A 143,445-nucleotide genomic window follows, 5' to 3' on the forward strand; every position below is an offset into this window, starting at 1 on the left:
GACCTCCCTCCCTCGTCCCGGTGCGGGTTCCTTCTCAGTGGGTGAAGGTTTTCTCTACTGTGGTGGGGGGTAGCTACCCCGGCGTGGTAGGGAGCTTCCGATGCCTGGAAAGAAAACTGGGAAAGGCGGCAAGAATTCGAAAAGAATTTAGGGGCCGAGGGCAAAACTGCTCGTTAGTTGGCCTTCCTCTCGACCTGTATTAGGACTGCGGTTGGAGCCGAGTCACTGCAGCAATTTATGCCCGAAACCTCAAGGGATGCTGAGGTTCCAAATGTCCTGTTAGTCCCACCCAGTTTCCTCCTTTCTAATTAAATTTAAAGCCGGAATAAAGAAAGCAGGCTCTCGGACTTTCTCAAATTGGGGTGGGGGTGGGGAGATGGAGAGAAGACATCAGAGAGGGAAGAGATGCGGGGCTGAGTCCCTGCAGGTGTCTTGGAAATGCTAGCGAATGGAAACATCCCCGGTGCTCGACCCACACTCAGCCGCCGGAAGGGACAAAAAAGTCCTGGCTTTTTACGCTTTTGGAAGTTGCTCCCTTCTGCCTCCTGGGACGCGCCACAGACTGTCCTCCACTCCGCTGCGCCCGGATTTCACAAATTCCGCTTTCACCCGGTAGAGATTTCTGAACAACCAGGAGATTTTTTAAAATCGCAGTTTAAGGAGGGGAAGAAGATAAGCCGCAAAACCCAGCCTATGCTGCTGCAACCCAAGGACCCCTCCGCAACCCCCATGCCCACCTCCCACGCACAGGTCTGAAATTTGGATTTTCAGACAAGCTCGGCAGGTCGGCCTCGGAGGATTCCAAGCCAAGCGATCGGTCCACCTGCTGCGGTCCGTGTGGGGGCCGGATCCCTTCCCTCTTGCGCCGAGGCCTGGCTCGCGCGCTCCCGGTCTTGCCCGCCTGAGTGAACCCAAGGTGGGCTTCATTTCTCCTGAGCTCAAGCCGGGGCGACGATTCCGGTTGGCAAGCGGGAAGTGGCAGGCACCGTCTCTTCGATTTGCTTTCTCCTTTCGGTTTTTTTTCATCCTTTTTTTAAAAATATTTTTTTACCTTATTTTACTTTGGGGTCTTGTGTGTGTGTGTGTGTGTGTGTGTGTGTGTGTGTGTGTCTGTGTGCGTGTGTGTGCGTGCGTGTGTTTGTGTATCAGGTTGCACTCTGTGTAGCTGAAGATGTCTTTGAACTCCTGATCTTCCTGCTTCTCCTCTGTCTCTCAGTGTTTGAGACAAGGTCTCACACCGGCTGTCCTCAAACTCAGGGTAATCCTCCTGCTTCACTTCCCGAATGCTAGTGAGCCACCTCTCGAGCCACACACGACCCTTCTGTCCCGGCCATCCCTTGCATGGAGCACGCGCACGCAGCTCTCCAAGGGAAGAGTTTGGCCCCCAGATGGCCCCGCATCACATGGAGCTCTGCCGCGGGTGCCCTCCCGGGTCGCTGCTTATTTTAGGCAGTACCCTCACCTCTAACACTTTCAAACACCCAAAAGGGCGTTTACAAAGCCGGGTGTGGCTGACTTTCCCAAGGTCGCTGCCTGGGCCTGTCTGCTTCCAGCCGCGGGTGCCCTCTGCCATCTGGTGGCCATCGCGAGTAACGCTCTCCCAGCGGAACAAGACTTCTTCCCACTGGCCCAGGGCCCGCAGAGGTCTGTATCTCTGTCACAGTAGCTTACAAGCTTCTTGGTGTAGAGGGATCCCAGGACTTAGACCCTAAGACCACCTTTCCTGGTTGCGCTATCCGTTTCCTCACCCACAACCACAAGTGGTACTTGAGGAAGAGGGGAAAAATGAGATTATAAAATTAACTGCTTTATAAGATGGCATTGTTCATTATTAGTTTTGTTGTTGTTGTTTTCGTTTTTGCTTGTTTTTTGAAACAGGGTTTCTAACTGTGTAACCCTGCTGTTTTGGGACTAACCCATCTGTAGACCAGGCTGGCCTTGAACCCAGTGATCCCACCAGCCTCTGCTTCCCGAGTGCTGGGATTAAAGGTGTGAGTCAGCTCGCCCGGCTTTAATTACCAGCTTTATTTACAGCAGTAGTCATTACTGCACATTACCTGTCCACACTAGTGGGTTTCCCTGTGACGTCACCACACACACACTACATTAGAGTGCTGGGGTCAGGCCCACCCTCCCAACTACACTTTTACCCTTCCCTCACCTCCCCCCACACACTCCTTGTGTAGAGCGTCCCTGTACTAGCTTCAAGTCATTTTGCTTTGTTTTTAACCCTAGCTCTGCGTGTGAGGGAAAAGAAGTGTTTGCTTACATATGTGTACGCCTAGTATGCCTGTCACCCACAGAAGCCAGAAGATAGTGTCAGATCCCTGGAAGCTGGAGTTACCGGTTGTCATGGGAACGGGAGTCCAGGCCAGGAGCAGCAAGCATTCTTAGCCACTATGCAATCCCTGAAGCTCTCCAGCCAAGGTAACTTTTCATGAATGTAAAATCATGTCAGGCCACACACCACGAGAGGCCTTCTGAGTCTTTCTGCTTCAGGACTACTGGGGTGGACCTTATGCAGAGGAAAGTTGAAGAGAAGAATGGCATCCTGGTGTCTGAAAGCCTTGCCACCGCCCCACCCCCACTGTAATGCATGCATGTGTCCCCAGAGGAGCCTCCACCTGCCTGTGTTTCAGAGTTGCTGTAAGAAGTGTTTTCATAATAGAGCGTATTTACAATTTAGGTGCACGACACAGGCAGTGATTGACAGGAACTGCATGGTGATTGGAAACTGTATCGTCCCTATGCTCTCCTTGAAAGCCATCTTCTCTCAGGCTAAGATCTTTTGGACAGCCGTGTTTAATAAATGCTCCTGTAAGATTTCTTACAATTGCACATATCTGCATCTCCTGCCTATACAGAGGGTATCGGGAAATGAGACTGTGATTCTAGTACCAGGGTACTAGACACCCTATTTTGGCCTCCCCAGGCACCAAGCAAGCGCATGGTTGGTATATGCCGACAAAGCACATGGAAAAAAAAAGTTGCCAGGCGGTGGTGGTGCACGCTTTTAATCCCAGCACTTGGGAGGCGGAGGCAGGTGGATCTCTGGGAGTTGGAGGCCAGCCTGGTCTATATACTAGACCCAGGCTAGCCAGAGATACACAGTGAGACCCTCTGGAGAGGGGAAGACAGAGAGATGAACGCAAGGTCTGGTGGGATGGTCCACGGGTAAAGGTGCCTGCTATGCACCTGACGACCCGAGTTGTTAATTTACGGCTATCTACTTTCAGGGGAAGAATCTAGCTTTCCGGCTTGCTACTTTCATGACTTATGCCGAAAGGGCTGAGGTTATTCTGACATACTTAAGTATGTTGGCTTCATCCCCTTGTAGCTTTGGTTCTGTTTCTTTGCTTGGTAGTTTTGGCATTTTAACTGCGATATATATTTCTCCTTTTTTTAAAGACAGGGAGGGTCTCACTATGTAGGTAAGTATGGTGGCCTGAATGAAAAGGTCCCCATAGGCCCACAGGCAGTGGCACTGCTAGGAGGTGTGGCCTGGTTGGAGCATGTGTGGCCTGGTTGGAGGAAGCGTGTCACTGGAGGTGGGCTTTGAGTTTCAAACGCTCAAGCCAGGCCCAGTGTCCCTCTTCCTGCTGCCTGCTGATCCAGATGGAGAACTTCCAGCTACCTCACCATGCCATGTTTCCTTTCCTGCCATTTGGAATGGTAATGTATATCCTGTGCCATTATACGTTGGAAGAATGCAATCTGCTGTTTCATTTTGCTTTTGTAGGGGAAATCATTTAGGAGGCTGCATAAGTCTCAGAAAAAGGCTTTAAGCTTTGGACTATGAAACAGCATTGCTACTGTGATAGACTATGATATGGTTACAAACCTATGGGGCCCAGGGAGTGGAATGAGATGGTTTGAATGAAAATAGCCCTCATAGGCCCTTAGGGAGTGGCACTATTAGGAGGTGTGGCCTTGTTACTGTAGGTGTGGCCTTGCTGGAGGAAGTTTGTCACTGGTGGTGGGCTTTGAGGTTTCAGATGCTCAAGTCAGGCCCGGTGTCACTCTCTCTTCCTACTGCCTGAAGACCCAGACGTAGGACTCTCAGCTACCGCTCCAACACCATGTCTGTGTCTGCATGGTGCCATGCTTCTCACCATGACGATAATGGACTAAACTTCTGAAACTGCAAAGCAACTCTAATGAAATGTTTTCTTTTATAAGAGTTGCAATGGTCATGGTGTCTCTTCAGAAACCCTAACTAAGTCAACCAGGCTGGCCTGGAAATGATAGAGATCTGCTACCTCTGTCTGAGTGCTGGACCTAAAAGTGTGCATTACCACTCCCCAGTCAAACAACGTGCCTACAGAGAAGTTCTTCTCTTGTTGTGTTTATCTGACGTTCTAAATGCTTCTTCTACTTAAATGTCTGGGTCGTTCCCTCAACGTGGGAAATGTGTAATGCAATCTTACCGAACGGTTTGTGACTTTAGCTTTTGCCTTTCTACCCCATTCATTCTTAGATTTGATCTCTTGATAAGTATCAGATGTCTTTAAAGTTGTCACACTGGATTTTTTACTTTATCATTACCTTACCTGGTTATTCTGGTCTTTCAAAGTTCCTCATTTTATTTTATTTTAAGATTTATTTTTAAGCTGGACAGTGGTGGCACACACCTTAATCCCAGCACTTGGGAGGCAGAGACAGGTGGATCTCTGTGAGTTCCAGACCAGCCTGGTCTACAGAGTGAGTTCCAGGACAGTCTTCAAAGACACAGAGATTTATTTTTATTTCATGTGTATTAAGTGTTTTACCTGTATGTGTCTGGGCACTGTTTTCATGCAGTACCTGCAGAGGCCAGAAGAGGGTGTCAGATTCCCCCAGAACAGAAGCTACAGGCAATTGTGAGCCACCATGTGGGTGCTGAGAACTGAAGGTCCTGTGGAAGAGCAGTCAATGCTCTTAACCACTGAGCCATCTCTCCAGCCCCCTGGCTTACAATCCTCAGTACTATCTGGAGAGGAGACACAGCAGTAACAAAAGCAATAACCCTGGCATCAATCTGGGTATCAAATTGCCGTGGGCCTGAGAGCTGGCTCGGGAGGCAAAGGTGATTGCCACGCGAGCCTGACTGCTTGAACTAGATCCTGGAGCCCACGAGGAAGACTGAGTGCAGCGGCACACATCTGCAGTCCCGGAGACAGCGGGTGGCAACAAGAGAATCTGCCAGAAGCTTGCAGGTCACTTAGCCTGGGGTGATAGCAGAAATGAGGAGAGACCTGCCTCAGCTAGGGAGGTGGAAGGCAAGGCTCTCCAACCTTCACCCAAACGTGTGACAACCAGAGCCCTCTTCCTAGTGCATTTTCCTGGTTGGTCCTGCCTGATGCACACAGATCTTAGAGACCAGGGGGTGGGGAAAGAGAGGGTGGACACTGGGCAGACAGACGGACACCTCGAGGGAAGGGAGCAGGGGAGCAATGGCAGTTTGTTAGTGGCTGTGGGCACTTTACGAGGCGTTGTTCTGACAGCACTGTCCTTTCACAATAACGTCCTCTGTCCTCGGGCACAGGGTGAGGGACCCATGAACACAGAAAAGCTGAGGGACGGAGGCCGATGCTCTCTGCCAAGAAGTGACACTCACTGGACGCCAGCCAGTGCCACTGTCCAGTTGTGGGTGGGGGTGGGGGCGGGGCCAGATTCAAAGGAGTTGTCCCACAACAGGAACATCTTTATCTGGGAACAGATAGGGGACAATTTCTTTGGTTGCACCTGTAACCGGTCTGGGTTAGGCCAGCTGTTGAGTTGTCAGTCAGCGGTGATTAGGGACTGTTGCTAAAGGTCAACATTTACACAGTCATCCCACAGTGCTGGGCTGGGGCCTCTGTTCTGGCCCCTTGGGAGGACAAACAAATCTCACACAGAATAGGAAACGATTGGAGAGACTCTTCTTCTCTCAAAGACTGTTCAAGCCAGGAGCAGGTCAGGGCGCTCTAAATAATGGACTTTCAAATGGAGAAGAATGGAATCCACTCACTTTGAGAAATGTGAGACCGCAGCTCTAGCCGTCAGTGGCCACTGCGTTAGGTACCAGCGCGTCTCTCTGGAAGTTGAATGGGGGAACTGAGGTCTTTGGGTGTGGCCATTTGGGACACTGATGAACTGGTGTGCTGGGTGTGGTCTTCTTTGAGAGCTCTGTTTAGAGGAAGGAATGCTGACAACTTGTCCTGGGTGTGGGGAGGGTGGAGCTCACTCCTAAATCCCAGTTGCCTTACAGGTGAGCAGAGTGATCCTCCCACTCCCCCCCCCCACGCTGCCATGGGAACCATAAGGGCACGCACCCGCACCCCTTCTCTGACTCTCCTGGAGCCCTTGCTGTCTCCCTGGGGCCTCCATCCAGCCTATTAAAGCTGCATAGACTTGGATTTTCTCCACCCTTTAAAAAAATACTTATTTAATTTTATGTGGGTGTGCGTGAGTGTCCCTGCAAGTGGGTATGTGCACCCACATGCGTGCCTGGTGCCTTTGGAGGTCAGAACAGGCATTGGATCCCCTGAATCTGAAGTTACAGCCGGCTGTGAGCCACCACGTGGGTGCTGGGGACCAAACTCAGGCCCTCTGGAAGAGTAGCCAGGGCTTTTAACTGCTGAGCCAGCACTCCAAGCCCTCCATCTATTTTTATAAAAGTGTAGCACCTAAAACTCCTTTTTAATATAAGGGTCCTTACATGTTGAAGAAATTTTCTTTGTCCTATGATGAGGAAAAGTCAGTTTATATGTTTTTTTTTGTTGTTGTTGTTGTCTTTCCTGCACCAAAGGAGAGTGAGTGACAGACAGGTGAAGGAATGAAAGACTTGAGGGGTGGGGGGAGGGGCCTGGCTTGGAAAGAACATCCCACTGGAACACATGGATGATTCTAACAAGGGAAGGCTGCTGCTGCAGGGGATTGGATAGCAACTCAGAGGGCGTGGTGGGGCTGCATGGGTATAAAAGGCATTTTTTTTTTTTTTTTTTTTTTTTGGTTTTTCGAGACAGGGTTTCTCTGTGGCTTTGGAGGCTGTCCTGGAACTAGCTCTTATAGACCAGGCTGGTCTCGAACTCATGAAGATCCGCCTGTCTCTGCCTCCCGAGTGCTGGGATTAAAGGCGTGCACCACCAAGGCTCGGCTATAAAAGGCATTTTTTAAGGACTTCTTTTTCACTCTTTTAATTTTTTTTTATGTACAAGCATTTTGTCTGCATGTATATATGTTCACTACACTGCCTGCAGAGGCCATAAGAAGGCAGTGAAACCCCTGAAACTGGTGTTTTTAACCAATCGTGAGCCACCATGTGTGTGCTGAGAACTGAACCCAGGTCCTCTAGCAAGAACAGCAAGTGTTCTTAACCATTGAGCCATCTCTCCAGCTCCGATACATTTCTTTTTGTTTGTTTTTACATTCAACCAAAGTATTCACTCCCTCCTCTTCTCCCAGCCCCTACCTCCTATCCACCCCCCACTCCTCCTCCTCTGTTTCTCTTCAGAAAAGAACAGACCTCCCAGGATCTCAGCCAGCCACTGTATATCTAGTTGCAGGGAGAGACCAGGCACCGCCTCTCCTATTAAGGCCGAATGAGGCAGCCCACTAGGGGGAAAGGGTCTCAAAGACAGGTAACAGGGTCAGAGACAGCCCACCCCCCCAATTAGGAGTCCCACAAGAAGACAAAGCTACTCAACTGTCACATATATGTAGAGAACCTAGGTCGGTCCCAAGCAGGCTCCCTGGTTGTTGTTCAGTCTCTGTGAGCCCCTATGAGCCCAGGTTAGTGGGTTCTGTGGGTTTTCTTGTAATAGCCTTGACACCATTGGCTCCTACAATGCTCCCTCTCCCTCTTCAGGATCCCCTGAGCATCCTTCTAATGTTTGGCTGTGGGTCTGCGCCTGTGTCCATCAGTTGCTGGGTGAAGACTCGATATGGTTATACGTTAGGTTCTCTCTCTCTCAGCAGTTATTTATGAACATGTGTATGTGCACCATATGTATGCCTGGTGTCCCCAAGACCAGAAGAGAGTGTCAGATGGGCTGGAACTGGTGCTACTTACAGACTGAGAAGCAGCCATGTGGGTGCTGGGAACTGAACCCAGCTCCTTGCTAAGGACAGCAAGTGCTCTAACTACTGAGACATCATCTCCCCCAAACCACACTTACTCTATAGAATCTAACATCAATATAAAGTGAGGTTTTGCTTGTTTTAAAATAACACACAGGAGTGAATTTGTATGCTTTATGGTTGGTTAACGAGCTTTATAAAGGGTCAGACCATCTGGTTCTTTCTTACTTCACTTCATCCCATCAAGCCTAGTTAGCATAAGACCTCAGTCTTTTTTTAGTTTGGGAGAATGTCTTCTAATGTTGTTGTGAGACAGGGTTTCTCTGTGTAGCCTTGGCTGTCCTGGCACTAACTCTGTAGACCAGGCTGACTTCCAACTGCCTATGTCCCCCGAATGCTGGGGTAAAAGTGTGTGCCACCATCACCTGGCTTAGACCTCATTCTTTTTTTGTTGTTGTTTGTTTGTTTTTCGAGACAGGGTTCTCTGTGGCTTTGGAGGCTGTCCTGGTACTGGCTCTTGTAGACCAGGCTGGTCTCGAACTCACAGAGATCCGCCTGCCTCTGTCTCCCGAGTGCTAGGATTAAAGGCGTGCACTACCAATGCTCAGTTTAGACTTCATTCTTAAAATAAGTCTTGTATCTCAGCCCTGTGGGTTTGATTTCCCCTTCAAATGACTGTTGTAACTGAATTTTTGAGTCATTAGCTTTGCAACTATTTCTGGAACATGCCCTATGTGGTGATATTTTGTTTATGCTTTAACAAATAAAACTTGCCTGAAGATCAGAATAGAGAGCTAACCACACTAGTTAACCATAGAGACCAGGCAGTGGTGGCATACACCAATTAATGCCAGCACTCAGGAAACAAAGGCAGATGGATCTCTGTGAGTTCAAGGCCACCCTGGGCTACAAGGGAGTGAATCAGTCTAAAAGAGAAACAGAGCTCACACCTTTGATCCAGCACTTGGGATCACAAACCTTTAATTTCAGCACTAGGAAGGTGGAGACAGGTATGATATGGGCAGACAGAGGAATATAAGACATGAGGAGACAGGAATTTAGTACAGTTTGAGGCAGGCAATCTGAGGAGCAGTGTAGTCTGAGGATGCAATCTTGAGGACAGGATCGCCCCTTTGGTCTGAGCATTAGAGGTGAGAACTCTGGTGGTTGGCCACTTTGCTTCTCCAATCTTTCAGCTTTCATACCCACCCCATAGCTGACTCTGACTTTTTATTATTCAGAACAACTAGAATTTGTGCAACAGCCCTATAACTAAATACAAAATTGTTTGTAATTCAATTGAATAGCTTAAAAAATAGTTCCAAGTGTATCTCAAAGGAGATGAGAAAGCCCTAAGCCTAAGCCTGTTACTGTCAGGGACCAAATAAATAACAAGGAATAGCACCTGCTCTCCAGTTCTGTGGTCAGATGCCCCTGGGCAATTGCTGCTTGTTTTGCCTGCCCCCCATCTCCCTTAACTTTGTGCCTATTCATAAAATAGAGGCAATAATGGTTATGATATGGGCCCTCACTTTTCCTAGTTAGTACACTTTTGGTCTACAATGGAAGTTATATTAAAGTGAAGAGTTAAAAAAATTCTCTAAAGAAAAGTTACTCTAGGCCAAAAAGTTGGTTAAATGGCAAGTAGAGTCATCATCCAAGTTTAGACTCTAATGCAGAGGCCTGGCTCCTATGGAAGTTTTCCCAAAGTTTTTGTTTTTTCAGGGTTTCTCTGTGTAGCTTTCAAGCCTATCCTGGCACTTGCTCTGTAGATCAGGCTGGCCTTGAACTCACAGAGATCCACATGCCTCTGCTTCCCAAGTGCTGGGATTAAAGGCGTGCACCACTAATGCCCATCGGTCTTCCCAAAGTTTTACAGCAGTGATTTTGATAGCCTTGCTATGATATACAAGAGTAAACATTCACATGAATGTTCAAATGAGAAACATTCAAACAGCGTAGAAACACAGTTTTGATCTCCAGATCTCTGTCACTTACTCTAATAAACAAGACAGTGTTCACCCAAGCATGTGCAAGCCCCCTGGAGTCTTCCCCAGCACATACACACTCACACACTCATACACACATACACACTCATTGAATATGTGTGTAATGTGCATATGAATGTATGTGTGTAATCTTCCCTGATACAAGTGTTAGGGAATCTGGTATATAAAGGAATATAGCGGATACACTTTAGTATCTGATGATATCTGTCTGAACGCACAAGTTTAGCAGTGCAGCCAAAAGACCTACTGCACTGATGGGAGAAATGGAATGCCAATCACTCCATCATTTTGGAGCAGAGGTGGAGAATTTGGAGAAAATGGTGTCAGCAGGAGACTGTGGGACAATGGCAAGGGGTATGGGGGTGACGTGAGCGGTGGTGAGGGCTTCATAGGCGTGAAAATGCTCACATTCAGTTGCTGCCTCAGTCATGTTTGAGCTGTGGTACCTTGGGTAAAACATTTAAATTCTGAGTCTTGGGCTTTACATTTTGATTTTTATTACATCTACGTGTATATGCATTTTAAGCAATTTCTTATTATTTTTAGATTTACAGGTATGTCTGTGGTAGTACATTATTCATGATGTATTAAAGCTTGCCTGAGGATTCAGAAAACAAAGTCAGCCACAAGCTATAGAGATCAGGCAATGGTGGAACACACCTTTAATCCCAGGACTCAGGATTAAGAGGTAGACAGATCTCTGTGAGTTCAAGGCCACTACAGCCTACAGAAGAGTGAAGAGCAACAGAGCTCACTCATGCCTTTGATCCCAGCATCAGGGAGATATATAAGACAGTAGCAAGGTCTCAGAGCTGGCATTCATTCTCCAGCCCCACTGAGGAGAGGAAGACATTGAAGTTTCAGGATTCTCCAGTCGCCATGAGGAGAGGCAGCAGTCTGAGGTTTGGTGGAGCCAGGATCGCCTTTATCATGCTACATATGTATGTTTGTGTGTGTACTAATCACTTTCACAGTATTAACTGTGCTGATCCATGGGGAGAGAGGGCTTGCTGTGTTGTATGTCCTTTCCAGTTTCTCTCTGCATGCTTCTAATTCTTGCCGGAGTCTCTCACCTCTAGATTAGCTATCCTTCCTCCTAAAGTTGGTTATTATGTATAGAAAACTACTGGTTTTGATGCTGATTTTGTATCTCGCGATTTGACTGAAAGTATTTCTTCAATCCAAGAGTTCAGATGGCATCTTTAGGGTCTCAAGTATGGGATCATATCATCTGCAAATAGGGAAAAATTGACTTCCTCCTTCCTTTCCTGTCTGAATCCCTTTTATTTCTGTGTTTTAGTTCCACACTGCATAGAAGTGGATGGAGTGTGCCCCCCTCCCCTCACAGAAATGAACGGTGTGTCCCCACCCCGCCACAGCACAGAAATGGATGGAGTGTACCTCCATGCGGAAGTGGAGTGCCCCCCATCTCCTCTGTCCCCGCCCCCCCCCAGGCACAGAAGTGGAATGTGACACCATGCTCCATTCCTGACTGCAGGGGATGTTTCTTGTTTCTCTCCATTTAGAATAATATTGTTTAGATGTTCACAGAATGTAGCCTTTTCCTGCATTTCTGACTGTTAGTCACGTGCATAACTGCTGTCATCAGAGGTCATAAAGGGGTGTTAGAGTTCCTGGAACTGGAGTTACAGAGGGTTGTGAATCACCACATGTGTGCTGGGAGCCAAACCAGGGCTCTGTGCAAGAGCAGCGAGTGCTCTTAACTGTTGTGCCGTCTCCAGGCCCTGCTCTGCAAGTATTTGTTGAGAATTTTTGTGTGTAGTTCTTCTGGGAAATTGGTGTATTCTCTCTCTCTCTCTCTCTCTCTCTCTCTCTCTCTCTCTCTCTCTCTCTCTCTCTCTCTCTCTCTCTGTGTGTGTGTGTGTGTGTGTGTGTGTGTGTGTGTCCTTACCTGGTTGGGCATTAGTATAAAATTACTAATTCTTCTTTAAAAGTATGGTAGAATTAGACAGGGAATCTGTTCAGTCCCGGGCTTTTCTTTTTTGGTAGACTGTTTATTACTGCCTGTGATGGTGAACCCTGAGTATCAGCTCCATCTGGACAGCCATCGTTAGGCTAACTGGGCCATATTCTGTCAGTCAACCTAATGCATTCCCTCTGTGTGTGTGTGTGTGTGTGTGTGTGTGTGTGTGTGTTTGTGTGTGCATGTGCACGTGTTCATCAGTCTGTTCCTTTAGAGAATCCTGATTAAAACACTACCCTAACCTCATGCTTGTTTTAGACATATGTAAGCTGTTAATTTCTCAAGATTTGTATATCATATGTGTTTAGAAATCCATCCATTTCTTCTAAATTACTTCTTTTTAGAACAGAAGTCTTCAAAGTTTTCCATAATGATCTAGTGGATCTCATTGTGTCTACTGGAATGTTCCCTTTTTCATCTCTAATTTTATTAATTAGATTCACCCCATTGGTTATTTTGGATAATGGGTCGTTGTTTTAATCCAATTCTTAGCTTCATTGATTTCTTTGTATTCTTTCATTTCTCCATGTCACCTGTGTCTGTCCTCAACCCTGTTGTTTCCACCTACTGAATTTGGGTTTGATCTGTTGCTGTTTTCCTAAAACCTTGAGATACACTGTTGGTGTCTCTGAGCTCTCCATGACTTTTAAATGTAAGCATTCATAACTTTTTCTGTATGCAAGTCTGTGGATGTGTTATCTTGCCTAATGACTGATTGTGGGGGGTTGGGGGGGTGGGGGGTTGGGGGGGTGGTGGGGTGGGGGTGGGGCGGGGGCTGAAAGCTCACTGTGGATGTTTCCATCCCTAGACAGGTGGTCCTGTGTTGTACAAGGAAGTAAACTGAGTGAGCCATGGGGAGCGAGCCAGTAAACAGCACTCTTCCATGGCCTCAGCTTCAGTTCAAGCCTCTAGGTTCCTACCTTGAATTCCCTTAAGCAAACTAAGACAAGGTACTGTAAGCTCAGGGAGGACCCCTTCCCTTGGGCGTTTGGCTATGAGTCACCTTATCTGTGTTCTTTGTCATACCCTTTGTACAGAATTGATAAACATAAGCAAAGTATTTCTAGTTCTGTGTGCTGTTCCAACAAATCTATCAAATATCAATCAGTAAGGGACCCCAGGTGCCTCCATAACAGCCAGTAGATCAGAAGCACAAGCTAAATAACTTGGGTTTATGACTGGCATTGGGAGCTGGGAGCGTTCTTGTGGGATCCGGTTCTTTCTGTCTCTCTCTGTGTGTCTCTGTGTCTGTCTGTCTGTCTGTCTGTTTGTCTCTTTCTCTCTCTCTCTCTTTCTCTGTCTCTCTCTGCCTGAGGTTAGGATCTGACTATGTACTGTAGCCCTGGCCAGCCTGCAACTCACAGAGATCAAACAGCCTCAGCTTTCCAAGCGCTGGGATTAAAGGTGTGTGTCACCATGCCCAGATCTTAATGTACTGTACAAAGTATCAGAACTGAATGAATGCCATTCAGTAGTAACCGGTGCAGAACCCAGAGTGGAGTTGAGAAATTTCACACGGGTCATGACAAGCAGAGGTCACAGCCGTATTTTGTGTTGTGCAAGTGTTTAGGAGTCTTTCTAGCAGGTGGAAATGTCTGGGGGTGGTGGCGGGGAATGGTTCCTCTGGAGTGCAGTCACAAGTATTAACCACTAAGGGCAGATAATTCTGACCTGTAAACCTCAGCTGCTCTGGAGGCAGGAAAAGCACTTCAGCTCATAAATTCGAGGCCAGTCTACGACATACGGTCAAATTGTTTATTTTTGAGGTAGGGTCGCCTTGTGGATCAAACTGGCCTTAAAACCGGTAAGTAGCCAAGGAATGAATGACCTTGAATTTATGGTCTTATGGCCTCCATCTCTGGATGCTGGGTTTACGGGTGTACAGCGTCACACCCAGTTCATGCGGTGCTGAGGATAGAACCCAAGCTTTCCTGCATGTGCTAGGCAAGCACTCCACACCGTCAGCCCCAGGATCTTCTCTTAAAATTACCAACCAACCAACCAACGAACCAACCAACGCCCTTAGAGAGAATCCTAACAGTAATTGTGCTAACCCACACTGACCACACGCCTGCCTCCCTAGCTCCATCCTCTCTCTCACCCCAGCCTTCTTCGCTTTGGTGCTCAACGGTGGGATGTTCCCCCGCCCCGATTGGGCGCACAGCTCCGAGCCAGCTCAGGAGTCGGCTGCGCGCGCGCGCGCGCGTCACCCTGCCCCTCCCACCTCCGCCTCCCCTGCCCCCGCCCCGCACCTCTTCCAGTGTTGTCCGCCGCGGCGCTCCGTAGCCAGCTCTCGCCCAGCTCCACGTCGGCCGCGCAGGCGCCCTGGGCGCGCTCACCTGCTGCCGTTGTCGCCGCCGCCGCTGACGGGGCTGGATGGGGGGCCGAGGCCAGCCAGGGGCACCCGGAAAGGAGCGACGCGGCGGCGGCGGCGGCGGCGACACCCGCAGGACGAGCGCCCCGAGGCGCCCGCGAGCAACACAGGAAGGCGGCGAGGCCCGGGCCCGGCCGCCCCGCGGGTAGAGACGCCGCCGGCCCCTCGCCGCGCCATGTTCAAGAAGCTGAAGCAGAAGATCAGCGAGGAGCAGCAGCAGCAGCTGCAGCAGGCGTCACCTCCTGCCCAGGTGCGCAGGGCGAGCCTCGCCCGTCCCGTGACCTTTGACCCCCCCGCACCGGAGCCCAGGGTGGGCTCTGGGCCCACCCGCCGTCGCCTCCGACCTCGGACTTCTCCCGCTTGGGACCCGCCGGGTCTGACACCCCCCTGGCCGAGGTCGTCCCTGCGTCCGCTGGACCCGGAGCCCGGAACGGCCCGAGTGCAACCCCCCCCCCCCCAAACGCTGCTGGAGCAGCGGGCGCCGAGGGTCGAGCCGCTCTTTCTCCGTCCGGCCCGGGCCGGGCCGCCGGCCGGAGCCAGCCCGGGGCCGCGTTCCAGCGTCCGGGCCGTCACGAGTCGGTGGCTTCGCGTAACCCGGGGGAGGGCGGGCGGGCAGGGCGCACGGGCGCGGAGCCTGTGGGCGGCGCGGCTCTCGCTTCTCTCCGGGAAGGCGGTGGCTTTCGGGGCTGCGTGTGCGGCTCCTCCACCCTCCGAGAGGGGGGCGTGTTCGCGGGAGAAGCCGACTCGCGGGTTTCCGTGCCGGTGCCGAGTGGAGGGACGGCTTCTGCCGAAACTCCCCGGGGCTTTCTGAGGCTCGGTGGCGGGGAGCGCTGATCCCCTCCTTCCTTCCTTTTAGGGACCCCGGGACCCCAGAAAGTCCGCGCTTCGAGGAAGGCCGCGTCTTTGGCTAACTTGGGGGTGTTTAAATATAACGACCCGGCGTTCTGTTTCTAGAAACGTATTCCTAGAAGGTTTAGGATGCAGAAAGATTTAGTTATGTGGTCTTCTGAGATGGGACTCAAGCATTTTACCTTCAGAGCTGTCTTGCCCGCTCTGATGCTGTTTTAGTGCTAACACTCTGGGACAGGTGAAGAATTGGCTGAATAAATCTTTCAGGCAGTGTTAACAACAAATTGGTTTGGGTCCCTTCTGGGCATCTTATTGAGCAGTTAACATAGATTATTTTAACCTCACATAAACCTATGAGGTAGATATTATTCCTCCTATAGGTGAAGATGCAAGGCCCAAAGATGACCTAATTGCTGCACCAGTATCAGAGCTGAGACAAGTATTGTTTTCATAGAATGATAGATGTTACAAGAGACAAATTACATGCACCATGTAAATTCTGACCTTTTTTTTTGACAAAAAGAAATGTATGCATTTTTATAAGTGGCATGGTGGCTCACACCTGTAATCCCAGCATTTGGGAGGTATGAAGGATTTCATATTCAAATCTCTCCTGGGCTACATGTCAAGCCCATGTTCTTCAAAACCAAACTAATAAAAGAGAGAGAGAGAGAGAGAGAGAGAGAGAGAGAGAGAGAGAGAGAGAGAGAGTGTTGAAAATACAGGTTTAAAAGGATATGTTGTGAGATATTAATAGGATAAATTAGTGATAAGGCATTTCTCATATTTAACGTTGACCTTTTCTCTAAAAGTGAACTATACTTGTTCAGTAGCAAAGGGGGCTTTAGTGATAACATCAAAAGCTTGTTGCAAGCTGAGCTGTTGGTAGCTTAATACTGTGAGAGAAGCATCTGGGCCAGACAGTGTCCTCTGGGTAAGAACTAAGGGAGCCTTTTGGGTGAAAAATGTCTTCACTCAGAACTGAAAAGCAAATTGTCAGTGTTTGTTACCATTAGAAGCCTGGGCCTTGTCTGCCTTCAGATCTGCTCTTCAGAAAGGAGAAATATTCTGGTCATTGTTTTCAAGTGTTAAGGACTTTGAGTCAGAGGTTGGCATTCTCTTTTGATGGCCCCTCTTACACAGTGGATTACACATCCTTGTTTGTAAAGGAAGCTGTCTTCACTTTGTGTATGATCTTGGTGACTCAAGATTATTTTGGGACGTAGATTGCTATCTCTTGAAGAAGAAATTGCAAAGCCTTGAAGGATTTTTTTTTCCCCAGATAGGGTTTCTCTCTGTAGCCCTGACTGTTTTGGGACTCTCTGTGTAGACCACATTGGCCTAGAACTCACAGAGATCTTCCTGCCTCTGCCTCCTGAGTGCTGGGATTAAAGGTGTGCGCCACCACTGCCTAGTTTGGAAGATTTATTGAGATATGAAAGACTCTGTTTTGCATGCTCTTCAATTTGTTCTTGCCTACCCCTGCCCTAAGCCATCGAATTTACACCTCCAGCTCCTGCTTATCTGATGGGGGAGTCCTTCTGTGTATATGTTTGTCTGATTGGCTGATAAGTAAAGCACTGTTGGCCAATAGGGAAGCAAGATAGGTGGGACTAGGAGTAGAGGAGGATCCTGGGATATGTATTCAAGAGTGGAGAGTTGCCATGTGATCCCAGGAAGAGAGGACATGTCAGGATGTTGTCCTCAGTAAGATAAGACCTTATAAAAATATATATTAGTAATTATGGGTTAATAATTAAGTCAGAGGTAGCCATTAAGGAACCATAGCAAACGGCCAACAGCTTCATAATTGATATAGTGTCTCATGTGTTATTTGGGGGCTGAGACAGTGGTGGGACTCAAGCAGGAATCCCATAACACTTTACTTTGGTTATATTTGGTATTTTGTAATGTCTCTCATTGTGTGCTATCAAATTTTCTCCCTGGTTTTTTAAACTATTGTGAACTCACATAATAAACATAAATTTTGTATAAATTAAAGGTAATTATCTGAAGGGTTGTTTAAGTGCATTCAGTGTAGTAACCTTTGTTTGGGCATTCAGTTGGTTTCTCTAGAGGCCTTTATGTGCATGCTTCCTGGTCCTTAGCTTGCTTTAGGTAAGAGATGTTCTCTGGTATGTTTGTTTCCAGGAGAGGGTCTGTCAGGTGCTGGTAGTTCTGGGTAAATATTTGCAAAACTTCCATACAATAGCAATAGTGATATTGGATAGAGCCAGTCAGCCAGCCAGCCTGTCTTTCCCCCTTCCTTCCTTCCTCTCTCCCTCCCTACTTTCCTTTCCTTCCTCCCCTCTCTCCTCCCTTCTTCCCATCCTTCTTCTGTGTCAAAATAACATGGTAGCCATTTAATTCCTAGTCCTTTCTGTTTGGCTGATGCTAAAGTTATTTGAATCCTTTCTGTGAATCTATTATTTTAAGTAATCACTTGCTCATCAGATCTGATTTTTTTTTTTTTTTTTTGGTTTTATGAGACAGGGTTTCTCTGTATTGTTTTGGAGGCTGTCGGTCCAGCCCGGCCTCGAACTCACAGAGATCCGCCTGCCTCTGCCTCCCGAGTGCTGGGATTAAAGGCGTGCGCCACCACCACCCGGCATGCTAATTTCTTTTTTAAAATCATAGTTAAAAATACATTGGAGTGTGTAGATTGAGCATTGGTGACCAGATACAGGAGCTTTGTACGGACAAAGATGCCAGGTGCCGTGAAGGTACTCCAGGTGGCTTGTGAGCTGTACCTGGAAGTCTCCTCTTCTGTTTAATGAAATTACAGGTAGAAGGTAGAGCTCGTTAGGGAAGGTTCTCTCAGTTGATAGCTGCTGGGGGAGGGATGATCAGAGTGAGTGGATGGTCTTACTCACAGGTCGTGGGAGTTTTCTGGTAGGGTTCTCTTGCTCCAGTGGCTCACGTCTGTGCACATACGGGCAGCGCTAGTTGAGCTCAGAGGGAATGTGGATGAGGAGGGGGGAGTTGGAGGAAGGAAATGGATAGTGGATATAATCATGTCTCATTGCATATATATGTTTGATTCAAGAATAACCAAAATAAAAAGAAAACATATCTGATGATAAGAAGTTTACATGCTGTAAAGACTGGGTGTGCAGCTCAGCAGTAGGGTGATGGGCTAGATGGCTAAGTTATGGATGGGTTTGAGGCGTGGCTGCTCTACCCTGTGCTAATTAAAAGTTCTGTGAAACTTTTGTTTTAGGGGCATCTCTATGAATTGGGTAGAAGTATGGTGGCAGTATGATTATTTTTACTGTGAGTCCCAGAGAAGTTTGAGAACTAGTCATCTAGAGAGCTGATGAGGTAGACAAAGGAGCTAGACAGCCTGTGGGCTAACCTAGTTAGTGGAGTTGTAACTTGGGCAAGCCATGTAAGCATTCAGAGCATCTAATCTCATCAGGAGCCTGGGTACAATGTAACATATCCTTTGTATTTTATCAGGAGATTGGGTACAATGTAACGTGCCCTTTGTACCTTTTAGATTGAGCGTGAGAACCCAAAGTGACAAAGCATAAGGAGTCATTTGTAGTTGTCCAGGATGTTTTTACTAAGCAGTGCCTACAAGGTACTGTGCTGGGTATAACATTTGCCTGGAAGGGCGCATTTGTCCCTGCGTGACTGAGACACAGGTGCTTCCACTACTGTGATGGTGTGCACAGGGACGTGTTTGCACCCGAGGAGCCTCTCATGGGTGATGAAGAGCCGAGGACTGTGGACCGGGACTAAAGTTGATCATTCCCCAAATTACTGTTTCATTTTCTCCTAGCTTAGAGACTCCACGTTCTGTAGGTCAGCAGTCAGGGACCCCAGAACTGGCTCTGCTCTGTTTTACAGCTGTCAAGGTGTTGTCCAGGTTGGCTTCTTACCTGGTTATGGTAGAGGTCAGTCAGGGCTTGCAGGGCTGGGTTTCTTTGAGGGTTGTTGAGATCCCTTTTCTGGAGACTGCCAGCACTTGCCATGCATTCCTGTACACATTTTGCTTTTATTTAGCACAGCAAGTGCATAATTCTTTAGCCTGTCTCTGTCCTCTAGTCTACGCTAAACTTAATGTGGGTAGTTGTTTTTGTTTTTAATTTAGAGTAGTTCATTTTTGCTAAAACCGTTCTTTCAGAACCCCCCCTATGGTAACACAGTAGTGAGAATAATGTGTCTTGACAGGAAAAGGGCCACGTGGGACCTACCACAGTGCTAGATGGTTTTTCTTCTCCCCCACCCCCATAGGGTTTCTCTGTGTAACAGTCCTGGCTGTTCTGGAATTTGCTTTGTAGACTAGGTTGGCCTCAAAGTCACAGAGATCCACCTGCCTCTGCCTCCAAAATGCTGAGATAAAAGGCGTGTGCCACCACCACCTGGCTGGACTGGTTTTTCTTATACTGAAGTTGAAGACTCTGGTCAGCTAATAAGAATTTGGCAGGTAATGAAGTACGAATGTGAGGCTGGATAGCACCGCCAGTTTACTTAGCAAAGCGCGCGCACACGCGCGCGCGCGCGCGCGCGCACACACACACACACACACGATGGAAACCAGGGCCTTTCTTGTGTTAGGCAAGAGCTCTTCCACTGAACTGTCTCCAGTCTCTAAAATCATACCTGTCTCTGTAAGTGTGAGAGCACATTAAGATCTATGCCCCAGGAGAGTGCCGCTTCTCTGGTCATCCCTCTCTTGTAGCTCCAGAGACGATCAGTGAGCCGTTAGTCTGCCTGTTGCCAGGTGCTATCCTACTCTCCTGGGCACAGAATGTTTCAGAACGCACTCTTTATCTTTATATACTTACTAAGTCACTCTTTAATGTTTATCCACAGTTGGTGAGGCCTGATTAGATTCATAGGAGGCTGAGATGTGTGCGTGACTTTGAAATTCACATTAAGGGATATTTTCAAGTGAGTAAGGTCTATGTAGGGTGTCCTTTGCTGGCATCTGGGTATTTGGAGAGCTGAATTAATAACCCAGAGCTTTCCTAGACACTATGGAATCACAGTAGGGAATTGGTTGGTCAAGAGGCATTCCTCTAGTCAGTCATTTCTCATTGCTTTCCTAACACTTCATCTCCTCTGTCCAGCAGGGCGCTCTTTCCTCTAGCTCCCGAGCCTTTGAAACTGGCTTCAAAAGCAGGCTCTAGTCCTAGAAGGGTTACAGACGTATGCTGCCGTGCCCCAGGTTTTACATGGGTGCCGAGCATCCAAAACCTCAGGCTTCGTGCTTGTACAGTAAGCCCTTTGCCCAGTATTCAGAGCCCTCAACTTTGATGAAAGCTGTCTATGGAGTAAACAGGGTTTAGTGGATTACCCCCCCCCCTTTAAAAATACACCATAGACTTTTATTTATGTATTAGGTGTTAAGTCATTGTTATGTCACATTCACCTATTTGCCTGTTTAAAGTTTTAAATCCCAGTTTGTTCATCTCGTTTTGTCTTGGGTGGTAGAGGGGCATCTTATTCCTTAATTAATATGACCCCCACACAGCTGGTTTTAGTGGGTCCTGTGCCGATCTGAAGGTCATTTGTAGAAGGAGCTTGTGTCAGGGTTCTTTGTGAGTAACAGAGTTCAGCCTAGGCAAGAAGGAAAGGAATTTGTTAAGGAATGTTTGGTAGCTGGGTTTCTGGAAGGCTCCTTAGCCTGGGCTGATTACCCCATCCTGGGCTGCTCACACTAGGCACCAGCACCTCCCATTGCACCGTGCTCCCTTAGCTGTTTCCAGCTCTGTTCCCGTGCTTCCCAAAGGGTGACCTTTAACTTTGTCAGCCTATTTTCTTACGTGTGACTCAGTCCCACGTGGGTGTGCCTGGTTGCCAGATCTCCAGTTGCCTGTTGCAGATAAAGGGAGGACTGGGTTAGTACGTTTTTAAGGTTTAATGTAGGCTTTATGGGAGCTGCTGATTGAAGAAATTAATGAGCTTAGGTGTATAGGTGTCTTGGCCATTTAAACTCACTCTACATTCTGCCTTTGACATAAACATCATTTCCATTCAGAGGCTAACATTTGTGTCTTTCCCAGAGTGGATGGCCACTTGTTTCTACACTGTTTACTGAACATCTACCCTGATGTGAGGTTTAGCTTACATCTGCTTGTTTTTCTTTGTGTGTGTGAAGTGTTGTATGTGTGTGACTGCTCATGCCCTCTGCTCTACCCTGGTCGTAGCAGTGTGCCAGCGCATAGGTTAAAGAGTTCCATTTGTCCGCTTGTTCTCTGGTGAGGAGAGTTCAGAGGTGATACTTTGTTACAGGTACAGAGGAGTTTCATGTTTTGGTTTTACACTTTCAGGGCTGTTTTTTTTTTAGCTCATATTAGAGTAGACTTCAGATGCCAGGGTTAGTTTTTGGGCTTTTTGTTCTATATTGAGGATCTAGTAGTTCTGTTGTTCTTAGCATCTTAGTGTCCAGCTGTGCTTACTTGTAGATTCAAAGAGAGGTTTTTGACTAGAGAGGTGGGACATGCTATTTACCTGTAAAGTTCATAGTACTGAATGTTTCGGGGACTTTAAAGTTGAAATTGACAACCTTTTTGTTTGGTTTAGTTTTTCAAGACAGACTTTCTCTGTACCCTTGGCTGTCCTGGAACTCCCTCTGTAGACCAGGCTGTCCTCAAAGTCACAGAGATCTATCTACCTGTTGCCTCTGCCTCCCGAGTGCTGAGATTAAAAAAGGTGTGTACCACCACCATCTGGCTCGACCTTCTTGTTTTGTTTTTAATGAACTCAAAATATTTGAGTCATTTTGTTTTACAGAAAATGGCAAAGATAGTACAATTTTCATATACTCTTCACTTGACTTCAGTTTTCCCCAATATTATCATCCTAAATATAATCACAGCCTTATTATATGTATTTTGCTAAAATTGACTGTCAGGTCAAGGACCTAGTGGATAGCTAAGTCTTCTAGTAATTTTATTGTAATTATTCTCTCCTGATTTTTTACATATCCCTTTTCTTTTTTGACTTCCTGGGCACGGCGTGAGAAAGAATAACCACTCAAGAATAATGTACTTTAAAAAAAAGAAACAGTAATAAAAATATAATAAGGCAATGTAAAAAAAAAAGAATAGTGTGCTAGTCAGTGCTGTCTTCTAATTTGTACAATAATTTTTAAATGTAGGCTTCCTCCAGCTCTTCAACACCAACAAGGGTTAGAAGCAGGACATCTTCATTTGCAGACCAGCTCGATGACGTGACCCCAAACAGAGAGGTTAGTGTGGCATTCACATATGCTTCTCATGGACGTTAACTGTAATGCTGATGATGGGGACAGTATGGGAAACAGTTTTGACAAATTGGTTATTTAATTACTGGGTGTTGTATTAATAATTCAACCGGTCTTTTTCTTTTTTTAAATACAAGTAGCAGTTAACTCTTGTAAACTGTTATAGAAAAATAATTTGAGGATAAATATGTTTATTTAATATTTGGAGCTATTAGAATAATTCAGTAATATTTTGTTCAAATATGAGGAAAAGCCCTATATTTTCAAGCTGGTGGTTAGAAACTGGAAAGTAACAACCAATTCCATATAACTAGCAATTGGCATGAAAAGTGACTGTTTTTGTTCCTTTTTTTCTGTGAAGTATAACAAATATAGGAAGATATTAAGGGGACTGAAGAAATGGCTCAGTCAGGAGCATTTGTTGCTCTTACACAGGGCTCGATTCATTTCCAAGCAAGCACATGGGGATGTTTGATGCATGCTGCCCATAACTCCAGTTCTGGGGTTCTAACTCCCTAGGAGGCACTGTTGGAGGGTGATGAATCTGCCGCATCTGTAGTTACAGGCAGTTGTGGGTGTGTGATCCTGAGTAGTGGGATCAAAGGCATGAGTGAGCTCTGTTACTCTTCACTCTTGTGTAGGCCATGGTGGCCTTGAACTCAGAGAGATCTGTTTACCTGTCTATTTACCTGAGTTCTGGGATTAAAGGTGTATACTACTGCCACCTAGCTCTGTGGCTACTGGAATTAAAGGTATCACCACTGCCTGACCTCTGTAGCTTGTAGCTGACTTTGCATCCTGAACCCTCAGGCAAGCTTTATCAAATCATAAATAATATATCACCACAAGGAAAAATGGGTGAATTCAGAAAGAGTGCTGACTAGCCCACCGTGGAAAGACACAGATGTAGAAGGATGGCATGCTTGAGACTTTCAGGATAGGTTGAACTCCTTCAAGGTAGTCCAGAGGCTTCAGGTGGTTGGTTGACTTGAATGCCGGGGGCCGTCACTCCCTTAGTGTTGGTGCTGTGATGACTCTGCTGTGGACCACACAGAAGAGGTGAGTTTGTTTTCAGCTGTTTTACATTAGAATTTGAACAAATTTTGGGAAATTGACTGGCTGGAATCTTTTGAGTGTTGGAGAAGCTGTTTGCTTTCTGTTTGTTTGGTGTTGGGATGGAACCAATGGCCTTGTACCTTCTGTGCAGTCTCTACCACTGAGCTGTGCGGACAGCCTAGAGCTGGTGAGACACACAGACATAAAGAAACAGATAAGGACAGGGCAGGAGAAGGGTCAGATTTTCACTAAGTTTGGATGGGATTCTTGGAGCCAGGCAGGCATTTAGCATAGTTTAATATATAACTAACTGGTAACAACATTAAGAATTTAGTATAACTCGGCGGTGGTGGCGCCTGCCTTTAATCCAGCCTGGTCTACAGAGTGAGTTCCAGGACAGCCTCCAGTTCCAGGGGATCTGACACCCTCACACAGGCATACATGCAGGCAGAACACCAGTGCTCATAAAATAAATAAATACTTAAAAAAGAAAATAAAGGTTGAGAGCAATAAAGGGAGACATTCAACATGAATTTGTGGCCTCCACATTTACCCTCATGCTTACATGCATACACACACCAAAGTGCATAGACGTCATTTTTTAAAAATTGTTTAATTTTATTCTGTCTTGGTCTGGCATAGTGACACATAACTAATTAATCCAGTTGGGGAACAAGAGTCAGGAAAGTCAATGTTTCAAAGTTATCCTTGCTACATAATAAGCTTGAGGCCACCTACATAAGGGCCATTTTTTTTGTTGTTGTTATTTTTTTATTTTTGGAGACAGGATTTCTCTGTAGCCTTGGCTGTCCTGCAACTTGTTCTGTAGACCAGGCTGGCCTCGAACTCACAGAGATCCACTTGTCTCTGCCTCCCGAGTACTGGGATCAAAGGTGTATGCCACCACTGCCCAGCGAGAGCCTGTTTTAAAGCACCATTCAGAACAAATAAACCAAAATTTTGTCTGTCTATAATTAGGATGTCTCTAGTATAGTGCTGGGTAAAGAATTAGTGAACACTGTAGTCAGTATCTGTAGCCTTAAAGTCCTGAGAGAAAAGTGAATTTTTAATTTTTTTTTTTTTGGTTTTTTTGATACAGGGTTTCTCTGTGTAGATTTGGCTGTCCTGGAACTCATTATGTAGACCAGGCTTTCCTTGAACTCACAGAGATCTGCCTCCCTCTGCCTTTTGAGTGCTGGGATTAAAGGTGTGCATCACCAAAGCCCGCTAATGTTTTTAAATTTTTGTACATACTTATTTTCAGACATGTCTTTTACAGGATATATGATTTGTTGTATATTATGTACTGCATTGTATAGTGTATTATATACCATAGAGTATGTTTTAATTCATTATATAATTTTTCATAAAACTGCCATCAATGTTTCACTGGATTAATTTTTTTAGCATTTTTATTTTGCAATAATTATATATGCATAGGAGATTATAAAGAACTAGGGGGAGCTTGTATACCCTCTCTCAAAATAACAACATCCTGTGTAATTATACCGTTGTATCCACAGAACAGTTACCATTGAGAAATCTGTGACACCCATGGAGCTCCTATTTAGATTCTCCTGTCCTACATGTACTGAACTTGTGTGCCTGGTCTGCGTTAGTAATGTGTGCAGTTCTACTCATGAATAGACATACAGTCTCTGTCATTGAGGGGGTGACCTGGGGCGGTAGCTCAGTGGGGACAGCACTTGCTGTACAAGTGTGAGGAGGATTGTAGTTTAGATTCCCAGAGCCCACACAAAAGCCAGGCAAGTGTGGGGCAGCTTGTGATCCTAGGCCTTGTGTACAAAGGAAGATCCCTGTGCAAGCTGTAGACTAGCTGGAAATGGCAAGTGCCAAGCTCAGGGAGAGACCCTGCTTCGGTAGGTAAAGTGGAGAACAATCAAGAAAGACAACTGATGTTAGCATACACAGCAAAACAAATCATTTTACATAAGAGTTGATATGTCCAATCCATGACTGTTTCTATTTTGGTGTAACAGTTTCTGGAAGAAAAAGGAAGCACAAAAGAATATGCACCCAAAGAACTAGTGTCAATAGATTTTGTTTATTTTAGATGTTTCTTACATGTGTACTTTTTTTGGTGGGGAGGGTTCAAGACAGGGTTTCTCTGTGTAGCCCTCTGCCACCTGAGTGCTAGGATTAAAGGCATGTGCCAGCACCACTCAGCTCTTACGTATGTACTTTTGATAAAGGAATTTTGATATAAGTATTAGTAAAGGCTTTTTGTGTTTTATTATTTGTGTATACTTCAGTGCTGCCTTTTTAAGTATCCTAAGAACTCATCTTAGGCACTCGCTTCGGCAGCACATGTACTAAAATTGGAACAATAGAGAGAAGATTAGCATGGCCCCTCTGCAAGGATGACACACAATTCATGAAGCATTGTATATTAAAAAAAGAAAAAGAATTCATCTTAGTATTTATAAAAGTTATGCTAAAGTTTTGTGTTGTTTACATTTATCTTTAAGCCCACTTTCCTGAGATATGCTTAACATGAAAGTTTTCTACTTTTGGTGTATATAACTCAGTAAGTTGAGGATGAGTGTAGACCTGTGAAGTTATCAGTGTTGGGACTATAGCTGTACTCTATACCATCGCCCCCTGAAGCTTCCTCCTGTCATGATTTTGCTGCTGCTGCTGAGGGGGAGGATGGTGTCTGTAAGAAGAGCTAATGAGTCTTCATTGCTTGTCACCCGTTCTTCGCACTTACTCTGTACAGTGATGCCTACTGCATACATGTGTATGCCAGTTAGCAAGTGGCTTCCATGTGGGCCTTTGGAATCCTAAACTCACAGGTTCATCCCATTCCTGATCTTTCCCAGCAACTTTCTGTGGTCATCATGAGAGTGGCTGCAGTATTATAAATGTTGTAGTGTAGTGCTGTGAGATCACTTTGGAACATGCCATGATTTGTATTGATCATTTGTCTTGTTTTTGTACCTCTACTTGTTACACTGACTGAGACAGGTACTAGCCGGGATGGTAGCAGAACCTGCCTTTCTCTCTGAGTATACTATCTTTGCTTTGGATTCCTCCAAACAGCCTAAAACACAGATTGGCAGTGTGGTGAGTCCTTCCACCGCTTTTTGCATTCCCTTGTGGGGAAGCAAAGCACTTGGGTAGTTGTAGCCCGCAAGTCTGGTGGATTATCACTTGCCTTCCCTCACAGCATCTTCAATGTCATGTTGCTAACCCTGCTCTAAACCTCTGAGAACAAGTTGCTGAGTGTGGCCACTAGCTGCTTCCTGGGAACTCTAACAGCATCACAGTAACATCCCTCCTTCCCACTAATGTAGCAAAGGCAACCTTCACTTGTTAGAACTAGCGTTTATCCCTTGGAAAGGTTTGCTTATCCTGAAAAAGCCAGTATGTGTGGTTAGAAATCTGTTTTACTGTTAGGAAGAAGCCAAGAGTGTTTGAAATGAGACTGACTTTTTAAGGGGAATCACATATCCATTGTGTAAGTCAATAATTAACAACAGTCTATTACAGCATGTCTTTATTTTTGCAGCAATAGTTAAGAGTAAGTACATTGTGTTTTGTAATTACTAGTTCTTGAGTATGAAAGGAAACAGTTGTCTCATTTTTAAAAAATGAATGAATTCACTTAATTTTAACTTTATATATGATTTATTTTTGGAAAGTAGACATTTTTCTATTTGGAGTATCTGGTAAATTGATGATTTAATAAACTTAAATGTAGCAGTGTTTACTTCCTAAGGATAGCCTTTGATGTTCCCTTGGAGGGTGGTTGAACTGGGTTTGCAGTTTTTCTAAATGTTGCCAATTAGTTTAACTTGGTAGCTAGTGGTAGAAACAGAACATTTGTTCTTAAACCAGGTGGCCAGTGAAGGCTTGGTGCACACAAGGACAGCAGTGGTCTTTGGTTCTACTCTAAACTTGGGTCTAGAGAAGAAATAAGCTCAGGGTGAAGACAGGATGTCAAGGGACATTTGGAAAACTGCTTTCTCTGTGGCTCTGGAAACAAGGAACACTTACTGTTTATAAAGACATTTGGGCCTGAGTCAGGAGTCCCAGATACACAGATTACCAGTTTACTAAAAAAAAAAAAAAAAAAAAGACAGGCTATATTCTGTATATAGGAATAATAGGAACTTAAAAAGGTATACCTGTCATGAGTACAGTATATAAAATAATTTCTTTTGAGTTCCTATTCTGAGCTGGGCGTTGGTGGCACACGCCTTTAATCCCAGCACTCGGGAGGCAGAGGCAGGCGGATCTCTGTGAGTTCGAGGCCAGCCTGGTCTACAAAGTGAGTTCCAGGACAGCCTCCAAAGCTACAGAGAAACCCTGTCTCGAAAAACCAAAAAAAAAAAAAAAAAAAAAAAAAAAAAAAAGAGTTCCTATTCTGTTGTTCTGTTGTCAAATATGCTATAAAGTAAAAGTGAGTGCTTTAAATCATTTGAAAACAAACTTAAGTAGACTAAAAAAACTAATCTTATATATTTTATATGTTCATGATTAAAAACTTACATCTGTATGAGACAAAGGGAAACATACAGAATAATTATTTGGTATCATAATAAAAATTTAGTGTGGATTAATTACAAGTTTACCAAGTGCTGAGTTTTCCCTAATTTAGTTTTTTTTTTTTTAAGAAAGGTTTTTATTTATCAGGAGAGGCAGGGTCTCGCTATCATTAGCTTTGGCTGTCCTGGAACTTGCTGTGTAGACCATGCTGGCCTCGAACTCACAGAGATCCACCTGCCTTCCAGTTGCCAGCGTCACAAGCATGTGCTACCCTGCCAGGGCTTAATTTGGTTTTTGAAAACATACTTCTCTCTATATTCTTAAAAAATAACTGTGTCCTTAGTCCTCAGCAGTCACAAAAAAGGTTGAGAAAGATTGCAACAGGTGTAGTTAGAGAAGATTGTAGAAAAAAATGGAAAGAATATATTTGAAGACAAATTTGGCAGAGAAGGGAAGCTGTAGAAAAATCAGCTGAATGGATTTTCCTGTTGTTCAAAAGTGGCCCCCAGTTGTGACCCTGGTCATCAGCATATGTTGAGTGAGTTTTCCCGCTTCTCTGGAAGACTTTGAGTTTCTATGTGAAGGAAGTGCCAGGCAGGGATTTAATTAACAATGTCAGGTACTGGGCGTCAGGGTGGGAATATTGGTATGCCCTGCTCTCTGACAGCTAACGGGCAAATGTTGAGACAAATATGTCAATGTGTATGTTTACACAAAAGAAGCCCAGCATTACAGAAGAAAATGAGCGCATAGCATATACAACGTGTTGGGTCTGCAGATAAGCCAGATGGGGCTTCCCAAAGCAGGGATTGCAGATGCTGCAAACAGAACAAGGCAGAAAGGAGGACTCCACATAGTGGCAGAGCCCTGAAGCCTTGCTTGTAGAGAGCCCCGATTCAGAGTCTACCAGGCCAATGTGCTCCCTAGCTATACTATACTTACTTGGCTATATAGTACAGAATTTATGTTTAAAAGTATTTTCGAGGCTGGTCATGCATATGTATGCCTGTAATCTCAGTACTCAGGAAGTGAAGGAAGGAAAAAACATCAGTAGTTCAAGGCTAACCTCAGCAACTTAGTTGATGTAAGACTTTAGAGTACGTAAGACCCTGTCTCAAAACAATCAAGACGTCCAAAGAGAAGAGAGCCTTAGGAATCATTTAGTATTGAGTGCGGTGGCTTGGTAGAAGCAGCTTTCTCCCGTGGACCACAGTTGTGTGTCTGGTCATTGCCTTCAAGAAGGATAGGGACCTTGCTTTCACTCTTTTTCCTGAGCTAGTTTATGGAGCCCTTTGAGGCCCTTCTTCATCATTTAAAGTGTATTCCTAACCTTACAGTATGTTTATGATGTTATGTAGGTAATGTGTCCTATGCGGTATTATCCTGTAATTGAAGTGGTCGTGATCAAGCAGGCCCGTTAATTCCTGTGCTCTCCCAACCTTTTCTTTTATGTGACTTTAAAAACATCTCAGACTGATAGAAACTAAGAACCTGTTTTAAGGGGAAGAGAAGGTGCTTGAAAGGGTTAACTCGGGAAAAATGGAAGCATTTTATAAATAGTAATAATGTGACTATTCCTCTCACCACGTCTGTTACCCACTGTTAATAATATATAGCTCGTACCCAACCTTTGGTATGATACCACCTGTTGTCACACTTCCACACACGCTCATTCCTCACTATGGGCATCTCCAGGAAATGGAACCCTGAGCTAGGGCGGTGGTGCACTTGTGTAACCTGGGACTGGAACCCTGGGACGGGAGGGGCTCCTCCAAACTTAGGACTTTAAAAGACCAGCCTGGGCCACTGAACAAGAATGCAAGCAAGTCCTCCTTTGCAAATGTTTTCCTTCCTTTCCTGGAAAATAAGGCTAAATTACATGACACAGTAAGTTTATAATAGCCAAAGACTACTTTGTTATTAGTAAATGCCTCATTTACCTTGAGAAACTTGAGAATGCCTTTGAGAGGCATTGATCTTTCCTTGGGTTAGCTTTAAAGGAAGAGGAAGTGTAGCATGTAGCTGCTGGGCAGTGACCACTGTTGGCTTATGTTGTGCATGCTGTTGTGTAAAGCAGGGAGGTGGTTTTCCCTGGGCCGCTTCTGTAGTGGTGAATTGAGGGGTGGCCGTGCTCTGTGCATGCTTACAGAGTGCTGAGTCTGAACCCTGAGCGCTGTCTGTGCAGTCCATGGCATGAGCTAACCAGTGGTCCTCTCTGGAAGCACTGGGCTCGCCAACAGAAGAAAACAAAAGCCAGTACCTGTGGAAGAAGTTTCCAGTGGAACATTTTTCTGAGAGTGTTTGCACTGGCTTCATTTACATTGCTGGCTTAGAATGAATGAGGCATTTCAATTTCTTATAACCCAAGTTTTTTTTTTAATAGCTTTGACCAAATAATTTTAGTTTGAATGTGATTTTAATGTAGGGAGCAGGTAACATGACTTCTTTTTGGATAGTTTTCTATTGGAGTGAGCTGTGCTGACCAAGTTCCTGTTGTTGGGTTTTGTCATGGGGACAAAACTAGCAGTGTAAGGAGAAGAGGTTTGTGATTAGTTTGAAATAAATTTGCCACATACTAATCTTTATGATTTGGTTTCATGTTCTACAGCAAAGTAATTTTTCTAAAATACTTAACCACACTACCTTTGCTTGCATGAAAATATCCTAATAAACAATTACTAATTTTGTTCAATAGATAAAAGTGTCTAGTAGGTCTTACTTAATGTTTTGGTTTAAAACTTAGTTTTCTGTTCTTCTTTATGCTGTTCTTTCTTATTCTTAGAATGCATCAACACAAGCTACAAAGTCTCCAGATGGTGTTAATAGAAGTGAAGCGTCCCCTCCTCAGGTTGGTTACTGATTTATTTAAGATGTAAGTCATTTCAGATTGTTGGCCTGTTTGTCTTTGCCAGTGTGTGACTGTCCGCCCAGGATGCGTCGACTCTGGGACTGAGGCTGAGACAGAGTGAAACACACTTGCCAAGCACGTGGGCCTCCCAGCTCCAAAAATACAGACTAAAGTTACGGCCAGTCATAGTAGATGTGGCAGCTGAGATGATTAGGGTCTGCAAGTATAGACTTTGACATTATTCCTTAACTGTTGGAGACCCAGCTGTTTGTAGTGTTTCTTCCCCCATGCTTCGTCCGCCTGTTCTAGGGTAAGGATGGTGCATGCTGGGAACTGAAAAGCATTTTCATGTGGGCTGGACGATGACTGGTAATGAAATTGCCCGTAAGAGCAGTTCTTAAAGACTTTTTTAAAAGGAAGCGTTCCTTCTCTTCCTTCTGACCCTCCTTCCATCATGAGAATGAAACTTGTACCTTATGGAAACAAACTAGAAGGTACAGAATAATATAACACAAAGACTATATCCACCTAAAATTTTACCACACGAAGACAGTTTATCTCTGCATGTGACGGGGTAGTAGCTGTCTGAGTGTGTATTTTAACTCTTGCTCTGCTGGGCTCTACTTACAGTCGGGCGACACACAGACCTTTGCGCAAAAGCTCCAGCTCCGAGTGCCTTCCGTGGAGTCTCTGTTTCGGAGTCCCATAAAGGAGTCTCTGTTCTGGTCTTCTAAAGAGTCTTTGGTGCGAACATCTTCCAGAGAGTCGCTGAGCCAGCTTGACCTGGACTACTCCACTGCCACCTTTGACCCACCTTCTGATATGGAGAGCGAGGCTGAAGATGCACCAGGGAGCTCAGACAGCCTCAACAGAGACCAGCTGCTCCAGCGGTTGCGAAGAATGGAGAGGAGCCTAAGTAGTTATCGAGGGAAATACTCAGAGGTATGAGCAGGCGTTGGCTCGCACGGCTCACACGTCCCCCTCGGCTTATTCTCTCGTTCACAGCTCTGCATTGCTCTTAGCCTGAGTCTGGCTGACCCTGGCCGGGTGACTGGGGGGCAGGTAGTTGGTGGCAGGACCTAGGTAGTCTTCCTGTGGTACTTTGAGCAGACTCTGACATTTTGGAGATTGTTGTGTGTAGCCTGGTTTTCCCATTCTCTGCAGTGTCTGTGGACACCCAGGGCAGAGGTCATTCTTTCTTCTCTGTGTCCCTGTTACTCATCTCTGACTAGAGGAGCTTCAAAATGACCTCTTCTGACAGCTCAGTGGGTCGAGGCCCCTTGTGGGGTCAAATGACTCTTTCACAGGGGTTGTAGATCACATATTTACATTATAATTCATAACAGTAGCAAAATTACAGTTATGAAGTAGCAAATAATTTTATGGTTGAAGGTCACCACAGCATGAAGGACTATATTAAAGGGTTGCAGCATTAGGAAGGTTGAGAACCACTGGTTATGTAGTCTGATGGCTCATTCTCATTGTACCAATATTTAAATTAAAATTTTTATTATGTATTTGTATATGCATGCATGAATGCGTGGCATAGCACATGTGAGGAGAGTTTAGAGACAATCTTATGGTTATCTCGTTCTACCATAGGGATCCCGGGGGTTGAACTTAGGCAGTCAATGCCTGTGGCCACAAATGCCCTTCCCACTGAGCAGTCTTGGCAGGCTGAGGCTCGGTTTTTATTTTTTGGACACTTAAAATTTTACCTAACATGAACCTTTTTCTTTTTTCTTTTTTGGTTTTCTGAGACAGGGTTTTTTTTGTGTAACAGCCTATCCTGGAACTAGCTCTGTAGACCAGGCTGGCCTTGAACTCACAGAATCCACCTGCCTCTGCGTCCCTAGTGCTGGGATTAATGTTAGGCCTGGCCTGGCCTAACATTAATCTTTAAGAAAATTCATTTTTATGATACAGGTGTTTTGCTTGTATGTATGTCTGTGTACCACTTACATGTTTGGTGCACTTGGAGGCCACAAGAGGATGTCAGAGGCCTGGCGGTGGTGGCGCACGCCTTTAATCCCAGCACTCGGGAGGCAAAGGCAGGCGGATCTCTGTGAGTTCGAGGCTGGGCTGGACCAATAGCCTCCAAAACAATACAGAGAAACACTGTCTCGTAAAAGCCAATAAAACCCCCAAAAAAACAAACAAACAAAAAAAAAAAAACAAAGAGGATGTCAGAGCTCCTGGAACTGGAGTTACGATATGGACAGTTGTGAATTGCCATGTGGGTGCAGGGATTTGAACCAGGATCCTCTGAAAGAGCACCCAGTGCTCTTAACCAGCCCTCTAACATGAGTCTTTTAACTACTAAATCTGTTTGGTGTAAAGGGAGTAGTAGATAGCACGTTTCTTATTTATTCATCCATCCATCCGTCTGTCTATCTATCTATGTACCTACCTATCTATGTATCTATTATTTTTGCCCTTTGGTACTTTAGCAACGAAAACTGTACTTTTGCTCCTCAAGTCCCTTCCTGTCAAGTGCAGTTAAGAAACTCTGCTTCAGGAAAGCCTTTGTTGTCCATGGCTCTTGTTTATCATGTTCAGTGTGCGGCATTTCAATTGGACATGGCTGCCACATCAATGTCACATTCAATGTTTCATGAATGGTAAACTTCAGGGTTAGGGCGTGAAGTCAGTCCAAGTGTTACTGACTGTGAATCTAGTTTACTACCCATCCTGCCAAATCCAAAATGAAATGGAAACCTTGATGAAATATATAAATTACCTTTTTATTAAAACTATAAAATGTTGGTAAAATAGAAAGGAATTTTATGGACCCTGGAAATGTAAATGGGACATTGAAGCCAGGTATCTCTTTTGTAGCTGGGTGTGGAGCTAGGTAATTTTTTCCTTCAAAAATTTTAAACTATTAGTTTTTTATTTCTGCCTATGTTAATAATGGTCTTGAATCGTTTTGTTTGTCTTTATACTACTGTTATAGATTTATCCATAGTTTTGTGTCTGAAGCTGGGGTAACAGTATAGTTAGCATGTAAGTGTGCCAGGTGCTGTTTACATTTATAATGACAATGTTGTACCATCCTTATGAAGCGAATGTGAGTTTGCTCATTTTTGTAGAAAAGAGATTAGGGATCCATAGAGATTAACTAACTTGCTTGAGGCCACGTAGGGTAGAGTTGATAGATTGTATATTTGGTTCTCAGTTGCTCTAGCTGCTCTCCCATTCAAGGCTGTCCTAGAGTCAAGCAGCTTTTCAGGCATGTAGAGACCTCATAGGCTTTGCTTCTGCTTTTGCTTGCTGCTGTAGGTCTCCAGGATGAAGGGATGCTGTAAGTGAGGTCTAACTCCGGGTGTTCTTCCTCCCACCCCACCTCTGTTCTGAGCACAGTGACCTTCCCAGTCTAGAGTTAAGAGGGTCCTGCTGCTAGTTCTTAGGTCTGCTCCTAGACTCACTTCTCCCCACATCGCTGACAGCCTCCTGACTCAGGCATCATTTAGGGGCACACATCATGTTTCCAGGGAAGATGGAGACTCTTATAGAGCACCATGCCTCCCTAGAGCTGCTCTGAGATGGACAGAGGCCACCGGCTCTGCTAACGGAGCCCAGTTGTGCATTGCATTCAGCGTCAATGTGTAAAACCTACAGGGTTATCCCATCGCTTCATCAAGTTGTGTTGGAATGTTTGTCCTGTTTAGGCTCAGGACTCATTTCTGTTTGTTAGTTAATGCATTTCTTTCCTCAGATATTTTTATTATTTTGTTTAATAATTTAGTCCAAAACAAAAAAGTCACCTGGAGAGCTTTTAAAACAGATTTCCCGTCTCTCCACTGTGTTTCTCAGTTCTCAGTGAGTCAGTTTTGAGCTAGGCCCTGGAATTTGTTTTCAGAAAACACTTGCACAATGCTGTTTGATGTAGATGTAATTAGTCCGTGACTACAGTTGGGTAGCTTTCCACCTTCAGGCAAGCTGGCTGCAATTCTCAGCTATAAATGAGGTGTTGCAATCTGAAGACATGCCTGGAGATTCACTGGCTTACAGGAAACTTACAACGTACATTGTAGAAATAGACCAGCCGCTAAAGGCTAGGCTCACAAGCAAAAAATGTAAGACATAGAAATAGACTTGTCACGTTACTTAGTTTTGGATTGAATTAGGCTCAGTTGTCTGTATAGGACTGTTGTAATTGGTATTTGACTTTTATAAAGAGAAAAAATTTTAGCAGCATTTAGAATAATGAATTGTGTTTATTGAGAAATAACTAATGTTATTTTGGTGGTTTGTTTGTTTTAGCTCGTCACAGCATATCAGACTCTTCAGAGGGAGAAGAAAAAATTACAAGTGAGTGATTTATTGACCGTTTTGAGTTACATTTGATTTTAAAGTTAGAAAAGTTATAGGAATATGTACTCTCTTTTCTAAGTATTCTGTGTAGTTCCAGATTGAACCTGCTTTACCATTACTAGAGGTGTGATAAATCAGTGAGTGATGGTGACCCCAGGGATGCTTCCCAAGGAAATGCCACAGTAGGTGTGGCAGTCCCAGCAGCCAGGACCCTGTCCCTGAGCCTGATGCAGCACCCAGGGCAGTGTCTGCACCCGTCCTCGCAGAATTGTATTTGTGCTGGTCCTGGCAAATAGCGCCACAGTTACACCGTCACAGCCTCTCAAGAGCACGCAGGACTGTGTATGTGCCAATCATCTGCTTGCTGCTGGGCCATTAGGGGCACACTTTCCTTTGTGCAAATGACTATAGGTCGTTTTCAGTTCACCAAGGCTTGTATGGGAAGAAAGTCCAGCAGAAACTGAAGTCATTGTGGCTGGGACATGGACCTTCGGGAGCCACAGTATGCTTTGACCCCCGGCTCCTGAGTGTCCTCTGAGGGTTTAGAGTAGCTGGTGCTGGCCTAGGGCTGTCTAGCTAACTGCTTGTCTGATAGCCTGTCACTGACCTGGGGTACAGGGAATGGCCTAAAGCTGCCAATGAGGGAGGGCCATTGCTCCACCTCCCTACATTTTAGCTTGTCTGAAAAATTAAATACTAGGGTGCTCTATTAAATGTTTATCATTAGGCCTAACAGCAGTCTGCAACATTTAACCTGTACCCCTACCTCGAAGAGAGGCAGATCCCTCCATGTCAATGAACAGATCTTTTGCCTGCCTGTATCGCCCCCTCATGCTGCTTCTTGTTAGTCACACCTATCTGAGAAACTGCAAACCCCGCCTCTTTGTTTTCCTGAGATACCCGCTGTATGTGTAGCCATCCTCCTGACTCAGCTCTTGAGTGCTGTGGTTCCAGGCACCTGCCATTACTCTCCTTAGTTCTTTACCCCTGTGCATTAGTGACAGACAAGTGCACACAGTTGCCTGTCTGTGACCATGTGTGTGCCTGGTGCCCGCAGTAAGAAGGCCCTGAACTGGAGTTACAGACGCTTGTGAGCTGCAAAGGAGGGGCTGGGAACTGAACCTGGGTGGAGGTTCAATTGGAAGAGCAGTCAGTGCTCCTAACCACTGAGCCATCTCTCCAGCCCTACTCGACTTCTTTTTAATGGACAGTTACTACTTTAGCCATCTGTAATGCTGTTCATGAAAATTAGAGTTTTGGTTTGTTTGTTTGTTTTCTGAGATAGGCTTTCTCTATGTGTAGCTCTGGTGTCCTGGAACTCACTTTGTAGACCAGGTTGGCCTTGAACTCACATAGATGCACCCGCCTCTTCCTCCCCAGTGCTTAAAGATATGTGCCACCACTGCCTGACAAAAATTATATTTTTGTTTTGTTTTGTTTTTCGAGACAGGGTTTCTCTGTATTGTTTTGAAGCCTGTCCTGGAACTGTCTCTGTAGATGAGACTGGCCTCGAACTCACAGAGATCCGCCTGCCTCTTCCTCCTGAGTGCTGGAATTAAAGGTGTGCGCCACTAACTCATGGCAAAAATTAGATTTTTTTAAAGAAAAGTTTTATATAAACCCTTAAAATATGATAGTGATAATTAACATGGTCTATGAACTCCTAAGTTATAGTAAAATCATTTGCTTCTGAAGTTTGAATTTACTTCACAGATTTCCTGTTGTTAAAGTTAACATTTAGTTAGGTTTGTAGTTTGACTTCCATGTCTATGCATTTTAGCAAATATAACTCACATAGCCAGAATTCAGAGTAATTCTGTGCTATCGTATTTTACTATTAGCAGATTTCCTGAATTGACACATCCTTGTTTTTTTTTTTTTTTTTTGCATGACTATGCCACATAGATGTTAAACCACCTTCTTTTCTTTTTTAAATTAAAGGGTATATTGAGTCAGAGTCAAGATAAGTCACTGCGGAGGATCTCAGAATTGAGAGAGGTAAGTTGTGAGCAGCACTCGGGAACAGTGAGTTAGCCTCTTAGCGTGAGCACTGCTCCACATGCCTTTCTAGGCCAGCCTGTGAGCTCACTCACTGTCTCTGTAGTTTTATCTGTGTGGCTTTTCTGTGGTAGATGTTGTTGAAACTAATGAAATAAAATGTGTAAGTCTTCAGTGTGAGCACTCATTGTCCACTCCCAAGGCTACATTGTTCCCACTGCTAAATACCCTAGGCTTCTTTTTGTTCCTAGTCAGCTGTTTTGTTGAAATAAAGTAACTTGTAATAGGGTTGGATGAGCTCCTAGGTGAGCCCACACGGAGGGGGCCTTTTCAGATGCTTCACTATGGTCCTCTGCTCCCCTGCCTTGTGTGCCTGGAGACCAGGGGTAAGCAGCTGCTGCAGCTTTCTCCTGCCTGCTGTAGTGCTGCTGCCGTGTCTTGTTGCAGGTTTGTGTTGTGAATGCTCTTCATGGGCGTCAGTTTGCTACTTGTGCTGCCGTTTTAAGAGCTTTGAAGCAGGCGATTCCAGGACAAATAAAAGTATTTACATTTTATGTATTCTGAATAGAATTGTATTTGTGACATGAGCCTTCATCCAGTGGCTGATGGAAGCAGAAGCAGACACCCACAGCTAAGCACTGAGTGGAACTCCTAGAATCCAGTTGTAGAGAGGGAGGAATGATGAGCAAAGGGGTCAAGACCAGGCTGAGGAAACCCACAGAAACAGCTGACCTGAGCAAGTGGGTACTCATGGTCCCCAGACTGATGGCTGGGGAACCAGCATAGGACTGAGCCAGGCCTCCTGAACATGGGTGTCATTTGGGCCTCAACAGTCTATGTGGCCTCTGGTAGTGGAACGGTATTTATTCCTAGTGTACAAATGGACTTTAGGAGCCCATTGCACATGGAGGGACACTCTCAGCCTAGACATGGGGGTGGGGCTAGACCCTGCCCCAAATGATGTGACAGACTCCCTGGGGAGCAGAAGGGGGATGGTGGGATGAGGGGTTGGTGGGGGGCATGGGAGAATGGGAGGGAGAGGGAACTGGAATTGATATGTAAAATAAGATTGTTTCTAATTTAAATAAAAATCTAGAGGAAGATTGTTTCTAATTTAAATAAAAATCTAGAGGAAAAAATAAAAAAAGAATTTTATTTGTGGAGTTTATCAGTCCAAGATACATAGTGTATTAAAAGTACAAATATGGCCAGGCGTTGGTGGCGCACGCCTTTAATCCCAGCACTCAGGAGGCAGAGGCAGGCGGATCTCTGTGAGTTCGAGGCCAGCCTGGTCTACAAAGTGAGTTCCAGGACAGCCTCCAAAGCTACAGAGAAACCCTGTCTCGAAAAAAACAAACAAACAAACAAAAAGTACAAATATGTTTAAAAGTAGCAGATTGGTAAATTTACAAATAGCAATTGCTAGTATGAAACTGGGTATATAGCTTAGTGGTAGAACAGTATTGAGGAGTTAGAGGGAGACACAGAGGGAGAGGGAGAGAGGGATAGGGAAGGAGGAGAGAGAGGGAAAGAGAGAGCTTTCTGTCTGTGAGAGGAGGCAGAAGAAAAGCAGCATGTAGGATCTCTCCTTTGAATGATGGGTGTCACTAAGAACAGCCCTGTTGTTATTTTAATGACATGTCCGAATTGCTCGTATATGAATTTCTTGTATCACATTGTTTCATTTGTATAGAAATCGTGTTTAATCTCTAGTCTCTTGTTAGATTTTGTATACATCTAGTTTTTATTGTTTTGTTCTTTAAAACATTCTAGACATGACTTTGAAAACTATTTTTGTTACTTCAAGAATAAACATTGACTCTTATCATACAGATAATGGTAGACATTCTTCTTTTATGAGACGTGTTTTGAACTGTACCCTAGAAGAATCCTTCTCCCTGTGAAGTGACTGTGAAGGGACAGAGCTCACCCTAGTCTTTCGAGTCCACGTTACTGGTTTGACTTGGAAGACAGCTTGTGCTGGAGAGTCTGGGCTGAGCAGGATGGGGAGAGACTTCACCTTGATGCTTTTTCAAGTTATGAGCACCTTTGCTTTTCCTGGAGAGACAATATCTTTTTCTTAATGTATTATTTATTCCCTTTCTTATGTTTTGAGAATAGATGAAGGTCATTAATTGATCCTGTTTGAGGCAAGAAATTCAGTGTCCAGGTTTTATGCATGCAATGATTAGATACATGTTTTAAAATCCAGAGAATGTCTTTTAGAGGTGGGTGCAAGTTTTGAGGGTGTTTATAATGGTATTTATCTAGAGACACAGAATACTTTTTTTTTTGTCCTGCCGCATATCATTCTGCTAAGGAGTCCCTCACTGAGGGAGCTATCCTCAAGAAAATGGGGCGTGGATCTCTGCTTTATTAATAGGTGGGTAAGCACATGATATTCCTTTTTGCTGCCTGTTAGTAATCTTAGCACAGGGAGGAATATAGGACGCTTCAGTACAAGTTAGTGCCTTGCTGTTTTGAGAATGGGTCAATTCGAAACCGTGTAAAAAACTGGGGCTATAAGCCGTGGACTAGCATCCAAAGAGAATTACTGTAGCAGATCTGTGAGGGATGGATGTGCTTAAAGGGGTTGACATAAGAAATCTCCGGAACTCTGTTGATGTAATTAAAAATCAAGACTTGGTCATCTGGGTCGTAGTGTGGAAGAGAACCCAGACATTAGAGAGTGGTTAGTAAAAGAATTGGGTCATATGGAAGTGTCAAGAAGACAAGTCAAATATAACTTTGAATATTTTAAGTTTAGGGAGTTAAACAATAGGGGTTTGGTGTCCTACTGATATAGTCCAGATGTCCATCTCCAGCGTTCTAAGAAAGTGAGATTGAGGGAGAAACGGAGAGGACGCACAGCTGCCCTAAGGGACGGGTAGAGTCAGCAAAGGACAGAGGCCTGCGGCTGGAGGGCGTTGGCGATGAGTGGTGCCACATCCAGGAGGTCCTTCTTGTGCCTGATGCAGCCGAGAGAAACATTGACCTTAAAAGTACATTTGCAGCCACCTCAGGAGCTGGAAAGTTTCTCCCCGGTGGTCAGCCAGGTAGTAGCTTCTCTTGGCTCTGCAGATGGGAGTGCTGTGGTCCAGGCTGTGTAGGGAGCCCGCTACTGGCGTTCTGTGTGTCTTGTTACTCCTTAGTCCACCTCGCACCTTCGTCTCAGACCTGCTTTTCCCGTGTGTTTACCGCCAGTCACTGCAAGGCTTCATATTGTTTAAGGAACAAAATTATTTTCTGATGTTAAGGTTTTAAATATTAATGTCTTCTGTACCGAGAATTCTCTAATTATCCTGTATATGCTATCTTAAGAGTCAAGCAAATTTGAAATAATGATGTTGTAAACTTGAAGTTTGTATTTTCTGTTTTATATTGATGTAATTCCTTTCATGTTTTAGGAGCTGCAGATGGACCAGCAAGCGAAGAGACATCTCCAGGAAGAGTTTGATGCTTGTCTGGAGGAGAAAGATCAGTATATCAGCGTCCTCCAGACTCAGGTAAAGAGCGAGCAAAAGCAAGAAGGCAGTGCTAGAAAATCAGGGACTGTGAGCGGATAGGACAGCTGGAGAGTATCAAGTAAAGAGGAAAAACTTGTCTTAAAGCCTACCTTTCTTCCATTCCAGCCCTGTAGATAGCACTCTGTTTTGTTCACTGTATCTTTTGGCTGACTGGGTGTTCCCACTGCTGGCACGTGCAACACTGTGTGTGGTATAGAGAACATGTTGTCCGTGTCGTCGTCCCCCCACCAGCGCCCCTTTCTTTCTGGTTTTTGAGACGGTTTCTCCATCTAGTCCTGGAAACTCCCTCTGTAGACCAGACTGGCCTTGAACTCAGGAATCTCCCTGCTTCTGCCCCGAGTGCTGGGGTTAAAGTTGTGTACCATCATCACCTAGATTGACTCTATTTCTTACAGATTTTAAGTAAAGCATTTCTGCCTTACCTTTTCTCTACTGCTGATTCTCTTTCAGGTCTCTCTGCTAAAGCAGCGCTTACAGAATGGCCCGATGAATGTTGACTTAGCACAGTCACCCCCTCCAGCGGAGCTCCAGGCAGAAGTGGACCCTGACAGAGAGAAGATAGAGGACACTGGGGAGCCAGTGGGTAAGCTGCGGCTTTGTCAGAGCACCGCTTAAAAGTTAGAGGAGAGTGTTGAGGGTTCAAGATTTGAGCTGATAGACTAGACTGAGGCAGACGTAAGGTGTCCTTGACCGTAATGCTTCTTCAAAGATTCAAGTTAGTTTTCCTAAAGATTTACCTTTTTTTTTTTTTAATGAGACAGGGATTTTCTGTGTAGCAGCCCTAGCTGTCCTGTAGCTAGGACAGAGATCGCCTGCCTCTGTCTCCCAAGTGATGGGATTAAAGGGGGGAAAAACAAAAACCAACTGATTTAAGACTTGAAAATTGCATAAACTTTAAGGAGACCACACTTTTAAATAATTGAAGTACACAAATTATGTTACACGATTTTAGTTTCTTGAGATGGGGTCCATTATGTAACCCAGATCACTCAAGCTGTGACTTTTTCTGCTTTAGCCGCTTGCAGGTTCCGTCACCACTTACCTCACTCATCTCTTACAAAGAGATTCTCAGTAGGCTTTGGTCCACTCGGAGAAAGTAGGTTGCCAAACAGACAGCCACCTGAGCAGTGGCCTTGCAAGGGGCTGCAGTTCCTCTGGGTGTCAAGATGCACCCATAAACGTAGGAGATAAAACCTGTGGTAACCAGAGCTCCTTCCAGGAAGAGGTTAGAATGTGCCTAGGAAGAATACTTTTGAGATGGGAATTAGTGGGAGCTTAGGAATGGCAGACTTTTAAGTAGGCTAGATCCAGTAAATGCCAAAATTATACCATTCCAGGATGAGGTTGAACCACTCATGGTGTGAATTTATACTTGGCATCTTCAAATAAATATCACATAGAAACTTGAGAGTAGACGTTTGGAAGAGTGCTATGTGGCTTATTGGGGTAACCCGTCTCTTCTTGATTTGTCTGGGAGTATAGAAGAAGACATTGCAGGGACCGAATCCCTGAGTAGCTCAGTGGTAGAGTGTGTGTTTAGCTTGCAGAAGGCTAAACAGAGCTCCCAGAACCCCTGACCCGTCCCTCTTCTCTAAAACAATGAACTGTTCCCAGAGTTCTTTCGTATTCCTTAGATTGTTTTAAAAATTTTATTTCTTTGATTTATTTAGTGTCTATGAGTGTTCCTCATGGGAAGGTCCTCATGGTGCTGGTTCTATCCACCTTGTGGGTCCTGGGGATTGAACTCAGGTCGTTGAACACGAGCTGGGCAGCAGACACCTTCACCCACTGATCATCTCACTGGCCGGACCACTTGTGTTTCTACCAACTGTTCCTATCCATGCTGCTTTACCATTTGTAGGAGGTGGAACTTCCGCTAAGACACTGGAAATGCTTCAGCAAAGAGTGAAGCGTCAGGAAAACCTCCTTCAGCGCTGCAAGGAAACAATTCGGTCCCAGAAGGAGCAGTGCACACTGCTAAGCAGCGAAAAGGAGGCCCTGCAGGAGCAACTGGATGAAAGGTTGCAGGAGCTGGAAAAGTTGAAGGTGAGAGGCCTCTGAGTTCTGTCCTATTTAAATTCGTGACCAGACCCACAGGTCCAACGGACCTGTGCCTCCTCGGGGAGCCGTCTTCACCCTCCCTCCCGTAGACAGGGTGCCGTAGAGAGGGTGCCTTGTCTGAGCACCCAGGTGTCCTGGGTCTTATACCACGTAACATACTTTGCAGGTTTCCTCTGTCCTTCTCCCCACTACACTGTAAGGTTCATCTAGATTAGATAAGCTGCGTAGAATTCTCAAATGAGGCAAAGCTTTATTAGAGGTGGAAATGAATTTCTAAAACTTTTTTAGGAGCTTCATATGGCTGAGAAGACTAAACTTATCACTCAGTTGCGTGATGCAAAGAACTTAATTGAACAACTTGAACAAGATAAGGTAAACTTCCCAAATTTATGATGCTGAGTTTGTCAGGGGCCCCCGTATTTACTTTGAGAGCAGTTAGAAGTATTTATATACACCTGCTTTTCAAAATTTTTGTAGCTGCTTTCATAAAAACTTTTTAATTTCTAGATTTATGTACTTTTAGCATTATAAGCCTGATTCTCTGAATTCTTAGCATCAGTTGGCATTCTGTCTTAAAGACAGTAGTAATGGTTATGAAGGAAATCTATTTGTAGTACATACCTATTTCTCAAAGAAAAAGTATTAAAAGTTAATATATGCTGAATGTGAATGGTTTCAGTATTTTCTTTGACATTGTAGAAGTAGATTTGTCATTTGGGTGAGTTACCTTAAAAATAAAGAAGTGATGATGTGTATATTAGCATAAAACATTCTACATGTCGACTTCAGGATGCTCAGGTTACTGGAGGACTGAGGAAGGACTGAGCTCATGTTAGGCACTTTGGAGTTAGAGCAGCTAGCACCTAGCAGAGACAGCTGGGAGAGTCACAGGTGAACAAACAGGTTCTCCGCCCCTGTTGTAAGACATCTCCCTGTTCATACCATCTGTCGTTTTGTTTACTATGTTGATTCCTAGCTACAGTATTTTAACCTAGCTTTGGAACAAAGTATCTTCACTTTCCCAAAAGTACAACCACCTAATGATCGTATTTAGCAATTTAACAGTAGCTCATGATACCATCTGCTATCTAGTCATTTCTGATTTTTCTTATTATCTCACGAATTTTTCTCTTTACAAATCAAGTAAACTCTTTTATTGTAACTGATGAGATTTGTAAGATTTCTCTTAATCTGTATGTTTAGTTATCCTTTCTCTCTGTTGTCTTCTCTCTTTTGTGATATGAGTTTTGGGGACAGTGAAGGCCACTACCTCATTTTCAGGGCTCTTGACCGTGCTTTACTTCCCTGGTACTTAGCATTAACATTGGCCATCTGGAAGAGTCGTACTCCACAGCAGGGTCAGCAGGCCCTGCAGGTAAGGGCTGAGCACCTTGTTAGGAGACTAGCTGAACTACTCAGATGGTTTGTTTGTCCCAGATGACTGGTTTTGTATGTGGTGGTTTGATTTCTTTCCACACATTGACTATTATTTCTGTAGAGATTCTCTGCAGCGGGAAGAGAAGCCTCTAGCGAAGTGGAGGGATGGCGGGGCCTTCCTTGCAGTAGTTAGGGGTAGTGACGGAGCCAGAGGGAGTCGCAGGAGAAAAGAGAACTAGGCTCAGCTGGGCTTTAACCTTGTTCCGCCCAGCTGTGGCAGCACCTGGCCTATATCTGTACCAGGCCTTTTCTTTTGGGCCTCAGCAGCTCAAGTCATGACACGGAGACTTCTTATTAGGTACGAATGCCCGACCTAGCTTAGGCTCATTTCTGGCTAGCTCCTTTAACTTAAATAAACCATTTCTCTTTATCTCCTTTTTGCCTCGGGCTTTTTACTTTTCTTTCTGTATGTCTTACTTTCCTGTTTCCTCTAGTGTCTGTCTGGCAGCCACTTGGTTTCTGGCCCCAAGTGTCTCCCTCTTTTTCTCTCTCAATCTCCTCTTTTCTCTTCTCTCCTCCTACTTATTCTCTTTGCTTGTCAGCCCTGCCTGTCCCTCTCTTGCCTTGCTGTTGGCCATTCAGCTTTTATTAGACCAGTCAGGTGCCTTAGGCAGGCAAGGTGAAACTAATACATAAACAAAAGTAACATATCTTTGTCTAGTTAAAGTAATATTCCATGATAGCACAGTGTCTGGAATTCTTTGCTGTGAAACCACAGGTGTCAACTGTGGATTATTCTGGCCCTGAGTCACATTCAGAGGCTAGTTTTGTTCATTACTGTTTATTAAGATGGGAATTACCGCACCTATAGCAAGATTGTAAAATAAATCTTGTAACTTACTGGTAAATCTTTTCATATTGAAACACCCTGTCTGCTAAGGCACGGAGTAAAAACAGACTTCAGCTTGTGAGCTACTGAAAAGGTTCTTCCACTATCCTTAGTAAGAAATGCCTCTTCTGCCGCTTGCATCATTTGAGCTGTGTTGTGTACTGGTGATGCAGTTTTGTTCTGCAAATGCTGTAGAGTCTGCACTTCTGTTCAGGGAATGGTCATAACAGAAGTGAAGCGGCAGATGCATGAGACCCTGGAGCTGAAAGAAGAAGAAATTGCCCAGCTTCGTAATCGTATCAAACAGATGACTACCCAAGGAGAGGAGTTGCGGGAACAGAAAGAAAAGTCTGAAAGAGCTGGTAAGAACACAGGGGCTTATATCTTATACCATCTCAAAAGTCACAGATATTTTAACAGATGAGTTAATTATTGATAGAGCTGCTTATGTGTAGGACTCCTTATAACACAGCTAACGGCTCATTAGAGAAGGAAGGCCTCTATGGCTGGGTTATTTTTCTGTGTGTGTGTGTCTGGGTGTGTGTTTGTTTGTTTGTATGTATGTATGTATGTATGTATGTATGTATGTATGTAATACTTCTAAATGTTAGAAGAAAATGTGATAGAGACCATATGGGAAATATTAATATCTATCCATTACAGAAAATGCTTGTTGACCTCTGCTTTAGAGTATTAAAATTCAGGCTTAAGGAAGTTACATAGCATGGGGCTTATTTAAAATAACTGCGTCTTTATAGATGATGTAGGGTAAACAGAAGGCATGTGGTATGTATCTGCTTCCATTGGTGTCAACAGACAGTTCAGGGTTTCACATATTATCTGAACAGAGTACAGGCCAGAGTAGTGTCCCTCCCATTCAGTACTGAGCAGTGCTAAGAATGGAGGAGATGAGTGAGCAGGTCAGGGAGGACCTCAGTGAGTGAGCAGAGAGGAACTAAAGAGAGGTGAGCTACATGCATGCCAGTCACTGCAAGATTGTGAGCAGGCAGAGGAGCACGTGGCATCCGCTGGAAACCGTGCTTGCTGAAGTGGGAAATGAAGTCTAAAGGATCTGCTACTGGGATCTTAAAGGTGAGTGGCTACGTTTCAGTCTCTGTGTACAGGACAATAGGAAACAGTGTCAGGAGCACAGTGTGGCAGACACTGTGTTGTGTATGGGAAGGAAGTAAAGCCCGGGGCAGAGCAGGAAGCTCAGGTTTGAGGAAGAGAACTCTGGCTGCCTAGGGTGGTGGCTCAGGGAGGAGAAACGGGAGAGGAACAGTGGTTAGGATCACTTAGATGGTCCAACATTTTACTCTAAAGAGAATGCTGAATAGTAAAGGGTCTAAATTGGAAAATTGGGGGTTGATTACTAAAATGTTTGTTTCAAATATTCTGAATTTGAATTAGCCATGGGATTTAGCAGTGAAATTGACTTATAGGCATGTGGAGGTAAGAAATGGAGCATCTTTTAAGAAGCATTATCCTAAGGTAGCGCCTGTGGTTAACTCTGTGGAGAGACTGTGTAGGCCACTGTAGCCGTCACTGCTGCTGGTGTTTGCTCACACTTGTGCGGCAGCGGTGACCTGTGACAGCCAGGCGTGTGTCAGCAGTGCTCCCATGCAGTAGCAAGGCTGTGCTGGTGTGCTCGTCCCTACACTCACTCTACACTCTGTCGAACTCTCATTGTACAAATAGGAGAACCTAAGGCTAAGTTGTCTCCGTTATGCACAGAAAGTAAATGTGTAGTCAGGATTTTAACCCAAGCATGTGGCTTCAGAGTGTGTCCTGAAAGGTCTTGAGTTTGACTGATAGAAATAAATGAGAAGAAAGAATGTCACAGGAACTGTGAGTAGTTAGATTTTAGGGAACTTATGAAGTGGGTGGAGTTTTATAAAGGTCTTTGAATTTGATTGGAATGGTTTTAGAACACATTGTAAGATACCAGCAGGGAAATGGAGCCACATGGGATAATTGGTTAGTGCTGGTCTCGAACTCACAGAGATCCACCTGCCTCTGCCTTCGGAGTGCTGGCACTAAAGGCGTGCGCCACCACCACCTGGCGAAGCGCTTTGGAGATTTTAGTTGATGAACTTGTTCTCGTTAAACTTAAGAATATTTCCTGTCAGGAGGGGAAATAGCGCTTTGAAGAATATAAGCTTCTGAAACACAAATGTTGTAAGATACGGTCAGACAGGTTTGCCTTCAGTGAACAGCATCCTATATGCAGCCGCATTGCATAGGAGCGCGTGTGCAGCCGCAGCTCATAGGAGCCTGTGTTTAGCCGCAGCTCATAGGAGCCCGTGTGCAGCCGCAGCTCATAGGAGCCTGTGTTTAGCCGCAGCTCTTGCCATCAGGCCTTCCTGCTCTAGAACTTGTTATTAACCACATAGCTAGTCAAGAAGAAATGATGACCAGGGATTGAGATTTTCTGAAAATGAGTTGTACTTTGCGGTGAATATTAAGTTGAGAAGTGTAAATAAGCAGTTAATTAATGAATATTACAATTCCCCAGAAACCTTCAGTCAGATCTTAGTTGTACAACTTTCCTTCTTTGTTTCTCTTTGGATGTAATTTTCATAATACATTGTAGGCTGGAGAGGTGGTTCATTAGTTAAGAGTGTGTCCTGCTCTTGCAGAGTTATGTTTCCAGGACCCGGTTGGGCAGCTCAGAACTGCTAATCCAGCTTCAGGGACTCCTACTTTTGGGGGCGCTAGAGATTGAACTGAGAGTCTTTTGCAAGCCAGATGTGTATTCCACCACTAAGCAACAGTCTCACTCCCAGAACTAGGCTTTTTTAAATATTTCATCATCTATACGTTGAAAGACGTTTCTGTTCATGTCAATATCAGAAGAGTACAGATTAATAAATATTGAAGGAGAGAATGGAGATTTAAATTATTTAGTAGGTCCATGAATTTTGGAAAGCATCTAGACAACATAGTGTACATGTTTATGTTTGTAGTCCTAACTACTGAGTGCTGTGTTGGAAGTCTGTAAGAAGACTGATTCCACTCTGAAGATACTACAAATTAAGTCAACCATGAGAACTAGTTCTGTGTGCCCCCTGCACCTCAGCCCATGGCCTTAGCTGAGAAGGACTGTCTAAATAAAAATTGGTCCTTCATTTCCGGCGTGAAGCACAGATGCCAATCAAAAGAAAACTCTAGATGAGTGCTGGACATGGGAAAACAGCCAGTGTCCAGTAAGCAGAGCTTCCATGGACAACCTGTGAACACCATCGGCTTTTGTAGAATTCAGTTGCTCTGTTAACCTGTTTTCTGTCTTCTGAGTGAAGTCCCTGGGCATATAAAGGAAACAGTAACATCATTACAGCTGGCTGTTGGTGTTTTGGAATCTGATGTGCCCACATAAAATTGGTACCAAAGAAAAAGAACTCTCCCGATGCATTTTCCAGCGTAAGGAATTTAATTGTGATAGTCCTTCTGGATGTGTGCCTGTTGACAGATAACCGATTCTGTTGATTCATTCTTTCTGGGTGTTAGCACTGACCGACTAAGGAATGTTCTCTGTTGCTTCTCTTGTGGCATAGTTCATTGCACTGGTTCTTATGTGTTTTTTATACACACTAATGCTGCCACATGTTATAGGATGAAGTCCGAGTCAGTCTCTGATTATAAAGAATTCTGTTTCAGATACTAAGGCATGAGCTAAGGACACACTGAGTGAATAAAGCACTTGCCACAGAAACCTGAGGGACACAGAATCCACACAGAAGCTAGGCATGCATGACTGGGGCATATAACCCCAGTGTGCAAGAGACAGATGAGATCCCAGGGGTAAGCTGGCTGGAGCCTATAATCCCAGTGTACAAGGGGTAAGCAAGCCCCACACTCAGGGTTAAGCCCCTGCCTCAGTAAATAAAGTAGAGAGGAGTTAAGGAAGATCTGATGTCATCTTCAGATTTCAGACAAATGTGCACATGTTGACACACATACACATGTGTGCCCAAATACATGAGCACTCATGCACACACATACCACATAGATATGTGTAAAATTACCAAGATATGAGTGTAATGATGTGCTTCCACCAGGACACTACAGTCTACTTCTAGCACTTAATGTGTCCTGGGAAGGCTAGGTGCGGTTCTGAAGTCTCGCTATAGCACTCTTGCTTTGTTCAAAATTAACACACCTGTTTGAAGCACTGTGCAACAATGGGATTTCATACCTTTCTAGGTGTCACCTAAGATGATGCTATGATGATTGACATCTGATAACCTGATTGAATATGTGGAGACATTATTTATTATTATTTAGCTTTAGACATATTGCCCTATTTAGATGCTAGGAAATACTGAGAGTTGTCATGGAAAGTATATCCTTATCAAAGTTAATGTGACCAGCTTAACACTGGATCCTGAGAGGTAGGGGTGTGTGTGTGTGTGTGTGTGTGTGTGTTTGTTTGTAATAAGATAAGAGATAGGGTTAGATGGCTAATTACTAATGAAATATATTCTAGAAATAGTGTAAATAAAAATACATCACTGTTTGAGTATACTTTAAGTCTTTATGTAATCCATAGTTTTATATGATATTGTACATTTAACTTTCCATGTTTTTATGCTACCATTTAGCATAATATTGGGAATCCTTGTATATATAGCCAATGTACTAACATTCGTGAATGGTTTGTGGCCTAGTGCATATGTACATCATTTCCTTGGTAACCATTCTTCTGTTCATAACTAGCAGCTTATTTTTAAACTGTTGCTCTTGAAAACACTGTAACAGTTCTGTAATATAGATTAGTTTATATCTTTGATGATTTTTCTTCTCTCATGAATATTTTACCCATGAAGTTTGTCTTCTTTTGTTAGTTTCTGTTAAGTAATTCAAATATAGCTGTTGCAAAAAAGTAGCATTAACTCTGTCCTCCAGTAAAAGGAAATAGGATAGCTCATCACAGAATGGTGAGAAGTTCAGATGCCCTGCCCCTGCAGAAGAATTGGACCTGGTGGTGTGCACTCCTTCATCCCAGCGATGGGGACATGGATACGGGCAGATGTCTGGGTCTTGTTTGCCAACCACCTCAGCCTGCTGCATGGGCCCCTGGCCAGTGTTAGAGACCCTGTTTCAAAAAAGCAAGGCAGATGGCTTCTGAGGAATAAACACTGAGATTGATCTCTGGCGTCTACATTATATGCAGAAGTGCACACATACACACACATTCTCTTTCTCGCTTCCTACAGTTATGGACATCTGTAAAATATTTCAAAGGGACTATGAAGTTTCTCAGAGTGCACTAACTTTCATAAGCGTTTTTTTTTTTCTCCATGCCCCATCCTTGCTGAATTTATGTGTTTTAAATGGTTGCCTGCACGTAAAAACTTGAGTTAAGTCATAACATTCTTTGCTTTGTTACTGTCATGTGTTTTCTTTTGTATGGTGCAGCCCAATAAGCCAAACGGAAGTAGAAAATGTGCATTTGAAGTCTGGGGAGCCTTCGACATAAGACTGTCTTTAATGTGTCAGATTTATGTATATACAACCAACCCAAACCATTGTGTGTGAGTGCTGTGTTAGCTGTTGATGCTTAGATAACATTTCCCTTGAGTCTCAAGTCTCACTGAACATCTTATTTTTGTGCATCCACACATGCCAATAAGTGAATCCGGTGCCTTTCCCAAGCCTTGTATGAACAGGACTGGGGTAAGGCTGGCTTTCTGGTTTTTCTTATCACGGGTACTTGGAATGAGCCTTTACAGGAAAATTCCATGTTTCTCAGGCAAAAAAAAAAAAAAGAAAGGAAAAAAAAGAAAAGTGTGAATTGAAGTAAACTTTATGCTATGTTTGGGAGTTATTTGTATTTTAATACTAAATTAAAAGACTGTTAATGGGTTTTTATTTATGTCTCAAACACAATCATTCTTGCTGGAAAGCCTTAGCATCTGGAAGGATAAATTTGTGGCTAATCAGTTAAATTTACTTAGCTTTGCTTTGATGTAGTAGTTTTCAGGATTATAGCCTTTGTAATGTAGTGTTAAAAATGACATATTGGATAGAGCTGCAGGTGTTTGAAAATCAAGACACAGTGTTTAGACTGAGCCTTGTTACATGTTTTGGGAAGTAGCTTAAGAAGTAGCTTTCTTTCTTGTTTTTATTTTTTCATTTTCAAAGCAGGGTTCTCTGTGTAGCCTGTGCTGTCCTGGAACTGGGTATGTAGCCCAGAGGCAGGTCTTCCTGCCTCTGCCTTTGAGTGCAAGCAGTGGCTTTCAGTTGGAGATGCTCTGTTAATGTCAGAAGGCCCAGGTTCCTAAGTGAGCACTGCACTACTTGCTTCCGCCACTAGGTGGCAATATTTTACTTTCGTTTACATAAACCATAGGGCAGTCTTCAAGCCTTTTATCCCAGAGAGGGACCTCTTTATACACTTCAAACTCAGGGCAGTTTCAGGGACGCTGTACTGCTGTTGGTCATGCTAGTAGCTTAAACTGAATTTTTTTTAATTTTCACATATTTTCAAAACAAAAATACACACCTATCGCTTGTTCTCATAGATTTTTATGCAAATTTTCAAAATAAAATGTAGTGTTTGTTTATTACTCTCCTAGTTGGCATAGTGAAACACAACTGGATTTCTGTGCCTCCTTTAGGTTGCAGTCAGTCTATTGACATGCTATGCATTAAGAAAGCCTGTTCCGTACATACGGAGCGCTATTTGAAAAGGAGAGTGTCTCCCAGGCTCTCTGAAGGGTCTTGCTCTTGGGGCCCTGCTGTTCCGGCTGAGCTGCTCTATTTGTAGATTAGGTCTGTGTATTGGGCAGGGTACTAATAGAAGTCTTACTACTTTTAGTATTAATTTGCATTTCATTCACTTTGTAGTTGTGTGGTTTTTTTTTCCCCTAATGACACGTCATTTTTTTTCCTACCCAAGAATAAAGATATAGCCCCAGCTTAGTCATTTTGATATCATTAGCAGTGCCTTAGGGTCAATAGTTAATCTCCCTGAATTGGAAGAACTGGTCCTGTGAGCCTTCTATGCAGTGCTCTGTAGGATGGCAGCGAAGCAGTGAAACTCTGCAACTCCAGAACCCTGCCATTTGCTTTACTGGGAGGGGAGGGAAAGGCAGTGGACTGTAGAAAACAAAGGTCTCTTTGAGTGTATTTATGTCCTTTGTCAGCTGTCTTTGTAAGTCTTTTCTGTATGCTAAACACCCAGTCAGAGTTTGATGAGTAAGTGGTGAGACGATTGAGCTGTCGTTGCCAGTCCTGCTCAGGTAGCTCCTGCAGTACACAGGTCCATGCTGATCCATCCGCTCATGGACAGGATGGACCTCTCTGACGTGGAACTGAAGAGCTTCAGTAACATCGCAGCCCTGCGTCTCATTTAGCTCATAAAGGGTTAGCAGTCATCTTTAGTTGGTTACATTTTTGCCTAGTAAGTTTTGAAAGTGCTATTTTCTTCCTTTCCTTTTTAAAAATGAAAATTGCCTGAGATACATTGAATTTTGTTTTGGAAGAACACACAGTGTGTGTTTCCAATACTTTGGCTGTTCTTGCTTAGCCTTGCTGCCGTGTGTGCCGTGTGGCTCTCTGCTCCTGCATGGTAGTGAAGACGTCTCATCGGCGGCTGCGGTTCATGCACGCTTTCGTCTCACTCGCTCATCCTCTGTTGTAGCCAAAGATAGATGGCGCGGGCATCCAGAGCATGCTTCTGTAGGGCTTGGATCGATGGAAATTCTAGCCTACTTAGGAAAAAATGGGCGCTCACGTTTACATTGTTGTAGGGCATGGCTACCACTTTATTATGGTTGGTGTTTACATTGTTGTAGGGCATGGCTACCACTTTATTATGGTTGGTGTTTACATTGTTGTAGGGCATGGCTACCACTTTATTATGGTTGGTGTTTGCAGGTCACACAGGTCTGCTTTCTCACTGTACTCTCATTGTCTCCTGTTTAAACATCGAAATGGGATTCACTGTTGGGAGCAGAATTCCTGTGAGGAAGTGGTGTTCCTGTGGTATAGTGTAGAATCCATGGTAGATTTGACTATCTTTCATCTGTCTGTTGTATTGGGTGTTTAAGTTTTATCTTAATGACTTGGGAAGAATACTAATATTTCTTTAAAGCAGGGAGGAGATAGCAGGCAGTGAGTTTTGTGCCTGTCAGAACATGGCACCATCCATCTTGCTAAGACCTGAGAGCCCTTTGTAGGTGACTGGTTCAGAAATCCTGGCTAGCAGAGAGATTTCCGTTCAAGCGAGCTTGATCACTATCAGCACCTTTAGATTTCAAAACACTGCAAAGCAAGGGTTATTCCTCCTTATTTAAAGTTCCCCCACTGAGGGAAGATTGGGTACCCCATTACTACATTTGACTGAGGATGTTAGATGAAAAGATGACAAAATGTTCTTCCTAGCTGTGAAATCATTTGGCTTCCTGACATAACAGGAGAGTAAAGTTAAGTGAAGTCTGTTTTCCTGTCCTCATTTGCTCTAAATTGTGAGTGTCAGAGCGTCTTCAGGTTCTGCAGTGCTAGCTTTAGAGACCTCTGTGGTGTAGACTAGAAGGCTGATGGACAATTTCAAGAGAAATGGTAATGGAAATGTGCCGGTGACTTCTCCATTCCTGTGCCATTTCCCCCACGTTCTCAGCCTTCAATCTTCGGTACAAACCAGGAAGTGAGCACTCTTAGACAATCTCCATCCTCAGGCTGAGTTTAAGAGAGGAAACTAATGCTTGGGGAGTAGCAAGAGCTAACTAACTGTTGCTGTATGCCTAACACTAGATTTTATATTAAAAACATAGCTAAATAAAGCAAAGATACTGTTTTTCTTAAGTATTTTACTTTTTAGCATCTTCATGTCTGAAGCATTATCCTGGTGTTTCCAGGCAAATGTATAATTAGACTAAAACTCTTGAAAAATGATTGCAGCCAATTTCTTTTCTTTTTCTTTTTTCTTTCTCTCTCTCTCTTTTTTTTGGGGAGGGGGTTTCTATGACAGGGTTTCACTGTGTAGCCCTGACTGTCCTGGAACTCACTCTGTAGACCAGGCTGGTCTTGAGTTCACAGAGATCTGCCTGCCTCTGCCTCCTGAGTGCTGGGATTAAAGGCGTGCACCACCACTGCCCAGCTTCAGCCAATTTCTTGTTCCTTTGAAATACAGAGGTTATTTGAGCCTCAGTTTTATACTTTTAAGTATGAAAAATGAATAAATTGGGTAGATTTGCATTTTGTATCAAAGACTTATTAGTCATCAGAAAGATTAGCTTTTTAATGCTGTTGAGCACTAGCCTATGCTTCCAGAGCTCAGTCATACATGACCCTTCTGTACCTAATGCTATTCACTATTAAGAAATTGCTTTAGAATAGGCGTTTGTGCTCAGGTAAATAGTTGCTGTGTCTAAACCATTATCAGAAACCAACCTGGGGTCAGTAAAAGGCCTTTGTACTATGATACCTTAAGATGAAGTCCCCTTATTCCTTAAACAACTTAGTTATACAAGATACATTACATATGTTGGTGAACTGTCTCCTATGGACTGTTTCTTGATGGAATTGGAAACCCTTCTTGACCGTTGTGTGTGCAACGGCCAGTCTCTAGACTTCTTTAAGGGCTAAAGAAGACAATCTAGGACAACAGTAATAGGGGGTTCTCATAGGATGTTTGTTCATATTGTGTATATGGATCTGCACATACATATACATGTGCATATGTGTTCACACACATATGTCTAAGGTATATACACACACTTTGGTACCAAGTTAGCCCGCTGTGGTACCCATTCTGTGCTTTAGTTGGATGCTGAAGAGACTTAAAGGTGATTATGTCTACAGGGCCTGAGCTTGTCTTACCTATGAGCTGTTGGTGGAGCTCTTCTGTGTGCCATTGCATTAGCTAGTTTTCTTTCTAGTCAGCTGGAAGCAGCCCTAGCTGGAAACTTAGGCATGTAGTGAGTTTCATTTCAGAAGAACATTGTTTAAGTTTGTGATTCAATCAGTAAATGTTTTTAAAAAGAAACAAAACCACTGCTCTTTTATATTATGGTTAAAAAGTCTGAAAATAAGATTTGCCAAAGGATTGTTTTTCCATTCTTAAAAAGTCCTAGTGAGGCAGGCATAGTGGCACATGCCTATAACCCCAGCACTCAGGAAGAGGAAGCAGGAGGATTGCAAGTTCGAGGCCAGCTGGGCTACATAGTGAGACCCCGATTCAAAAACAAAAAAGAGAAAGTCCTAGTGAGCATACAGTGGGATTACCCAAGTGTTGACGCTAGAGAAACTAAGAACTGTAGCGCAAACAGAACATCACCAAAATGTACGGAGTAGTGCTCTTACCTGTTTTTGAACTTGTTAGCCATGGCATACTTGGTGGGGAGAGCCGGGGAAATGTTGATTTAATACATTTTCAAAGTCTGAGCTCAGGCTCATAGAAGCAGCCCTAGCATTCTAACACAGAACTCATGGACAACAAAACATGGGTTTTCTGACGGGACACTTGGTGAAAGCTTTGTTGAACAGCTCAGAAGTATCTCTTGGCTTAGACAGCGATGGTCTTCTAACCTGTCCTGCTTCAGCTGCCCTTAGATCTGTAAAGTGGTTGTGAAGTGCTTGAGCTTGGTGACATTTCTTGAGAGACTTGTTTTCCCCTATTTTCATTATAGCTTTTGAGGAACTTGAGAAAGCCTTGAGTACAGCCCAGAAAACTGAAGAGGCACAGAGAAGGATGAAGGCAGAGATGGACGAACAGATACAGGCTGTTGAGAGAGCAAGCGAGGAGGAGCGTCTCCGTCTTCAGCAGGAACTGAGTCGGGTGAGACAGGAGGCCGCCAACATGATGAAAGTAAGGGTGACTTTGATCAGAATGGCTTCAGTCCCATGGTTTTTCTCCAAAACTTTGGTTGTGAGAAAGTTGGTTTGTGTTTTCAGGATGCAGCTGAAAGCTCTTTGGTAGAGAGGGCCCTGTTTAGACAGGCCTCTGCAACTTCAGAGTCCTGCCCCTCCAGCTCTGCTGTTCTCTGCTGGCTCCCTGGCCTGAGCCTCCTTTAAGGGAAATTGCTTAGCTGCCTCGGTGCAGATCCTCAGAGCTCAGGGAACTTAGAAGTTTGTAACTAAGGCTGGGTATTTAAATGTTTTCAAGGGTAATTACTGGGTTATTGGGTGTTTATGCACTGGTGAGGATTGAACCTTTGGCTTTACATATGATAAACACTTGTTTACCACTCACTGAGCTACAGTCCCAGCCCATGAAAAGATAGCTATTAATGTCCTCCTTACTCTTAAAAATATATAGGTATTTTCAGAGTGAGTAATTTTTATATAGAGTTGTCTTTTTAGAACTTTAAAAGATCACTGTGTCTCTGTGTGTGTGAGTCCCAAAGCACATGTGTGGAGGTCAGTACAGCTTGAGAGACTTGTTTCTCTCCTTCAGCCACGTGGGACAGTCCAGTCATGACAAAACCAAAGCACACATGCTCAATTCTGAGACCATTCATTTTTTTGTGTGTGTATTTTATTTTGGGTTTTGAGGCAGGATTCACCATGTAGCCCAGGCTAGCCCCTGTCTGTCCTGCCTCAGCCTCCCATATGCTGAGGTTACAGATATGAGTCACCATGCTTTATGGTTTTTGTTGTTTTTTTTTCAATTCTGTTATTTTATTTTTACATTTGGATACTTTGATTTGCTTATGGTTTCATCTTTGTTCGGACTAAATTTATTTGGCATGAGGAATAAGGTTAAAATCCAGTTTAGTTTTCCCCAGAGCACTGTTGGCAGACTCTAAATCACGGATTCAATAGTGTGCCCCCAGGGGACTTACATCCTACTCCAAACCATGTGTGTAGTAATGAGCCCTCTGCCTCTGACATGCAGTTATCTCTGTTGTGTAATGAGTGTGTAAGGTGTTGAGCATGTGTTGTCTTCTTCTTCTTCTTCTTCTTCTTCTTCTTCTTCTTCTTCTTCTTCTTCTTCTTCTTCTTCTTCTTCTTCTTCTTCTTCTTCTTCTCTCCATCTTCTCCTCCTCCTCTTCCTCCTCCTCCTCCTTCTTTCTTTTTTTTGTTTTTTTTTTTGAGACATGGTTTCTCTGTATTGTTTTGGAGGCTGTCCTGGAGCTCTGTAGACCAGGCTGGCCTTGAACTCCCGAGTGCTGGGGTTAAAGGCGTGTCTTCTTCTTTTTGGATGCTGGGTGCTGTGCTCTGCTGCTGCGCTGTGATCGTCACTGCCTGAGCAACTGCTCTTGCCTGGTATTCTCCCCTCGCCACCTCTTCTGGTGGTGGTAGTGCTTGGGGACGTGTTGACTGCTCTGACATGTAAATTTCTGTCTCCTGAGCCTTCCATCATTCTTTCGGTGTTTGACTATATTACTTTTTAGATTTATATAGGGGAACTTGATAGTTTTATGAAGTGAGTTTTCCTTTCCTGGAAAGATAGGTGCAGCCTGACCACAGTGAAGCCTCTGTTCTGAGCTCAGAGTTCCTGTCTTTTGCCTGTCTTGTCTCCCTCTGTTCTGAGCTCAGAGTTCCTGTCTTCTGCCTGTCTTGTCTCCCTCTTCTCTTCCATGGCCAGTGTATGGAAGTGCAGCTTCAGCCCCCTTCAGTCCTCTAGGGCCCCGTACAACCCTCGGTCTCTTTAATGGGCTTTCTCTTTACTCCTCTGACTTTGGAGTGTGTTCTTATGTTTCCTCTTAAGTTACTAGCGTGCTTAGTTTCAGGGACTGGTATCTTGGTTGTAGAGGGGAGTGGCTTTTCTGGGTGTGTGCATTTACTTTCTGGCTTGTTTTCAGAAGACCTCAGAAGAGCAGCTTGCTGAACTGCAGAAGCTGCATGCAGAGGAGCTGGCCAGCAAAGAGCGGGAGCTGGCCAGGGAGCTCCAGACCCGGGAGAGGGAGCTGCGTGAGCAGATGCAAATCGCTCTTGTAAGTGCTGTTCAGTCGGAGGTAACTCGGGTGAAGTGGACGGTCCTAGCAGCCTGGACCTCGGTGTACGAGAGGATAGGAGGCAAGCAAAAAGGGCTTGTTGGCTTAGTGTGTGTGAAATCCAGTATCTGAAGTACCCAGCTTTCGTTGGTCGGTTTGTTGGCTTAGTGTGTATGAAATCCAGTGTCTGAGGTACCCAGCTTTCATCGGTCGGCTTGTTTGCCTGCCCTTTCCATCCTAGCTGTAGGCAGTAATTAGAGGGAGGAAAGGAAAAGATGGTCAGTTGTCTCAAAGCCCAGCGTTCTGGCTGCATTGATGGGCTCCCAAAGGTTATTCTGAATTGAAGCTTAAGAGCAAAACTTTGAGTTCACCTGGTGTTTAAAAAGTGAAAATAGTAAAGTGCCGAATGAGTAAAATAGTAGAAAAGCAAGATTCAGATTTTTGCTGAAGATGTGATTTGAATATTTAAATAAAAAGTAATTTTCCTCAGTTGTGAAAACCTTTTATTTGAGCCACCATAAAAAGTCCAATACCAAAATGTAGTTTGTTTTGATATGAAATTATCCAGAAAATACCTGAAACTATCATCCATAAAGTAATGTGTGTGATTTTTAAACATGTTCAGTGCAGGACTGGAAGCCCTGTCTGGAGTTGTAATTGTTCGTCCCTCCCTCCCTCCCTCCCTCCCTCCCTCCCTCCCTCCCTCCCTCCCTCCCTCCCTCCCTCCCTCCCTCCCTCCCTCCCTCCCTCGCTCCCTCCCTCGCTCCCTCCCTCCCTTCCCCCCCTCTCCGATTGTCCAAGTTTCTCAGCATTTCTAGCAGCATTGATTCTTGCCGACACAACAAATTTTCTAATCTGGAGGGGAAATGCGCATTTGGATTTAGAGTATACTGATGCAAGGCTGGGAAAACAGCACCCACATGTGGTGGCGCACACCTTTAGTCCCAGCACTCGGGAGACAGAGGCAGCCGATCTCTGAGATCAAAGCCAACCTGGTCTACAGAGTGAGTTCCAGGACAGCTAGGGCTGTTACACAGAGAAACCCAATCTCAAAAAAACAAAAAGTAAAGAAAAGAAAATTTTGCTCCAGAAAGAAATTAAGGTAGCGTATAAGATTATTTAAAGTATATCAGGACAGCATAAGATAAAAATAGAGGCATGGAAATTAAAGAACACAGTGGGACATAAATGAATCTGGGAACGGTGCTAAAAGGGCCTGCTGTGCGTCTTGAACACTGGCATCAATACTATCTGTCTTCTGGGAAGTGACATCCAAACAGCACACACACAGAGGTCTAACTCTTCTTAATTCAACAGACTTTAACATTTCCACAATAAGTATACTTAAAATTACTGAAATTGAAGTTGTGGATAATTCTATCTTATTAGTCTATTCTGTAGTATGAAATCATTTTGTAAATCCAATTTGCCAGCATTGTACAGTGATGTGTAAATGCTGTGCATCAACACTCACTCTTTAAGCACACTTAAAGTTGGAGTACGATCAAGAAATTACAGTTCAGTGGCTAATTTAATGTTGACAGTGCTCTTAACCTTTGCTGTGGATGTCCTTGTACTAAAGTTTTCAGTGCTGGCTACCCTGGAAGGACTCACAGCATGGGTCCTGCATTGAGATGCCATTTCTTACCTCACAGGGCTGGGTGCAGATCCAGTGGGAAGTATCATTCCACTGGAGGGCTTTGGGAATGCCGAAGATTTATGTGGCATTGAGATGGTATTAATTGTTTTTGGCACAGGAAAAGAGTCAATCAGAATATTTGAAGCTCACCCAAGAAAAAGAGCAGCAAGGATCCTTGGCTCTAGAAGAGTTAGAGCTGCAGAAAAAAGCAATCCTTTCAGAGAGTGAAAATAAACTCCAGGAACTTGGGCGAGAAGCAGAGGCTTACCGAACTGTGAGTTCACATGCTATGTGGGCTCCAGAGCTGGGGATGCGTGTGTCTGTGGGGACTGTTCTCTTCAGTCAGCATCAGGCTCTGATAAGCTTCTGGCTTGTGGGATTGGGTTTACGTACATATCTTTAGTGAGAAGTGCTCATGGGAATACTTTTTGGCTTTGGATTCTCTTTACCACACTGTCCTTGCTTTGCTCCCAGCGCCCCATGTCTCTGCAGGCCTTGACTCTGCCTTCAGCACAGGCACGCGGAAGTGTCTCCTCCCCTCTGCTGCTTACCCACTCTTGATCACTAGGAAGTGACCTACCTCACTGTGTCAGCAGCATATGCTCTGACACCTTCATCATACAGTGTGTCCTAAATACAATCCATACTCTGCCTTTGTCATAGTCAAAGTCACCCGTTTTTTTCATATTAAACGTGGCGCTGGAATGCAGTATTTGTATGTGTCTGTGCGTAGTTTTAAGGCTCTGGCCCTTCCTTAGCAGTAGAGATGTGCTGCCGTGGTAGAGCGTGCTGATGGTCTTTAGGTCCTCCACTCTGTCACTCTTCCACAGTTGTCAACCTTCTGTGCTTTTCCTTTACCCATGCCTCAGACGTGCGTCTGGTGGGTGTGATGCCCTGAAGCTCACTCGTTTTCAAGTGCGTTGCATCGCAACTTTTTTTTGCCAGCCACCGAGAGGTTGGACTTGTCAGTTTCTTAGGACATTCCCAGCTCTGGCGTTCACAGAGAAGGTTAATATTCTATGAGATAACAGAAACCTTAGGTAAAATACGTTTAAGAAGCTTCTTAAAAAACAAACAAAACCAAAACCATGCCAGGCTAGTGACATGGCTCAGGGCAAAGTGCTTGCTACACAGCCTGGCCATCGGTTTCATCCTAAACCCCAGGGAGGGAGGAGGGAGAGAGCGAATCACTAAAGATCCCTGAGAGCTCTGGCATCCATAGCTGGTGCCCCCAACCCCCCTAATAATAAAAATTTTAAGTTTAAAGTATATGCCTTTGGGAGTAGAAAAATGAGATACCTTTTCCTCCAAGGTTAAATTATAAAAGTAATAAAATGTTACCTAAAAGCGTGGAGTATGCAGGTCCATCTTCCTACTAAGCTCACTGCCATAATTGTTTGTTTTGTGATTTCTTTTTTACTTCCCCATTAGAATACTTTTGAAAATAGAGATAGTTGAAATGGTTATCCCAAGTGCATAGAACAAATACAGAACTGAGTTGGAGTTCTTGATTCTGTTAGTGAATGAGCACAGTGTATCGTCTGCCCTTTCTTGTGTTTGCTCTGGCGTGTGAAGTGGCCCACATAACCTATGCGTCACTGCTAACAAGCAAGTGTGTGAATTAGTAAAACACATCCGCTTTCATTAACAGAGAATACTTGAATTGGAAACCTCCTTGGAAAAAAGCTTACAAGAAAGCAAAACTCAGTCAGAGCATTTAGCTGCTCATCTGGAAGCTGAGAAGAATAAGTACAATGAAGAACTCTCAGCCATGACCGAGAAGCACAGGACAGAGCTGGAGCGCCTCCAGCAGCAGCAGGACAGCCTGTGGGCCGAGAGACTCCAGAGCCTCAGGCAGCAGCATGCGACTGCAGTGGAGGAGCTCAGAGAGAAGCACCAACAGGAAAAGGACGCCTTACTAAAGGAGAAGGAGAGCCTTTTCCAGGCCCACATACAAGACATGAATGAGAAGACCCTGGAGAAGCTGGACGTGAAGCAGACAGAGCTGGAATCGCTGTCTTCTGAGCTGGCAGAAGCCCTGAGAGCCCGTGAGCACCTCTCCGAGGAGCTCTCTGTCCTGAGGGGTGATGCGGAGAAGATGAAGCAGGCCTTAGAGGCCGAGCTGGAGGAGCAGAGGCGCCACCACCAGCATGAAGTGGACAGCATCAGTAAGGAACAGGAACTAACTGTCCAGAGAACAGAGAAGGCCTTGAAGGATGAGCTCAGTCAGCTGGGGCTCCTCCTGCAGGAGAGAGACGAGCACCTGAAAGACAAGCAGGCTCGCATAGACGGCCTGGAAGCGCGTCTTCACGAGTCTGCCGGGGAGCTGCAGCAGGCCTTGGCTAAGCTGGACCTCCTGCACTCCCAGCAGAGCGCCACGCACGAGCAGACAGGCGTGTATGAGGAGCAGCTGGCCCAAATGCGGCGGCAGGTGTTGGATCTGGAAACAGAGAAGAGCCTTCTTACCAAGCAGGTAGCTGACATGGAGACACAGAACAAGCACGCGTGTGTGGAGTTAGACACCTGGAGAGCACAGGTGCAGCAGCTTGAGCAGCAGAGGCGCGAGCTGGAAGAGCAGGGCAGGTCGTTAGTCCAGCGCCACGAGTCACAGCTCAAGGACAGTCACATGGAGAAGGAGCAGACAAGGCAAATCCTGATGGAAAAGGAAAATGTCATTTTACAAATGCGAGAAGAACAGGCCAAGGAAATCGAGGCCCTCAAACAGAAATTGTCTTCTAAAGAAGAAAGTATTAATATTTTGCATGAGGAATATGAAACCAAATTTAAAAATCAGGAAAAAAGGATGGAAAAAATTAAGCAAAAAGCAAAAGAAATGCAAGAAACAAAGAAAAAGTTGTTGGATCAGGAAGCCAAACTTAAGAAAGAGCTTGAAAACACCATCCTAGAGTTCAGTCAGAAAGAGAGACAGTTCAATGCCCAAATCCTGGAAATGGCACAGACCAACTCAGTGAGAATCAGCGACACAGTGTCAAGACTAGAGGCCGACCAAAAGCAGCAGGTGGAAAGCCTGACCAGCACGCACCAGCGAAAGCTTGATGACTTCAGGGAGTGCTGGGAAAAAAGACTCAGTCAGCAAGCTGATGAGCTGCGAGACAAGCACGAGCGCTGGATGGAGGAGAAGGAGCGAGAGCTGGCAGAGCTGAGGCGGAAGATCCTCACACTGGAGTCTGAGAAAGAGGAGGCGAACAAGGAAGCCACGGGGCTGAAGGAGGCTGCTGCCAAGCAGGACGCAGCGCTTGCCCGTCTGCAGGAACAGCTAGAGCAGAAGTCTGCCCACGTCGTTTCTCTTACTGAAAAGGAGACTCAGTTGAAATCACAGGTTGAAAAGCTGGAGGTGGACTTGGGTCGTTCTCTGAATGAGAAGGTCTCTCTCGAGGAGGAGCTAGCTGAGCTGAAAGTGCTGAGCGAGAAGGGGAGGCTCAGCGTCTCTGAGCTCATGGGCAAGGTGCAGGCCGCAGAGGAGGAGCTCCGCAGCTACAGGGCTGCTCAGGAAAGCAGTAGGAAGAGCCTCGAGGACAAAAGCTTGAGCCTCAAAACCCTGCTTGGGGAGCTCGCATCTCAGCTAGACAGTCGCTGTGAGAAAACCAAAGCTATGTTAGAAGCTAAAGCAAATGAGCTGCTCAGCGTCAGCGGTGACAAAACAGATGCCATTCTCTCTAGGCTTTCCCGCTGCCAGCAGCACACCACCACAGTTAGGGCGGCGCTGCTCATGAAAACGGGCCAGGTCTCTGAATTAGAGGCACAGCTCACACGGCTGACAGAAGAGCAGCACACGCTCAAGAGCTCTGTGCAGCAGGTCACCCGCCAGCTGGGAGAAAAAGAAAACCAGATTCAGGCCATGAAGGCCGACATCGAGGGTCTCATCACAGAAAAGGAAGCCTTACAGAAGGAAGGAGGCCAGCAGCAGCAGGCTGCATCCGAAAAGGAGTCTTGCATCACACGGTTGAAGAAAGAGTTATCAGAGAACATCAATGCCGTTACACTACTGAGAGGAGAGCTTTCCGAGAAGACGGCTGAGATTGACAGCCTTCGCAAACAGCTCAGTGATCTCAGCACTCAGCTGGAGAACAGCGTCAGCCTAAGTGACAAAGCAGCAGCCATCGCAGCACTGAGCAAGCAGCATGAGGAGCGACAGACGGAGCTGCAAGGTCAGCTGCAAGACCTGTCTCTGAAAGTCGACACTCTGAGTAAGGAGAAAACATCTGCTCTAGAGCAGGCAGATCATTGGGCCAACAAGCTCTCCGAGTGGAAGAAAAAAGCCCAGCCCAGGTTCGCACAGTACCAGAGCACTATTAAAGACTTGCAGACACAGCTTGACGTGAGAGCCAAGGAAGCTGCTGGAAAGGATGAGCAGATACAGCTGCTGAAGGAAGACCTTGATCAGCAGAATAAGAGACTGGAATGCTTAAAGGGTGAGATGGAAGACAGGAAGAGCAAGATGGAGAAGAAGGAGTGTGACTTAGAGGCGGAGTTAAAGGTGCAGACAGCAAGGGTGGCTGAGTTAGAGGACTGTGTTGCTCAGAAGAGGCAAGAAGTTGAGTCCCTAAATGAGATAATTAAGAATTACAACCAACAGAAGGACACTGAGCGCAATGAACTGGCCCAGAAACTTCAGCACTTTGAGGAGCTGGGAGAGGAGAAAGACAACAAGGTTAGGGAGGCTGAGGAAAATGTCCTGAGACTAAAAACACAGGTGTCCTCCCTGGAAGCTGAGCTTGGAATCCTAAAGAATGAACTAGAACATGTGAATTCAAGCGTGAAAAGCAGAGACGGGGAGTTAAAAGCTTTAGAAGACAAGCTCGAGTTAGAAAGTGCCTCGAAGGCGGAGCTGAAGAAGAAGGCGGAGCAGAAGATCGCTGCCATCAGGAAGCAGTTACTGTCTCAGATGGAAGAGAAGAAACAGCAGTATGAAAAAGACATGGAAAGTCAGCTGAGTGAGCTGAATGCAAAATTACAAGACAGAGAAAAGCAAATTCACCTCCTGGAAGAAAAACTTAAAGACCTAGAAAGTTCTCTGCAATCAGAGATGCCAGTTGTGTCTGGATCCATACAGAACGTGGCAGCGTCTTCTGAACAGGAAGCAGCAGATTCCCAAGGGTGCACACGCAAGGCTTGTGAAGAGAGGGTGTGCGCGCTGCAGAGAAGACTTGTTGAAAAAGAGAGGCTGCTGCACATGCTGGGGCAGGGTATAGGTGAGCCCAGGTTATCTCCGTCTGAAATGCAGTCCTCCGTGGAGTTAGACCACACCCACGCCAAACAACTGGATGACCAGATTTTGATAGGACGTCTTCAAGAAGAACTCGAAGACAAGAAGAGGAACTGTTCCTTCATTGTGACCCAGCCCGTGGAAGAAGAGACTGGTAAAAACAATGCAGGAACGAAGCAAAACTGGGCAAGTGTGGTTGACAGTGTCCAGAAAAGCCTCCAGGAAAAGGAGCTGACCTGCCAGACCCTGCAACAGAAGATAAAAGAGCTGGAGTCAGACCTAGTAAGAGAGAGGGACTCGCATAGACTTGAAATGGAAAAGTTGACCTTAAACTATGAGAAATCGCAAGCCTCACAGCAAGAAATGGGTGGGAAAAAAAAATCTGTGGAAGGTTTGGAAGACAGTTCAGAGGAAAATTCCACATCGCAGGTAATCGAACCGAAATTGAGGAATAACATGGACGCCCAGCATAATGACCTGGAGTTAAAGCTATCAGGGGCGGAGCGGGAGAAGCAGAAGCTGAGCAGGGAGGTGGCTAGGCTGCAGAAAGACCTTCGGGTGCTGAGAAGGGAGCATCAGCAGGAGCTGGACATCCTGAAGAAAGAGTGTGCGCAGGAGGCGGAGGAAAAGCTCAAGTGAGTGCCACACCCCCACCCCACCCCACCCCCATGGGCGGGTGTGTGCGTGTTGTGCGTGCAGTGTGTAATGCAGACACTTGTACCTGCCCAAAGCATTACATAGATTCAGTAAGTTAAATACTGAGGAGAGATGAAAATTTGGGGCAGAAGGCAGTGTTATTCCTTGTTCATCAAGGGGCACACCTTTTCTTGCAGGTAAGATCCCAGCTGCTGGCTGCTGTGTCTTGAGTAGTGATCTCTGTGTTGGTTGTCTTCAGCAGTGGCCCTGTGACAGTAATATGCATGTGCAGTGGAGAGGTTTAAAGTGGGAAAGAGACGCTCCACCGCCCAGGGCTGGTCACTGAAGGTAGTCAGAGTCTCTGTATCTCTAGTTATCTCTACCTGGACACACACACACACACACACACACACTCAAAATTGCCTCCATAACAGTGAGAGTGCATTGTGCAAACTGTTTTGAAACCTCTTTGTAACTTGCTCTTTGGAGGCAGCTGTCATCGCTGTCCACTCTTATTACTCAGACAGGAGCAAGAAGACCTTGAGTTGAAGCACACTTCCATCCTGAAGCAGCTGATGAGGGAGTTTAACACCCAGCTGGCACAGAAGGAGCAGGAACTAGAAAGGACCATCCAGGAGACCATCCGTGAGTACAGTGTTGAGCCTGGCAGACCACCCTCAGCTGAGTCCACTATTGCCAGAGTTTTCTTGTCCCGCCAGGTTCCGCCGCCCCTCTCAGCCCCAAAGAAACACACAGACGCTATGTTAATTATAAAACTGCTGAATGATGACTAGGGCTTCTTATTTGGCTAGCTCTGTCTTAATTATTAACCCATTTCTACAAATCTATGTATTGGTCTTGGCTTCCCGGAGAATGCCCAGACCGGTTACTGCTTTTGGCTACATGGTGTCTCTTCATGGTCCCCTCCGATTACCTTTCCCAGAATTCTCTTCATCTCCTAGTCCCTCCTGTCTTCCTGCCTCTATTGGACAAACAGTGTTTTATTCATCAATCAATAAGAGAAACATATATACAGGACATCCCCCATCAGTCCACGGCCTGTTCTGTTTTTGCCCTTGTGGTAGGTGTGGTAAGCCATCAACTAGAGGGGAAATGGAAAATGATCCTTGTCCAAGAAAGTGCTCTTCCAGGGTCTCTAGAAAGTTCTCAAACCTGTCTCACTTCACCGTGCCCCATTGCGCTGAATTTCTTGAGCATTGATTTGAAGTGAGGATTCCTTCTGCTGTTGACATATAGATAGTCACAATGTGTTTTCCTATATGTGTCTCTTGTCCTGTTCTAGATAAGGCCCAGGAGGTGGAAGCTGAGCTTCTGGAGAGCCACCAGGAAGAGACACAACAGTTGCATAGAAAGATCGCAGAGAAAGACGATGACCTGAAAAGAACAGCCAGGAGATACGAGGAGATCCTTGATGTACTTACTTTCATTCTCTTTTGAAATAGTCTGTTTTATGGGAGTGCTGATTGTTCTCAGATGTAGAGACATTTTTTTCCTTTGACAGAAACTAGACTGAAGTGAGGCTTTGAGGTGTGGCTGAGGTCTGGGAACTAGAGCAGGCACAGTGTGTATAGCTTAGCTAGGGTCTTCCCAGGACAACCAGCAACCAGCCAACCCATTCCTTTTCCACTCATTTTCAGAGTTTTGATGGTCTAGGGTGGGGTGTGTTGGGAAAAAAGGGAATTTATGCTTAGTGGATGGTGATTTGAAAGTACTTGCTCTAATGGCTTTGCACTAGCAGAATAAAATAAGCCATAAATGCTAGTAAGAACCTTGGACTCCAAGAATGTTTTCAGATATAAAACAGTGTCAGTTATTCTCTGGCTTATTATTCTCTGTACGGCTACTCCAAACCTTACTTCATCACATGCCAAGAAGCATTTATTGTTCTGGAAGAGCCATAACCTTCAGCTGACATGTCTGCAATACATGTGTGAGCTAGAACAGAGTGTAATAATCATTATTTTAAATGTAACTGAATTTAGTTAAATTACAGAATATGGAATGTCAACCTTGTATAATTTGTAAGCTTTAAATCTCATTAGAGCCAGCGTTGGTGTCGCACACCTTTAATCCCAGCACTTGGAAGGTAGAGGCAGGCGGATCTCTGTGAATTCAAGGCCAGCCTGGTCTACAAGATGTAGTTCCAGGACAGGCTCCAGAGCCACAGAAAAACCCTGTCTCGAAAAACGAAAACAAAAACAAACCAAAACAAAAAAACAACAAACTAACAAAAAAAAAACCAAACTCATTAGAAAAATTTAAAAATATTTGCAGATTTTCTTGTACTTTCAGAGTATTATTTATGCTAAGTTTTTAAGAATACAGCTGGGGGCTGGAGAGATGGCTCAGTAGTTAAGAGCTTTTACTGCTTTCGAAGAGGATCTAGGTTCTAGTCCCAGTACCTACATGGTGCTACAGCTAACTAACTTCAGTTCCAGAGGATCTAGTGCCCTCTTCTCTCCTCTGTGGGCACTGCACATTCACGGTACACATGAATTCATGGGCACTTGCATGTACACGATATAACTAATTTCATGTAGGCACATACACATGAATAATAGATGCATTTAAAAAAAAATCTATTGAGGTGTTGGTGGTGCCTAGTACTGGAGAAGCTGAGTTAGGATCAGGAGTTCAAGGCTAGCCTGGGCTATCTGAGACCTTGTTTAAAAATAAATAAATGCAGTCACTTCTTGACTCCTTATTGAAAATTTGACCATTCAGTGTACCTAGTATACTTAAGGTACCTAGTTTAGTTTTATCTTCTGGTATTTGTTATTGTGCTTTTGTTCTGTTTTGTTTTTATACAAAAGGGAAGGCAACCTTAGTGTACTTAAGTATTTGCATAACACAATATATTGAGTTCTAGAGTAGAAATTAGAGATCCATCATTACCTTCGCCTACTTCATAAATAAAGATGTCTTTCCGAGGAAGGAACTTTAAGAAGGTAACAGCCATTGACTGAATAGCCAAGCCTGGAAGCTTCAGGGAAGGGATGAGTTGTTTTTTGTGATTCCTTCTCTGTATGTGTACATATGGGTCATTGTTGAACTTTATTTTGGGCACCACCAGCTCCCCAAATAGTGACAGGGAGACTAATTAATTATGAATCCTTGACCTTTACTTTAGACTTGTTCACAACTAGCTCTTATAACTTAAATTAACCTATTTCTATTCATTTGTGTTCTGCCATGTGGTTCTTCCCCTCCCCCATTCTGTATGTCCAACTCCCTGAGTTCCTCTCTCTGCCTGGAAGTCCCACCTAACCTCTGCTGCCTAGCGGTTGGCCATTTAGCTTTTCTATTATACCAATTACAGTGCCACATCTTCACACAGTGTGAACAAATATTCTCCAGCAGGTCGTCAGAGAGTGGCCTGTTCACCATGATGAACCTCTGTAGGTCCAGGGCCGAGGGCCGGGAAAACAGGTAGCTGCAGTGCTCTGGCAGCCGTGTGAAGGGAACGGGGAACAGACTCCAGGCTGCAGTTGTGGGCAGTCGCGTGGGTGGGACAGGAGGGAGGTGCACTCTTTCCCAGGCTCCTTCCTTAGCTCATAGCCGGCTAGCACAGCCTTCGCATGTTTAATGTAAATCGCACGACAGCCTCATTTAAGGAGTGCACATTTTCTAATTACTACACTTTTAGAAAGAGGAGCTTTGTTTTAATAGTATGTCAGCTGGCTCAACCCGTGTGAGTTCTTCCATGTTAAGTCAGCATGATGGGCAGACTCCAAGCTCTGAGGGTCAGAGAAAAGCTGCTGCTGCTCCTTCCCCCCTCGCTCCTCCCCCTTCCCCTTCTGAAAAGCTGCTGTCACATGACCATCCAGTGCTGCACTTTCTCTACTCTAATAGCTCTGTGGTGTTAATGGCAGTTTCCCCTCCCTAGCTTAGATAGCATTTCTTTTTGTTTTTGTTTTGATTTGGTTTGGTTTTTTTTTGAGACAGAGTCCCATGTAGCCCAGGCTGGCCTTGAACTTACTGTGTAGCTGAAAATGGACTCAGCTTCTGCCTTCCAAGTGCCAGGATTGCTGGCTGTCCTCTGGAATAATGTTCTTACCTTCCACATCTGAAGACCTGAGAAACGTGTTCCTGAGTCACAGGTCCCTAACCCTCACACAGGTGCGTCTCTGTAGTTAGGGACCTGCTTACCCCCCAGCAAGGCACCCAGCACATGCTGGACTCTAAGATGCGCTTTGTCACCGAGTCAGCTCTTGTCCCTCTTCTCCCTGTCTTGCTGCTGTCCTCTCATCTGTCCCTGACCTCGTCACCTGATCTCCTTGCTGCTGAGCTCGATTCCCCTCCCAGCATGTCTGTTCCTGTCAATGCCGTCTCTGAGTGACGGCAGTGAAGGTGCCCGGGACGCTCCGTCCTCCCTGGGGAGTCTGCTCAGTTAGCCTCAGGTTGAACAGACCTGTTCTTCACTCATTTAGTTTTGCTCATGCTCCGAGTCTTCAGATGGTGTGAATCTTTGTTACCGCCTCTGTTACACATGTGAGTGTGGTGGTTTCAATGAGGATGGTCCCCTAGGCTCCTACATTTGAATGTCTAATCCCTCATGGGTGTTTCAGGAGGATTAGGAGGTGTGGCTTTGTTGGAGAAGGTGGGTCACTGGGAGTGGGCTTCGAGGGTTCCAAAGCTCACGGCAGGTAGATCACTAGACTGCTGCCTGCTGCTGAGTCAGCATGTGCTCTCACTGCTGCCCGAGTCAGCATGTGCTCCCACTGCTGTTTCAGGGCCATGCGCACTGCCATGCTTCCGCCATTATGAACTGACTCTCTGAAACTAAGCAAAGTCCCAGTTAGATGCTTTTAAGAGTTGGCTGTGGTCACGGTGACTCCTCACAGCAATAGAATAAGCAACCAAGTGGGGATGCCAATGCCGGGTGTCTTCCTCAGTTGCTCTCCGTCTTGCTTTCTGTGGTGTGGTCACTCACTGAACCTGGAGTTCCGGTAGTAGATTGACCCCAGGGTCTTCCCACTAGCATTGGAGGTATAGCCTTGTACCAGCAAACCTGGCTTTTGCATGGGAGTTTGAACCTGAGTCTTTGTGATTGTATCGCATGATTGTGACCTCTCTGTGCTGCATCTTTAAAAGAGGTTTACACTTAATTTTTATTTAGAAAAACTTAAATGCATTCACATGTACATTTGAGAATGATGTAAACTTCATTCTTGTTTGTTGCTTTTAAAGAATTTTAAATCAATAAAATTAGAGTTCTCCACTCTTCTCTCTCTTCCTCCTTTTTTTCCTCCTTTTCTGATGAACTAGGGATTTACACAGGACCTGGTACCTAGTTGTCAGCCCCCTACTACTGAGTTATCCCCAGATCCAGAAATAGTTTTTTGTTAGAGATGATTCTTTAGGGATTCTTCTCTAATTCTTAGAAGGCTTGCTTGCCTTAGCTTTGGCAGTAGTTTGTAGCTTTTGAAGGACATGTTGATATGGCTGAATGTCACCATGTGCCTGAAGAAGTAGCTGTGGAACCTCTGCCACACTGACATGGGTGGTAACCATAGGATGTGCAGTGGTGGACTCGAGACAGACGTGACCAAGGACAGTAATAGCCCAGTTCTGGGTTGATGGTGTTGGAGGAGGTGCTTGGTCAGCAAGATTTATGGCCTAGGAGAGCTTAGTGTCCTTGGAACAGAACAGAAGGTGACTTGTGTGTCAGAATTTCTTAGTAGGACCATGGGAACAAAAATCACCTGTAAGACTTTTTTTTTCTAGTTCAGATTTGTCTATTTTTTGTTTGTTTTTGCAATATTTTAGGAAAATGAAGAGGATTGCGCAGGTCGCCAACATGTTAGACAGATTAGTTGTATTATGTTACTTGACTACCAACTCCACGTGGAGATGGGTGAAATGTGTGGGGCTTGTAGACAAGCTTCAGTGACCAATTCCCGAGTTACACAGCCCTACAGAGTGAAGAAAATGAAACCAAAGCATTCCACAGCTTCTTGTGATCAGTGGCTTACCAGCTGTGTGTGAAAGTACAACTTTAGGGTTGGAGCCATGCCTCAGAGGTTAGGAGCACTTCCAGAGGTCCTGAGTTCAATTGCCAGCAACCACATGGTGGCTCACAACCATCTGTAATGAGATCTGGTGCCATCTTCTGACCTGCAGGGACACATATAGGCAGAACACTGTATATATAATAAATAAATCTAAAAAAAGAAAAGAAAATACGACTATTTCCTGAATGTCTGTAGGCACCAACTGTCTAAAGTACCCAAACCTTAGCGCACAGACCCTGTGACACTGGTCAACCCTCAAGCTTGAGACCTGACCAGCCCAGGGTGGGAGGATGGCAGCCGGCTGGTGACCTTGGTGATGGATGGAGGGCAAGTGACGGGGCGCCGTGGCATCCTAGGAAGAGTGAGCAGCCTGAGGCGGAACTGGCTTGGGTCGGAAAGGTGGTTACGAGAGACACAGCTCCGTGTGTCTCACAAACTGTTGTGTGTTGTACACCCACCCTCTTCTGCATGGTTTTAATGTTATCACCACATTGCTGTTCTCATTCCAAAGGCCCGTGAAGAAGAAATGACTTCCAAAGTAAATGACCTGCAGACTCAGCTTGAGGAGCTACAGAAGAAATATGAACACAGGCTAGACCAAGAAGAGAGCGCAGAGGACAATGTGAGAGGACTTTGAGTTTCTTCTTGTGGTTCTTGAAAACGTGGCCATTTCTAGGGTGTGGCTTGCCCATTGACACACATTAATCTCATTTAATCCCGAGGGGCCCTTTAAGGACTTTTGCTTTCCTTTTTCAGTCAGTACAACTAACGCCCAATGAGGTCAACAGAATGTTCAGAGCTCATGCTAAGTGTTGTAGTGGAATTGAAATGCAGGTTCCCACATTCAAAGCCTGGACTTCCCGCTTGCTGAGTTTCCTGGTCCTCCACAGACAATATAGCGAGCAGACTGAGCCTCACACCCTTGGGACAATGCCAGAAACTGTCCACAGCCAATGCGCCATTCTGAGATTTTTGTGTTTGGGGCTATATATCCTTTTTTTAAAAAAATGTCTGCTTTTTTAGTTTATTATTATTATCATTATTATTTATTCTTTGACAATTACATACATGCATATAATAGATTTTTGTCACACTCACCCCTTTCCCGTCCTCTTAGCCCTTCCTGCTCCCACAAGCCCTCCCTTTTCTTCCTAACAAGTCCCCCTTCCGCTTCATGTCATTTTGTTTTGTGACCCCTGATTTTAACCTGGACCATCTGCATGGGTGTGGGTGTGAAGGTGCCATTGAAGTGTGAGTAACCTATCATTGGCTATGCCACTGAAGACTGAGTTGACTCCCTGCCCCCAGCAGCATTCAACTGTATCTGTATTCTACTTTATAATGCATCCTTAGTTGTGTTGCACACACATGATGGTGTTTAATAGTTCTGAGCTGGTTCATCTTTGCTTGGCTACTGGACCAGATGCAGATACAGGTGACTGACATGACAGAGCTGGCACTGCGTCTTTGGCATTTTTTAAATAACCCTACTCTTTAATTAAAATTTCCTTCTGACAGCTATCCCTGATCTAGGCTGGTCTTTTTCACAGCATTGTCATGAGGCTCTTGGGAAAATGGAAGGTCACCGTCTGTGACTCCACCCTCGAGAAGACAGTACAGAGTATCAGTCACTGATAGCAGCAGTTATGTGGGTCTCCTTCCCCAAATGCAGAGACGAAGCCTTTATAAAAGGCGTGTTGAGCATCACACCTAACCTGATACATCTGTACGAGCTCTGAGCAGGCAGAAAGGTCCCTTTCCTTTCAGGACAGCCATCAATGCTGTTCTGTCTGTCTGTTTAGGGTGTGGTCATGGCTGTGGGCATCCTTGCTATTAAATATTACTTCTGTGAAAACACATGCATTTTACTAACCCTGGCATCAGAGTATTAATGTTGCATCTTGCCTCCCATAGAGGGTTGTGTTGACGCATTGTGAAATAGATAGCAATGCTGAGTCCTTTACCTTGTTGCAAAAGAAAAGGAGAAAATAATAACTATGAGCAGATTTGTTCTTTGCAGTCTCCTATTTTCCTTGATCATGCTTCAGTGCTTGTCAGTATTTTGATTTTGTGTTTTACATGCCATGGTAGTCCTGGCGTCTGAATCTTCTGCTCACACTCCTTCCATCTCAGCCTCCCCAACAGTGGCATCACGTTGATGCAGTATTCCTTCTGCATTCTAGATGGCCCTCAGTCACGTGTACCTGTGCCAAGAGCTCCATGAGAAACAGTTTGTAATCAGAGCTCAGCATAAGCCTTAGGGGCTGTGCTTAGAAATGTCCTAAAGGACTTTGAGAGATCTGACCTATTTACTCACCAAGTTACCGGAGTGATCCACCCCGCACATATTCTTGTGTCCAGTAACCCTGAAGGATAAAGCATCAGCGTGTGGGGCGGTGGCATCTGTCTGCCCTGTTGCTGGAGCTGACACAGCCTTTCAGTCCTCTCCTCTGTCTATGGATGTGTGCATGTGGACATTCTGTGTAACAAAATAGACCATGCTAAAACAGAGATGTGAAATTGTTTTATTTCAAACCTGCTCACTCTCTCAAAATGGGAAAGCTTGTTCCGTACTTGGTTGTCATTTCATAGTGCTGTTTTATTGTTTCCTCTACTTGTTGGTTTTATTGTTTACATTCTTTTGATTTTTTTTCTTTTCCATCCCCAGGAAACAATTATGGAGCTACAGGTAAGATTAGTTCTTCATTGAAGTTTCCTGAAGCTAGTACATTTTAGAAACATGATCCCCCTACCCCCTCCTTTTTTAACAAGTTAAAATGTAAAGCTACTGTTTCTCCAAAGAAAGTTTTTTGCAAGCAGTGTAGAAACATGTCCAGGAATTGAGGAAAGACACTAATCTCAGTCTGGCTTCTGTTCTTTCAGACACAGCTAGCCCAGAAGACCACTCTGATCAGTGAGTCCAAGTTGAAGGAGCAGGAGTTGAGAGAGCAGGTACTGGCCAGCGCAGCTTCTGGCCCCTTGGCCAATAAGGAAACAATTGAGTTAATGATTTAATAGTTGCTTTGAAATCCTTTCAATCTTTTCTCCTTCTTCTTTTTTCCCATTTTTTTTGAGGCAGGGTTTCTCTTTGTAGCCCTGGCTATCTTAAAACTCACTTTGTAGACCAGGCTGGCCTCAAACTCACAGACATCTGCCTGCCTCTGCCTCCCCAGTGCTGGGATTAAAGGCATTCACCACTACCACCCATCAGAATTCTTTCAGTCTTAAACAGGATATTTTAATTCTAAGTCCACAAGTTTTTTGAGGCAGTCTTTACACTTATGATTGCATGTATTTAAACGAGTACATTTGGTTTTTTTTTTAAAGATTTATGTGTATGGGTATTTCACGTGTATGCATATGTCTGTGTACGGTGTGCATGCCTGTTGGCATGGATACCCTGAAACAAGTGATAGTTGTGAGCTGCCATGTGGGCACTAGGAATTGAACCTGGATCCTCTAGAGGAGCAGCTAGTGTTCACAATTGCTGAGTATTTCTCAAGCCACACACTAGAATATTTTTATCCTACTCTTTCTAGTGTTTAGCATTTTGAATGTTTTAATAATTTATGTAAAAAGGAGTTACTTCTGGTTCGTCAAAGGAAAAATACGAAAATCACTAATATATTTTCCCAATGGTTGAATTAATGTTATATGATTTGTATACATAGTATCCATGGACAGTGTCTGTCATTCAGTGTCAGTGCCCTCCAGGGACAGCATAAACACATGACAGGTGTGTTTATGTGCAGTGCATGATGCTTAGTGATATCTGTCACTAGACCATGCTTGGAGACTCAGTCTCCCAGCTTTTGCATTTTTCTTAAGATACACATTACCAAGCCCTGAAAATTGCTGCAACTAGGACATTGAGCTACTCAGCATCGAGTATGCGTGAAACTTTTTGTATTTTTTTTCTTTTTAAGTTCATCGAGACAGTCATCAAGTTAAAGTGTTGCTTTACTTCCCTTTCCTAGTGGCAAAGGTCCTCATTTATGTTCGCAAGCTCACTGCTTAGATTCCCTGCTTATGTGCCTTTAAACCCTCAAACTCGGCACAGCACATACATTCATCATTTTACACTTTCAAAATTCACCACCATGCCTTGTTACCCTTTCACTTCAGCCTCTTGCAACCATTGCTCTTTTTGTTTTGTATGCTCTGGGTATTTCATCTAATGGACTCATACAGTACACAACCTGTGATGTTAGCTTCAAAAGTGAAACGGCTTATATTCTCTTTATCCATCTATATTGTCTGTTAGTACGTCATTCTCTGTGTAGCCCTGGCTGGGATAAGAGGTGTGTGCTACCATGCCAGCTCCTTCCTGCTTCCTTTCTTCTGTGAGCCATGTGTGAATCATGTCCCCTGGTATGGACCTAGTACAATGTACAGCCACTCACCAGTTTACACGCACAGTTGGATTGTTTCCACCTTTTGCCTATAGCAGGTAGTGTTGTTAAGAACATTTGTGTATTTTGCTCTATCTATCTATCTATCTATCTATCTATCTATCTATCTATCTATCTCTATCTATCTATCTATCTATCTATCTATCTATCTATCTATCTATCTATCTATCTATGCTTGTTTGTTTGTTTTTTGAGACAAGGTCTCTCTGAGTAGCCCTGACTGTGCTGAAACTCAGTATGTAGACCAGGCTGGCACAAAGACCCTCCTGCCTGAGCGCTGGTACTAAAGGGTTGCCCATGCCTGAACTTGAGTACCACTTTTTGCTTGAACATTTGCAGTTCTTTTAGGTATATGTGTGGGAAGGAGTGGAATTATCATCTGTATGAAAACTCTTGAGAAAATGCCACACTGCTTTCCATAGCAACTGCTCCGTGCTCCAGCAGTGGTTTGTAAGGATCCATTTGACACCCTTATCAGCAAGATTGTTTATTATAGTCACCCAAGAAGGGAGGAAGTAGCTTCATTGTGGTGTTCGTTTATGTTTTTCTAATGATTAATGATATCAACCATCTTTTCATCAGTTTTATAGCCCTTTGTATCACTCTTCTTTGGAGCGATGTAGTATTTATTAATGTCCTGTGGTTCTGGGATTGGGTTATCTTTTCGTTGTTGTGTAAGGGCTTATTATGTATTCCAGAATACATATTCCTTATCAGGTATGTGGTTTACAAATATTTTCTCCCTTTTTGTAATTTGTCTTTTCATAATTTTGATGTAATCTTTTAATACAAACAGGTTTTATCTTAATAAAATTCGATTCATGTATTTTCTTTCATTGAATATGCTTTTAGTTTTCTGCCAAAGGAACTATTTCTTTTAATTTTATCTGCATATACTGTTCCTTTAGCATTAAGAAGAATCCAGTAGCTATTCTTTTACAGCTCTTCTTTTCCTGGCATGTGATTCTCGTATTAATTTTGTGGTCTGGTTTGAATGTTATGTATAGGTCCATAGTTTAGAAGACCGTTTGAAGAGATACGAGAAGACTGTGTGTACGACAGCTGTGGGGACGCCTTACAGAGGTGAGCTGACTTCTGCCGTGACACCTGTGTGGTCCTTACTGGCAGGCTAGGAATGAGTTTACTATTGTTTGTTAATTCACATTCGTCTGTTTTTATTTTGAATCATTTTTAGTAGCTGACAAGTATAAATTATATATACTCACTGCAACATGACACTTTTAAAGTAGATATTCATGGTGGTATGCACAAGTTGAGCTCATTGGTACATATTACCTCACATACCTAACCTTTTGTTGTGGTGTGTCTTAGTTACTGTTTTGCTGTGCAGAGCCATGGTGACTAAGGCAGCTTATTAATTAAAGTGTTTAATTGGGGGCCTGCTTCCAGTTTCAGAGGGTCTGACAGGCAGACAGACAGGCTTGGTGCTGGAGCAGTAGCTGAGAGCTTAGATCTTATCTATAGGCAGCAGGCAGAGATAGACACTGGGCTTGGTGTGACTTTTGAAACTTCAAAGCCCACTCCCAGTGACACACCACCTCCAACAAGGCCACACCTCCTTCTTTTTCCCAAAATACTTCCACCAACTAGGAACCAAACATTCAAATATCTGAATCTGTGGGGGGCATTTCCATTCAGACCAGTACACCCACCTTTAGGGAGAATAAGTGTTTTCTGTTCCATGTGAGCCCTGTGTGCTTGTCTAGTAAGAGTCAGCACTGTCGTGGTGCTGAACCCTCTGACACTGCTGCTCACTCTCTGCCCTCGGGTTAACAGCCCTGTCTAAAGTCCCCAGCAACATTTTGCTCAGGGTTTCCCAGTTGGGGAATTTATATGATCTGTTTCTTTCTTTCATTTGGTGCAAATCTGAGAGTTGCCTAGGTTGTGTATTTTATTCCATTAGTTTGGCACATCCTTGCACATTCTCCTGTAGTCTAATGGGAAAGATACTGTATAGAATATAGAGCTAAGTGTACTGAGCACCACGGTGACCTCTTTACTGTTAGTGTGTATCATGGGCCTTCCATGCTTGGCTGATCTGCATTTGATAGAATGTTGTCAGGGTTTTAATTTTGTTCCTGTTCTTAGTAGTGGGTTGGGCATGATTAGATTATATTATTTGTTCCTCCTTAGTTCTAACTGTGTGTATTTCTTCCTTTGTGGAATGCCTTATATTTCTGTGTCTTCTAAAGTTAGGTTGTCATTTTCTCTTTCATGAGATGTTCAATGTCCTGCTTATTTGCTTTACTTTATTTGTATTAGTATATAAATTAGTGAGCTCAGGACATTTCTGTGTATATAATATACATTTATCGTGCTTTTATGCATAACTATGCATTGATCCACTGCCTTCATTACTCTTTCTTAGCCCACTTTCTGTCTGCTCCCTTCATGTGCTTCACAGTGTACTTGAGACCCCGTGTAGCTGGGATTTCAGGCTTGTGCCACGCACAAAGTTCACAGAAATATTTGAAAATCGCTGTGACACTGATACTTTGCACACTTTCAGATTTTTATTTATCTTGAATTTCAAAACATTTTTAAAATTTGATTTGAACTGAGTACTTTAATATTGGAATGCTTAAAACGAAGCTAAAAATGGCTGAGATACTAAATTGTTGATAGGATGAAGGTGGTATTGTTAGTCACTGGAATATGAAGTCACCCACGTGCTATTCATCAGAGATCCCATTGTTAAGGAGCTTTTACACTGGCCATGTGATCTTGTGAGAGAAGGATACAGGAAGTAAATACTTTATATAACAATTCTTATATAATTGTGTCTACCAGGCAGCTGGGATGTTCACGGTGTGAATGCGTGGGTAGCACAATACAGCGACAGGAAGCAGTGCCTCTTTCTCCCTCTGTGTCCTGATGTGTCTGTTTTCTGAGTGACAAGGTGTCTGGGTTCGCCTCTGTAATTTTGACTTTGTCTTTCTTGACAGGTGGCAATTTGTACCACACGGATGTCTCACTCTTTGGAGAGCCTACCGAGTTTGAGTATTTGCGAAAAGTGCTGTTTGAATATATGATGGGGCGAGAGACCAAGGTATGGCTCCTCCCTCCCTGGTGAGCTGACACAGCATGAGGCTCCATTTAACACACACCTTAAATCGTTATGCAGACTTATTGGATACCAACTTTTAAAATGCTTTGGATGTTACTAAATACTGCTACAATGAAAATTTCATAGACAATAAGTTGTTTTTAAAAAAGTCAAGTATGTGGCTAGTTTCTTGCTTTATTTGAGGTGTGTGTGTCTGTGTCTGTGTGTGTGTCTGTGTCTGTGTGTGTGTCTGTGTGTCTTCAGATCATAAAATAGGAGAAGCAGTTAGTATTCAGGCATCTGTACTGGCCTGACCTTGGGGTCCTGACAGGATACGCCCTCAGCTGCAGCCACTAAGAGCACCTCCTGTGCACATTCACTGTGTTCTTTTTTTAAAAGACCCTGCCTACCCCTCCCCTCTGTCTGTCACCTGTCTGTCTGTTCCTTTCTGTCTCTGCTCTCTCTGTCCATCTACCCCCCTCCTTTTCTCCTCTGTTGCTCCTGTCCCCACAGACAGGTCTCCTGTCTCCTCCCTCTTTTTCCCATTCCCTTTCCCCTGTGGGGCTATGTGCTGAGTCACAGAGATCCTAGGCCAGTTCAGTGATAAAGGGCATAGACCAGGACCTTAAACAGGGTTACAAGTTTGTAAGTTGGAGACACAGGGAGGCACTGGGAGCCAGAGGGCATTTGAGTCCTTAGTATTGTAGAAATTATGTTTTGTTTACATCAAGCAAGTTTAGGGAGTATTTTTTGTTGCTTGGTTTTGGTTTTGGAATTTTGAACTGTGGTCTTGCTGTGTGACCTGCTTTGCCTCCCAGGAGTTGGGAATATAGGCATATGCCACCATGTCTGGCCATCAAACCCTCTCACATGAGAATTATGTGAGAGTGATGTGATCTGGAGCATGTGTCACAGGGATGTATTAGTTCCCAGTAATCCAGTGTCCTTTTTCCTTCAGGACTTTCCCTAGTTTTTCTCTCATCTTAGAGCAACGCTAATGAACGGTGAATGGCTGCTTCCCCTTACTGCACTCTTACGGAGCTAAAGCAGCAGCCTGAACTTGGCAGCTTGGGAGATGGTTAACATTACACACATGCACAGTAGGTAGGAGGCTGAGCTTTGCGACTCCTATCAGGAGTCCTCTCAGTGGACACTTTGGACTCTACTGTTGGGTTGCAAGTGGTGTGGCTAACAGACTGTGGCCTCCTGAGTCTAATGCTGGCTGCCGCTGCCTGTTGCTCCTGGCGGGAGTGCAGTGCTTGTGAAACGTCGTTTCCCAGTTTAGACCTCTGGGAAAGACACAGCCAAGCCAAATGGAATGCTGTGCTCTCCGAGCCTGTGTCCTCCTCTTCTGTGTGGAAGGCAGAGAGCGCTGCTCCAGCACTGTGAGGGGTGCACGCTCTTCTCCCGCCCGTGTCTGCGTCTGTTGTGTCTCTCTGGCTAATGCTGATGAGTGGCCTGTAATTCTTCAGCACGCTTTACATGTACACATTGAAGCTGGCGGTAGGTTTTAATATACTGTTGTTTATGCGTGGACCTGGAAGCTGACACCATTCCTGACTCTAGAATTGAGCAGTTTAGTTCTCAGCGAACCACACTGTGGAGCAGAATGCAGTTAAAGACTTAAGCTTCCAGTGGTATCAGGCTTTAAACAGGGAAAGGGGCCAGGTGGTGATGGCGCACGCCTTTAAATCCAGCACTCGGGAGGCAGAGGCAGGCAGATCATTGTGAGTTCGAGGCCAGCCTGATCTACAAAGCTACACAGAGAAACCCTGTCTCCAAAAACCAAAACAAAACAAAAAGCAGGGAAAGGGTTAGGGTTAAGATCAGGGAGCTCAGCACTAATTGAGGATGGGCAGTAGCTCAGAGAAAGGCCCAAGACAATGATGTGTGAGTTCGGTGAGTGGCAGGTAGTCGGGTCCAGCAACACTGTATCTGTGAGGTGCAAGAGTTCCCACCTAGGACTGGACAGTCTTATGTATCACAGAGAAGATGGCCCCGAACATCACCAACAGAAATAAAGCTGGCTTTAGATATATCTTTTGCTGAGTTGTATCGTTTCTATATTAACAAAGAAATCAAAAGTGGAGAGCAGGTTATGTTTGAGAATGAGCCAGCCTGTGGAGGACTAGGTGATGTGTCATCTCATCCTGGAGTCTCCAGGTGTCATCCTACCTGTTCCTCTTCCCCTGCTTTGACTTCAGCCTCCTGTTTGAGGCAGGTGCCTAAAGAACACTCGCACAGTACACACAGTCTTGTAGTGTGGAGCTCCTCCGCCCTGCTTTCTCCTCATGGGCTTTGGTCCTCCACTCTGTGTTTCATACTGACATCCAGTCTGCCTTCCTGTTCACTCTGTGAGCTTTAGTCAAGAGCATCCCCGGAGGAAACAGTAGCCGAAGAGCTAGCTTATAAATCAGCTGGCTCATTTGAACTTCTTACTTCTCGGGGCCTGAGCATGTGGTTTGGAGAATAGACAGTCTGATTTCTTTCCAGGGTACACCAACAGTTTGGGCTTCTCTACAAAAGCTTTTCTGGCAAACTGGAGGCTTTATTGGTTATCAGCTGTAGATTCTGGGTCATTGATGAATTTAGGGTAGATTTTCCAGTCAGTGTTGTCTAGAAGCGTGAAGGGACAGCTAGTCACAGATGATGGTTGTGTCTTTGTAAACACGTCTGCTCATGTGTGCGTGATTTCAGAGCGAATTATACTTTGAAGAGACAGCTAGTCACAGATGATGGTTGTGTCTTTGTAAACACGTCTGCTCGTGTGTGTGTGATTTCAGAGTGAATTATACTTTGATAGCTTGTGTGATACTGAAATCAAGGAAATGTTTCATATAACTGAATTTTAGAATTCTAGATTTTTGATACATGGGGGGGGAAATCTTTATACATGGCACACAGGAAGATGCCTCTCTGCTAACAAAAGGAAACACTGAAATAGTTACTGCTTTGTATTTCTTTTGGTCAGTTGATGATGCGTATGCTGGACCTCTATACTCAAGTTCAGCATGCTAATTTGTGCTCTGTCTAGCTAATAGGGTTTGAGTGAGAGGTGTTATCAGATGCCTTTGCCATCCTCCGAGAACATGGTTGGTTTTTTGTTTGTTTGTTTGCTTGTTTGTTCATTTGAGACAGGGTTTCTCTGTGTAACTTTGGAGCCTGTCCTGGCACTCTGTAGACCAGGCTAGTCTCGAACTCACTCTGCCTCCCAAGTACTGGGATTAAAGATATGTGCCACCACCACTCAGTGAATATGATTGTTTTAAATAGAATTTTAGATTTTTTTTAAAAAGCTATTAAAAAAGCAGAGGCAAAGACAAAAAAAAAAAAAAAGATATCTAAAACTAAAGTCATTGTGTGTAGGGTTTGCAGCCAAAAAAGATATCTTAAACTAAAGACATTTTGCATGGGGTTTGCGGTCAAAAACAGCCTCAGTTGATCTGTTAAGTAAGTTATTAAGAATGCATAATGTCTTGCCTCAACTGTACTGGTAATAGTTTTACAATGTTGTTTTTTCTGTTAACAATTGATTTTTTTCTAGTGCTATGAATGAGCCCCAGAGCCTTGGTTGATAACACTGTACTGATTGTGTTTCCTGCACTCTCCCCAGAGCCCCACTGCTGCCACCACACACTCAGGCCCATACCAGAGCACATGTAGCCATGAGCACTGGTTCCCTTTCCTGGCAGGCTCTACCATGCACGGTAGGAATCCCCAGGAGAGTGTACCACCTGACTGGATGTAAGCACTGAACTCCTCGTCCTTCTTCCTTCATAAGTGACATCTTCTCCCCTCTCTGTCTTCCTCACAACATCTCATCTTGATACACAGTAGGGAGTTTCAACCTTTGAGGAGAGTTTTCCAGGAGCTTATTGGTGACAGTCTGACTTACGGTGTATTTATTCTGACCTGCACAGTTTATGATCTTGTTTTGCAAACCTCCATGTGTAATGTTTTGATTCATCATGTGCTCTACCAAAAAAAAAACATTGTGTTCTTTTAATATGTAATTCCTATTAGGCCACTGTGCTGCATGTCCTGAAAAGAAACTACTAAGCATGTTCATTCCATGCAGTAGCCCATGTTTATGAGATATATGATGTGATTTAGTTAGAGCTGAACCCTGGGGGCGTCTAATCCTTGCTATTCAGAGCATGTGTTTTGGCAATGCATCTCTAGGTTACTGCAAATATGAGACCTTTTCAGATGAAATCATAATGCAGCTTCATCTTGTTAAGACAAAAGACCAAGAGTTAGATCTTTCTGCAGCTTCCTGCTATTGGAAATGCATCATCTAAAGTAACTCAAGCGAGACCTTGTGAGGAGCCTCTTGAAATGGAATGCTAGTGCTTCCTTGTGAGGAGCCTCTTGAGATGAAACACTAGTGCTTCCTTGTGAGGAGCCTCTTGAGATGAAACGCTAGTGCTTCCTTGTGAGGAGCCTCTTGAGATGAAACGCTAGTGCTTCCTTGTGAGGAGCCTCTTGAGATGAAACGCTAGTGCTTCCTTGTGAGGAGCCTCTTGAGATGAAACGCTAGTGCTTCCTTGACCGAGCACCTTCACATCATACTTCTTTGCTGTGGCTTCCATTGAGAGCACTAAAGAATCCCTCAGCAGAACATGTCAGACGGGCGGAGACGTCATCACCTTCTGTCTAACGGTCTCTTTCCTGTCGCTTCTAGACCATGGCAAAAGTTATAACAACTGTCTTGAAATTCCCTGATGATCAGGCTCAGAAAATTTTGGAAAGAGAAGATGCCCGACTGATGGTAAGTTCCAAGAGGAAGGTGTAGCGGGGTAGCTTTCTTACAGTTTATACTCTGCCTCGTTTGTAGAGCCGCTCCCCGAAGTAAAGAAATGGAAATTTTCTAATGCCTTGTGTACTACAACTTAAAAAGTAGCAGTGGTTGGACATCAAGGAAGGTTAGCCAGATGTGACGGGGGCTGTGAAGGGAGAGGGTGGTCCTTCTCAGCAGCATGGGGTAGAGTTCCCAGAGCTTGAGCTGCTGATGGGAAGGATGGAGAAGACTTGATCCTTTTGTTTCCCAGAGCACAGCTTCTAAACAGCACTTTTATTTAAAGTATTTCCATGTGCATTGAGTCTAAAGAGTATAATCATTTTTTAGGTCAATAAAATGGTTCAGCAGATAAAAGCAGAGAGTAAGCAATACCAAAAACAAAGCAGTGTTCATTCTAGAAAGGGATAAACTGGGGCCGGTTCTTGAGATAATCTTTGCCCCTAAGACTGACCTGCCCAGGCTTTAAACAAGGCCTCATGTCTTTTGACATTTCACTTGCTGAATAAATTCAGTCTGCAACCACCTACTACTACAGTTGTCACAGAGAATATAGGAAATTGGAAGCTTTGAAGGACATAGAATTTGGGGTTAAGTGATAACTTCCATCCAATCACATGTGAATAAAAGCAGGCTCTGTAGGTCATTCAAGTGATAAAAATGGGTAGGAAATATGAAGTAATGGGCATGGAGTGGGAGAGATCCTAAAATATAAGTTGAAAATTAATCGAATTGATTGCCTCTTTTTTTTTTTTTTGGTCAGTCTAAAAAGATTGTTGATATTTGTGGACTAACTCCAGATCATTTCCTCTATCTTTGAGAGAATTTCACTAATAAAGTATATTGTCGTTCGCTGAAATTGGGACCAATGATTCTTTTGTTATAAAGAAGCCTCCTTTTACATTTTCCTAAGAGAACATTTTTCTCATTGAAGTGCTCCAGACCCCGAGGACATAAATCTGTTCCCCCACTGACTGCACTGGCAGATATTTCCTTTCCTCCATCTCTGAGGGTTTGTCTTCTTCCTCACTCACTGGCTGTGCTTGGCGCTCACCCTGTCCTCCATGTTGCCTGCTTGCTCTGTTCTGTGCTGCGTAGTTTTAGAGGCTCACACCTCAGGCCTCATGCATGCCGGAGCCCTGCACAGTGAGCCTCAGCCTCGCCTTATGTTCAGTTCTGATTAGTCCTTGACCATTCTTGTGCTGTTGGCCTCACTCACTTTCATTTGAGTCCCAAGTTAATAAAGCATCATTAATAGCGTTTTGGGTGAAGTCTTACATGCATGCCAGGTGGAATTGGAAAACAAATTCAAATAAAAATGACACATAATGAAAAAATAATGCGTATGTAAATGTGTATTTAACTGAGAAAGTAGTTTTGACTGACATTGTTAGAATAAGACTATCAGGTCACTTTTTAAAATGCTGCAAACAATTCAGAAAAAGTACTTAGAAAATCTTTCATAATCTTCAACATCCATGCCAAGATCACCTCTGCTGATAGTGTGACCAGCCAGGGACACGCTGTGATCCCAGCACTTAGGAGGTGGGAGCAGAGGACCCTCAGGTTCAAGGCCACTGCGGGCCACAAAACAGGAGACTCAGACACTGCATCGTTGTACTGTATTTTCAGTTCTTTTTTTTTTTTTTTTTTTTTTTTTTTACGAGACAGGGTTTCTCTGTATTGTTTTGGAGGCTATCGGTCAAGCCCGGCCTCGAACTCACAGAGATCCGCCTACCTCTGCCTCCCGAGTGCTTGGTTTAAAGGCATGCGCCACCACCGCCCGGCCATTTTCAGTTCTTAAAAGCATAGACGGGAGATAGCCACACACCTAGATTTTGCGTGCTTCTGCAAATTTTCCTGCAGAATACTAACCTTACTATGTTGTGTGTATTGAAAAACATTTTTCTAGTTTATGTTTTAATTCTGCTACTTTTCTTCTAACTTCATATTAAATCTGTATGTGCTTCAGAAGTTTGTCATGCCATCCAAAGATAGACTCGGGTTTGGTAAACAGCCTTTGCTGTCCTACTGCCATTTCAAAGCAAACCATAAAGCTACTTAATGATGATGGGTGATGTCACCTGAAATGAGGGCGTGGAATTTGTTTAAAAGGTTTGCTGAAGTAACAATGAACTGAGATGAAGTTCCTTTACATTGAAATTGCAACATGGTGTATCATTCCTGCAAACCCTTTTGATACTCTGTTGAATTATAAGGGAGTCATTCAGTGATAAAATTGATACTTTTTAGGAACGAGAATGCACCATACAGTTATACTTTGTTTCAAATCCATCAACTTCCAAAAGTTTGTGGGGGTAAACTGAAATTATGTAAATCAAATGTTTTATGCTGTAAAGGAATTATGAAAGAAATCACTTTATAATATTTCCTTGGCAGTTAAGATGCACTCTCAGCATGAAGTCCATCTTTCAGCATTTAAACTTTTAAATGAAAATTGAAAGTAAAAACTTAGGCTGGGGGAAACATTGCATAGTCCTTATGCTTTGCCTGATGACCCTCGATTTGAAAACAACTTAAGTACTATCTGTAATTCTGTCCACTTCGTATACACACTATAACCTATGTACTATTTGTCTGACAACTAACCCAACAAGCTTTTCCTCTTGGCTTTGTAGTTCCCTTCACCTCGCAGTGGCATCTTCTGATACCCTGAGTCTGTGCTTAGTAAGCGTGTGGTGAGTGGGGAGCCATATGTCTTGTATCTTTGGTACTGAAATAATGGATATTGCATGCAACTAACCATTTCACGGGGATTATTTTGTTCCTTTTAATGAACATGATTATGACATCGGGTTAATGTAATTGCTTTCTGTTGATTCTGTTCAATAGACTAACAGCCACCAAGAATGGCATTTGAAATTACTACAGATTATTCTAGAGAAATGAAAAGAAATTTCTAAATGACGTGATGAAATACAATGTGTACTGTGTTTCAAAGTCAGATGAAGAGATGTATTTCACAATCCAGAACCTAAGCTACTTCAAAGCCTATAGAATGATAGCTTTTAAAAAATGAAAACTAGCAAAGCTGATTAAAATAAGCACAGTTTTATTGTACCCTAGGATCACACAGCTCAATGCAAGATAGCACATGTGTTGTGTAGATGGTCCTAAGCAGCCTAGTTTAATGGACTGTGGCTGTTTCTGATAACATTCTATTACAGTGAAATATAATTTTCTAAAATGTTCCCCATGATTTACTGTCTTCAACATTTAAGGATTCCCAGCCTCACATGGTATGCATGTCATTAACTTGATTTAATATTGCCTTAAACATCTAGGAGACACATATACCTTGAACTTGGCTGTAATTTTCACAAATAAATTAAATCACAGTGACTAAGACCTGGTTATACTTGATGATGATGATGGTTTGTTTCAGCCAGAAACAAATTAGCAGGATGAAAGAGATAAAGTCTGAGACATCTTTTAAAGAAGGTTTTTAAAATGTTTATTTTTATTTTCTATGTCTTTGTGTTTGTCTACATGCATGTACACCACAGAGGCCAGAAGAGGGCATTAGTTCCCTTGAAACTGGAGTTATAATGCAGTTGTGAGTCGTTGTATGGGTGTTGGGACCTTAACCCAGGTCTTCCATAGGAGCAGCCATGCTCTTAAGCTGTGGAGAATGTCTCCAGCCCCTGTGCTTTTTAAGGTTTTTTGTTTTTGTTTTTTAAACCGCCTGCATTGAGTCTCCTTTTGATTTTCATATTGTATCATTTAATTTGCTTGCATGGTTATCTAGAGCTGTCTATCATTGCTGTCTCCCTTTTATTGATGGCAGTGCAGAACACGGTTTTATTAGGTTGCCTGGGGGACAGCTTATGGAATCACCTTCAGAGACAGACAGAAATATGGCAGGGGACAGACAGTGTCTTCTGCTAGCCAGAAGCACTCCTCCCTTCTATTCAGAATGACAGGCCTTGGCCTTTCCACAGACTCCCCATCCCCTCTTCCAGGAACCTTTTACAGCACTTTACCACATGTGACGGTACAGAAGCAGGGACAAGCAAGGAAGGGAGTCCATTATCCTGCGTGTCTCCTGGCAGCAGGGTGGCCAGGCATGGCCAGGAATGGCCTCTGTTTTCTTTGTTTTTTCTTTTACACAGGGTTTCTCTGTAGCCTAGGCTGGGATTGCAGGCATATGCCATGAGGCCTGGCTAGAATGAACGTTATTTTGCTGAGTGGCCTCTATTCTGACGTCAGAGATTAGGTTTAAATAGAGTGGATCAGCCGGGCGTTGGTGGTGCACACCTTTAATCCCAGCACTTGGGAGGCAGAGGCAGGTGGATCTCTGTGAGTTCGAGGCCGGGCTGGACCGACAGCCTCCAAAACAATACAGAGAAACCCTGTCTCGTAGAACCAAAATAAATAGATAGATAGATAGATACATAGATAGATACATAGATAGATGCATAGATAGATACATAGAGTGGATCTAGCCATGCAATTTTGGGAGACATTTTTCAGAGGGCGTCTTCTAAAACCTTTCAAGTGGAACCCTCAATGAGCATAAACGGTGACTCCTGTTGAGGGCAAAGGCAGCTGTAGCATTAACTATTCACTGATGAGAGCACCACATGGAGGCAAGATTACAGATAACTTCGTGAACATTTGAAAGTAACTTTTCACTTCGACATAAAATCTACGCGGTGTCTTTTAGTAAGAGTAAATATAATAAGCTTAGGAGACTTCATGACTGTGAGTCTGATACCTACCTGGTAAGTCAAGTAGTGCTGGAGATAGCTGCTCTCTCACACTGGAAATGTGTCTCAGCATTTCTAGTCATTGATTGCTTGTCCATTCACCTTTTGAGGTGAAACATTTGAGACCCAAGCTTTGCTAAAATAATTGAGGGAATGCCCATGTATGCCATGTCTTTCCAGTTTCTAATCGTTTGTGAAAAATCTTCCTGTTCTCACCCCTGGTTTCTCTCCACATAGTTCTCCCATTATCGTTGGCAGTGACCTGTAAACATCATGCTTACAAGCATTTGACACTGCAGACATAGTGAATAAATGTATTTTTAAGAAGAGGGTAAACTTACACAGTATGATTATCACACTCAATAAATTTAATACTAAGATAATACTAATATCTGATATTATACATAACATCCAATTTTCCAATTTTTTAAATTAATTTTTATTTAAGTTAAAAACAATCTTATTTTACATACCAATCCCAGTTCTCTCCCTCTCGCCCTCCCATTCCCCCACCAGTCCCCCATCCCACCCTCCATCCATTCCTCAGGGAGGGTGAGGCTTCCCATGGGGGATAGTTTTCCCATTTTTGCATGAGATCTTTCATAAATATTTAAGACCACAGGCTCCACAAAGAACATACATTGCATCGAGTAGTCTTGGTCGGTTTGCTTTCATAACATTGATGTTGTGCCACTTTGTTGAATTGAGTTTTGTTTTCCAGAGGGGTTTGAGCCAAGGCTTCAAAGTAGTAACTGAAAAGGAGTGGCCTTACCAGGATCTTCACATCTGTCCACCAGGCTCTTGGGCAGCGTGATTGTTGAGCTTGCTTTGTAAATGAACACTCAGACACCTGAGCCTTCCATCTACCGGACGCCAGTGGACACGTGGCTCCAAACTTAACGTTTTAAACAGAGTACTCAGTCTGAGCACTGCCTTGTAGCACTTTAATCTAGGAAACTCTTAGGAAGCTTCTGGGTTTCTGTTCAGCTTTTTATCAGTTTTAAGGAACTTTAGCTGAAGCTTAGCCTTTTATACCACAATGCCATTTGTCTTTTTTTTTTTTTTTTTCTGCCATGCATATCATGCTGAGCGAATGGCAGGGTGAGGAAATGTACATACTGGGAAAATGGAACCACCCCCTTCCCTGAAGCCCAGGGTGAAGAGCTGTGTCTGTGGGCTCTCCACACAGGGCAGGCGGTGCTCAGGGCTCATGGTCAGGGTCTCGGCTTCAAAATCCCCACTCAGATACTGTTCTCATGGATTGCTCAATCAGTTTAAATGATTCTAACAGTAGTTTTCAGAAGATTCCATCAGGAATCAGTATTTCAAATGGTTTTACTTTTTTATTGTTATTTCTAGAGTGTTAGTTTATTTTACCTTGAAAAGTCAAACAATTCTCACAGGAGGTTGACTATAAAAACTTGTTTGTTTTTCTTATTTCACCCTAGTTCTGTTTTGTTTTTCAGTCATGGCTTCGAACTTCATCTTGAAGAAATGGGAACGGTGAGGCTGAGCAACTGCTGCTTGGCAAACTGTCCATGCTTGCTGCTTTTGGAGGATGCGGGCCATTTTGTCATGAAGACAGGTCTTACCCTGGCCCACAGATGTGCTGCTTTTGAAGCAGAGGTCCTTGGTGGAGCCATGGTGATGGTTTGTTTTTTTCCACGAGGTTTTTCTTGGGAGTTTTCTGTGGTTTAGAGGCTGTGCTGACTGGCCTGGCCTGGTCACTCAGTGCCCCCCTCTTTTGTTCTTTGCCTCTTTTAAAGAACAGCCTGTCTTCCTTATTTATTCTAGGGTGATTTTATTTTCTTCTTAAAGACTTGTGCAATATATTTTGAAGTGAAACTTAGTGAAATTTTTTCTGATAAATTAGAGGATTTAATGGACTATTTCCCAGATTGATTTTTTGAATATTTGCTAAAGCCTAATTCTTTAAGCGATGATAAGTCCCAGGTGGCAGCATCTCATGTTTACCTAGCTTTTATACTGATATTATTTTTCAGAAGAAAAATACTACTGTAAATTGTAAATAGTCAATACATAGCCCTATTGTATGCAGACCTGTGACTGTTGGCCATGTCATCTCAGAGGATCAGAGAAATAAAGTTTATTTCCTATATAATGTCTCTCATTGTGCTTCTTCTTAGGTTGACATCACTTCAAGCTGGTTAAGCACCCATGTTTCAGCAAAGTGAATGTAGAGAGCCTATCCAGTGAGCTACCCAGGGGACCCTAGGAAAGGTGTGTGTGTGCTCAGCATTAATATGAGCATGAGGAAGACATGGGACCTCCCCTCTGGTGTGTTATAGGAGGGCTCTGTAGGTGCTGGTGGCCACTTAAGTGTAACACGAGAGAGAAGCTTCTGGACACCAAGCTGTGGGAACTCATAAGAAGGGTCACATTCCCTTTACGTTCTGGAGAACACGGTACTCGGACTCTCAGCTCTGTAGAGTGCCTGCCTCAGATTGAGCTTCAGTCGTCCAGCCAGTTGGCTAGCCTTGTTGGGGTGCTTGCACTATGATGAAGAGTGCTGTGGAGGCGCCTGGGGCCACCCACACCATACAACTGACTTGCTCGCTATCTTTAGAGAGGAGATAGGAGTCACACACCCCTACTGCCCCCTGCTTATTTAAACCGACAAAACTGTGCTCCACTGAAGGGTTTCTGACAGTATTATGACGTATCTCTTTCGTGATCTTTGCGGGGTGTGAGTGACGGTCTCTTCTGTGCCATCAGTGCAGCTTCTTGTAATTTCTCCTTAGCCCATTCGTAGAGATTCCCAAATATAAAAGAGCAGGGGTGGGTGTCAACCCTGAATTCACCAGAAAACCAGTTCCATCATTTTGGCAGAATTTAAGCAAGGTTTTATTAAAATATTAAATATTGACCAAGATGGGATTTGGTCAGGACCACCACTGGAAACATTCTAGCTGTGTGACTTCCAGATGTGTTGGCAGGGCTTACATGGGCAAAACCCATAGGCCACTGTAATTTCCCATGAGGCTTTGTTGTTATTGTGTAAGGACTCCCAACTCTCAGAATCCCAGAAAGTTACCTGGGTTTGGGCAGGTGGGGCTTACAGGTTAACTTCAGGTCTGACATTAGTTGGCAAAAATTTTCTACAATAGGGCCAGCTAGTGAGCATATTTGGTCCAGAGCCCGGGTGCTTTAGTGTTGCAACTTCTTAACTCCGTACTCAGAGCAGCCATAGATAGTTCTTAAAGGAGTGAACATGGTGTGTTTCGATAAAACTTTACCTTGTTTTTTATTAAATGTGTAATGTTCATACATGAATAAATATGCTTGGATGTCTCACCTCCTCATTCTCATCCCTTTCCCTCCTCACGTCATGTACTCTCTCTTTAAAGTTACAGGTTCAGTACCCGCTGAGTCTATTTAGTGCTGCCTGCATGTGCTTGGCCTGGAACGAACCGCCTCCCTTTTCCAGCCGGCAGCTGTCAGTAGCTCCTCTGTTAGGAGGGGCTTCATGAGCCCCTCCCCATCCTCGCTGGGATCTTGGCTGGCTTGGGAAGCATTTATCTAAATTGTTCTATTATCGATAAAAGTTAGGAGTCAGATGCTGGGGTAAAAGCCCAATCAATCAAGAAAGCGGCAGAGGAAGGACGGGCTGACCTCTCTCCACGCCTCCTGGTGGAAAGACCCAGCAAATCTTTCTAAGCCCCTCCCTACTCTTCCCTGCGCCTCTTATCACATTGTATCCCAGGTCTTCCAAAATCTCTATGGCCTATTCTGGTCAGCCAGTTGTTAGCTCCTCTCCCTAAGTCAAGGCTAGCTTCATTAACAGTCTCTGAGTGTCACACTGCAGTCAAATAACCCCCAACCGGCTTGGTCTTGTGTGAGCCTTGTGCTTATAGCCCCAGGCTTTGTGAGTTCCTGAGTGCAACTGAGCTGTCACTGCGCGAGTACTGCTGAACCTGTTACGTTCAGAGCAGATGTCAGGAGGTGGAGAGGCGGCTCAGCAGCTAAGAGTATTGTCTCCCCTACGGAGGATGTGCGCTCAGTTCCCAGCACCCACTTAGTGCTTGCCACCATCCGTAACTAGTTCCCGGGGATCTGACACTTTCTTAAAGTGGAAGTAAAAATTGTCATTGATCTAGAAGGAAGATTCAGACAGGCAGATAAACAAAACAAGGAAAGATCTGGACTAGAAATTTGACAGCATGGACTGTAAGTCCCTTGAGCCACACGAGTGGCAGGCCCCTCTTCCTGACAACCTCAAACTGCCAAGTTCTACCCACAGAGCACTCTTAACAGCCCTAATTGCTGGACCCAGCACCCCCCCACCCCAGTAAAAAGCCCAAGTTCTCAACATGAAATTCCACTAATTTCCACCTTGGAAACCTTCACCCCTGAAAAGTCCCACCCACCACCAAGACACTCTATACAAGCCCTGTGTCCTGTTCAGTTCTCTGCTGGTTCTTGTCCAAGCAGAGGCAGCCAGCCTCCTGCTTTCCCCTCTCCTGGTAAATTGTGAGGTTTGTTGTGCAGTATTCCTTGACTCCTGACTGCCAAGCTGCAAAGCTTACGTGGAAGAGGGGTATGGCAAAGAACTTGAGCAGGAACTACAGAAACGTGCTGATAGCAGAGCACTCTTGAAACTCAGTGGCTCACTGAAGACATTCCCAGAAGCAAATGCGTATGAAAGCAGACCTTAGGGAAGCCTTTGGGACACAACAAAAGCATCTATGAGATGGAAGAGCATAGCTATTGGTGCATACACTATGTAATCAGAGAGCCCAGCATGTGCCACAAACCTAAAGTCCCAGGAAGCGGAAGCAGGAGAATCCCTGAGTTCAAGACCAGCCTGCCAGCCTGGGCCCTACAGGAAGAAATCCACAGCCCCCTCCTCCCAGCACCCATGCAATTCTGCTCAGGCAGGTGCTAGCCACCCATATGTCCCAAAGGCCGGGATGGTGGGAAGACATCCATGGACCTACCTAGTACCTTGTGGCTCCAGGAAGGTGGGCCCCATTGTCATGAGCAAATGTGCGGGGAGAAACAGGAGAGAGAGAAGCAGACCGTCCGCCTGCTGTGGGAAGAGGCAGAACAGAAGAAATGAAGGCGGTGAGGAACAGGCTCATGTGGGAGGCCTGCATGCCTAGGGCGATGCCAGGGCCTAGTCTGCTGCCAAGCACCATGTCTGAGTCTGCGGTCCTGCCGCAGCCAGGGACTGCGTGGACATCCATGGCCCAAGTTGCCAATAAAGGTCACAAGGATACCCAGTGTCTGGGCCACAACCTGTGGCCATGAAGGGGTACAAAGGCTGCTGCTGGAGCCACACTGATCTGGGTGGCCTGTGCTGCCATCCAGGGCCCTGGTGTTGTCCAGACCTGGGCTGCTGCTTAGGGCTGTCTGGGTCTGTGGCCCTATAGCAGCTGTGGTCTGAGTCAGTGTAACTCCTGTTGCAACTGAAGGCCATGTTGATGTCCAAGGGCCATACTGCAGCCGGGGCCACACAGATGTGAGTGGCACATACTACTACTCAGTGCCATGGTGAAGTCCAGGCCAGGGCAGCAGCCAGGACCATGTCTGGGTCCATGGTCTTACTGTAGCCTGGATCTGTGTCGATGTCCAAGGGTTCTGTTACCATTGAAGGCCATGTAGATGACTGAGATCTGGATCCATGTTGGTGTCTGAGGTCCCCACTGATGCTGGAGCTGTGCCAATCTGAGTGGCCTGCATTGGGACCTGGAACAGTGTATTCCTCAAAACTAAAATCTCTAGGGAAAAATGTATACATTTCTAAAAGTATGCATTACCAAAATGATGGCAAGCAGGTATAAACGAACACATATAACTACCAATGAGGTTGAAAATGAGGGAAGCCAGGCCAGTATGGAGTCATGACAGAATTATAGCACATTGTGGAAGGATGGACATCTGTGCTCCTCCCAACATCCTTACATAGGAAGGGAAGCTGACTTATTAACCTTCACCCCACCAGATTCCTCCCATACATCCCTGTCTGTGTCTTTGGGTTCTTGCCCAATGCTTGACCTATACATACCAATGAGACCAATGAATAAAGCTGATTATCCAAACTAAGTCACCATGGAGGGTGGGGACAACACCTCTGTCTCCCCACTACTGAAGCCCTGAAGCTTGTCTAGGGAGAGTCGTCACATAGCATATGAGTCTGTTTGTGGGCCGCCACCCAGATCACATGGACCAGCCTCGATTCCTATCACACCCAGGAGGAGATACTTACAGTCTTAAACAAAACACTGTCTTGTGCAGTCTGAGAACCTTCTACATCCTTGGAGATGTTGCCAGAGTATGGAGGCCCCAGGACATCAACACCCTTCCTCCTCTACCCTCTTCAAATCATCAGTCCACCATAAAAGATGAGTCCAGACCCAAACCTTGAAAGGGCCAAGAAGATCAGTTCTGTTCAGGAGGTGAGAAGAATGTCCTCTAGAAGGTTTGTAGAGTGTCCATATCAGCTATGGGCCATGAGATCCATTACAATTCCAGACACGAACCATGAGATGATGCATGTATGAGTTTTGCTTTGTTGTACTGAGATTGGGCCCAAGGTGTCACACATGCCAAGCATAGCCACTGAGCTACATTCCCAGTCCTTCCCTTTCTTACTTAATTTTGAGACAGTCATTAAGTTGCCAAACTTGAACTTGCCTTCAGCCTCAGCCTCCCAAGTAGCTATGGTTTACAGAAGTACACCATGACGCAGTAGGCTGGGTGGAGGAAACACTGAAGTTAACAACCTAGGAGGCGGGTTACAGAGACGTAGGCTGATGACGTTCCAGATGGAAAAGGCAGATGGAGAATGAGAGCTGAAAAACATTTTGATAAAGAAGAACCAGCTGTCAGCTGGAAGTTGGGTACCTGAGGAGGTGCCAAGACCAGGGCACATTGGCAAGACCATCAACATAGGCCAAGGAACGCAAGCCCCTGCAGAGCTGGTAAGAGAAAGAGAATGAGCTAGTGAACAGCGGAGATCCCCCCCCCCCGAAAGTGGAATGACAATGGCCACTTCCTGCTTACACAGCGGGGCCCCTGAAGCACTCACACCCTGCTAGCTCACAGGCTTCCAGGATGGTGTGGCCCAGAACTCAGCCTCCACACTGAGGAGTGGCGAGAGGTCAGATTCGGGGTTCACAAGGAGGGGATTTTGTCTTGGATATACACACTCCCTTCGTCTTCCTGTATGTCTCCTTCCTTCTATCCCTCCTCCTGCGTCCTATCCCTTCTCTTCCCTCCTCTTCCTACTCTGTATCTTTTCTGTTCCTCCTCCTGTGTCCTATCCCTTCTCTTCCCCTCCTCTCCCTTCCCTTCCATGCTTCTCCTCTCCCTCCGCGTCTCTCACCCTCCCTTCTCTCTTCCTCATCTCCCCTTCTCTTCCTCCTTTCCCCTGCCCCTTCCTCAATCTCCTTTTTCATGTTTGTCCTCCTTTCCTTCCCTCTGTTCCTCCTGTTTTCCTTCCGCTTTGCCAAACATATTTATGTTCCCGTTTCTAGGGGCTACCCTGCAATTGCAACAGGGCACCCACAGAGGGCGCTCTTATCCATGGAAAGAGGAAAGAGAAGCCTCCAGTCAGTCTTGCCACACCGGCTTGGGGAAACCTCCTGAGGATGCAGATCTCCCTTTTAGCCATGTTTAATCTTTGCAAAAAGTTTTAACTGGATATTACTGGATAATAAGGATGGAGCTCCAACAAGAAAATGCTCAAGGGTCAGAAAACACCAGGGCCTTGGGTCCTGTGATAACATAGCATTCCAGCTGTAACAACGATTGGAATCTTAGCTTAGGAACAGTGGCTGTGCTGAGATTTCTCAGTTATAGACAGTGCAGATGTGCGGGGCACTCGAAGACGCCAAGAGAAAGAGTTCTTGCCTTGGAAATGGCCACTGAAACTTGTTAAACTCTGGAATGTGTCCCTGGCCACTTTATACGCCTGGTTCTTCTCAGGGCTCTTTCTTTAGCTTTCAAGGAGCCTAGGTCATCAGAGAGGGCTGGAAATGGGCCAGAAGCTAGATGGTCACAAATTGAGAAGGCGGAAATTGAATCGTAATCCACACCAACCTGAGCTTGTTGCCACGGCAACCCAGTGGGGTCTGAGGGTACAGTCTGAGAGTGCACAGCATCTTGAGGCCTAGGTTGGTGTCCCACAGTATCACCTCTGTGTTCTGTTGGGCAGAGCAAGCTTGAAGGCTAATCCAGAGTCAAAGGCTGGGAACTTGCAGCTCCTCCTTGACGCTAAGGAGCGTGGGTCCAGGAAGGGAGAAACTCCATTTTTACACAAACGGGCTACGCTGGGCAAATGTGCAGTCCACTCAACTATGAGCCATAAAAGTGAGAGATCTTCATGCTCCCACTCATGCCTTCTGGTGTGTGTGGATTGTGAACTGTTGTTGCTTTCTGGTGTGTGTGGATTGTGAACTGTTGTTGCTTTCTGTTGTGTGTAGATCGTGAACTGTTGTTGCTTTCTGTTGTGTGTAGATCGTGAACTGTTGTTGCTTTCTGTTGTGTGTAGATTGTGAACTGTTGTTGCTTTCTGTTGTGTGTAGATCGTGAACTGTTGTTGCTTTCTGTTGTGTGTAGATCGTGAACTGTTGTTGCTTTCTGTTGTGTGTAGATCGTGAACTGTTGTTGCTTTCTGTTGTGTGTAGATTGTGAACTGTTGTTGCTTTCTGTTGTGTGTAGATTGTGAACTGTTGCTGCCTTCTGGTGTGTGTAGATCGTGAACTGTTGCTCCACTGTGTGGCTTTGGTGGCTTCTGTGAGCCAGACTGCCTGTCTAAGCTGTGCGGTCGCTGGGATAGGCTTCTTGGAAGCCCTCAGAGGCATGCCTTTGCTTGAGGGCCGCCTGACTCTCCCTGGTCAGCTGCCCTAGTTGTAGCTCACTGGCAAGGCTTCCGCCATTCATATCTAATCCTGCATGCTGATTAATGAAGGTGGTTTCACTTTATTGTCCCTCTGTGGCAGCTTGTCTCTGGTGGCAGGGCCAACAGCCACTCCTGAGTCTGTGGCCATTTATGGACAAAGCCAGAGCCCTGCTATGCTCATTCAGAGACTACTAGGTCTAGGGCAGGAGTAATGCCCTGCAGTGTGAGCTTGGCCAACATCACCCTAACATCTGCTGACTGCCTCTCTTGTCTTCATTTCTTGTGTGTGTGTGTGTGTGTGTCTTTGTGTGGATACACACAAAGGGTACAGGCAGGGTCTCTCACTGGCATGTATTTTGCTGATTCAGCTAGGCTGACTGGCCAGCGAGCCCCAGGGTTTCACCTGTCCTTGCTTCCTCAGTGCTGAGACTAAAAATGCACACCACTGTGCTTGGCTTTTTTATCTGGGTTCCGGGGATCAAACTCAGAGCATTAAGTGCTTTAAAGACACAGTCATCTCCCAGGATCTTCATCTTTATAAACAGAAGTCAAGACCTCCTTGTCCTCATATTTTCCTTCTGTTCCAGGTCATTGCCATCAGCATGTGACTATGATGCCATTCATTGCTTCTGTCTTACATGGCCGACTGTCTCTTCACTCCACATTCCACACTAGAGAACAAAAGACGAGCCCTAAGCAAATGGCAGTGTCTGCTGCTGCCACCCAGCTGGCTGTCATCCCCCTTCAGAGCCCTCTAGTTAGCAGCTCTCCTCTTTTCTATCTCTGCTCTTGGCAAAACCAATACCAAGGCCAGTGGGCATCCTCCGTGGTCTGCTGGTTCTCCACAGTGGCCTTTCTCCTAGAAAAACTCTCCCCTCACTCAGGGGAGAGGGGAGCTTGGGCCCCTGTCTCAGGCCAAACTTCTGCTGGCCCACTCTGGGATCTCCTGGCCTGGGGACTGCAGGCTGGTCTACTTGCCCCAGGCGGACCAAACAACCGCAAGTCTGCTGATATCGCTGTGCTACTCCTGCTCCCACCCACCGGGAGAGGGAGTGCCTCAGACTTGCCTGTACCCAACATGAGACCTATTAGAGTATTGGCCCTGTTTGCACCCACCAGAAGAGAATCTTGGACCAGTGCCCACCAGGAGAGGAAGAGACCCCACCTGCATCCACTGGAAGAAGGGATGGAAAGAAGACAATATAAGAACACATTCAACAACAGAAAAACCAACAATATGATGCCACCAGAATCTTGGGACTCTACCCCAGCAAGACATGAACATCCCAACACAGATGACACAGAAGAGAACAACCTTAAAAACAACTTCATGAAGATGATAGAAACCCTAAAAGAGGAAATGAGAGAATCCTTTAAAGAAATAGAAGAAAAGACAAACCAAAAATTACAAGAAACAATTCAAACAGTGCAAGGTTTGAAAGCTGAAATAGAGACAATAAAAAAACACAGTCTCAGGGAATGCTGGAATTAGAAAAGATGGATAAATGATCTGGAACTACCAAGCATAACCAACAGAATACAAAAGATGGAAGAGAGAATCTCAGGCATTGAGGATACACTAGGATAAATAGATTCATCAACCAAAGAAAATCTAAAGTCCAACAAATACCTAACACAAAATATCTAGGAAATATGGGACACCGTGAAAAGGCCAAACCTAAGAATAATAGGTATAGAAGAAGGTGAAGAAACCCAACACTAAGGTGCAGAAGACATATTCAACAAAATCATAGAAGAAAACTTTCCTAACCTAAAGAAAGACATGCCAATGAAAGTACAAGAATCCTACAGAACACCAAATAGAGTGGATCACAAAAAAGTTCCCTGAATAAATCCATGTATCCTATCAGACCATCATGCTTTAAAGTTAGAATTCAACAACACAAATTGCAGAAACCCTAAAAACTCATGGAAATTGAACAATGTGCAATTGTACCATTCCTGAGTCAAGAAGGAAATAAAGAAATTAAAGACTTCCTAGAATTCAATGGAAATGAAGACACAACATACCCAAACTTATGCGACACTTTGAGAGCAGTACTAGAGGAAAGTTCATTAGCACTAAGTGCCCACATGAAGAAACTGGAGAATAATCACACTAAAGAATTAACAACACACCTGAAAGCTCTAGTACAAAAAGAAGCAAACTCACTAAGGAGGAGTAGACACCAGGAAATAATCAAATGGAGGGCTGAAATCAATAAAGTAGAAACAAAACAATACAAAGAATTAATGTAACAAAGAGTTGGCTCTTTGAGAAAATCAACAAAATAGGCAAACCTTTATCCAAACTAACCAAAAGGCAGAGAGAGAGCATGCAGATTAACAAAATCAGAAATGAAAAGGGGGACACAACAACTGAGGAAATCCAGAGAATCATCAGGTGATACTTTGAAAACCTGTACTCCACCAAATTCGAAAATTTAAAGGAAACGGACGATATTCTGGATAGATGTCACTTACCAAAATTAAATCAAGAACAGATTTAAACAGACCTATAACCCCTAATGAAATAGAAGCAGTCATCAAAAGTCTCCCAACCAACCAACCAACCAACCAAACAAACAAACAAACAAAAAAACCCCAGGGCAAGATGGCGTCAGTGCAGAATTCTATTAGAAATTCAAAGAAGAGCTAATACCAATACTCCTCAAATTGTTCCACACAATAGAAGCAGAAGGATCATTGCCAAACTCTTTTTATGAGGCTACAATTACCTTGGTACCCAAGCCACACAAAGACACAACTAAGAAAGAGAACTACAGACTAATATCCCTTATAAGCATCGATGCAAAAATAATAAAATACTGGCAAATCAAATCCAAGAACACATCAGAGAAATCATCCACCATGATCAAGTAGGCTTCATCCCAGGGATGCAGAGATGGTTCAACATAAGAAAATCTATCAATGTAATCCACCATATAAACAAACTGAAAAAGAAAATCACATGATCATCTCACTAGGTGCTGAAAAAGCCTTTGACAAAATCTAACTCCCCTTCATGATAAAGGTCCTGGACATATCAGGGATAATAGGAACATACCTGAATATAATAAAAGCAATAATATATAGTAAACCAACAGCCAACATCAAACTAAATGGAGAGAATTCAACACGATTCTTCTAAAATCAGGAACAAGACAAGGCTGTCCAGTATCCATATCTCTTCAATATTGTACTTGAAGTTCTAGCTAGAGCAATAAGACAACCAAAGGAGATCAAGGGAATATACACTGGAAAGGAAGAAGTCAAACTTTCACTATTTGCAGATGATATGTTAGTTTACATAAGTGACCTAAAGTATCGCAGATAGATTCATATCTATCACCATGCACAAAACTTAAGTCCAAATGGATCAAAGACCTCAACATAAATTCAGCCACATTGAATCTCTTAGAAGAGAAAGTAGGAGGTACCCTTGAATGAATTGGTACAGGAGACAGCTTCCTGAACATGACACCAGTAGCACAGGCACTGAGATCGACAATTAACAAATGGGACCTCCTGAAACTGAGAAGATTCTGTAAGGCAAAAGACACAGTCAATAAGACAAAATGGCAGCCCACAGAATGGGAAAAGATCTTAACCAATGCCATATCTGACAGAGGGCTGATCTCCAAAATTTACAAAGAGCTCAAGAAACTAGTCTCCAAAACACCAAATAATCCAATTAAAAAGTGGGATACAGAACTAAATAGAGAATTCTCAATAGAGGACACCCACAACTAAACACTGAACTGAACTCCTGGAATCCAGTTGCAGAGAAGGAAGAGTGATGAGCAAAGGGGTCAAGACCAGGCTGGTGAAACCCACAGAAACATCTGACCTAAACAAGGGGGAGCTCATGGACCCCAGACTGATAGCTGGGAAACCAGTATAGTACCAAACCAGGCCCCCTGAACTTGGGTCAGTGAGGAGGCCTTAGCAATCTGTGGGTCTTCTGGTAGTTGATCAGTATTTTTCCCTAGCATACGAGTGGACTTTGAGAGCCCATCCACATAGAGAGATACTCTCTCTCAGCCTGGACACACGGGGGAGGGTCCAGGCCCTGCTCCAAATGATATGACAGACTTTGAAGATCCCCCATGGAAGGCCTTACCCTCTCTGGGGAGCAGAAAGGGGATGAGATAGGGGATTAGTGGGGGCCAGGTGAGGAGGGGTGGGAGAGGGAACTGGGATTGACATGTAAAACAGCTTGTTTCTAATTTAAATAAAAAATAGAGAAAAACAACCCCCCCCCCACCTGGTGTGGTGGTCCATCTTCATCGTCAACCAGACTGGACTGGAAGTCACCTAGGGGAGACCCCTCTGAGGGTGTCTGTGCGGGTGTTTCCAGAGGCGTTAACTGAGGAGGGAAACCTCCGTTTGAATGTGGTAGCCAAGCACCAGCGTTCATCTCTTTGCTTCTGAGGGCAGAGGTAACACGACTCTCTGCCTCACGTGCCTGCTGCTGTGCCTCCCCCACCATGACGGTGGTGTCCTCAAACCATGAGCCAAAAGAAACCCTCCCTCCTTTAACTTGCTTTTGTTAGATGTCTGGCCACTGTAAATGAATTTTTCTTTGGGCTGCCAGCTCGCATAAAACGGCATGGAGACTTATTATTTATTGTGAAAACTTGGACTTAGCTTAGGCTTGTTCCTAACTAGTTCTTATAACTTGCATTAACCCATCCATATCTTTTAATGTACGTTCTCTTACACGCCTCAGTTTCCTTTACTCTGTGCATCCTGCTTCGTCTCCATCTGGCTGCCAACTTGGCTTTCTTCCCAGAGTTCTCTCTGCCCTGAAGTCCCGCCTGTACCCCCTGCCTAGCTATTGGCTATTCAGCTTTTTATTACTCGAATCCCTGATATACATCTTCACACACTGTACATATATCCCACGACAGGCCACAGCAGTAAGGGAAATAATGATGCCTGGTCCCTGCCATCCCTTACTGAGCGCCTCACACCCATTTCCTTGGTCATTGACCACTGCAGGATCTTAAGATTCTGGTCTTTCCTCTTCACCGTACGATCCCATCCCCTCTCATGACTTTACACACCACCTGCATGCCAGTGACTTTTATGACTGTTTGTCTAGCCTACTCCACCCCCGTCCCCACCCTCACAAGTCCAACTGAGTGTCTAGCATCTGCACCTGGATAGAGGTCAAACCAGAGTCTCAAATGGGGCACGCCCAAGCCTGAACCTCCGGTTATCCTGTCACTCCTGCTCCTTCCATGGTGGCTCCCATGCCAGTCGGGATCTCCACCTTCCTTCCACACTGACTGTGAAATTCTGTAGCTCTACCTTTAGTTCTACACTGGACCTTGGCCAAAAGGTCAAGGAGCCACACTCTCAGTTCTAGAATATGCACTAGGTATTCAAGGACCTTTGAGCATGATTCACTAGACACAGAATTAAATCTGGACTTCCAGCTGTTAGAAGAGATACAGTTCTTTCATGTGACAAACCACTAAGATGTGGATTTTCCTGTAAGTCCTTGACCTACAGGCTTGTTGTAAGTCTTAAACAGAGTATCTGTCAGCAATGGCCGATACTCTGTGAGTACCAATATTGTTCATATGATGCAATGATTTTTTCAGTTATGTGACTTTAAATGTGGTTAAAATTAAACACACATGTTGAGGGAGGGCAAGTGTGGGCGCCCATGGAGACCAGAGCAAACATGCATCCCTTGGAGCCAGAGCTACAGGCATTTGTGAGTTGATTAATGTGGCCTCTGGGATTCAAATTCTGGCCCTTGGTAGAAGAGTAGCTACTCCTGACTGCCGGTCCCTCGCTCTAGGCTCCTTTGTGTGACTTGAAAATTTTACACCCCCACTTTGATGTGTTTCTATTTTTAACCTTAATATCCAACTTCTAAAGGAGATGACCCGATGACATTGCCCAGCCCTCTTCAGTCCTCAGGCTGCAGACATGTCTCACAGCACTGTGTCGGGACTGCCGCATCAGGGGACGGCTGCATCAGAGGACAGCTGCATCAGGGGACTGCCGCATCAGGGGACACCTGCATCAGGGGATGGCTGCATCAGGGGATGCCTGCATCAGGGGACACCTGCATCAGGGGACGGCCGCATCAGGGGACGGCCGCATCAGGATATGCCTGCATCAGGGGACGGCTGCATCAGGGGACACCTGCATCAGGGGACGCCTGCATCAGGGGATGGCTGCATCAGGGGACAGCTGCATCAGGGGACGGCTGCATCAGGGGACGCCGGCATCAGAGGACGCCTGCATCAGGGGACGGCCGCATCAGGGGACGCCTGCATCAGGATATGCCTGCATCAGGGGACGGCTGCATCAGGGGACGGCCGCATCAGGATATGCCTGCATCAGGGGACGGCCGCATCAGGGGACGGCCGCATCAGGGGACGCCTGCATCAGGGGACGGCCGCATCAGGGGACGCCTGCATCAGGGGACTGGGTCCGCCCACGCTGCTCTAGTGCTTCCAGCTCTCATCTTCGGGGTCGTGTCATACATCTGTATCAAGCTTACACACAAACATTTTTGGCAAAGGCCCCCAGTGCCTTCCACGTGAAGACAATGGCAACCAGAAAGTCATAAGCTTTGCAGAAGGGCCCCGAGTTGGCATGTGCGACGAAGAGGTTATTGTGTGTCCGATCTTTTCACACAAGCACTGGAAGCACATAACACGAGAATAACAAACAGAGGCAGGCCAATGCGGAGCACATGGGACTGTAGGTCCACCAGCATTTCAACAGCCCCCCTCTCCACGGCTCGGGGTGACTGTGGCTGGCTTCCTCAGCTAGAAATGAAGGCAGTGGCATTGTGGAGACTGTGAATATGAGTGCTTTCATTTCTGCAAGGGTGGTGGACTCAGCTTTAAGATCTCACATAGGTATTTGACACTTAATTCTGACTGCAACTGACCTTAAGAGACAAAATAAGAGCAAAAGCCCAGGACGCTGAGAGACCAGGTTAAAGAGGTGGGCACAGCCAGTGTGAGCACAGCCTGGGTCAGGTGCTGGTCTGTCATGTCCTGTCGGCCACAGATCTGCAAACTGAGGTGGCAGATGAGCCGTGGAGGAAGTCGCACAACACACAGCCACAGTTAACAGCTCTACTGAGGATTAACTTACGTGTAATAAACTGCATATAATCCCGGGCTAGCGAGATGGCTCAGTGGGGTGAAGGCTCTGTCTGCACAGTACTGGCAACCTGAGTTGGATCCCTGGACTCTGCAAGGCATCAGGAAAGAACAGACTCCACAAAGGATTCCTCTCACATGTGGTCTAGCCTCCTGCTTTTTCCCACCTTCCAATAATCCCGCCATGTTAGAGATGTATCATGATGTTGCCCAAGACTGCCCCTTCAGCACATGAGCCATGTTAGAGATCTAGCAGGATGTTACCCAAGGCTGCCCCTTCAGCATATAAACCATGTTAGAGATCTAGCAGGATGTTACCCAAGGCTGCCCTTCAGCATATAAACCATGTTAGAGATCTAGCAGGATGTTACCCAAGGCTGCCCCTTCAGCACATGAGCCATGTTAGAGATCTAGCAGGATGTTACCCAAGGCTGCCCCTTCAGCACATGAGCCATGTTAGAGATCTAGCAGGATGTTACCCAAGGCTGCCCTTCAGCATATAAACCATGTTAGAGATCTAGCAGGATGTTACCCAAGGCTGCCCCTTCAGCACATGAGCCATGTTAGAGATCTAGCAGGATGTTACCCAAGGCTGCCCTTCAGCATATAAACCATGTTAGAGATCTAGCAGGATGCTACCCAAGGCTGCCCCTTCAGCATATAAACCATGTTAGAGATCTAGCAGGATGCTACCCCACAACTCTGGTAAGCCTTTTTTTCTTTTTTTTGTGAGATGTGGAGGACACTTGAGAGCCAAAATGTAGCATCCAAAGAGTTTCTTCCGTAGTTGTTGAGTCTGGGGGTTCCCCCATACTTTGGATACAATCCTTTTATTAGAAAATGTGTTGCTAAGATATTTTCTCCAGGTCTGCTGTCTAATGAGTAAAAGTTTTTTAATTCGGTTAAGTCCTATTTGTACTCCACATTTCATAAATTACGCACTTTAAAAATCTTGGTTACATTCTGGAGTTTTCTTTGGTATGGTGGTTGACATTGTCAATGTGGTGGGATCTAGAATCGTCTGGGAGACAATCTTCAAGCCATGTCTTTGGGGGAGTTTCTAGATTGGAGTAGGAAGACCCACCCTAAATACATGTAGCTCTACTCTGGGTCTCTGCTGGAGTAGGCAGGAAGTAAGCCAAGTGCAAACATTCATCTGACTCTCTCTGGTTCCTGATTGGGGGGCGCATGTGAACAGTTACTACAAGCTCCCGCCTTCATCCCTCCCCGGCCTTGAAGGACTACACCCTCAGACTGGGAGCTAAATAAACCCTCTGTGCTTACACTGCTTCTGTTGGGCGTTTCGTCATGGCAATGAGGAGCGTACGGCCACTCTTGTCTTGATGCTGTCACACAAATTTACTCCTTTAGCAGTTCATTCCACTGCTTAACCCCTGTATCAGTTTCTCCTCAGCTATCAACTGTTTAATCCTTAAGCTAAGGGACCATTCACCGTGTTGGAGTGTGGTAATCTCATGTCTTCCTGAGAACACTAACTAGTCAAATCCGCTCAGTCTCTTGGCCCTGTGTCCTCAGAAGTAAGTTTTGCATCGGGTAAGATCTCTGTTGCATGGAGTTGCATTTCCATGACTCGTACTTCTTGGTCTTCCTTAGGTGGGGAATCATCTTGGCGCACAAGGCCTAGTCCAAGTGGCAGGGGACACAGCATTGGTCTGAGAGTGTCTCCTCTGGCAACTAGCCACTCAGGGCTACTTTGGCCCGGTTTCTTCCTGGTATCCTTTGATCTTCCACCTCCAAGCAAGAGTACTTTCTGTGCGCGCTTCAGTACAGGACCCTTTAAAAACCAGATTCTGTTGCTCTTCGTGTGTCAGGGAATCCTAAGAGTTTTATATCTCACGGAAACCCTTTCCAGTCTTCCAACATGACTGACTCAGAACCTCATCTCCTCTCAAACCCGGAGACTCATGTGGGAGGGAAGGCTATTGCTGATGCTCATTCCTACAACACAAATGGAGGCTGGAGACAATTGCAGCACATACAGAGCAAGATCCTCCCAGCTTTTGAAAGTCCATGTGTGCAAAATACACATTCCACAGGCTGGTGTGAAGTTTGAATTTATACTCCCCGTGTGTATGTGTGTGTGTGTGTGTGTGTGTGTGTGTGTGTGTGTGCACGCGTGTGTGTATGGTGTGTGTTTCTGGTACCAGACCCAGGGCCCTGAACATGCTAAGCAAGCACCACGCCACTGAGCTGTGTCCCAGCCCTGGTCTGCAACTTTGATGCTCACCTCTTATAACTGGTTCAAGGAGATGACTCCAGCCATGTGCTGGAGCCTAGCGACTTGTCATGATGTGGGCAGAGCTGACACAGGCACAGACAGAAAAAAATAAAGTGCATTGGGCTGTCTAGGTGCTTTCCAAAAAATGTTTTCAATTTTAAATTAACTCCAAGTTAAGCATATTTGAAAAATAAAAATAATCTCGAAATGTCACAATCAGGAAAGTCATTTAGATAAGATAATAGTCAGAGGGAGGACAGCGTGGGCCTTGTCTGCCGGGCCTGTGTGGGCTGTTCTTGATGAAGCTCTTGGCAACATGAGGGCAGACTGTTCAGCAGCTTGGACAAGGAGTAGCAGTGTCAGTTGTTCATGCTTTAATTTTTTGTGTGTATGCATGGATGTGTGTGTATGTGTTTGCATGTATGTACGCCTGTGGTGGTTACACATGTGTGCACTTAGAGACTGGAGGTATTAATATCAGTTGCCTTCCTCTGTCGTTCTCTTCCTTCGTCTTTGAGATAGGGTCAAGACTGTACTTTCAGGGATCATTTCTATAGTTCGCCTTTGAGACAGGGTCTCTCACTGAACCTGAAGTGTACCAGCTGACTAACTGCCCAGCAAGCCCCACGGATCCTCCTGCCTCTGCCTCCCCAATATGGGGGTTACAGGTGTGCGCCACCACACCCAGCCTTTTGTAGGCGCCAAACTCGGTCCCCATGCTCTCACAGGAAGTACTTTATGCACCGAGCCATCCCTCCAGCCCTATTAAATGTCTTTCATTATATACCTTCTGTTGCCGTTAGCTTCCCTTGTCAAGCTGACACACTTGGGAAGAGAGAGCCTTGGGTGAGGCACTGCCTCCATCAGGTTGGCCTGTGGACGTGTCCATGGGGGCATTTTCTAAATTGCCAACGGCGATGTGGGAGGGTCCAAACCACTGTCAGCGAGGCCATCTCTGGGTAGAGGGGTCTGGGCAGTATAACACAGGTACAGGCAAGCCCATACCCAGCGTCTCTGGGTCTCCGCTTAGTTTCTGTGTCCTTGACTTCCTCAGATAATGGGCTGTAACCTGTAAGCCAAACATATCCTTTCTTCCCCACGTTGTTTTTTGGTCATAGTGTTGACCACAGCAACAAAAACAAAACTAGAACACCCTTTGTCTGACCTCAACCATTCTTCCGTGTGACTCTGGTTTGGGTGTCCACTCTGTTTAGCACACCTCATAATTGAGGGGCCGTTGTTGTTATCTTCCCGCAAAGGCTTAAGTAAGGTGTAGCGATGAGCCCTGGGCCTGGCAGTCAGTCACAAGGCAGGATGTCACTCCAGGCCCCAAGTCTCTCAGGCAATCTCTGTGTCAGTTCCTCCACCACAGAGCCACAGGGGCAATAGGACTGTCCCCTCAGCTTCCGTGTAGACTGACTCAGACAGCTGTAGAAATGTGTCTGTTACCAGACTCTAACCACCAGCCCCATCACCGAGAGACCTGTTCATACACCATTCTGTGGCGTGCTTTACATGGTTTATTTAGTTTAATCCTGACAAGCTACCTATCGAATAGGATGCCCTGTTTACAAATAGGGAGACTGAGTCCCATGTTCTCAAGGTCAACATTGATGCCTTCCACTGAGTGTATGTGTTTCCTCAGCACACACACACACACACACACACACACACACACACACACACACACACACTGTGGAAGCCTTAACATCCTGTGTGGCTGGATCTGGGGTAAGCAAGTGACTAAAGCCATGTGTATGGGGCCCTGACTTGGTAGGGTTAGTGCCTTTGTGAGAGGAGGTGCCAGCGTGCGCTCACGTGCCTCTCCTCTCTCATCGTTTTCTTTATGATGTTGGGGATTGAACTCAGGATCTTACATGTGATAAATAAGCAACACCCTCAGTCTCCCCTCTCTCTTCCTTCCCTCTGTCCCATGCAAATCCAAGGAAGTCACCCGAGGACAAGAGAACGTCTCAAAAGGAAGCAGCAACAACCTGCAGCCCTCAGGCTTGAAGCTTCCAGACAGGTGAGAAATTTGATTTCTGATGTTTAAGCTAGGCACTATGTGGTGTTTTGTTATGGCAGCCTGAGATGGCAAATATGCCTGACTGGTCACTGGGCTCATTCTTACTCATCACCCTACACCGTCTTGAAAGTTACACGTTCCCCAAGTTACAATGTGATTACATCCCAATAAACCATGGAAAGCTGGAAACTCCTGAAGTGGAGAGTGCATTCAACACGTTTGGTATTCTGAATGCTAGGGTTTCTCCTCACCCCCCTTAGACACTCAGAACACACGAATTTGCCTGCAGTTGGGCATAACTGTCCAACACAAGCCTATTTTATGACAAGGTTCCAAGCTTCTTTCTTGCAAGTGGAAAAGCAAACCATTTGTAAGGGAACATGCTCACACTATTGTAAAGTAAAAAACATTTTTTTGTCTCTGTGTTTTGACAGGTGATAGGGTAGTTTTACTATTTAGATGAAGGTGAGGAATGCTTTTTAAACTATCATGTAAGAAGGTGTGTGAAGCTGTTCTAATATCAATGTTCGTCACTAAAAGTAGTTTCACTATACGTGGATCTCTGAGCCTGGAAACTCAGAAAAGTTACACCCAACAGCAGCAGTTGGACTTTGGCTTTTGAGTGCCTCAGTGGGAAAGTATTTACTTCAGTCTGCCTGCTATCCAAGTTGAAGATTTGGCGACAGGATTTACCTTCCTCTTGAATTTATCAGACTTCAAAACACATGGATGGATCATTTGTCTTGTGTATACAAGTATAAGGTCAGGTGATATTTGAAGACTCAGCTTTAAGAAGTCCAATTGGCCACCTAGAGGGTAGGTATTGCCCGTGAATGATCTCGAAGACCTTTCTCGTTCCCTCTCCTCCTTCTGGAAACACCACGAGCAGCCATCTGGATGCTGACCATTTTCCTTCTTCCACGTGGTGTTGGCTGGCCTCTTCCTCAGCTCCGCTGGCAAAGCCAGCCCCTCCACAGAAGCCAGGACTGCAGGGCAGGGCTGGCCAAGACACTGGTAACGGTGGCTGCTCTCGCTCTACCTGCTCCCGCCATCCAGTGAAGCCCAAGCTTTCCTCTCAGCTGGAGAGTAGACGGCGTTGTGTGCACCAATTCCAACGCTCCCTCCCTTCTTCCCTTTACCCACCACCCCCCTCCTCATTTGTCCTGGGTTCGAGGACAGAGTTTTACCATGTAGCCCTGATGGGCCTGGAATGCCTTATGTAGAGCAGGACGGCCTCAAATGTACAGTGATCCTCCTGCCTCAGCCTCCCGAGCAGCTGGGATTGCAGGTGTGCACCACCATGCCAGGGTTGGCTCTTGTTTATGACAGACTTCCATTTTGACTTGTGACTACATCCATGGTAGACTATCTGCAGACAGTCAAATAATACAAAGGATGGATGGATGGATGGATGGATGGATGGGTAGGTAGATAGATGGATAGATGGATGGGTAGGTAGGTAGATAGATGGATGGATAAACAAAAAGATGGATGGATGGATGATGGATGGGTGTGTAGGTAGATATATGGATAGATGGATAGAAAGATAGGCAGTCTCAACCACAATCATTGCCTCTTACTTTTCTATCACTGTAGTAAAATACTATGACCAAGGCAAGTTACAGAAAGAAAGGGTTTAGCAGGACTCACGGTCCTAGAGGACAATGAGTGGTCCATTATGAGGGAGCGGAGGCACAGTGGCAAAGGCAGGAAGCCGAGGGTTCACATCTTGAACCAAATTGAGAAGCAGAGAGAGAGAGAGAGAGAGAGAGGGAGGGAGGGAGGGAGGGAGGGAGGGAGGGAGGGAGGGAGGGAGGGAGGGAGGGAGAGAGAGAGGGAGAGCAAGCTTGGAATGCTGCTCAGAACATATGTCCTCCACCAAGGTCACACCTCCTAAACCTACTCCAAACAGTGCCACCAACAGGGTTTCAAATGCCCGGGACTATGGGGGGCATCCCATTCAATCCATCACCCATTGCAAACATAGTAAATCCCATCTTTCTCGTTACGTGCTGCGCGTTTATAGATGCCGTCTGCACATACAAGGTCAGATTGATGCGCCGTTTGAGGAACTGTAGTTTTCCTCAGGTGTGCTGCAAGTGTCTGCTTGTAGGTATATAAGACTGTGTGATGTCCTTTAATAACACGCTTACTGAAGGTGCCGGTCCCAACAGCAAGTGGCTGCACTACAGACTACAGTGTGTGTCCAAACAGTCTAATTGTTGAGTTCTTGGGCTAACTGCATAGAATGCCCGTCTGGCCCCATGAGCAGGATGGACCTGCCTGGGGAGCCTGCTTTTGTGGCTGGACTAGAACTGTAAGAGGTTGTTTTGGGTAGGTCTGGAGTGTTTGTGAAGACAGTCTGACCTGGCTTCACGTTCCAGAGTCCCACATGTACTCTGGCTCCTCTTTAAGTATTTGAAATAGGAACCGGGGAGATGGAGGCAGGAGGGCCCCTGAGACTCATTGGCCAGCCAGCCTAGCCCACTTAAACAGTTCCAAGCCAGTGAGAAACTGTCTCAAAAAATGAGGTGCCCAGTGTCTGAGGAATGACACCCAAGGTTGTCCTCTGCCCCCCCCATGCACATGCACGCGCACAACACACACACACACACAAACGCACACGCACATGTGCACACAATTTGAGATAAGGTGAACTTCCTCTTAAGCAATGGGGTTAATGTATGATTAGGTTATTCAATGACTTAAAAATCAGTGAAGTTTTCCTTTTGGTGTTTTAGCTGAATAAACACCCAGATGTCTAGAGCTGATTTTTCCCCCCACAAGGCACCTCGAATTGTTGAATTAAATATAAAACTGAGCAAGGGACGGCTTGGCTGGTAAGAAAGTAAATATTCAGAAGCCAAAAATAATGAAAAATTCTAACACAGAGTCAAAATGGGTGATGAAGTCAGCCTCAGCCTTGGGTGCATCTGGATCTAAGTAGGTCTCGAGTGTTCCAGGGAGAGCAGGCAAAGCCAGGGACAGGAGCCGGCGGTACTGTCAGACTAGGGGCCCAGGTCAAGCCGAACTCCTTAATGGGTGAATTGGGATAGCTTGCCCCACTGAAAGAGACATCTAAAGTTGTTTAACTCTTTATCTATCACCTACATCTATTTACTATTGACCTACCTACCTATCCAACCAACCCTCTACCTGTGTTATCTGTTACCTACCTATCCAACCAACCCTCTACCTGTGTTATCTGTTACCTACCTACCTATCTAACCCTCTACCTGTGATCTGTTACCTACCTACCTACCCAACCCTCTACCTGTGTTATCTGTTACCTACCTACCTACCCAACCCTCTACCTTTGTTATCTGTTACCTACCTACCTACCCAACCCTCTACCTGTGTTATCTGTTACCTACCTACCTACCTACCCAACCCTCTACCTTTGTTATCTGTTACCTACCTACCTACCCAACCCTCTACCTGTGTTATCTGTTACCTACCTACCTATCTAACCCTCTACCTGTGATCTGTTACCTACCTACCTACCCAACCCTCTACCTGTGTTATCTGTTACCTACCTACCTACCCAACCCTCTACCTGCTATCTGTTACCTACCTACCTACCCAACCCTCTACCTGCTATCTGTTACCTACCTACCTATCTAACCCTCTACCTGTGATCTGTTACCTACCTACCTACCCAACCCTCTACCTGTGTTATCTGTTACCTACCTACCTATCCAACCCTCTACCTGTGATCTGTTACCTACCTACCTACCCAACCCTCTACCTGTGATCTGTTACCTACCTACCTACCCAACCCTCTACCTGTGATCTGTTACCTACCTACCTATCCAACCCTCTACCTGTTATGTATTATCTACCTGTCTATCTATGATCACCTTTATCTGTCTGTGTTGTGTATTTGTTGCCTGTCACCAGTCACCTATCTAAGCCAGACATTAGGTCACAGCAAAGGTAGATCAGCAGGGACTAGGCGACTGCCAGAAAGAAGCACAATTTGTCTACGGAAAAGTATGTTCCGAAGAAAGACAAAATTCCAAGGGACATGAAGTTGCAGCCAAAGCTCTCAACACACACAAGGGAGCAAGCTACACAGAGCGCGAATTCACGGAGACTGCACGCTGGAGACACGCACTTACAGCCTTCACGCCCCTGGACGACCGAAGCTGGGCCAGCTAAAGACCCAAAGGGGGAGGTTGGAGCGTGACTAGGAGCTGGACACGGGGACAGCTGTGAAAGCCCAGTGTTGGGAGGAGGTAGGAGGAGGAGGGAGAGTTTAAGGCCACCCCGGGTTATGTAGTAAGACCCTGTCCAGTGAAAAGTGCTACCAAAAAGAAAGAGGCGAACAAGACTGGCAGTTTTTAGGACCACAGGAAGGCAACTCACAGATGAATATGCGCTTAGTATGTGAAAAGGCCCTGGGTTAACCCCATCACAGAAGGGCTACACACAGTTCTTCAGTTAGAAATACAACAGCGAGTGGGCTGGCAGCCCCTACACACACGCTCATACACGCACACGCATACATGCAGGCTCACACACACGCTCATAGACGCACGCACATACATGCACGCTCACACACGCGCAGTCATACACATACTCTTCCCTCAGATTCACATCCTGCTCTTTAAACCCACCGAGTTCACTTTGTGCTGCCATTGTGTGCATGGGGACATTAGCTAGGGCTCGAGCATCCTACCTGGGGGCCCAACTCTGGAGAAAATGAACCCCCCTTCCCCGGTGGCCATCAATTGCCAATGGCTCTTCAGCTAGGGGTGGGAGCTGTGAGGCTCCTCCCCCCCGCCCCCACCATCTGTGCTGAGAATTTTTCTGGCTTGATCTTGCCCAGGCATGGTGTGTGGAGTCACAGCCACGGTGAGCTACTACGAGCAGCTGCCCTGTCCTGTGCAACAGCACCCCGCCACTTCTGGCTCCTGCAGTCTCTCCACCCTTCTTTCCTTGGGGAGAAGGGAAGTGTGAAATGGACGCCCCTCTAGGGCTGAGCTCTCTGCACCTTGACCTGGAAGTCTCTGTTAATCACCATCTGCTGCAAAAAGACGTTTCTGTGATGAGAGCTGAGAGTCACACTTATCTATGGGTACGAAGGAGGAGGAACGTTGGGTTGTCATTTCGGTTAGAAAAATGTGGAGAAGAGGTGCAGCTTCTAAAAAGACCCAGTGCCGGGAAGCAAATCCGCCTCCTGTGCGTGCAGCTTTGAAGAAGAATGCCTCTCCTCCCCCCAGCCCGTGCTCAGCTATCTTCACCGTCGGCTGGATTGAAGACGGTCACCACCAAGACAGACACACCTCTAGACACGTCCGCTCCCATGGTGGTTTGACTGCGGTGGAAGATCCACGCCCATTATGGGTAGCGCCATCCCATAGGCTGGGTTCCCAGACTGGATTTAAAAGGGGGAAAGAGGAAAGCCAGTGGAGAGGTATGAAGTCCCCTTTTCTCTGCGTCCTGGTCCGCCCAGATGTGAGGTGCCCCAGCTCATGCCCCCGCTGCCATTAGCTCTGCTCTGCCTTCCCTACCACGATGGACAAACTGTGAGCTGCAGCGAACACTTCCTCCCATGAGATTTTCTTGTTGGATACCTTTTCACAGCAAAGAGAAGACTCACGAGGCACCAGCCCTCTACTCGGCCACCCCAAAGACAGGAAAGCTTATCCTGACAGGGAGGAAATTGAACTCACTGCTGACCACTGAATAACTAATAATCGTTCCTTTCTTTTTTTTTTTAACTACCTCAAACAGCACAGCTCATCTGTACATTTCAAAGGCTTATCAGTTTACTGGTATCCTGGTTGAATTAATTTGCCAGGCTGGCACAGCTGATCAGACCTGGGATTTAAGCCCCTATGGGTTTTTGTTTATTTGTTTGTTTGTTTGTTTTTCAGTCTATGGCTTTCCTGCCATAATGTTACATAGTCAGGACCACAATGCAGACTGGGGATCTCTTTTCTGGGGACATGTCTTCCCATCCCCAGTTGCTTAACAGCTTACCTCTTAGTGGCCCTGACCCATCTCACTGCTTGTGGATCTGTATATTTATTTTATTTTTAAGTGATTCCCTGGAACTAGTGTTAAGGATGGCTATGAGCCACCATGTGGGTCTTGGAAGTGAGCCTGGGTCCTCTGCAAGAGCAGCAAATGCTCTTAATGGCTGGGCCAATCTCTCTATCTCCAAATCTAGTTTTTGAATGCTATCCCTGGATTCGGATGTATGGCCATGTCTAGGAGCCCCTGTTTTATGAAATGAAAGGCGATGGTTTTAACCAGCACCACGTTTAGGCTTAGTTTACAAAGGCTGTAACCAGTGTGTTTTAGACAATGGATCCTAACCGCTTTTAAAGGCCTATCTGTTTTTATTTTATGTGTAGGATTGTTTGCCTGCATATATATGTGTAGCATGGATACAACATACTCGCAGTACCTGTGGAGAGCAGAACAGGGTGTTGGAGTTGTTTGTGAGCCAATTCGTAAGTACAGAGAATTGAGCCCAGGTCCCCCACAAGAGCAGCAAGTGCTTTCAATCTCTGAGGTTTTCTCAAGTTCCCAGTTCCTAACCTTTTCAAGGCTACCTTACCTCTTAAGGATTTGTTAAAAGCTATGGGTCGTGTACACACACACACACACACACACACACACACACACACACAGAACTTAAGTTACCGTACTAGTTAACACTAACTGGCAACTTGATACAGCGTGAAATCGCCAGGAAAAAACTCTCAGCTGAATAACTGTCCCCACCAGGTTTATCCTTGGGGACGACTGTGGGGACGGTCGTGCACTGGTGTGTGAGGGCTCAGACTGTGGTGGTGCCGTTTCCTGAACAGGTGACCTATGTCATATATAAAGCTAGCTGAGCCTGGGCAAAAGAGCAAGCCTACAAGGAGGCCAGTACCATGGTTCCTCCATTGTTCCTTCCACGGTAGTCGGCTTAGCTTCACGCCGTGCCGTTCATCAGTGACGGACTCACGCGTAAGCTGGGATGCGCCCTGCCCTGCCCTGAGTTGCTTTTGGGCGTGGAGTTTCATCGCAGCTCAGAAAGGAAACTAGGGTAGGTGGACACAGCATGTGTGCTAGATAGTTTTATGTCCACCTGACATAAACTAAAGTCTTCTGAGAGGCAGAAGCCTCAACTGAGAAATTAGTGATTGATGCGGGAGGGCTCAGCCCATTGTGGGCGGGGCCATTCCTGGATTGGAGGTCGGTGGGTTCTATATAAAAGCAGAGGGAGCATGCCAAGAGAAGCGAGCCAGTGAGCAGCTCCCCTCCGTGGACTCTGCATCAGCTCCTGCCTCCTGGTTCCTGCCCTGTTTGAGTTCCTGTCCTGACTTCCTCTGGTGATGATGAACTGTGAGGTGAAAATGTGAACAGGAAAAGCCCTCTCCTCTCCAGCTTGCTTTTGGTCATGGTGCTCACTACAGCAACAGCAGCCCTGACTAAGACAGCAGCTATACATCAGAGCTATGCAAATTATCTGAATACAGTGACTTAGGAAAACGAGGTTCATCATCTAACAATTCTGCAGGTCACAGATACACGGGGGGCGCCAAGGCATCCCTGGGCTGTGTTCCCGGAAGTGGTGGGGGAGAAAACATTCCAGTGTCTTAAGGTTTTTGAAGCTGCCTGGACTTTTTGGCTCATGGACCCCTTCCCCCATCTCCGAAGACAGCGTGTAGCCTCTTTGTGACCCTACTTCCTTTGTCACAGCTCTTCTGAAGACAGCTGAGGGAGGCTCCTCACCTGGAAAGACCTGGGCTACCAGTGACTAGATAATTCCTAAATGTGTCCCCCACCCCCACCCCCACCCCCACCCCCCCGGCTCTTGAACTGGTTGTCATAAGGCAAACCTGACTAGAAAGAAAAACAGCAACAACAAAGACAAGCAAAGCATGTGTTTAGTGTGAATGAGACTTTGGCAGAGGAGAGGGAGGGAGAGAGGGAGTGCCGGGGAGTTGGGGGAGTGTGGTCAGATTTTACCTGAGCAAGCAGTCAGTTCAGTAGTAACTAGTCAACTTCATAGAGTCAGAGAGAAAAAGTTTGCCAGGGGCTGGGCTGCGGCGGGTGCTCGCTGAACGTGTATATAATTTGGTTTGCAAGATTTGGCTGCATCGCGTGTCTGTCAAGGTGGAAAGCACTGGCCAGGCCAGGTCAAGGAGGCTCGCCTCCACGCGACTAATTCTTACTAACGTCAACTGATTCTTGGTCTTGAGTGTTTTCCTCTTACTCCGAGTACTCCGAGTACTTACCACAGTACTCAGCCCTGCTTCGCTCGCGTGGCTTTCGGGCTTAGTGTGAGTGTGAGGCTCGCGGGGTAAGACAAAAGGAAGAGATCCAGCCAGCTGGACCCCCACAGAGCAAGGGACTTTGGAGAGAGAGGATGGAGTTCTAGGGATCCAGCACTGGGTCCAGCCGGTGTTCGTGGCGCCACGCCCAGCAGGGGGCGCTGCGGGCCCGTCCCGCCCGGGCCTCCCGGGCCGCCCACCCCGCGGGCGCGCCTCTCCTCAGTCCAGCGCCGCCCGGGCCCGGGACCCGCTCCTTCCGAGAGCGCAGACCTCTCCGCGGGGATCAAGAGGACGCGGCGCGCTGGCGGCCGCCCCTGGCCTCGCTCCGGCTCGCACTGCGGCGCATCGCTGCGTCCCGGGCTCCGACTCGGAGCGCACAGCTCGCGCCCTGGGCAGCGGCGCGTCCCGGGAGCCCCGACTGCGGGGCAGGGCGCAGGGCGGCGGCCGGCTGGGGATGGGCGGCCCGGCTGCGGCGTGGACGGGCGCCGGGGGGCTCCGAGCGCTGCTGCTGGCGCTGGTGGCCGCGGGGGTCCCGGCAGGCGCCTACAACCTCGACGCGCAGCGCCCGGTGCGCTTCCAGGGCCCGGCGGGTTCCTTCTTCGGCTACGCGGTGCTGGAGCACTTCCACGACAACACGCGCTGGTGAGTGTCTCCGCGGCTCCTCGACCCCGGCGGCCACCCCGCGGTCCCCCAAGTCGGCCGCCGCCTTCCCGGCCCCCTCCACGCCGCCTCCCGTGGGGCCGATTTAAATGTCTGGCGGCCACGCTGACATCCTGGCCTGCTCCGGAGGCCAGGGGAGTCCCTGGGGTCCCTGCCCTCCCCGGGCTATCAGACGCAGCTTCCCTCTAGCCGCAGCAAAGTTACTTGGGCTGCGTGCCCTCGAGGGGCCGCCGCTGGCTGGCCAACTGCCCCGTATCCCCCTGCCCCCGGAGGGCCCCCAGAAGGCCGGGCTGCTTTTGGGGACCACTCTATGTTCCTCTGGGGCAGCTGCATGCAGGAAACCGGGATGTGGTGGGAGTGGGTCTTGGGGCCATGGGGAGCTTCAGGAGAGGTGCCGGAGGAAGGGACTCCCACAAAGTCCCAAGAGAATCTGGGGTGCTGGGAAGGGAGGCAAGGAGGCCCCCCAAGGGGGCTGTGTGGCTGGTGGTCAGCCTGGAGCTCATCTCCCACGTGCCATCCCAATCTGGAGACAGGATTTAAGAGGATGAAGTTTTGTTTGGATCAGGGGTCCAGTTGCTGACAGACGAGATGGGTGGGCCTGCGGTGTGTGTGTGTGTGTGTGTGTGTGTGTGTGTGTGTGTGTGTGAGTGTGTGTGTGTGAGTAAGTCTCTCATTAAGCATCATTAGCGAAGTCAGCTGACCCCACAGCAAGGTTGCTTAACGAAGATGGGTACCCTCCTAGCCCACTTCCTTGGAATGAAGCAGCCACACCACGCCCACCTTTTCATGGCAGTTAAGAGTTGGGTTGTCAGTAGCTCCCCACCCTCGTTTTAGATGATGTGTTTCTGTGGACTCAGGTGACAGCTAGCTCGAGTTGATGGTGTTATCCCCTGTACGTGAGCATCCTTAGAAGAAACAGGCTGGGAGACGGAGATTAGGAATGTGTGTCCTCTGGGCTTGTAATCTACCGGGAGTCTGCTCGAAATTGGACAGGGGCTGAGGGAAATGAGGGTTTGTGCATGGGGTCCTCCAAAACCCCGAGGAAAGGAAACTTTGTGACCGTTATTATTAACAGTCGTGGACTTAGGAGGGCAGCCTCCGAGAGTCCTTGTATGTAGCTCTCATCTACATCCTTTGCTGACATTGATTCTAGACCTAGAGTTCAGTCTCCGCTGCTTCCTGCGTTTGCCAAACCCTTCCTTTTCAAACAGCCGGCAGAACATTTTCCTATGCTGAGCAGGCTCCAGGTCCACTGTGGGCTTTGGGTTTGGTACAGATACGGCTGCATAGGAACGGTTTGGTGAATGCACCCCAGAGCCAGCATAGGAACGGTTTGGTGAATGCACCGCAGAGCCAGCATAGGAACGGTTTGGTGAATGCACCCCAGAGCCAGCATAGGAACGGTTTGGTGAATGCACCCCAGAGCCAGCATAGGAACGGTTTGGTGAATGCACCCCAGAGCCAGCATAGGAACGGTTTGGTGAATGCACCCCAGAGCCACACACAGTGTGGCCCTGGCACTAAGCATATGGAAGGAACTGTCAAAAATTGAAGGGTGGGGGGCTGCTAAGGAAAGCCGTGGAAGCCAGAGCTTCTGTGGGAACTGCAAGCTTGGGCAATCGCATGGTTCCGGGGATAGGGACAGGCTCCTGTTGCCCGGATTTGGATGGATCACAGGTCACAACCCCTCCGCTGGAACCACACAGGAGCAGACCCTGTGGAGACAAAGGTGTTCAGCTTGCTTTAATTTTGGAAGAAGCTGTAAATAGACATCATGGGGAAAGACAGTTTGGCTTGATGCTCAGTGCCCAGGCTGCGTTGTAGGTGGCAATGCTGGGACTTGACCTTGTCAGGAGAGGACCAGGCGTCTCTGTAGGGGCAAGCAGCTGTCCTGCTGATCTCAGAAGTGTCCCCTCCTGCCCAGCCACTCCCTGCACTGGAGCGCTGGTCTCTCTGTTTTTCAGTGACCCTCCAAAATTTCCTATAAAAATCTCTTTGAAGCAGATTGCTCTCTCACCACAATGCCTTATTTAAAAACCCTTTCTCCCCACATTTTTCTCTTCTTTCTTCATCTCCTCAACATTTTTGTCTTGACTCTTAAGTATGGCTTCTTCTGATGCCGCTCATGCTCGGAGACGCGTGGACTTTGAAGCAGGAGAAGCTTCATTTCCCTTCTCTAGAGTGAGACCTGCTTATGGTTAATGGAACTCTAGACAAAGACTTTTCACTTACACAGCCCCAATGGCAGCCCTGTGTTTACTTTTATTCCTTTACTCTTAGAATAACCATAAAGCTAGTCACTGTAAGTTTGTACAATTCCGGTCTTACCCTAAATAGTGGCCTTAGCTTTCAACCCTGGGGTTGGTTGATTGACTTAATGACTGACTATAAGTCTCCCAGTATTAGACAATCCCTGAGCCCATGGTCTTCTAGACTCATCAAATCATTTCCAGTTGTTTATAATTGTTATAGCATATGTAAGCATTCTCACAACGAAACACCGTGGACATTCTTAATTATTTCCTTCCAATCAATTCCTGGAATCAGAATTCCTGGGTCAGCAAGGATGACAGCTTTACAGTATTCTGTGTTGTGTTACAAAAGTCCCTGGGAAACGGCAAACTCACAGGGCATTCAGGTCCTGGAGTTTGGTAGCTGTTTAGCCAAAGACTGGTCTAGTGCAGTAGGAAAGTGGAGACCATTGCCCAGAATAACCTAGAAAGTTGACAGTCAAAAGGTGAGGAAGGGAAGGAGTCTCTACAGGGGAAGTGACATTGACATTGTAACAGGAAAAGATGACTAATGCTAGGTAAACATTGTATCTTCTGTATAAATCATTCTTTATCCTCTTAGTCTTTATGTGATCTGAGACGTTTGTTTCATGCTAATGAGCTCCCTGTTTTAGAGGTGAAAGAAAGTGTTGTACACAGGGCAGAGAATGTACTAGAAGAGTCAGGGAGAGCCCAGACAATCAGGCGGCAGAGCTGAGGGGTCTAGATTGTGCTAGTCACATGTAACAAATGCCCTAGATAGTGAACTTTCAAAGACAAAAGGTCCCTTTTGGTGCGCAATGCAAATTTTGACTCACGTCTATGGCTGTTGGCCCTGCTGCTTTTAGTTCTGTGACAGGGGAATGTACCATGGTAGAGTTACATGAAGGGGCAGAAACAGAGGAGGCAGACACTCGGCTGTTCTAAGAGCAGACTGCCCTGACTTCCCACAGGTCTAACCCCATAAAGGTTCCACCTCTCAGCAGTGACAAGTTGGGCCTAAGCCTGAGCTGCACATGCTTGACAAGACCCCCAGGTGGTTGTATATGACAGAGCCCGTGAAGAACCTCCACTGTGAAGTTGTCAGCTCTTGGGTCTGTAACTGGGTTTTTTATGAACGGAATCTGTTTCTTCTTGGGTGAGGTCAATGCCTGAAGAAAGAACAGGGGTGGCCTTGCCTTCCAGAACCCCTGTGTTGAGTCTCGCCCTGTAACCATGTCCCACACAGGACCCAGCCAGACCCAGCTTTGTTCAGGGTACCTATTTGACAGACCCTTGTCACCATGTCTTGGACAGCAGGAATCTTCCCCTGTAGTGATGGACCATAATAGCCCACTAACGTTTGTATCAGTTTTGACAATAGCCCACTAACATCTGTATCAATTTTGACAATAGCCCACTAACATCTGTATCAGTTTTGACAATAGCCCACAAACATTTGTATCAGTTTTGATGTAGATGTGAAAGTGACTGAGCTTTCTTTTTTTTTCCAACGACACCCAGAGAGCGTCTGTACACTCAAAGCTCTCCTGTCCCGCCCTCCCTAACCCTGATTCTTCTGGCATCCTTTGAACAACAGAAGTAGGTGCCAGGGAACATAGACAAAGCCAATTTCTGTCCCGTCCCTAGCAGTTTCTCAGCTGCAGAGCCGACAACTGTAACACTCTGTGATATAAATAAATGGGGCCTGCCTACCCCCTCCACCCCCCACCCCGCGCTCCACCCCCCCGCGCCATGCTCTAGAGTCCAAAGTGGTTGGGTGCACTGGCTTCCTCTCTGGCGGCATGCTTCCTGCTTCTCCCGGGACAGTAAGAATGCTGTGTGCAGGCACTGAGCGAGCACTCGGAAGTGGCAGGCTGGGGGAGCATCACTGAGTGAGGAGGCGGAGAAGCTCCAAGATTCCATTTGCATTTAGAGCTGAGAACCCAGAGTTCTGGCGTGTTGCCAGTTGCTGTTGACACCTGCCAGAGGCATTGTGACTTTACGTAAAAATGGACCAAAACTAGACAAAATTAAGAGCTCAGTCTCACGGTCACGTATGAGTAGCCACCCGTGGCTGGTGGCTATGTCTGGGACAGCCCCAGTCGGGAAATGCTCATCACACCCACAAGGTTCTACAGCTTAAAGTCTTAACGAGCAAGGTAGTAATCAAAGGAGCATGGAAGGGGGTGAGCTATCTTTTCATTTGCTGAACACCGTAATGCCTATTTTGTGCATATGGAAGCTTCACCCACCGTGTTGTGAGGTTCTCACCTCATGCCTCCAGCAAAATATCAGCAGCCTCATAGGCTCCAGTTGAGGGGAGGTGGACATGGAGTGTTTATTTAGAGGGTGGAGGGAGATTCTATGGAGGTGAAGGATTTGGAAAGAGGGCCTTGGTATTTGGGGCTCTGCTTCCCAACCCTATCTGGCCTTGTCAGTTGTAAGGCGACACCAGAAGTGGTGTTAGCCCTGCCACCTGACAGGCTCCCTAACCAGTGTCAGCTCGGCTGTGAATGCTCTGTGAGCTCTTCTATTCAACTCTGAGATTGCACAGAAGGAATACAACCGCTTCCTCAGAGGCTTTTCTGGACACCCGTGCTCAGACCAAGCCTCCCTGGTCCTGCAGAATGTGTTTTCTGAACCTCCTGGGAGGGGTCTGGAGAGAGCATGTGCATGGGGTCCATGTTCTAAGGGACCCAAAGAGCATCCTCTAGAGTGTTTCCCTGAAGATCCTGTGAACAGACAGGGGTGCTGTTTCCTCAGCTGGTGCTGAATCACCTTCTCGCCCAAGGGAGAGCCTTCCAGGGCCAGAAGACAGACTGTCTTCTCAGCCAGCCATGGATAGCCTGCATGTGAGAGTGTGAATGGCTGTCCCCAGCCAGCTCCTATTCCCTGGTGACGTGTGTCTGTTCAGAAGCGAGCCTCTTCTGATAACGTGTGTGATCTGCCCGTGGAAAACCCTGTTTTTGTGTTTATTTAAAGCAGATGCAGTGTTCTCAGAAAACGTTTACCTACAATGGAGTTGACTGTAATTTTAAAATGCAAAGTGAATTCCGCTAGAGACTGTTGCTGGGTAAGGCTGACAGGTCAGCCATACTCATGGGCACAACTGAATTTTGTTAGATGTGCACCTGTTTGTGTGTGTCCTGTCCATGCATCGACATATATAGAGGCCAGACGACAACCTGAGATGTCATTCCTCACACACTGTCCACTTTGCGTTTTGTGGTTGGGTTTCTCACTGGCCTAAAGCTTGCTAGGTAGGCTATACTGATTGGCCAGCCAGCTCTAGGAATCCCAGAGCCACGATTATAAGCATATGTCACCACACCTGGCTTTTTAATGTGGGGTCTGGGGACTGAACTCAAGTCATCAGGGTTTTGAAGCAAACATGGCCAACTGAGTCACCTCCCCGACCCAATTAGCAGAGTGTTGCGACCTCCTCCCTCCACTGCAGACAGCCCAGGAGACTTAGAAATGATACCCGGCTTTGGAAGCTACTAAAGCAGAGTCCACATTATTTCTGCCACCAGCTGGCTCTTGGGGTCTCTGTTTCTGATGCCAGAGGACTCAGGGGAGAGACACTGAACGCAGAGAGCTCCCTAATTTTGGACCACTGGGGCCTATGAACTGTAAATCTTTTTAAGCAAGTGGATTTGGCTGACAACCGAGGCAGAATACTATGTTGTCTTATTTCCCACCCTCCTTTTGCCAACGGAAGTCTTAGGAGTGAAAGCCAATCCCAGCTGAGGGGAAACCCAGAGTTTGAAACAAAGAGCTCACTTGGTCCCCAAGGTCTGTTTTTTTTTGAGAGCCAAAGGGGCTTGCGTTGTGTGTTGAGATTAGCAGCGATGGCTACAGCAATAGGAGGAAAGGCGGCTCCTGGGTGGCCTGAAGGGCGCTGGGGTGAAGGTAGAGGGAGCAGTAAAGGTTCTGGGGGTGAGAGCAGATGGAGGAAGTAAGCTTTATGCCTGCTTCATGTCCCTGTATTTCGGGCAGCAACTCATCTCCTGCACCTACTGTCTTGGGAGCAGCCATTGGCTCTCCAGACAGGAAGGGCTTCCTCATTCCCCGGTGGGGGCTGGAGGAGCCAGAATAGGTGTTGATGTGGACACCAGGCAAGAGGCCAGGTGAATGCAGGGGCTACTCCAGAACGTTCCAGATTTCCTAGAACACTCATCTTAGTGCCAGAAAGACTCGATGTGACAGCAGGACCTTTAATGAAGACCTGTGGGGTTGTAGGTCCTAGAGTTTTGGATGTCCTGCAGATACAGCATTGTGTTGATGAGGGTGTGTGGCTCAGGTATTTCTTCTTAAAACATTATATATGGGAATCCACTTCACTGGATTGCACAGCCGGGTGGGAGCCCAACCATAGCTGTCCACATCCAGGAGAGCCTGAGAGCTTGGTAGTTGTTTAGTCAGTGAGGTGAGATACCTCATCAGGCCCAGACTCAAGCCGGTGACCCGGAAGACTGTGGAAGAGCCAGACGCATGTCTTTCATTCCACTCTGCACGGCTGGAGAAGCAGGGTTCCGATGTCAGTGAAGGGTGATGCTAGTGTCAGGAGCCACAGCCGGATAGACATCGCCAGCAGGGATGGAGGCAAGGCAGGCAAGCAGTCCAGAGGAACTTTCTTCACCTCCACGTGGAAAGAAGTAGAGTGTGAAGAAGAGGGACCAGAGAAAAATGTGTTTTCCAAAGACACACCCACCCAAAGACCCGCGCCATCCAACCAGACCCCGCCTCCTGCCTTTCCACTCCCAATGATGCCATGGAAGGTGTGAAGGGACGAACCTATCCGTTAGGTCAGAGCTCTCAAGATCTAGCCATCTCTGGAAACGTCATCACAGACACCCCAGAGCATGCTTTACTAGTCTAGGCATGTCTCATTCCAGTTGGTATTAACCATGGGGCTATACCGTTTGCCACATGCATGAGGACCCGAGTTCCATAAAACGCAGGATGTGCTGGCATGCGGTTGTCATGGCAACCACGGGGTGAGTTCCGGGCCAGTGAGAAACACCATCTCAAGAAAAGATGCACAGTGCTTGAGAAATGAACGAATCCAAGTGTGTCCTCTGACCTTTACACACCTCTGAACACATATGTGCACACACAGAGGCATAAGCACAGCCATTGCATATGTCTACAGTTCCAAGGGGAGCTAAGATGGTGAGAATCTTATACTTCTGCCATGTTGTAGATGGTAGAGCATGAAAGCCTGGCCCCATTTTTCTTGGAGAAGAAAATGGTCCCAGGAAAACAGCGGGAGGATGTAGAGACTCTGACTTTGATCCCCCAATATTGTTACCAGACGTGTGGTCACAGTCCATGCCCCAAGCCAGGCTCAGTCAACCATTCTTCATTAGCCAACCAAAACAGCCAAATTAGTAGTGAAAAACAGAAAAATGTTTCTTTTACATACACTGGGGAGAGTGGGGGAGAGATCAAGGAACATCCCCTCCCCCAAGTCCATCTTCAGGTCTTGAAGTGAGGTTATGATTCAAAGAGAATCATGTACTACATCCAGCCAGTCCCGAGCAAGGCATGTTCCTGTCTGTTATTGTTTTGGGGCTCCGGTCTCTCGAGGAATAAGGGCCCCCAAGTTGCCAACCCTGTGAAATCTCTTTCGGAGAGAAAAGTTCCCTCTCTGGTTGGACCCTCCACCCCAGCATGACCCCTGCCTCTCCACAGCCTTCGCCCCTCAGCTGTATTGGAACTCCATCAACCTCATTATGTGATCACTCTTCCTCCCTTCTTTACTCCAAGCTACGTTTTTTTTTCCCCCAGCCTTTGATGGACACTTCTGTGTGCCAGAGGCATCATGTGTGTTGTCTGCCTGATGCAGTGGAGGCTACCAGAGGAGCTGAGTCTCCGGCCCAAGATTACCCAGCAAACACATGGGTGGGGTTGTCATTGAATCCAAGTTGGCCTAATTAATGCTAATCCAACTGCTTTGTGGGTGAGCGGCTACTCACTTCCCCTTCCCCCAACCAAGCCCTTGTTCAGGGAAGATCCCAAGGAGGGAAGGGGAGGCCCAGCTCTTCCCTCCGGGACATTTTTGCGAGTCTTTGGCCTTGCCAATGACAGACCCCAACCCACCCACCCTGTGGAGTCCCCGACACTCTGACACCCGCCGCTTCCTCTTGTGGCTCATCATATGTCTGTGCCGGAAGGGAGCCATGAAATAAATGTCTCTATTCTAAGAGACGAGGAAAGAGAAGGTGAGGGGACCCGTCCACGGTTGTGGGGCTGGAGGAAGCACCAGCTCCCGGGACAGTAGTCATGTTTCTAGTTACTGTAACCAAGTCCTTGGCAAGAAGCAATTTAAGGGAGAAAGCAATGGCTTTAGCTCATAGTTCAAGGGTGTACCATCCATCATGGGGGGGGGGAAGGCGGGTCAGCAGAAACTCCAAGTGGATGGTCACGTAGAGTCCACAGTCGGGAAGCAGGGAGGTGAGGGCTGGCTCTCAGCTCACCTTTAATACCCTCGTCTGTGGGTTGGTCCTGCTCACATTGGATGGGTCCTCCCTCCTCAGTTAACCCTTTCTGGGAACATCTTTATAGACACACCCTGAGGTGCGTTTCCATAGTGAATCTAACCCTAGCCAAGTTGGTGATGAAGACTAACCAGCACTACGCCGTTCAGGGCTTCCCAACACCTACCATGCCTCTCACCGGTCAGAGCCCTCAGTAACAGGTCTGTGGTCCAGGCTGGGGACAGGAGCCCTTAGGAGGAAGGAAAGCATAATGGGCAGCAAGCAGCACTGTAGAGATCCAGCTCAGCAGCCGGTCAGGATGGCTGGATAGACTCAGCAGCAGATGGATGCGTGACAGCTACTGAAGCCCAGTTCCCTTAAACAAATGAACTCTTCTTTCCAATGACCCTAAAACCCATTGGCTGTCACCAGCCATCATTCTGAGCCTCGGGGTTCCATGGCTCTCAGGTTAGGCTGGGATCAGCAAGTGTTCTACCCTGAGCCTGGCTCTCTCAGATGGTCAACCTCTGGCTGGCCAGCGGTGCAGGATTGGCTTCAGATAGATGGCTCATCTCCCCTTTCTGTAGCTTTCATTGCCTAGCAGGCTAACATGGGCTGGACACAAGGGTGCCAGGAGACTCAGTAGAAGCAGGCATGAGCCCGGGGGTTAACCCTTCATGTTCCTTTCACACATCCTATTAGCTAATGTAAGCTTCAGGGAGGAGGAAGCAGACATCACCTCTCAGTGCAAGGAGCTGTAGGATTCCACCGAGCAGGACGAGGATACAGGAAGGGTGGAGGACAGCGGCTGCTTCCCTAATGGGACTGGTGGTGAAATCACCCTCACCATCCCTGGGTTTCTGTGATGTCAGCGGAAAGCGTGAATAAATGCCTGCCTAGCAGAGCAGAAAATAGAGCTGAGTTCTAAGGACCTGTGAGATCCTGGGGTGCTGCCAAGAGCAGGGGTTGGGACAAGTGTCGGCTCACTCCTGCTGGTGCCCAAGCGCTTCTTTGAGCGGCCACTTTGTCCCAGGCACCGTGCATAGCATTCCCTTAGCCAAACCTCACACAAATCCTTCGTGGGCGTATTTTCACCCTTCCCCATTCGATAACAGAGGAAAACTGATGCTCAGACTGCTCGGGAAACACATTGCGGGTCACGCAGCCTGTGGAGGGAGAAGACGGTCCATGCATCTCATACTTTACCACGCGTACTTGAGCCACAACGCTTAGGTAGAAAGCGAGGGATGTGGTTCAGGTGGCAGAGTGCTTGTGTCACACGTGTCAAGTTCAGCACTGCATAAAGCCAGGCTTGGTGGTGCTCAGCTGTGATCTCACCGTTCAGGGGTGGAGGCATGAGGATCAGGAGTTCAAGGTCACCCTTGGCTCTATAGTAAGTTCAAGACCAGGCTGATGTACAAAAGAGTCCATCTCCAAAAGTGGAGGGGGCCTGGGAGATGACTTGGCCCCTAAAGTTCTTGCTGTGTGATCATGAGGACCTGGATTTGATTCCTAGCACCCACATAAAAAGCAGGGCAATGTGGCACATGCCTGAAATCCCAGCGTTGAGGAGCCAGAAACGAGGATCCTGTGGCTTTATTATTCAACCATTCAAGAGAAAGCAGCGATCTCCAGGTTCAGTGAGAGACCTTGTCTCAAAATACACAATGGAGAGCAATAGAGGAAGACCCTGACCTTGACCTCTGACATATACATGTTTACTCACACATGTGCATGCTTACCTACACATAGACACACAAAAATGAACACACACACATGCATGATTATCTCCACACAGAGACACACCACCATGCACACACCACTTGTGAACAGACATACCACTATGCACACACCACTTGTGAACAGACACACCACCCATGCACACACGCATGTGCATGCTTACCAGCACACATGGATACACCATCATGTATATACATGTACATGTTTACCTACACACACAGACACCACCATGTGCACATACATGTGCATGCTTGCTTAGCTATACACACAGACACACCAACATGTATACACATGACATGCTTACCTACACACACAACACCCTGTACACACATATGTGCATGCTTACCTAAACACACAACACCCTGTACACACATATGTGCATGCTTACCTACAGACACCACTATGTACACACATATGTGCATGCTTACCTGCACACACACACACACACCACCATGTACACACATGTGCACGCTTACCTGCATACACACACCACCATGTATACACATATGTCATGCTTACCTGCACACACACATACACACACACCATGCACACACACATGTGCATGCTCACCTGCACACACACACCTCCATGCACACACATCCACAAACAACCCAGGTGAAACTGTTAAAGGTCCTATCCGGCACGCTGCTCAGCCACCTGGAGCCTTGGTTTCCTGAAATGTAAGAGGAACTGCCTGGGGCATTTCTGGTCCATGGCTCCGTGTAGTCAGCACTGGCCTCTAGCTTTCTCCCTCGGGGCTGAAGCCTTCAGTGTGGTCAGAGGGCTCCAGCATAACTCTGCACTCTGCAAAGCTGTCTGTGCCTAATGAGGGTCCGGCAGCAGTTCCCGGGGGTTCTCTGCATTAGATACACACCGCTTAAGCTCCGTTCCTGTTGCTGAAACATGGGCCCCTGGGCCAGCTTTGGTTTGGAATCAAATGCATGAAAACAAACCTAATGTGTTGGAAGTTTGTAATCCCCACTCGTTGTCAGCAAAGTGACTGTAATTTTGCCCTGTGGTATGGCTGCGAGGGATGGAGGGAAAGGAGAGGGAGGGAGGGAGCCTTGAGACACTGGTGGTCCCTGGCCATCCCCAGGAAGCATCTGTGCCTCTGCCTAGTTCCTGCTACCTGTTCTCCAAGGAAGTGACCTGCAGATATGACAGGAGAATTCAGAGGGGGGAGGGGCTGCCGCAGAACCTTTGCAGCCAGCTTGACCTCACGTAGGAGAGCTGAGGAAGCACATTCTGTAGACATGGGTGACACTCAAGTGTGTCCAACATTTAGACATTGTGACATGACAATGTCATCAGCAAAGTGTACACACACACACACACACACACACACACACACACACACACACACCCCTCAACCTGTTTTAAGCAAGCTTAGGATTTTTGTATTGGGCCTCATAGCTATGTTGGTGAGCATGTGACTGCCTGTTAGGAAACAGCTGAAGGGATTGGAGAAAGAGTCCCCTGAACACGGACGGACACTGGGCTCAGAGCCCACCGCTGTTCAGCACAGCAGGCTAACCCAGCCTCCCAGAGTGGAATACACACAAGGAGCTGCCTTCATCAGGAACCAGGTCCATGTAATCCTAGCTGTTGCGGGTGGATAAACAGATGGGTGTATGTTTCCCAAGAGGTTTATGAGCTACTTACTGGGGAGGTGGACCTTTGGTTAGCACCATGCTGGCAATTTCAATGTTTGAGAAACCTAAGCCGGTGGCTGGAATTCACCTCTTCCATTCTGTGAACCTGAGGGGAACAGAACGGCTTTCTTTATGGACCATACCCCAGTCTTGAGGTGACAGGCTCAAGAGCCAAGTTCTAACCTCAGAGTGTCCACAGAGCCAGCCTCCTTGGGCTTCCTTGGGTATGGTCACGCACATGAGCAGTTGGCCGCAGAAGGCGCTGGGCATCTGCAGGCTTCTTTTCCTCCTTCCTGGCTGGCACGGTCTGAGCAGGAGGGAGCTTGGGTGACATGCTTCTGTGGGACACATGAGGCATCAGAGGCAGTTAGGGTCTGGGGCAAGTTTCAGGGGCAGACTCGGTCATCTGCTTCTCCATCTGTGAAATGGGGATAATGTTAGCAGTCCTCCTATAGGTGCTCCCATAGGGTCAGACTTGAAGGAGTAAGCGGAGATGGGAAACAGCTTGATGGCTTATTTGATGGGAGGTTGTGTCTGGGGACATAAAGGTCTTTGACAGGGTGCCTGCACAGAGGAAAGGCGTGGTCTTCCCTAGGGTACCAGGGAAGATGTGAGGATGTTTGAAGTAGCTGGAATTTGTAACCCAGAGGACAAAGAAAGAAAAAGCGGGTAGCATCCCGTCAGCATCGCATCCTGAACTCTGGGCCCTCGTAATCTCTGTCTTTCAGAATCAGCTTGGCCAGCAGCCAGCTGAATGAGCTTCAGACAGACCACACTCCAGAGCTGGCCTGCTGCAGGCGTCTTGCTGGACTGTGGCCTAGGTAAAGAGCAGCATGAGGCTGCCAAGGAAGCCACAGTATTCTGTAAACACAGAGGCGTCCTCCCATGTGCCACCCTGTGCGAGTCAGGCGCGTGGGTACCGACACACACGTGTCTCTTCAGCGCACGTCTCAGGATCTGAGAAAACCCCTCTTCTCGGGCCTGCCGGTTAGAAGTACGGGCCAGAGGGATGCCAGCAGGCTCGAATCGGCAGCTGTTGTTAGAACCACCGAGCGCTTTGGGCTTGGGAAAGCTTAGGATCCAGCAAGGCCCTCCTCTGCTTTAGTCTGGCAAGCACTGTGTCCCAAGTCTCGGCTCTAGGATGGAAGAAGCGAGGTACCTGGACATTCTGCTCTCCAGGCTCATCCCTGCCTGGCTGACCTGGGGATGTGTCCGAACTGGAAGTCATGGTGCCAGCTGGCAGTCCCAGGGTTGTGGTGACAATGTTGGGGGCACGGTGGAGCCACAGCCTGCTGCCGCCTGCAGCCTCCTTTCAACTCCTGTGGGTGATGGGTTTCTCCCCCTTCTTTGTTTCCTGTGACTTCAAAGTTAATCATTTTCCAAGAGTGCTTCCTTAGAGCATATTTGAGCATACCCATCTCCCGCTCCACAGCCCTGCTCCCCATGTCCTTCCCACATCCCCTCTCCGTCAGTTTCATTCCCTTTTCCTCTCTTTTAAGGTTTTTATTAAATTAGTTAATCAACTCATTCATTCATTTTGAGGCAGGATATCTCTACGTAGCTCTGGTGGTCCTGAAATTCACTGTGCAGACCAGAATGACTCTGAACTCACAGAGACATGCTCACCTTTGTCTCCCCAGTGTTTGGATTAAAGGCATGTGCCACAATGCCCAATCCCTTTTCTTCTTAAAGAGAAAAAAAAAACCCACCGAGTCCAGTGCTTCTCAGTGCTCAGGGAGCACATCCTTGAGGAAAACTGTTTCTCTGTCTACTCCTCAGCAGGCCTCCCCAGGCAATAGCTTCTCAGCTAGGAACCCCTCCCCCTCCCCACCCATGCTGGAATTCTGACTGGCTTGATCTCACACAGACCTTGTGCAGGCAGTCACCGGCTCTATGAGTGCAGAGGTTGGGGTGCAGTGGTTCCGTTGTCTCCCAGCAGCTCCCCGCTCCCTGCCACCAACCTTGCTCTTATATTCTTGCCAGCCCTCTTCATTGATGTTCCCTGAGCCCTGGAGAGTAGGGGTGTGACAAAGATGTCACTCGCTGCCTGCACTCTGACCGGTTGTGGGTGCTTGTATCTGTCACCCAGGGCAAGCCAAAGTTTCTTTGATGAGAGGCCAGGACTGAACTAGTCTAGGGTGCAAGGATATAAGTCTTGAGGACAGATGGATGCGATGGCGACTTCTTGTTTTATTTGTGGTGTGTGGTGCTGGAGATGGAGTCCGGGGCCTCGGACAACTCTCTACCGCTGAGCGACACCCTGCTCCCCATTATAAAATGAGTTACCAACAGTAGTTGTGTGCTGGGCTGATGGGAGACTTGAGTCTGTGGGAGGCTTCAGACCCAGCGCCAGGCTTTTGCATTTATACTCCCTAGCCCCTAGGGCTTGACATGGCAAGCCGTGGATGTTATAGCCATCTTCAGTTGTCAGTCTGATAATTCTTTTCACCTGTGAAAACAATGGCATTCTAAGGCAGACTCTGACTTACTCCAGTGGCTCAAGCTCAGCCCAGAGGGAAGGGGGGTGTGGGGAACTACCCCTCAGTGTGGCTTTCTTGTCTGATTTGAGTCAGTGTGTCATCATGGATTCGAGTTAGAGCATCCAAGGGCTGGCCAAACCTCCCTTGTGTGGCTGAGCCAGGCAGTGAGTCTGGCCTGCTTGGGAAAAGACACCATTAGTCCTCATGGACACGGGGTTTCCGCTGGGGAATGCCGCTGCATTTGAGGAGCATCATGGCGGTGCTGGAGGAATGTGAGTGTCCCGGCCAAGATTCTGCAGGGGTGCATGGCAAGGCTGCTGGGGGGGGCCCTCAGTGTTGGAGGTTCAGCTCCTCCACACACCAGCAAGATAGCCTTCCAGAAGCAGATGTATACCTCCCAGGGTTAATCTGGGAGGACATACTTCCTTGGAGGGACAGGGGTGCCTCTGGAGTTCCCAAGGCTCTGCCAGGTTCTTGGGTGGGAATTAACCTTCATGCCTTCCCATGATGCCTGACACCAGGCTTCTGAGCCCAATTGGTGACAGTGTCTGTGAGCCTTTGCTGAAGAAGTCTGCTGAGGGTTTTAGACATCGGTTGCGCGATGTGACAGGCAGCCTTGTTTGCCAGCCTCTCTGCCTCACTAGAGCATTGGTGGGGAAGATGCCAGTCATCATGAGATCTGAGTGGTGGAGAGGTGACTGGATGAAAGAATGGTACCCCAAAGTGGGTGGCTCCTGTGGCTCCTGAAACAGAGCAGGGGACCCAGGGCCAGCTTTCTTTACCCAAGGGAGACTACTAGCCTCTGCTTAGCAGAGAAGTCTGATAGTGGTGCAGTCTGCCCCAAGACCTGCTGTGTCTAATGTCCTGGGATGCTCAGCCTCTCCTGTGTCCTGACTGCTAAAGACAAGGGACATCTCGGGTCCTCACTGAGCAGGGGCTTGGCACCTGCAGCTCTTCGAGCAGCAATTCAGATGTTATCCGAGTGTCCTCGTGCAAGGCCTCTTCCATGTGGCCCACTGCTCAACTCAGGACGCGTTATGTCTAACTGTTGTTATTTAGTCTTTTGTGCTGAAGAACTTTGGGGTGCTACCTTCCTGAAATTATGCATAATATTCTAGAGCTGGAGAGACAGGCCAGTTGGCAAGGAGCTTGCTATGCAAGCATGAGGGTCCAAGTTCAATCCTCAGTACCCACTTGAAGTCAGGTATGCTGGGTCCTGCTTACAATCCCCACCCTGGACCGGTGGAGACCGGTGCATCCTTGGGGCGCACTGGATTTGTGAGTGCCAGGCCAAGAGAGCCTGTTTCCAAACAGAGGATGGATAGAACCCAAGGAATGACAACCAGGAGTGACCTCTCTCTCTCTCTCTCTCTCTCTCTCTCTCTCTCTCTCTCTCTCTCTCTCTCTCTCTCTCTCTCTGCCACACACATGCAAATGCACATACACACAAATGCACACACACACTTCAACTCTAGGATAGACTTATTTTTGTAATACCTTGAAGTGAACTTAATGTTATATCCCTATTTGGATTTTGCACCCAGCAGACCCAGACTGATTTCCCTACCCTACTCTACCCTACCCTATGTTACCCTACTCTACCCTACACTGCCCTACTCTACCTTATCCTACCCTACTCTACCCCACCCTACACTACCCTATCCTACCCTACCCTACACTACCCTACTCTACACTACCCTACTCTACACTACACTACCCTACCCTATGCTACCCTACCCTATGCTACCCTATCCCTCTAGTAACCGGTAACTAGTAAAGATGAGCATCTATTCATACACCTACTGATTGTCTTAGTCAGGGTTTCTGTTGCTGTGACCGAAACGCCATGATCAAAACCAACTTGGTGAGGGAGGGGTTTGCATGGCTAATACTTCCAAATCTTAGTCTGTCTCTGAAGGAAGTCACGGCAGGAGCCTGGAGACGGAAGCTGAGGCTGAGGCTATGGAAGCCTGTGACTTACTGGCTTGTCACTCATGACTTGCTCAGCCTGCTTCCTTACAGAACCCAGGACCACAAGCCCAGGAATGGCACCACCCACAATTGGCTAGGCCCTTCCTCCTCAATCACCAACTATAGAAATAGAAAACCTATAGACCTGCCTACAGCCCAATCTTATGGAGGCCTTTTCTCCATTGAGGCTCCTTCCTCTCTGATGACTGTAGCTTGTGTCAAGTTAACATAAAAGTAGCCCAAACACCAAACTCTTTGACTCATTTTTCTACTGGTGTGTGTGTGTGTGTGTGTGTGTGTGTGTTAAAATTGGTGGTTTTACTGAAGTGGTGTGTGTGTTGTGTCTGTGTGCACACACAGTGGATTAGCGTGGCTTCCTGTCCTGATAACATACTCACATTGTTCACCTGCCTCTTCTCCCCCAGCACTGGTTGTGACAGCATGCTTTTTCTTTTTGATGTGCAGGGTCCTTGTGGGTGCACCGAAGGCAGATTCTAAATATAGCGCTTCAGTGAAGTCCCCCGGAGCTGTGTTTAAGTGCCGCATCCACACCAACCCTGACCGGAGATGCACCGAACTGGACATGGCTCGAGGTGGGTGGACACGATTACCAGCATAGAAATGGGCGTGACACTTTCGTGCTGTGCTCTTTTTGTACTTAGGATGGACTCATCATTCACCTGCCTTCCCGCTGTCTCTCAGTAAAATTGAGAGCCTGTTAGTTATTAAGTTATTAGGCACTGGAGTATGCCAATGAACAAGGGAAACAAGGAATCTGTCACCCTAGGTCTTGACAACCAGTGGCCAAAACAGACATTAAAAAACAATAGAGTAAGAGAAATCCAGAGGGGAGGTGTGTGTTAGGATCAACTCTCTATTGAAAGTTAGAAGAGGCCTCCTTGGGGACCTTTCTGTGTATAGAAGGTGACAGCTGGGGAGGTCCAGGAAGTGAAGTCTCCTAGCAAAGCAATGGCAGCGTCATTGGTAGACCAGATGGACTGGTTCTGGTCCAGCTGTACATACTGGGAATGGCTTGCCCAAGCAATGCCTTGAGAAGACTGAGATGGGAGCACAGAAAACCGAGCTCAATAAAGAAGAGGCAGGTGGCTCACACCACTCCCAGCCCTCGCTTTCCCAAAACCCTTTCACCGAGACTTTTTCCTCATCACGTTTCGTACAGAGGGCTGTGGAGATGACTCGGTTGGTAAGTCTTTGTTGTGAGAGCATGAGGTCTGTCTGAGTTCATCCCTCAGAACCCTCGTAAAGAGCTGGATGAGGTCACATGAGCCTGCAATCCCGGCATTGAGGAGGTGGAGGCGAGGATGCCTTGGGATTGCTGGCCAGCCAATGTAGCTGCTCCTGTGAGCTCCAGGTTCAGTGAGAGACTCTGCCTCAAAGCATAAAGTGGAGAGCAATTGAGGGAAATTCCTGGCACCAACCTGTGGACTCGACATACCTGAACACACTTGAATGTACACCCCAACATACATGCACACATATAATCATATAAACCCCCATATGTGAACACACACCTCTAATATGTGCACGCACACACACAAAAACATGAATGCACTCCCCCAATATGTATGCACATACACAAACATATATAAGCACACACATGAATACAAACCCCCAGTGTACACACATACACACACGCAAATGCACATCCCTAACATGTGCACACACACATGCAAAATTGTAAACATACACAACAAAGCAACAACAACAACAAAACCCCAAAGAGGTGTCCTGTCTTACTTTCTCAGAAGAGGGGCCTTGTCCATGTGTGATCTGCTCAGTGAAATGTTAGTGACAATGACTTCTTAGACATCCATGAGACACATTTTTCTTCATGGTAATTTTGCTGTGGAAAAAAAAAGGGTGGGCTCTGAATTAAGCAGCAACATTGTATCACAAGTTTATATAGAGTTGACTTTTTTTTCAAGTTACAAAAACTTGAGCCCCCAGGACCATTGTTGGAAAAGCAGTCACCTGCACAGTTCTTCAACCCAACTCTGGCCTCTCTTCTCCCTCCAGGGAAGAACAGGGGTGCGCCCTGTGGGAAGACCTGCAGGGAAGACCGAGATGATGAGTGGATGGGGGTTAGCCTGGCCAGGCAGCCCAAAGCAGATGGCCGTGTTCTGGTAAGACCTCTGGGGAGATGGTGACTTGGGACAGGGTGGCACCCTAAGAATGAGGGACTCACCGCATAGGCAAGCCGGCTAGCACAGAAACCGGAGCACAGCTCTGAGGTTGTCTGTTGGCGTTGCATCTTTGAGGTGTGTCCATCTGCAGCTGCATGCAGCAGAGGACAGCCGTGCATGGGGCCCAGCACAAAACTGTAAAGTTGCTTAAGACGCGGTGAGATGCTTTTATGACATTTTAAAGTAACTCTGTGTGATTCTCACGTGTGAACCTCTCAGGTGGCAGTCAAAGGCTGACAAGCCAGGGACTTGTCTTTGTGTTTTCTTTAGACAAGCTGGGCTGAGGGCGTAGCTCAGTGGTAGAGTGCTTTTCTATCATGCATGAGCCCTGATCAATCCCAGGAGGCATTAGGAGAGAGAGTTGGGGAGGGGGATATAGGTAGAAAGAAGTTTGTAATTTCATTTACTACTTTTTGTGTATTTTTTTGTGTGTGCTTTCAGGTAAAGGTATAATTTACATAAAATGCACAAATCTTGAGGTTTTAGCTTGGGTTTTGGCAATTGCACGTGTCGGAACATCCCAGGAAGTTCCCTGTATCTTTATCTAGTCAACCCCTCGAAATCCCAGAGGCAGCCGCTGCCTTGCATACATTGCTGTTGGTTTTTCTATGACGTCTCGTGAAAGCAATCCTACCGTGTGTTCAATTCCTGGGACAGCCACAGCGCAGGGAGAGAACTGACTCCCACAAGTTAACCTCCGAAGTGCACACACACACACACACACACACACACACACACACACACACACACACACACGGAGACAGCAGGCAAATAAATACAACAGAAAAAGAACCTCTATGAGAGAGGCTTGGTTTCTAGTCATTTCCTCATTCCTCTTTTACGCTCTCCTGTTGAGGTATAAGTAAGGCACTCAAGCCTGCACACCTCACACTTGGTGACATTTTCACACACAAACATTCAGGCATCCCCATGGCCAGCACCCAGAAGACCCCTTGTGCCCTTCCCAGGTGACTGATGCTCTATGGGGTGAGCCTCTTCAGAGGATCCAGCTTCTACCATGGGCTTTCCTCAAACACTGTAGGAAGATTTGTGTTTTAAAAGTTCAAGGTCAAGAAGGGAAAGTGAGCCCAGCTGCTGCATCTCAGGGGCTTCCGCTGCTGCATCTCAGGGGCTTCCGCTGCTGCATCTCAGGGGTTTCCACTGCTGGGTCTCAGGGGTTTCCTTTGACCCACAAGCTATCCGTCAAAGCTAGGGTTTCATGGATATTTGCTCCCAGGGGAAATGGGTTTTCCTCAAGGATACAGCCCCCTCTGAGGAGCTCCATTGTCGGCTGATGTCAGCCTCACCTCAGCACACTTAAGAGCCCCCAACATTGCTGGATCCTTAGAAGAGAGGAAGCAGCTGGGTGCTGTCGCCAGCATTGTAGGGCCTCCCTACTGGACACTACTGTAGGTCTCATCGAACAACCCCCCATGTCCGCTGGCCTTGGATTCCAGTACTTTAATCCCTGTCTCGGCAAGTCATGGGTGATGGCCAAGCCACCACATTCCTCTAGGCATGGTGGCCTGACCCCACAGGGTGACTCAACCCCAAAGGGCCATAACTCTTGTCTGCCATTCTTGGGAAAGAGAGGGGGAGAAACCAAGTATGTATGTTCTCCAGAGGGGACTCTAAGCCATGTCTCAGAACTGAGAGAGAGAGGAGGAGGCAGCTGGAAACAGCAACACAGGAGATTCCCCTCCAGGCAGAGTCTAGAGATGGCCCGCTGTACCAAGGATACTCTTCCCTGGGAGATGCAGAGTCTCAGTGTGGCAGAGAGCTTGTTTGCAGAGGTACAAGACAGAGGCTCGGTACGGTGCCTGTTGGCACAAGACTGGACCCAGTCTGGGGTCTTAAGCAACAGTGAAGAGCGCTGGAGACATTTGGCACAGGCATCCAAAAGGCAGCGTTGTGTATTTGTAGGAAGGGGTGCTGTGGACAATCCTGTCTGATTTGAGTTAAACTTCTGTCTTACGCGATGCTTGTACCATTCATTAGGTAAGCCACTCCATATGGGTGCTGGAGGAGAGACAGGCATGGAGGGTGTCTACAGCTCTCATGTCTTTTGTCCTGTGGTTGTCATGTACATAAGACATGATGTAACACCTCTGCTTTCAAGAGTATTATGTGCCCCGAAGGTTTATACATGCTCTTCAGGCATCAGGAGGCAGTACCAGAGGCGTGTGAGAGAACATTGTTGCATAACAGCGTCTCTAGAACTGTGCCTCTATTGACCACAACTCTCTTCCTCCTGCCCCAGGTTCCTGGTAACCACATTCCAGCTTTGAAATGCTCCCGACCGTGTCAAATCCTGGTCAAGTGGGAGCAGGCAGTGTTTGCCTTTTTGTGATGGTTTCTTTCGTTTGGCGCAGTGTCCTCACTGCTCTGTTGTAGCAGCATACGGCAGGATTTCGTCCTTTTCTCTTAGGGCCAAGTGATACTTGATCACATATGCACACCATGCTTTCTCTATTCAATCATGGATGCATGCTTGTGTGGCGCCTAACCCTTGCCATTATGAATAATGTTGCTATAAACATCAACAAAGGTTTGAGACCTCATTTTCAGTTTCTTCTGGACTTGTGTGTGTGTGTGTGTGTGTGTGTGTGTGTGTGTGTAAGTGGGATTATCAGATCATGTAGTCATTTACTTTTTTATTGTTGGAGGCCTTGTCCCTCTAAAGTGCATGGACCATTTCGTGTTTGCAGAAAGTTCCAGGTACATTTGTTCTTCTGCTTGCTCTTGAGGTCTTGTGGTACTGAAGAGAGATTCCATAGCCTCGTTCATGCTAAGCAGGTGTCCTGCTACTGAGCCATGCTCCCAGCACAGTCCATTTCCTTTTTAAATAGTGGCCGTCCCAAAGAGTGTGAGGTGATATTGCATATTGTTTTTGTTTTCCTGTGTGTGTATATGCGTTATTAAATCCACTTTGTTTTTCTTTAATGTCTCGCTTTTGTCTGTGAAGTCTTTCTGGGAGGGATCCCACCCTCACTTTTATCCTGCGCCCATCACATAAGTCTTAGTGTCCATGGCGTGGCCTGGCTGTGCACAGTGGCCTTGGAAGCATGACAAAGGCTTGTCCTTCGGCGCACAGCAAGTGCAGGTGTGTGAGGGCGGCAGGGACAGACAGGCATCTGTGACCAAGCCACCCTCCAGGAAGGACACGCTGTATTCACACAACAAAGAAGGCCTTTAAAGGGAACAGGACATTTTCTTCCTCTTTTTATTCCTTGGGAAGAAAATCAACCCTTCTAAGTTGAGATGTGTGAGAGGCCAAGGTTTGGGGTGATGGTAGGTCCTCAGCTCTTTCCTGGGGAGATTTGGATGCTGACTTTAGACAGGTTGTTGCCTCCTGGACCTCGCCTCTTTCTTCTCCTCCTCCCCTTCCCCTTCTCTACTGCACTCCCCCTGCTCCCTCTCTTCCCCCCTCGCCCATCCTCTTTCTTCCCCTCCTCCCTCTCCTCCTCTTCCTTTTCTCTTCTCTTCCTTTCTTCTTTTCATCCTCTTCTTCCTCCCTTTCTTCCTCCCCACGCTGTTTCTTTTCTCCCTTCCCCTCTTCCTCTTTTTCTTCCTTCTCAAACCCAGGCTTTGTTCACACTCCTAATCACACACTGCATCTTGTTCACACTCCTAATCACACACTGTACCCTGTTCACACTCCTAATCACACACTGCACCCCTGTGCACACTCCTAATCACACACTGTACCCTGTGCACACTCCTAATCACACACTGTACCGTGTGCACACTCCTAATCACACACTGCATCTTGTTCACACTCCTAATCACACACTGTACCCTGTGCACACTCCTAGTCATACACTGTACCCTGTCCACACTCCTAATCACACACTGTACCCTGTTCACACTCCTAATCACACACTGTACCCTGTTCACACTCCTAATCACACACTGCATCTTGTTCACACTCCTAATCACATACTGTACCCTGTGCACACTCCTAATCACACACTGTACCCTGTGCACACTCCTAATCATACACTGCACCCTGTTCACACTCCTAATCACACACTGTACCCTGTGCACACTCCTTATCACACACTGCACTCTGTCCATACTCCAATCACACACTGTACCCTGCTCACACTCCTAATCACACACTGCACCATGTTCACACTCCTAATCACACACTGTACCTTGTCCACACTCCTAATCACACACTGTACCTTGTCCACACTCCTAATCACACACTGTACCCTGTCCACACTCCTAATCATACACTGTACCTTGTTCACACCTCTGATTACACACTGCACCTCTGAGCTACTCCCACAGCCCAGAGCAAGCTTCCTGGGAATTCTCTGTTCTTCTGGTCTTCACTGCTCTCTTCCGTTGCCTGCAACACACGCCCCAAGCTGATCAAGTCATGCTGCTTTGCGGCTACATGGAATCCTGCTGTTTTTATACAGGATGCAGGCCAGACTGATACTTGAGTGTGATGATAATTAGGCTAAGTACAGTGTTTTATTCTTATAATTTATGTTCAGAGTCCCTTTCTGTTTTCTGGAGTAGGGCTAGTCTTAGACCGTTGGTCTCTGTCCTCCCAGAATATTATAAATTAGATGAGTGTAAAATGCAATATTTGGGACTCCTAAGGATTCTCCTTGGTCACTCTTAAACAGTTTATGGGATGGAGAGTACACAAGACAGCAAACATTGAGGGATGCCATCTGTGTGAACAGCTGGTTGCTGGACCATACCACGATAAACTTTGGCCCCTCTGACTCGGAATGCATTAGGTAGCAAAGGTTCTCAAACTGCGAACTGAGTCCTTCAACTAGAGTAAAGCTGTCTGCCCATGAATGGGGTGATCTCAGCAATGCAAGTGTGGAAACTGTAAGAACTAAGTAGGAGTAACCCCCCCATGTTCCCCTTCCCCCCCATGTCTCCTCCCCCCTCCCCCACCCCTACCCCCGCCCAAAAATCATCCAGTCAGTCCTTCATATCCACGAGTCTGTGTCTGTGGATCCAGCCCTTCCTGCCTATGGGCTGTGGATTTGGTATCTTTGGATTTAACTAATGGTAATCAAAACTAATTTTTTAATCTGTCTATATCCTAAGCATGGGCAGACCTTCCCATTGTCATTATTCCCTAAACAGAGTTAGATAACAATTACTGCAGTGTTTGTGCTGTTATTGTAAGTGTAGACATATAACAATTCCTGCAGTTTGTACTATTATTAAAAGTGTAAAGATGATTCAAAGTATGTGGAGCCTGGAGAGATAAATAAGGATACCCTGCTCTAAAAGCGACAGGACCCGAGTTCTAATCCCCATCACCCATGTCAAAAACTATATGACCATGCATGACTGTAGATGCATGTGAGTACATGCACACGTGCTCTCTCTCTCTCTCTCTCCCTCTCTCTCTCTCTCTCTCTCTCTCTCTCTCTCTCTCTCTCTCTCACACACACACACACACACACGCAGGGATGTCTCTATGTGGAAGTGTGGGGTAATTATCCTCATGATCGTTCCTGTTTCTCACTGCATGCTGTTTCCATCATCTTCTGAGAAATGAGAAATGTGTGGGGCCTTTTGGTTTTTGTTTTGCTTGTTTGTTTTTTGCATGAGGCAGGTATCCCACGGGCAGGAAAGACGGCAGTGTGAAGTAGGAGTAACAGCCCATTGTTCCGTCGTGTGGGCATGCTCAGATCTCCAGTGCCATACTGGGTGTGTCACAAGGAAAGAGTGGCTTGTCTGTCAGGGCCCTGGGGGCAGCTTGGTTGGAGGGAGGAAGAGCAGAGACGGCAGTGGCCTCGGCATGCCATGAGTCGGGAAGAGCCAGCACCGGGAGGCTTTGGGTGTCTGATTCCAGCTAGGAGCTAGGGCCTCATGGGAAGGGCTACAAGAACATCCGATGTCCCTGTGTCTCAGGCAGGAACCAGGAATCATAGGGTGGAAAAGGTGTTATAGGGAAATGAGACTCTGGGACCACGCGCTCCAGTCCTGTCCTGGGCTCTCATTGTGTTACTCAACCAGTCTGCTGCTCAGCGCTCCCATAAAGGAAACGAGAGTTCTGGACCAGTGAGCTGTTTCCGTGGGTGAACGTGCTTGCCATGCCAACCTGGCCACCTGAGTTCCATCCCTGGAGCCACATAAAGATAGGAGGAGACAACCGGCTACAGGAAGTTGTCCTCTGACCTCCACACACGGCAAAGCCCTGACTCACCATCGTTCTCACAGGATAGCAACATGGTTCTAAGAATTTAAGAAATCATCTTAGTCACTGTTCTATGACTGGGAAGAAACACCATGACCAAGTCAACTCTTATTTACAACAAGCATTTAGTTGGGGCTTGCTTACAGTTTCAGAGGTTTAGTCATGGAGGAAAGCATGGCCGCAGGCAGGTGCTGGAGCGGCAGCTGAGAGCTACAGACAGACAGACAGACAGACAGACAGACTCTGGCTTGGTATGGGCTTTTGAAACCTCAAAGCCTTCCCCCAGTGACACACTTCCTCCAACAAGGCCACACCTTCTGATCCTTCCAATCCTTCTCAAGCAGTTCCACTCCCTAGTGACTAAGCATTCAAATATGTGAGTCTTTTGTGGCCATTCTCATTCAAACCACCACAAAAATCAAATTAAAGTGAGGGTTCTGTCATCTCCTCCTGGGATGGCAGACGGCAAAGGCTGACCAGACTCGCTGAACCAGTGTATAAAGGAAGCACACTGCCTGGGGAGGCCGCTCAGACCATGAAGTGCCTGCCGGGTTAGCCCAGGGATCTGAGTGCAACCCTCAGCAGCCTTATAAAAAGCCGGCCTGGTAGAAATGGCTGTAATCACAGCACTGAGGAGGTTGAGTCAGGCGGATTCCCTGGGATTTGGTGGCCAGCCAGTGCCCAGGCTGAACTGGTGAGTTCCAGATGAAAATGAAGTCACTGTCCCAAAAAAACTAGATAGAAGATGTCTAGAGGAATGAAACTTGAGGTTGAGGTCTGGTTTGT

At 46.2% G+C, this 143,445-nt stretch overlaps 2 protein-coding genes and 1 non-coding gene across 13 annotated transcripts in view; all 3 read left to right on the plus strand.

Annotated features, from left to right (window-relative positions):
* Positions 1-14,362: 14,362 nt before the first annotated feature.
* Golga4 (golgin A4) lies at positions 14,363-90,604 on the plus strand. Of its 10 annotated transcripts, none has more exons than XM_040739948.1 (26): positions 14,364-14,657; positions 22,368-22,457; positions 26,517-26,615; positions 30,823-30,888; positions 31,519-31,830; positions 35,155-35,202; positions 37,147-37,203; positions 40,611-40,709; positions 41,181-41,313; positions 42,592-42,776; positions 43,080-43,163; positions 45,272-45,419; positions 55,692-55,870; positions 57,810-57,941; positions 59,699-59,854; positions 61,232-65,442; positions 65,967-66,088; positions 66,747-66,877; positions 71,990-72,100; positions 74,147-74,167; positions 74,362-74,430; positions 76,898-76,973; positions 78,857-78,960; positions 83,642-83,728; positions 86,395-86,454; positions 89,952-90,604. In XM_040739948.1, the coding sequence occupies exons 1-25, from the start codon at positions 14,583-14,585 to the stop codon at positions 86,422-86,424; spliced, it is 6,825 nt and encodes a 2,274-aa protein (XP_040595882.1). In that variant the 5' UTR covers positions 14,364-14,582; the 3' UTR covers positions 86,425-86,454; positions 89,952-90,604. The 10 variants fall into 10 exon arrangements, with proteins under 10 accessions (XP_040595887.1, XP_040595882.1, XP_040595883.1 ...); XM_040739949.1 differs by having other exon boundaries at positions 57,813-57,941; XM_040739951.1 differs by having other exon boundaries at positions 55,692-55,840.
* Positions 25,838-25,943, plus strand: LOC121137723. Its single transcript, XR_005875030.1, has one exon. It is a non-coding gene; the product is annotated as a U6 spliceosomal RNA (small nuclear RNA).
* A 26,685-nt stretch (positions 90,605-117,289) lies between the features above and the next one.
* The window catches only part of Itga9 (integrin subunit alpha 9), a 296,388-nt gene continuing 270,232 nt past the window's right edge, over positions 117,290-143,445 (plus strand). Inside the window, exons 1-3 of one of the 2 annotated variants that reach the window (XM_040739731.1) lie at positions 117,290-117,676; positions 134,737-134,864; positions 136,309-136,415. In XM_040739731.1, coding sequence (XP_040595665.1) covers positions 117,489-117,676; positions 134,737-134,864; positions 136,309-136,415 — 423 coding nt within the window. In that variant the 5' untranslated portion in view covers positions 117,290-117,488. The remainder of the gene's footprint in view (positions 117,677-134,736; positions 134,865-136,308; positions 136,416-143,445) is intronic. The other variant, XM_040739730.1, reaches the window with a different exon arrangement.

This window comes from Mesocricetus auratus, unplaced genomic scaffold (genome assembly GCF_017639785.1).
Source record: "Mesocricetus auratus isolate SY011 unplaced genomic scaffold, BCM_Maur_2.0 Super-Scaffold_100691, whole genome shotgun sequence".
Classification (NCBI taxonomy): Eukaryota; Metazoa; Chordata; class Mammalia; order Rodentia; family Cricetidae; genus Mesocricetus; species Mesocricetus auratus.

Coding starts and splice junctions, on each gene's coding strand:
- Golga4 (XM_040739948.1), top strand. CDS start 14,583: ATGTTCAAGAAGCTGAAGCAGAAGATCAGCGAGGAGCAGCAGCAGCAG. Junction 45,420..55,691: donor AGAAAAGTCTGAAAGAGCTG/GTAAGAACACAG, acceptor TTTTCATTATAG/CTTTTGAGGAACTTGAGAAA. Junction 59,855..61,231: donor AAGCAGAGGCTTACCGAACT/GTGAGTTCACAT, acceptor TTTCATTAACAG/AGAATACTTGAATTGGAAAC.